Here is a 122,692-nt window from a genome sequence, read left to right on the forward strand (position 1 = left end):
TCGGTTGTAAGCTTGTTTTAAATATTTTGGGCTAGACAGAAATAAAATTTAATTTTCTACAGAATGATTTGAAGAAATTAGAATGACCACTGCTAATTATGGATAGCTGGAGAGGTTTAAGAAGGCCAAGTGCCGGGTCCTGCACTTGGGGCACAACGACCCTGTGAAGTGCTACAGACTAGGAGAAGTCTGGCTGGAGAGCTGCCTGGAGGAGAGGGACCTGGGTGTGTTGGTTGACAGCGACTGAACATGAGCCAGCAGTGGCCCAGGTGGCCAAGAAGGCCAATGGCATCTTGGCTTGGATCAGAAACGGCGTGGCCAGCAGATCCAGGGAGGTTCTTCTCCCTCTGGTGAGACCGCTCCTCGAATCCTGTGTTCAGTTCTGGGCCCCTCACCACAAGAAGGATGTTGAGGCTCTGGAGCGAGTCCAGAGAAGAGCAACAAAGCTGGTGAAGGGGCTGGAGAACAGGCCTTATGGGGAACAGCTGAGAGAGCTGGGGTTGTTTAGCCTGGAGAAGAGGAGGCTGAGGGGAGACCTCATTGCTCTCTACAACTACCTGAAAGGAGGTTGTAGAGAGGAGGGAGCTGGGCTCTTTTCCCAAGTGACGGGGGACAGGACAAGAGGGAATGGCCTCAAGCTCCACCAGGGGAGATTTAGGCTGGACATTAGGAAAAAATTTTTCACAGAAAGGGTCATTGGGCACTGGAACAGGCTGCCCAGGGAGGTGGTTGAGTCACCTTCCCTGGAGGCATTTAAGACACAAGTGGACGAGGTGCTAAGGGACATGGTTTAGTGATTGATAGGAATGGTTGGACTCGATGATCCGGTGGGTCTCTTCCAACCTGGTTATTCTATGAATCCCGAGGCACCTGTTCAGCTACTGCTTAATGTCAGAGATCGGTGTTTTTCTTCTCCCTGTGTGTAAGTGCTGCTTTGTCTGCTCTTGGGTTTTCCACCCATTCCATGGGTGTGCAGTGTTTGTTCTTCCCCAGCAGCAGCTTTCCAGCCCTCTGTGTGCTATGATCACTAAATAAATGATAACATAAATCATGATGATAAATAAGTCATTGTAATAAGGAATGCTGCGTGCTGCCATTGTTTACCCCACTCCTGATATAGGTGAAGGTGGCTTTGGCAACGCTGCAACAACAGTGCGTTACCCACATGTGTTGGTTCTCTTCACCAAAACCACAGAGGAACAAACCACGTGCAAGGCCTATGAGGAACCATCTTCCTCCATGCACACAATAAAGAGCACTGATGGGTTCAAAAGACTCTTCTGTGTATTTGTAAGGGAAGGGGGCTGGCCTCATCAAGTCTTCTGTCTTGTTTATGAAGCTTTGAAGCTTCCATTACAGTGACTTTTAGCTGCTGTGCTCTAGAGAGATAGCAAGTTTAGAGTTTGGTGTTTTGGAAGGTCAGCAGCCCACCTCCCCCCACCTTTCCTCAAACAGAGAGGCTTTTAGAACAAATTAGCAAGCTAATTATTAATCTTCAGCTCTTGAAGGACCTAAAACTGGGTTTGAAAGTTACAACAGTAATTCAGCACCTGATTTCATGCAGTTTATGTCCATATGTTTGAGAAAAAGAACTTCAGTGCATGGGATTGCCCTATCTATTACAACAATATTGTTCTAGGCATTTATTAAGTTTAAGACTGGCAGGGGCCAGCATAAATTAGAAGTGTGGAAGTCCCTGTGTATTCCAGTTAAGATTATAACTGAGTTGAAAACCTGGCTTCTGAGGGAAGGAGGAAATTATCAGAAGTACCAGTATATTTTATTTCCTAAGCTACTGTGTTAGGAGTTACTCCAACATCCTCTGACGTGCTGTGGAAGGCAATCAAGAGCACAGTGCCTGCAGCTGATTCTGGCCCATCTGAGAGCTGCATCAGCTGTGTGAGGGCATTTCACCTGCCAACAGTTCAGCCAGCAGTGAAATCTGCATGGATTCACCTCTGCAGTTCTGTTAAAGAAGTATGGTGTGCTGAACTTTTGGAAATGAGGTATCTTTACAGATATTTTTTCATTTCTTTGAACCATTGGAGGCACTGGTGCATGATTATTGGATCTGACTGGAACGTCTGTTGGGCAATTTTGTTTTAATACAGCCAGAAGATGCTTTTAAATGAAAACTTAGAGATTATATGATATAAACCAGGTCTTGGTGCTGATGTTGGTCGCAGGAGTGATCCTTACTATTGCACTCCGATTAAAGTCAGCACACTGTAGGATAGCATACTGTAAGGGATAGGGTGATCCTACCCCCAGTAACTGGACTAGCAGTTCCAGGCGGTTAGGAAAATGGAAAGGGGGAGGTTTTCCACTTACTCTGCTGCCCCAATGCTATTTTTAATTTTAAAGCTTCTTTGAAGTCCATTGTTTTCCTTCATGGATGCAAGATGCCTATGTGTCTTTTCAAAACCAATAAAAATATCAGCTCAGCTTTGCAAAAAAATACTGAACTGGAGCCAAAATGAATGCTAGCATGATGCAGGATTATTCTTGGAAGCATTATTTATGCTCGGCATGGAAGACTGAAACATGCAGATTTTATAGACACTCAGATAGGCTTTGTCTCAGTCACATAACAACAAATGAAAATATTTTCTTGGTTACTTGGAATTTAACTAAGAATTCAGATTCCAAGCAGTGTAATTGTTCTTTTGATATACAGTAGTGAATGCTGTATTAGCACCAGAAACTGCATAATCTAGAACTGAGATCTTGCAAATGCTTATCTGTGTGAATAAATTTAAATATTTGCTGGTAAAAGTAGCAAATGAGAAGCTTAAACTTCGAGTGCTTGTACTTATAGTCTGGTGTTTGAATGAATTTCTGCATTTATAGTTAAGATTGGGGATAAAAAAACCAACTGAAAGATGGAAAGTACTTAAAACTCTTCTCTTTTTTTTTTTTTCCTTAGCTTCCATATGGAAGCTAGGAAGAAGAATTTGCTGGTAAGTGCAGGAGAATTTTCTTCTTTCCTTACTGCTTTAACCTGGAGACCCAGGAGGAGGTAAGGAGGGAGTGAAGCACATGGAGGGACACACTGAAGGACTTAAGCTGCACTGAAATGCTGTCAACAGTCTTGATTCGCTGCCAGCCATTATGAAATAGCAGAAATCAATTCAATTCAGGAAGAATTTTGCTTTTTATAACCAGTAATCTTCATTACAAGTAACAGTAAAGGTCTGCCACCTGTTACAATAGCTCCTCTGCCTGTGTTGTAGGAAATCTCCAGAAGGTTTAAGTTTTGTTGGCCTGTAAAGTGGAATGAATTCATGCATAACCAGTAATGATGCTGGTCATGACTGTGCAGTTTATTCTTTCAGGTTTTGCCTCTATGATTTTTATTTCTAGCCAAACAGTCTCCAAGGAAATTTGGTAGAAGCAAATAATGTGGCATAGTAGCTGAAAGCTTGGAGTCCAGTCTTAGATATTTGTAAGGACTGCATGCTAAAATAAATGACTGATTATCTGGTATTACAGTAATGTTTTGAAACAATACTGAAAGAGAAATACAAATTGTGTTTAGGTATACAAAAGTTTGAATTTTTAATGCAGATCTGTTACTGTGAATCATGCTGCTGCTGAGTCGCGTATCAACCAAAGAACAGGAGCTACAGTTTGGGTTTATTGCCCACAAACTCTGTGGAGCAATCGTGTTGTGAATATTCTCAATTAATTCTTGGTCTTTCTGTCTCTGAAGAGCTGGCCCAGAGTTTCACAGAAGTAGCAAAAGGATTGAACTTGCTCCTTTCCCCAGAGGCTTCAGGAGCAAAAGTGTGATTTTGCGGCAGTAGCGTGTTAAGTTATGGGGGAGAATGTGCCAAGCTGAAATTAGTCAGAGTGAAGGCTGCAGTGTCTGTGGATGGGAAGAATAATCAGTAGGGCTTTAGGGTGGTACCCATCCATCTCCTCCTCTTTTAATAGCTCTGCAACAAGCAATCAGTTGTTGTCAGCTCCTCCTTCTATGCGTGAAACATAATAATATACATAATCTCTGTTATTCAATTAAAACCCTCTTACCTTTTCTTGATTGAAATTTGGTTTTGGTTTTATTAAGAGATCTCCTTTTAAAAGGTGAAAATTAAGGAAAATGGAGTAAAATTAGTCATCCTTGCAAAGTTGTGAATAAATCTACAGGGGAAGTCCTGCCTTTCTCCACCTAAAGAAGGTCTTGTAGCAAGCCTGTGCCCTAGAGTGGATGAGATCAAGATCTTTCCCGATCTGACTGTTGATGAAGTTATATTTGTTCTTATGTTCTGTTACCTGTCATGAAACCACATATCACAAACCAAGAACTTACTTAAGAAAAAACTTCATGTCATGTAGGCACGTGTGAAACAGTTTTAAAGTTACTCTGTAGATAGATGTTAATATGAAAATTCACTCAAAATTTTATTTTTGTGTCAAAGGGGTTTTTTTTCCACAACTTGAGAGCAGTTCCCACTTTATTGCCCAATGGGTGAGGAATTTCTAGCTCAAATCCTCTAGATGGTGCTACAGTACAGGGGAGTGAACTCAGGTTTTGTATCTTGCCTGTTAAAATAGCACTTCATTTAAGTCGCGGGTGGCGAGGATTAATGATTTCAGCTACGATACCATTTGCAGGTTTATGCAAGGACGACTCAGCATGGGTGGATTACCTATCCAGCTAAATAAGTAGATCGTTATAGGTACAGAAGCTTTGCAGGAGCTGTTGTGTGGTCAAATTATCCCCTCATCTCCAGAAACCATACCTGGAGCACCGGTGGGGGCAAAGGTGGCAGCTGGAGCTTGTGGTGCTGAGAAAGTGACAGCAAGAAGCCTCTTAAAACTCCCAGCAGATGTTGCTGCTTTTGTATGCTAATGGGAACGTCACGAACCATTTTCGAGAGTAGATGTAAGTACATCTTATATCAAGAGCAAATAGATACTAACCTTGATTCAGCTGTAAGGCAGAAGCTGTAGAAGCATTTTATTTGGTAAACTGCAGAACATTTATGCAGAGCTTCATCAAGATTCATTTTGTATGTTCTTCTAACTCTTCTTGTAGTTAAGCAAAATCTGAATTTTGAGCACGTTGCTACCTGGACTTTTAAATAATCTGCTCAGGGGCTGCTGTGTGAATCTGCTGTACTGCATTTGCCTTATCACCTCTGTTCTTTAGGGCAACCGTTCCCCTGGTCATGTCAGCGGGTAAAGTTTAGTTGGAACAGGCATGTCAGCTTATCAGTAAGCCTGCATGTCTGATTGTACCTCTGTCTGCATCCGTACTCCTACCTATATGTGTATCTTCAATTGCATTTGTTTAATGGCACCGCTGCTGGTAGTCTCGTCACAAGCTGTAGCTGTAGTTGTAACAAAATGTGTGCTTGTATCTGTGACTCCACGTGTATCTGCAATTGTATGTGTGACTGTTCTTATATCTGTAATTGTGGATGTTATGGTGTCTGTGACTCTTAATTACATATAATTTTGTGCATTTGTTTGCAATTGAACGTGTGTCGTTAATTACAGCAGTGCCTGTGCTGGTTTTGGCTGCGATAAGGGTTAATTTTCTGCACGGTAGTTTGTATGGATTTGTAGTGACATTTTGGGTTTGTAATGCCAACAGTATTGATAACAGGCTCGTGATTTAGTTGTTGTTGAGAAGGGTTCACTGTCACAAAAATTCTCAGCTGGCCCGTGCCAGGAGGAGAGGCCAGGACACAAAGTATAGGATTACAAGGGCAAATATTGATTCATGTGCATGCGGAATGCACATTACAAGGGCCACCCCAAGCGTGGTTTTACACAGGATTCTTGTACCCTTTGATCATTTAGGTACAATATGACTTGACTAATCACTAACACGATTACTGACTACTAATCCTAGTCAAACTTTGCAAAGCAACTCTAGTTTTGCAGGATTCTTGCTGCTTGTCTGTTGATCCAGTTATCCCTGAAGTCGATCTGGCTAGAGTTAATGAGCTGTGATGCCAGATGACACCAGGAAGGTTTCAGGTACGTGTCAGAGGGGCTAGGATGCTGGCGTTATTTTGGTGGTCCAGGGGTACTCTTTATCCTTCATGGGCAGCTCCAAGCTTCCACAAAGCAAAGTCCCTTTTTCCCATGGCCAGCCTGTCCTGTAATTTGTTTTACTTAAGCATGAAGAATACCAGAATGTCCAGTAAAATTCCATTACCTCATTGCATTGCAGTGTATAATGTGAACTAGTACTTATTAAGAACGTTAATACACTTTGATACTAAAAGGACTGATTGTTATAATAGGTAAGGAAGGGGATTTTCTTAACAGTCCCTCCTTGTAGTCTGACCGTCAGGATCATGATATCCTATCTGTTATTTTGTATTAAGTTGAGCGCATAAAGCGATAACACACTGCCAAGATGAACGAAATTACAAAGAAAAATAGACAGGAAATCTAATTAGTATATCACTTAACTCTTAAATTTTCTGCTGAGAAGAGAATCAGCGTATAGAGATGTATTCGCTGTGGCAGGAGCGATTCGGTTCCATGTGGTACTTGTACCAGCAGAGGGATGCGAGCACCACGCTGGCACAGCTCAGCCAGGAGTCCTGGGGACAAGCAAAGGATCCTTCAGCGACCAAACTGTACACAGCCTCGAGCGACTTCTGTGGGAGGAAAGGGAGAGTCTGCAAGAAGGCACAACGAGAATGTAAGAAAAGATAAGAGACTGAACAATTAACGCTTGATGTGGGAGAGTGGGCCTTTGCAGAATTTCTGATAAGACCAGCACTTTATAAATAGATGATGACAAAGGTGTCTGTAGATGATATGGTCTGCATCATCCTTGTCTCTGAAAAAAATATTGTAGAACATTTCAAACCTACCATGAGCAGTCAATTAAGAGACCATCCCAAGGGAGTATAAGATGAGGTGCAACCTGTGTGGTTGACATAACCTCCATCAGCAGTCCCCACATCATGTCTCCGGGGACCCTGCTCCCTTTGCAGTGACCCCAGCTGCAGAACTGTCCCAGCAGCAGGACAGGGAGGGCAGGGGGAGGCAATGGGCACCTGGGAGAGGCACTGGGCACCTGGGGCAGCCCTGGTCCACATGGATGGGCTCCGAGGTGGTACGGGGGACCAGGGCCCTTGTGGGGGCTTCCCAGGGAGGGCTTCACACACTTGGAAAGGGCTGTTGCCTGGGACTTCTCAGATCGTGGAGGAGAGACAAACAGGGAGCCTGAAGGGCTGGAATAGGACAGGGAGACAAGATCTTTCAGGGCCCTGGTCATTCCTAGAGTGTGCAGCTGTGCACCTTGGGTCCTCGTTGGGTCTCAGTTGGCAGCTTTCCACTCCCCGTCCACTCCCAGCATACAGGGTGCCCTGTCTAAGGCTGCCCTGAAGCCAAAGCCCCCCACGGCTCCCCTCTACGTGCACCCCGGGCTCCTGGGCTCTCCTCCATGGGCACCCTAGTGCCCCCTTCCCAGGGGTGCAGCCCCTGGTTGGGTTTGTGGCCACGGTGTCCCCCTTGTCCTCCCTGCCCAGGATCTCTGTACACAGGCTCAGGATGGGCTTGTTTCCCTGCAGCAAGTTGAAAAGAGCACAGGAGGTTCTTAATGTCTTTATTAGTTTGTTGGGGTTTTTTTTTTCCAACATAGTAAATCCTCTTCTACATCAACAGGTTATTTAAATCCGGTTTACATATTGCCATCTCGTGAGTGCTGCGGCCTTAATGCCGCCGTGACAAAACCAGGTTGCACTCAATCAGGAAAATGCATTAAATTCCGCTGTGACTGGGAAAAAGAAAACCAACAGAAATCAAAAGAAAAAGAAAACACCAGGGAAGCCCAAACTGACCAACAAAACCAAGGTGAGGAACCGAAAGCAAGCATGACCAGACCACCTCCAGGGGAACCACAGGGCACTGCTTGGACAAGAATGCAAGGGGAAATAAACCCAAAAAGGTCAGGGACCGGATTTATATATATTATGTATAGTATTTTTATATATATTATCTGGAAGGACACACTGAGAAAACGAGATCACAGCAGTATCTACAATAAAAAGGAGCTACATAGCTTTCAGAGTCACACTGAGAAGGAAGCACACAGCAGAACAAAGTAGGGGACAAATGGGGTGTTTTAGGGTGGTTATTCCATATGGGAGGGGCTGGGTGGGGCGCGGGTCTCGGGGCCAAAATCCTTCATACACCCACTGGGAGCCCCAGGACCCCTGTGTCTCTCACTAGGGCACAGGGATGGGGTCTGGGGGGCTGAGTCGGACCTGCTCCCAGAGGGCTGGTTCTTCTGGGTCAGATGGTGGCACCTGGTGGGTCCCCTACAGGTCCCTGTTTGAGTCCCCCAGAGACCACCCACCCCCAAAGCCCTGAGCACCCGGGTGCAGGAGGAGCTGGGGGCTCTGCTGCCCGCGGGGTGGGCCAGGAAGGGCAGCAGAGGCTGGGGGGCCAGCGGTGGGGTCACGCGATGACGCAGCTCTCCACGCTGAGCACGAGAGACTGGATCCACCCGGAGGCAGGGGGTGGATGGGGCCCTGCAGCTCAGGGGGAGCCCTTGAGAGACGCCTCGCTCTGCGTAGGCAAGATGCTGGGGTGGGGGCTATGGATCTGAGGGCCATGGTGGGTCTGGCTCTGTGGGCAAAGCCAGACTCGGGTGCTTCACATGTCCCGTGAGTCACCCCACACGGCCAGCGCCTCGTGGTGATGTGCTCTGTGGGGCAGAGGCTGCTGAGGGCTCTGCAGCATTACAAGTGGGGGCGTCTCATCTTATTGCTAATGGTTCCACTGCAGTGACACCTCCGGGCTGTGGTGAAACTGGAAGGGGCGTTTGCCGTGTGACATCCCCAAATCCCGTGGCCTCTGAGCCGTGGCAGCCTCTGCCCAAGAACTGGGAGTGGGACTGCCCAGGTGGCAGGGGCCAAGCCGGCCCCAGCACACAGCCCTCCCCTCCCCCTCAGCGCATTTTTGGTGGCAGGTGGTGATTGTTGCTTCTTACGAGACACCAAGGAAGTCCCCCCCAAGGCGAGGGTGTGGGCAGAGGGACCCCCGTGCCACCCTCCTGCCCCGATGGCTTCGGGAGGAGGACTGAGCCCTCTCCCACTCCCTGGGGCCGCCCTTGGGGTACACGACCAGGGTGAGAGGAAAATTTGGGGTGCAATTTCTCACAACGCTCAGCCAGCTCTGGGGCAGCGCGTCCTGGATGTGGTGGGGATCCCAGGCGAGCTGTCCCCAGGGAGGACCCATGGGGACAAAGGAGAGCTGCATCCCCAGAAAGGGCCAAGTGACCTCCCAATTAGTGCTGTTCCCTGCTCCATCTTCCTTCTAGCTTGGCTAGTTGTCGTTTGACCTTGAAGGACCAACCTACCTCCTGTGTCCTCTCCACATCCTGCTGTCCTGCCCAATCCCACCATCCTGTTCCCATGTCATCACCCTGCCCCTGCTCCCTCATCCCGTCCCTATCCTCCTGCCGTCCACCCTGCCCCTCCAGGGCCGAGCCGATGCTCAGGAGGGTGAAAACCAATGAATGCAGAACCACGTGTGACTTGGGCGAAGCCGGAGCCGGAAGGCAGCAAAGAGAAGCCCCTCTCCTCCGGTACCAGGCAAGGGGATGAGGCCAATGGCAAAGAAGACAAACTGATCCCAAAGGAGCGAGGGTCCTGGTGAAGGACATCCAGGGGGCGGGTGGGTGCTGGCGGGAGGCTGACAGATGGGAGATGGCTCTGGAGGAGATGTCGGCGGCGGCGTGGGCCTCAGCACGATACCTCCATCGTGTGGTTGATCTGCCCCATGGCCTCGCTGCTCTCCGAGTGGGTGCAGGCGCGCGGTCGGGCGCCGTCCACGGAGCTGGCGCTGGTGAGGGAGGCCGTGCGGGAGCGTGCCAGGCGGGTCATGCTGGCAGAGGGCACTGCACGGAGAGACGGCCACGGTGCTCAGCTCCTCCCGAAAGCCAACAGGACCTGAGCAAACGTTGCCTCACGCAAGCAAAGCCACCGGTCCCACTCCCCGATGTAAATGACTTTGGGCACAAGCTTGCAGCATGCGTTGCTGTGACCACATGAGCAGCTCCAGGCTGGCGAGGGGCAGCGGGGCAGGGACGGGTGCCCTCGGACAAGGCTGCGCTCCAGGCACGGCTCCCGGGCAGCAACTGCTGCTCATGAGACGGTGGGGACCCTGCCCACCACACTGCGGGGAAAGGGTGAGCTCTGCGAATGCTGTTTCTCAGCCATTTCTCAGCCCCTAGCTCGTGGTGCCATCTCGGGCAAAGCAGAGGGAGGCAGAGAGCACCGGCCGGGAAGGGCCAGCCCTGCACCCAGGCTGCTCCCAAAGGCGCCCGGGCAGCTCAAGGGCACAGGCCAGGGGGGCACCATGCAGCGATGGGCACGGGCCGAGCAGCACTGAGCGGTACCTGTGCCTCCACTCAGCCTCCGGTCCTTCAGGTGAGCGACTGGCAGGGGGGGAGTGGGAAAAGGGTAGGGAGGGCAGAGAGAGAGTGTCAGCAGCGCTGGCTGCGCCGCGGGGCCAGGAGCACTTGCCCAGCCCCACATGTGCTTGCAGACGGACTTGCACGTGTGCACACAGACCTGCCTGCGCGCACACACGTGCATGTGCACAGGGACCTGCAAACACACACCTGTGCGCACATGGACCTTCACAGGTGTGCGCACACACACACACGGATCCATACAGACACGTATGCACACGGATTTGTGCACAGGGCTCTGCATGTCTGTGTGCACACACGCAGCCCCTGTTTGTTTGCACACATAAGTGTGTCTGCATGCACAGAGACCCTGTCCACACACACGCACACGCAGAGCCCTTGTACATACACACACACACACATCAATGTGCATTCAGAGCCTGTTCACCTCACGCCTCTACAAACACACAGACATCTCTTACGCCTGCACACCCATCACCACAGACAGGTCTCCATCAGAGCAGGCACACGAGGGTGCCAGGCTCCTCTCCTGCAGGAGGGTCAGGACACACACGCACAGACACACACACGTGTGCACATGCAGACAAGCCCCCGCCCCATGCCCAGCCCTGGCACTCACTGTAGCCCATGCCTTGCAGGAAGTACTTGAAGGCTTCGGTCAGCTTGCCGGGCTGCAGGGAGAGAGCAGGCTGAGTTGAGGCAGCGCTGGGGCTGAGAGCTCACCTAGCCCCAAGCCACCTGTGCCCACCTCAGCCCATGCCCTGCTAGCTGGGGACAGCACCAGTGCGTGTCTCGGGGCCCAGCCTGCCCGGTGACCTGGGGCAATCGTGAGGACTCACCTGTGTGACCTGGGGCAGCCCACCGGAGTCAGCCATCTGCAGAGAGAACATCCTGGTTAGATTAGGAAAGTGCCTTTGCTGCCCATCATCCCCCTGGTACCCACTGGCAGGAGGCTGCTGCTGGAGCCACCCTGCTCTCCCCTCCCACCACCAGCCCTGCGGCCAGGACAGACCCAGAATGGGGAGAGGGACACTCAGCAGCCGTGGGGCAGAGGGCAACAGGCACTACGCAGGCAGCAGGGACCGCCTGGCTGCCCCCCGCCTACCTTCAGGAAGGTGGTGTTGGTGGGATCCAGCTTGGAGTTACACTCGACCTGTGGGCAAGAAGGATGATATTAGCACCCTGGGATGCCCTGAACCTTGCAGAAGTTGCCCATGGGTGCTGCCCCGGCACCTTGCTTGGCACATCCCACCCCATCCAGGTGGAGATGCGGTGCTAGGTGAGCCCTGATCCCACTGAACCACCATGGGACAGGGGGGACCTTCCTCTTGCTACACAATGTCTGAGCAAGCCTGGGAACTGGAAAGGGAAGGGAGGGGAGCTGATGAGGCGTCCTGTGCGTCATACACAAATGCTCCTGTGCAGATGCACAAAGGTGCACACGCTGGGGGTTTTTTGTGTGTGTGTGTGCGATGCAGTTGCACTTTGTGTACCAGTGTGGCCACACGTGGCACCTGTGGCTGGTTCTGCAAGTGGGGACAACGGTCCAGATGTGCGCAAGCACAGGGATGTGCCAGCAGCTGTTCAGGTGCGTGTGGTCCAGCAGGCAGTGTCCGTGCACTGAAACCACCGAGCGTGCACATCGTGAGCACATCTGGACATATGAGGAAGGGGAGGCCTTCCAGGTGTGGTAGCCATGGACAGGTAACACGTACACATCCGCCCACAGAAGCAGGTAGGTTTGCACATGAGCTCCTGCCTGGGGAGCTCACACGTGTCTGAGCAGGCAGTGAACAGGAGCTGCTCACGTGTGGGCACCATCACCGTGTCACCCCATAGGCGCTATCCCATCACTCACCACCCCCTCTTCAGCAGGTGCATTGTCTCCAACCACCAGCATCACGGGGCAGCTGGAAGTGAGGGGAGAAACAGCACAGTCAGGGCTTGGTCTGGGTGGACTCCCCTGCCCTGGGACCTCCCACTCCACGCCCGTGTGACTCTTACCGCAGCGTCTTGGCATTGGGCACAGTTCCAGGCCGGTTGATGTCCAAATCCCTGCGGCTGGTAGAGGAGAAAGAGGGACAGCGTGAGCCTATGGGCAGGTGCTGCCACCGCTGCCATAGTGCAAGAGCTGGGGCACGGCCAGCTCCAGGAAGCAGCACCCAGCGCCACTGTCCCAGCTCCCTGTGGATGGAGGACCTCACGGGCATCTCTGCCGTGACCTGAGCAGATCCTGCGCCGTGAGATGCAGCACCCAGCAGAGCAGCAGCTCCCGCTCCCCGGCATGCACGGGACACCAGCTCTGCCACCTTCCCGAGGCCTCTGCTGGCACCCAGCACAGGAGGAGACCACGGGACATGCACCCACGGCCACGGGCTCTGGGACAGGACAAGGCTCTGGCACAGGTACCGCCACTCCCGCATCCCCGGCCAGCACTGGTGAAAATCTTTGCGCTGCTGCCTGCGCCACAGGGTGATGATGGCAGCACCCAACAGGAATCAGGGCTCGCACGGTGCCCTTGGGGCCACCCACCCGCACCACAGCCCCTCGCGCCGGCGCAGACGGGAGGGCAGCCTGCTGGCAGCTCACCTGTTGTACATGTTGAGGAAAAGCTGGAGGTTGAACTGGTTCACCACGCTGCTGATCTGCTGCCGGTAGCTCTGCACCAGCTCTGTGTTGTTCATCAGCTCTTCCTGTGCCGACAGGGGATGGAGATCAGGGGCTGTGGGTGCTGCCAAGACACCTGCCTTCCCCAGGTGTGCCCGCCTCGAGTCGGCAGAGGGGAGACACGGGGCAGTGGGGCAGGCAGAGCACCCGGGCAGGACGTGGAGCCTGGCAAAGCTAAGCCCCGCATCAGGCAAGAGGGACACAGGATTTGACCAACCCCACCCCTGGGCATGGGACAGGCAGGACACGGCACAGCACGGGTGACCCGGTTGCAGTGCTGAGGAGGGGGCCGGGCATGAGCCAGCAGGACGCACAGCCCTTACCTGGCTGAACAGGTGGGACAGGACAGTGTCCGGCAGCGTGCTGGTGAGGCCAGAGAGCTGTGGAGGGAGCACAGGGAGTTAAGCGCTGCCGTGTCTGGCTCCAGCCCCAGGGAGCCACTGAGATCAGGGCAGGGGGGTACGGCTTTCCCACCTTGGAGGCTGCCCAGTCAATCCAGCCTTTGCCGTTGGGGTCAATGTTCATGAGGACCAGTCCTTCGACCAGGTCGGGGAAGATGAGCTGCAGCGAGCAAGAGGGAAGATGCTTAGCGGGAAGGGAAGATGCACCTGCCCACCAGCACCTGGGCTGATGGAGCCCTGTCCTGGAAGTGATGAGAGACCGGTGGCAAGAGTACCCGGCCACCACGGCCAAGGCACTGCCATCTCATCATCCCCCTCGTCCCTCCAGGAGCCCTCACAGCAGCACAATCTGCCTGGAGGTGTCAGCTCCTGCTCTTCTCCATGGCCTGGGCTGACGGCAGGTACAGGGAAATCGGGGCCAGCCCAGCCCAGTCTCAAACTCACCGCAAATTTGGCCAGCACGTAGGCTCCTGCCCCAACACCAATCCCAATCACGTACTTGAACCTGTAAAATGGAGAGGTGCGTAGGGGGGGACACTTGATTCCAGCACGAGTTCCCTGGGATGTCCCTCCACAAGCAGCACAGGGCACAAGAAGACAGCAGGGTGCCAACTTACAGGGACGACTACCCCCGCCCCGAGCCTCCTGCCCATCGCCCTGCCCAGCACCCCCAGCCGGCAGCTGCGGAGCAGGGACCGACTCACCCAAAATGCTGCACCACGCTGGGTAACATGGCAGCCAGCTGGTCCATGGACGGGTACTGGTACCTGCAGCACAGGGGGGCACAGGACAGCGGTTACGGGACCCGCGCAGAGCAGGAAAGCTGAGACATGGCATCTGGGCTGCCCAAAGCGGACAAGGAAACACCACCCCCATGCAAACCACCCCACTGCCCACCCTGGACCTGCCACAGGCTTTGACGTGGTCTGGGGAGACCCACAGGCTGCACACAAACACCCCTGCAACGACAACCCATCGGGCAGGGAGGTGACATCCCGGCATAACAAGCCCCCAGGGCTGGCACCTACCCCTGGGGGAACTGCGATGCTCCTGCCTGCTGGCCTGGTGCATCCACGTGGCACACCACGAAGTGCTTCGTGATCTCCTGCATGTCCTCATAGTTGAAGAAGGTGTTGAAGCAAAGTTTGTCTGTCAAAAGGCAGGGAGGGATCAGGGACCTGGTGGGCCAGGGGAGCACGTCTGCTCTCTCTCTGCCCTTCAGTGCGGAGGTGACAGGCCACCAAAGCCCTTTCCTCCAGGGTCCTCATCCCTGCAGCCCAGACTGCAACCACTGTTAGCACGGGCTGCATCTGTGCTGGAGTTGGGAGGCATGGGAATGAACAACCAGCCAGGAGGATGAGGAGTTAGGGCTCAGCCTCATCTGCTTGGAGGGATGGGATTGGGGGATACAAAGCCCAGAGCCGTAGGACCACCCGGCAGGCAGCAGGATTAGCAGCCCAAGGTATTATCGGCCCTATCCAAAATCCCCAGAAAGGGCTCAAGCAAACACAGGATTTGAGAAATGGCTGCAAATCTCCCTGCTTGGCAACAGCCGAAGAAACAGCCCGAGTGCTGCTGTGGTCAGGCCACCACCGTTGCACAGTGGGATACGGCCATCGCTGGGGTTTTGAGGGGCCCTGCCCCAGGGCATCCCTCCCAAAACGCGTGGGCGAGGCAGGTTGTAAGGCCCATCGCAACCAACGTGACGCATCCCTGGACACGGGAGCGCTGCTGCGATGGTGAGGCAGCTCTTGTAGCTTGCCAGTGACTCAGCCTCCACTGGAGGTGGAGATGCTCCTCCCCGCTCACGGGGGACTGGGCATCGCAGCTCAGCTGGCGAGCACATCCCAGTGGTCTGGGCTGCAAGTCCAAGGTTTCAGGCTAACAGAGAACACAGCGTCCCCGCATCCTGAGTCCCGGCTTGGGGTCCGTCCTTCCCCACGCATTGGGGTCCCGTCTCCTTCAGCCCCCGCTATGTCCTGCCACCAGCTGGGTCCGTGCTCTGAATGCCAGCAGGCCGGGGACCGAGCTGGCATCCCCCACATCCCGTCCCTGCCTGGCACGGGCAGGCAGAGAGCCAGCGCCAGCCTGGCCAAGCGCTTCTGATTGTGCCTGTCCCGGGCTTTGTGTTCATCGGAGCATTCAAACCCTCCTGGGCCTTTCAGAGACCCAAGGCAGCCTGGGGACCCTTCAGGGGAGGAGGCAAAGGAGCTGAGCCACGGGCTTTGGCTGACATCCTTGCATCTCATGCAGTCCCAGGCTCACTCCCACCTTCCCTGCACCCCGTGGTCCCCGGACCAGCACTCACGGTTGAGGCCCACGTCGTGATACGTCAGGATGGCCGGGCGATTCCCCTTGGGCGAGCCCCGGATGACCACATGCAGCAGCCCGTAGGGGGTCTCAATGTCATGTTCCTGAGGGAAGAGGAGGGTGACACTTGCCTGCCCCAAGACATCCTCTCTTGCCCTGCCATCCCACCCCTCACCACTGCATCCCCAGGAGGCTGGGCCCTATGGGAGCACAAGGGAAAGAGGAGCAGCCATCCTGGGGAAAAAAAATAAAACAAAAAAACAGCTCTGGGCATCCAGGCAGTGCAGAAGGCAGAACAAATTACATACAAACGTTTCCAGCCTCCACCAGTTCCCCAGGGAAGAGAAGGAAAGGGAAGGGAAGAGAGGACTTGGGATAGGATAATAGGATTTAGGATTGGACAGGTGTATGATAGGATGGGTTTAGAGGATGGGATCAAGTGATGGAGGGATGGGATGGGATGGGATGGGATGGGATGGGATGGGATGGGATGGGATGGGATGGGATGGGATGGGATGATCCAAGAGAGCTTGGGCGAGTAGGATCGTGGGACAGGACAAGTGGACCACAGGATGAGACAGGAGATCTTCAAGGACAAGGCAACAGAGTGAGGGATCAAAGCATGGTGCAGCTGACCTGGATTCACTGTGCCTGGGACAAAAAGGCAGAGGTAAAACATCAGACACTGACCTGAGAAATGCTGCAGCCTGATCCCAAAATGATAGCTAAAGCAACCTTAAAATCCCTTGGTCTGAAATGGCTGAGTACTCACACAGGGACCAGGACTGCCCTGTGCCTCAGTTTACCTGGCTGGGAGGGCTCCAGCCTCACCTTCATGGCTGACATTCTCTAGTCAGCACGGGAAACTGAGGCTGGGAGCCCAGGTGCCAGCAAAGGCATCACCTAGGGAGAAGGGGCCAGGGGTCCCCTCCAGACACCCATCCCTGCCAGCCAGCCCAGTGACCTCGAAAGTGGGATGTGGCAGGTGCAGGAGCATCACGTGCCAAGCAGGGACAGGGAGGGGACGCTGGCAGGGTCCTCACTGCAGGTACTGGCAGCCCATGGATGGGCTGGAGGGAGGGAGGCAGGTACATGGATGCTCGAGTGGGTCGCATGCTGCCAAGGACTCTGAAGGACACAGGCCTCGGGTGGGAGGAACTGCTCGAGGACAGGATCTCCTCGCTGCAGTGCCTCCCCTCCTGGAGATCTGCTGTCCCTAAGGGGACACAGCACACGCAGACAACTTAAGGGCTCTGTGGAGACAACATTCAGCTCCTCAAGGACACCCTGACCCCAGCCCTCATCCACAGCTGTCTCTCCACACCCTGGGGCTGTATCAGGCAGCAGGCAATGAGTGGGGACATCCCCTTGCAATAACAGATGGGGAAACTGAGGCAGAAAATAAGGGCCTGGCCCAAGGTCACAGAGCGGGAAGCATCCATGTGGCTGACCCTGGGCACAGAGCTGCTCCCTTGCCATCCCCACGCCCACAGGCTCTATCACAGCCCCAGCAGCTCAGCCTGCAAATCCCACTCCAAAATCACATGCCGAGGGTGGCAGCTCCATCTCCAGCACGGCTACCCCCGCCCCCCCCGCCCCCGCCAAGCCAGGCGCAGCCCTGCCTGCGGTGCAGCCTCTGCAGCAGCGCTGGCGACCACAGCCCTGCCCTTTGCCGCAGGGATGCTCGCTGGCGGGAAGAGGCTGGGGATGCAGGGATGCAGGCAGCAAGGAAGGGGTGGGCACTGACAACCCCTGGCCCCAGCAAGAAGAGAAGCAGGGGTCACAGCACCCATAGGTGCCCTGCCCCATTTCCCTGCTCGCTGCTGCAGTGCTCCCACCTCATTCACCCGCCTCCACATCAGCCTGTTGCCATCAGCTGTTGTCATCTCTACGGAGTCCAGAAAGCATCCAATGGATTGCTTCAAAACAGCGAGAGCCCCTCTCCCTCTGCAACTGGGGGGTGTGAAAGGGGCACCTTGCCCCCATCATCATCATCAGTCAGCCCCAGCGCAGCCTGCAGCTGCAACTGCTGCATTCGCTCCCCCTCAGCCTCGGCGCAGCATCTCCACTGGGCTTGCGGAGGACGTGCTCAAGGACAACGCGTCCCCAAAACCTGCAGCACGTCAGGGATGCAGCAGTGGGGCTGCAGGAGGGTCGGGCTCCCCAGCAGCAGGTCTCCCCTGCACCGATGCCTGCCTGGCCCATGCCAAGCCCTGCTGGGTGCAAAGGTCCAGCCAGGGCAAGCAGGTACTGGAGTAAAACTCCCTGCGAAAGGGAGGCAGCGAGCACGGGAACGGTGGTACCTACCCCATCCCAGCACTCGGGCATGGTGAGGAACCAGGTGGACGAGGACGCGAGGGCAGGTGGGCTGAGCACGAGGTCCTGATGCGGGGCACAGCAGTGCAGCGGCGAAGCAGAGCTCTGCTCTGGCTCAGCCCCTCGTCTGGATTTATAGCGGAGCCCCAGCCCTGCGCTAAGCCCTCCCTCTCCCTTCCCCCTCGACGCGCCGCGCAGCCCCAGCAGGTCTGGCTGCCATTGCGGGCGAGCGCTGATGGAGCCAGCACTCAGCCATTGGCTGCCGTGGGAATTATTCATGCTCCAATTGGCCTCAAATACCCTTGTTTATGAAGGAAAAAAGCCTGGCACAGTGCGGTACCTGCTCCATCTTCCCAGATGTCAGACTGAGACAGGCAGGGGTGCCTGGACGGGGTTGCACTTGCACCCCTTGCAAGGCACAGCAGCATCACAGCAGAGCCCATCGATGCTCGCCCACATCCATCGCACCCACACACGGCTCTGGCCCCACGCAAACATGCAGAATCATGCTCAAGCCTGCAACCACCCAGACCAAGGCCCTGCAGCAACACAAACATCCCAGGAAGGAAGCACACCCCCATGAGTGGGCACGGGTACACGGGAAACACACAGGAGAAGGATGCACCAGGCCTGCTCCACATGTGACTGTGCACAGGAACACGCACCAACACAGACACACAGGGGCCGAGCAAAACCATGTGCCCCCACATGTCTGTGCACACAAAAATTGAAAAAGTAAATACAACAACCCACGCTGAAGCTCGTGCATCCCACAAAATGCTCATGCATAACTCCACGGGGCTGCACCCTGTATGTCTACGTTGGTACATGGTCCTGTACCTGTATACGCATGGTCACATGCATAAAAGGATCGCGCCCGCTGCATCCTTCTCCTGCGTGCTTAGTGTGTGCATCGCAGCCATCGCTCGTGCCCACGGCTACACAACGACCAGCACACACAGAACCTCGTGCACATTTGTGTCCACACGTGAACACTGCCTGGATGCTGGGGTCAGCTTACCGAGTAGCACAATCATCCCACCTGCTGCAGGATGCTAGCAAGCAAGGGATGTGCAGGATTTAGCCCCAACCTGGATGTCACTAGCTGCAGGTAAATAAGACAGGAGGAAAGACACCCCAGCAGTCCCAAGGGGTCGGATCTTGTCCGAGGGCTGATCTGTGCTGTGTACACACACACGTGTGTTCCTGGGTGCATGTGTGCACGGGCAGATGGTTTCTGTACTGATTCCAATGGGACTTTGTGAGAGACCGAGTCCATCTGCCTGCAGCTTGCACCCACGGATGGCCTCGCACCCCCATGGCCCCAAACCCCACGGCAGCCTCAACCCCCTCTGCACCCTGCCTGCCCCAGCTGAGCACACGGCATGGCTCAGCATAGCTGGCACCGGAGCCACTACAGCACGAAGCTCACAGATACACGAAGAGTTCTGCAGTCCCTCCAGCACCTGCCCTAAGGGGCAGCATCCAGCGGGGACCCGCCAGCCTCCCTGTGCACCACAGGAAGCCTTCACCTCCACATCATCCCTACCTGGCATCTCACCACAGTTTGCTCCCACCACGCCCCACAGCCATGGGCAGCGCGGGTCCAGCTGCCACCACCAGCACACGTACAGGCTTCCCCGCACGGCAAAGCTCCGTGTCCCCAGCTTCACCCAGCAGGCTTGTTCCTGTGGAGTCTCTGATGGCTAATAACAGGGCTGATCCACTTTTCCCTGGGGAAAGCCCTTTCCCTGACCTGGACCAATGTTCACCCAGAGCTGGTGGAGAGGCACTGAAAGCAGCGTCCTGCAAACAAGTCGAGGCTGAGCAGCCAGGGGGCCTGAATGAGGGAGAAAGAACAGACAGACAGGCAGTGGGATGATGTCCACTTTGCCTCTGCTGGAGAGGCTTTCCTCTGCTCTGCTTTGTCCTGCAGGGAGCTCAGACCCAAGAGCAGAGAGACTCTTCTCTGCTGTCGAAGAACTGTGGGGAATCCCAGCTCCCAGGTGGTTCCTGGCACAGGCACAGAGCCATTCGTGGGTCTGGGTGCCATTTTTGCTTTCCTCAGCCCTGCTGCCTGTGGAGCCAAAGAGCAAGAGCAGCCACAGCCTGCAGGAAAAAGCAGGAGATGCAGAATCATAAAATCATGATAGAAGTGCATGAGCAGGCAAAAGCAGACAGAGGCTGGCAAAATAGAGGAGAGAGGGGGTGGAAAAGCCAAACTAAAGTAAGCCAGGAATGCAAAAGGGAAGCAGGGAGATATGAGCGCTGAGCGAGGCTGACTCTGCTTGAATGGCATCACCAACCCATTGGCTACGAGCCCATCTGCATGGCTGGTGGCCCAGACCTCCTGCCAGGGTCCCATGGCAGAGGCACCCGCCCCTCTGCACTCCTGCACGTTGGCTTATCCCAGCAGCCCCAAGGGCTTTACTTTGCTGGTGGTGGCCGTGGGAGTTCCCTGCTCCCACCCAGAGCATCTCAGCAAGTGAGCAGTGACTGGCTCAGGGAGGAGCAGAGGGACAGGAAAGAGCTAAACTGGGGGCTGGATTAAATTACCCTGAGGTGGTGAGCCCAGAAAATGGGGTAAGATCTCACCAAGGAAGAGCAAGCAGCCCCCAGCCTTTGCAGGGAGCCAACCTGTGAAGCGCCAGGGTGGGGGAAAGAAGGGAGTTGCCCCAGCACAGCCTGGGAAGCTCATCCCACTCCATCTGGGCACCACCTGGGACACAGCTCAGCACCACCATGGGCCAATCCCTGAAATACTGGCATGCAAATATTGTCCTGGCAGAGTCATTGCTCTTTAACATCCCCTGCATGCCAACAAGCCCTGCCCCAGTACAGCTGAGTGAGAGCCATCCTGGTGCCCACGGCGCTACCATAAGCTCCAGGCAGCCTGGCACTGCTACCTCTCTTTCTTCACTTGCCTCCCTCTCCCTCCTCCAGGAGGTTTGGTTTCCCCTCCAGTGGTCAACAGGGACCCTGAGCAAACAGAGCAAGGAGCAGCCAAGACCCACACACTCTGCCACAGCATCCCAGCAGCTTTGAAGCTGCTGGAAAAAGTAACATTTTTCCATCACTGCCATTTTTAAATAACTCAGTAGCCTCCAAAAGGGCCACCAGAAATCTCTTGCTCTGTGAACCACTGCGGCCACTGCCCAGCATCCCAATGAAAGTCCTTGATCCCTGCCTGGCTACACGCTGCCACCACCACAAATAATGGAGACCAAGCAGACCAGCCCCAAAAGCCTGGGCAGCACTTTGGGTCTGCCAAAACAGGGACCTGGGCTCCCCTGCCTCTCTCCCAGGAGGAATGAAATCCAGATTTGTTTTATCCTTGCAGATGATGCTGTTTCAGTGCTGGACCTGACAGGGCTCGGTCAGTACCACCTGAGCCCATCCTCCAAGAGGTCCCAGCCACTAGCAAAGCAGCAACATAGAACCTGAAGTGAGTCATTGATGTCCCGTGGGAGGGGGGATGTTTTAAGAGAGGGGCAGACAGTGAGCTGTGGTCCAGCAGTCCCACTATTCTCCCTTACCATGCACCAGCACCCTGAGATCTGCAGGGGCATCCTGGTGTGGAATGAGCTTGGGCAGAGGTGTGAGAGAGATGAAGAACAACATAGGAGCCAGGCAAGTGCTTAGGCTCTGCAAGCCCCAGTGCCACATTGTGGGGCTCCTCTGAAGAGGCAGAATGGAGGTAGGTGCCAGCCAGGGAAGCGGAGGGGCCCTGTTCCCCGAGAGAGGTGGGTGGTACAGGGGGCAATGCCCCAGCTCTCAAAAAAAAAAAAATAAAGAGGCTTTCAAACATCCTTATGTAAGTGGGTAGCTGGCATCACCCAGGAAACAATTGCCATGGCAATGGTAGAGGGGCTGGAAAAGCAGCTCAGCCCTCATGAGAAGAAATTGGCTGTTTTAAAGAGGTTTTGTCCCTGGCCAGTTGCCAAGTGCCTGCTAGCCACATCCAAGCACCAGTACAGAGCATGCCTGGCAGCATCCCCTCACCTCCTCCTGCCGGAGACTGCAATGCATGTGCAGCCCCATGCACAGACACCGACCAGGCACTGCGTCCCCATGGAATGTGGGGACAGCAACATTCCTGGGTCCGCTCAGCACCCTACAGCCTTCCCCAGCCACAGGTTGCCATCCCTCATGGGACCCAGGGCCAGGAGGCACCCTCCACGGCCAGTCCTACCTTCCAATCTGTGTCCACAGTGGGGAGGAAGACATCGGAGTTCTCCTGAGGAGAGAAGGAGCCATTAGGGACAGAGGCATCCCCTGCCGCCCCTCACTCCCAAGGCGCTCTCCTCCCACCCAACTCATGAAGACCCTGACACCACAAGCACCCACACCTTCACACAGCTCTGGCTGCAGAAGGACAATGCCCACACAGGAGCACACGTGTGCACACACATCTACAATACCTGCACAGGTGCACATGCACAAGTGTGTGTTCACACACACGTGCAACACCTTCACACACAGACAGCATCACACCAAACTAGAACCCGTGCTCACTCATGCATGGACATCGATACCAGCCGGCGTCTGCACACACACCTGCATCAAAACCCGCATTTGCATGCATGTGCACCCAATCCAGCACACATCTGCACACACACCTGCACACACACCTGCATCAAGCACCACACAGGTGCACCTATTACCAGCACACCCCCTCCTACCCTCCCTCTTAGGCACCTGCACCCTGGCAGCCCCGACACCGGAACCAGCGTAGACACCGGACTCACCAGTTCGGCTTCCTGCCCACGCAGCAGCGGCTTCTCCTCAGTGAAGCGCAGCTCATGCAGCCCGGCCATGGTCATCTCCTGCAGCAGCAGCCCTGCCCAGGGCAAGGCAGATGTCAGCACCTGAGGGATCTGCCTCCATCCCCTTCACCCTAGTCCCCCGGGACCCAAATCAGCTGCACTCCAGCCATCTACCACAGGGACGTGGTCTAGCTTGTCGGAGGGCCACAGTGAGCCCCTCCACAGGGAGCTGGAAGGAGGCAGTGCCTGGAGAAGCTCTGCTCCCAGCTCCTACCCAGGTCCAGTTCTCCCAGTTAAGGATAGATTTGTCTTCAGGGCCTGATCTTAGGTAAAATAGGAGGCCAACCTGGCCTGCCCATGCTGGTCACCCCTGTGAACACTCAGTCCAGGGCAAGAACATCCCAACTCCCTTACCAGCTTCCATCGGAGAATGAAAATCCAATGCTTTGGCTGGTTTTAGGCAGACAGATACAGGAGGGACAAAGGGAGATCTCCATGCACAGCCAGAACGAGGGCTGATGTTTATCAGCTGTGCTGGGAAGCAGAAGGAGGCTCTGAGCAGCCAGGGAGCAGAGAGACAGCCTGAAGTTTGTATTGCAACGATGGGAGAAAACCAAACGTGAAGCTCCCAAACTCTTTTCCTTGCCTGCAGAACTGGTGCCAGCCAGCCAGCAGCTCATCCCCGGGACTTGCAGAGACAGACTTCACCCTGGAGCTGCCACTCAGCAGGATGTGAGACTGGATGGTGCTGACCAGGGCACCAGGACCTCATACCCCGTGGTGCCAGCATCTCTAAAACCATCCCCAGGCAGAAGCCCAGCACAGAAAGCAGAGGGGAGCAAGGAGATGCCTGTGCTCCCAGCAGCTGGCTGCATGTGGGAGGTGACATGGGGGACAATCCAGGCTTCCCTGTGCATAGATGAGGATGCACCGGCAAGTCCCAGTGCAAGGAGATTATCTGTGCTCAGGCAAGGATCTCGACCTCAGGTATTTGTTTTCGCAGCCTCCATTTCCACACCTTTGCCAAGCCTTTGGATGCATTGCTACTGCTTTGAACAGGCCAGCACGGGTCCCACACTCCCTCCACTTGCTACCCACCCTTTGCAGTTTCCCCGAGGATACCATGGGGCCGCGCTCGCACTGCAGCAGACACAAACCCCACTTCAACCACAGCCTTGGACAAGCCTGCTCCACGCTCAGTCCACCTCCAAACCTGGGTCAGCCCGGGCTGGCAATGTGGAAAAGCCAAGCAATGCTTTGAGTATTGGAAGACCATCAGGAATACAACAGCTGGTCCTAAACTCCCCTCCACAGCCAGCTCCTGCTCATCCGACTGGGTTTTCCATTCAAAAAACCAAGTGAGCTGTGCCACCTGGCTGCTTTCTGCAGACACCGCACTTTACTTTGCTTCTTGGGAGCCATCCAGCAAATCAGAACCGTTAGGAGGAAGAAAAACCACCACAAAGCCTCCCAGAGGAGTCATAGAGCGCCCAGAGCCAGAGGTCCCCATGTCACCCCCTGCACGGAAGGTCCTGATGCAAAAATCTCCTCGGGGAGAGGGGCCGACAGCCCCACGGAGAGGTGCAGGCTGGGACACGCTGCTCCAGGCTGGGCTGCAGCTGGGGAAATGGCTTTGCGCAAGGGGCACAGCCGAGGCGACGCACCCCGCAGAGCCACCGGCAAAGCAATGCCCCGATCCCCTGGGGTGCAACCCCAGCGCTAAAAAAAGGGAGGAAAATGAAGCCTCACCGGTAGCTGGGTCTGAGAAGAGAGCAGGAGCGTCCCACGCTGACCGTGCCAATCCACCGTGTGGCTGCAGCCCCAGGGTGGCAGGGAACAGCACTTAGTGTATGGTGAATGCCTTTATTAATTAAAGCCTCCAGCTAATACGGGAGGGAGGGTGGCTGAGCAATGAGGAAAGGCCCTGTGACCTTGCTGGCGTGGTGGGGGGAGAGCTGGCTCACGAGGGACGTGGCAGAGCCCTGTGCCAACCAGCATCCTCAGCGTGGAGGGACAGTCACCTAAAATGGTGCTGAGCACGGCAGCAGAGGGGGATCAGTACAACGGGGAGTCCCGTGGGTGCAAGAGCCTGAGAGCAGGATCCCAGCTGTGCTGCCAGTGTCCCAGGGGTGCTCTGCTCCCCACGCCACCACACAGGTACCCCCATCCCTGCTCCAGACAGTGCAGCAGCGGGGCTGTGGGCAGCCTCACCCAGCCTGGCTGGGCCGCTGTCACTGCGGAGGCTGCTGAGGAAAGCCGCGGCTCTGGGTCTCAAAGGCAAAACAGCTTGGCTCCCATCACACGCTGAGACTGTGGCTGGCAATGAGCTCTCTTCCTTCCAGCTCACCCCAATGCTCCCCAATAGCACTCACGCCCAAGGTGCCGCCTCAAATACACCCATCTTTGCCTTCCCAGCGTGGTGCCATCACTACGTGGGACATGCTTCCTCTCTAGTCCCAAATCAGTCCCAAACACAACACCCATCTCTGTTTGGGATCAGTGCTCTGCCCCCCGAGGGCCCCGGCACTGCACGTGTAGATGGGATGGAAACAACCACGTTGGCTTGCCTTCCTCAGGGATCCACAGCACAGAGTTGGCTTATTGGAGGAGAACCAGCTCATGGCAAGGAAATACACTAATATTAACATCATCATCACCATCATCATGAGGCTGTGGGAAGGGTTTGACACTGGGCAGGATGTCTGGTTGGAAGGCAGGTGTCACCAGCCTCGTGAGAGTCTTCCCACTGACCATCTGCATCCTGCCCTGGCATGGACATGGTACCCACAGGATGTCAGCATGGATTTTCAATGCTAACTGAGCAGTGCTTGACAGACAGAGAGGCAAATCCGGAGGAGCAAGGGCTGGCCTCTGCCAGGCAGTGAAGCCAAAGCCACCTCCAGGGAGGCAGGCAGAGGGAGGAAGGGAACCTGCAGCCAAGTCTCAGACATGGAAGTGTGCTCATAGCATTATCCCCTGAACAGGACAGCTGAGGAGCCGTGATGGGGTGGAGGAAAACCACAGTGTGACCCAGCCTGGCCCACCTCCTGCCCCGCCAGTGCAACATAACCACCCACAGCTCGCTCTGCCTCCACGGGGAGGGCACACGTCTGCACCCCAGCAGCCCTCACAAGCCAGCCTTGCCATGTGGTCCTCCCGGGGAGCACAGGGGCAGGCAGGGCACAGCCTGAGAGCCACCAAGCTGGGGAATCTGGTGCCACTGAGGTGAGCACCCTGGGCTCGGGGCACGGCGGCGGCGGCAGGGGGCTCTGCAGGGGCGCAGGCTGTCTCACAGCGGCTGTTGCTTAGAGCAGCTCCTCCCTAGCCCCATCCTTAGGGCACCCAGGCAGTGGGGAGACTCCCAGGAGAGGCTGGCAGCAGAGCTGGCACTGAAGGGATGCTCCAGCAGTCCCACAGGCACCCCCCACCCCACCCCCCCCACACCATCTGCTTGCCGGACCCCCGTGCCAGGAGGCTGCCAGCTCAGTCCCACCCTTCTCTTCCAGCACCACCAGGCTGGGTTTCTCCCCTGCAGCCCTGCCACCACCCCCCGTACCCGAAAAAGCATCGTTTCCACCAGCACCTGAGTCTTACCACCACCTCCCATACCCCAAAAAGCATCGTTCCCACCAGCAGCCGAGACTTGCGGGAGAAGAGGCAGGCGGCGAGGGAGAAAGGAGGAGGGGAGGCATCTCCCAGGCAGGGGCCGAAGGCTCTTTCCCCCTCGCCCCCGTCCCCACCCCTCGGCACGCCCGGCGGTACCTGTGAGCAGCTCGATCTTGTGCCGAAGCACCTTCATGCCCGGGCGGCGGGGTCTCCGCCGAGCGGAGCCGGTGCCGGTGCCGGTGCGAGGCGCGCAGGGCGGCGCAGGGGCGAGGCTGGGCACGGGCACCGGATCCTCCCCTCGCCGGGGCCCGAGGGGAGGGGACAGCGCCGGGAGCGGGCCGGGAGCACAATGGGGAGGAGGAGAAGCTACAGGGGATGGAGCGATGCTGGGGTCCCACGGGAGATGGAGCGATGCTGGGGTCCCACGGGAGATGGAGCGATGTCGGGTTCACACGGGAGATGGAGAGATGCTGGGGTCACACAGGAGATGGAGCGATGTCGGGTTCACACGGGAGATGGAGCGATGCTGGGGTCACACAGGAGATGGAGCGATGTCGGGTTCACACGGGAGATGGAGCGATGCTGGGGTCACACGGGAGATGGAGCGATGTCGGGTTCACACGGGAGATGGAGCGATGCTGGGGTCACACAGGAGATGGAGCGATGTCAGGTTCACACGGGAGATGGAGCGATGCTGGGGTCCCACGGGAGATGGAGCGATGCTGGGGTCACACGGGAGATGGAGCGATTCCCAGGGGTTACAGAGGATATAGAGTGCGATGTCAGGGGGTGATTCTCACATCCAAGCTGGGCAAGCCTGTCCTGCCACTGTTCCTTCCTCAGTACTTCTTCAACTCATTTTTTCCACAGGAACAGATGTAGCACACTCCACTCCTAAGTTGCCTGAGGCAACTGCACATTCAAAAATGGCCCTTACCAAAACATCCCCATGGGAAAACTACTGAGGACTCCATCCATACTGAACCCAGCCCCACGTGATGCTCACCTGGGAGGACTCAGGCTGCTACATGAGGGCAGAGCTGTGGTTGGGTTCGGTACCCAGGCATTCACTCGTTCCTCTTCCCTGCTGGGTGTTTCTGCCAGGAGAGTCCAGGCAAAACATTTAATTTCTCCATTGCAAAGATGGCATGCGTGAGCCAGGGTCTGATGCTGCTCCATTCTGTGTTTCAGTGCTATTTACCTGTCAGCATGGAAAATACAAGGTTTCTTGTAGGATGCGTGAGGTTCAGGTTCTCCTACACCAAGGTGATCAGGATTTGGGTTCTGGTATCTCGGAGACAACCTCTGCCCTGGAGGTCCTAGAGACCAGAGGGCAGCAGACCTAGTCTGGCCCTGGAAAGGGATTTCTCAGTGGTTCCTGTAGTCACCAGCCACGGGCCTTGGGAGCAGTACTGGCATTTCAAGGGGCTTAAACCAGGGTCTTGCTAGGACCACCTTCATACAGAGATCTACATCTACCCCCAGCCTTAAATTCCCAGCATGGCAGTGAGTGCCCACAAGCTACTCTCAGCTGCTGGGTTGAACCAGGCATCATCATCCCTTGGCAGCATGGTGGCCAACATACCTCTGTGCTTCACAGCACCTTCCACTGCTGGATTACAGAGAGCCTTGAGAGCGGCCACAGGCAGCTCATCCTACAAAAGTCTGCTGAGGGGCTGGAGGAATGTCTGCTGATACAGACATTCATCTCCATCCCAAGTATGTCTGTTCTAACAGCTTGTCCCAGGCTTTTTGGACGGCAACCAGCTTTCAGCTGATTTCAGCCTCTCCCGCTGAGTCACTAGGAGCTCTGCATCCAGGCTGTGTTTGCCTTCTCACCTTGAAGTGAGAAAACACCTGGGATGTCAGTGAACGCAGGGACCCTTCAAGCCCTCAACTAGGAGCCAGCACCCAGCACTTCAGCGGGGTCAGATCTTCCCTGCCTTCAGGGCTGCCTTTCACCCTTCTGCAGGTCCAGCAGCCAAGGGTTTCCTCTGAACTGGTCAGGGATGAGATAGGGTTGGAGTCAGACCTTCCTGACACTGTGCAAATTTAAACCTCCTCCTCCAGCTGGAGGAGAGATTTCTACAGGAATAAATGCTTTTTCACACTAGGGATTTATCTTCTCTGCATGAAGTCCAACTTTATCAAATAACAGCTTTTGGATGGCTGCCTTGCCAAAGGAGCAGGGCCATGTGGCTGCTGAAATAACTGCACAATTAATTAGGCTTGGGAAGAGCACAAGCTCTCTATGCTTTAAGTTGGAGGGACTGGGGTGTCACCCCATGCGAGGGTTCAGAAATCGCCTGCACGTGGAACCATCCACACCCTGAATTGCACAATTAAAGGGAAGCCAGGGAGTTTTACAGCACAGACTTTTCCACGTTACTTTTCATTGCACTTTCAATGCAGGTCAATGTAGCATTTTCCACTTGGCTTTCCCTATGCTTTTAGCTCAGCCATGCGACACTAAGCCAGTCGAACAGAGGTCTGGCTCCAGAACTGGCACTAGGGAGATCACAGCCCCAGACAGGGACTTCCCAGAACCTTGCTGGGGGTCTGAGCATGCTACTCGCAGACTTAGATTATCTCTCAATGTTTAGTCACATACCTCTGATGCTCATATCCAGGAGCTGCTGTAGCACTAGCGCTTCCCAAGGACCCGAGGAGACCTCTTTCCCAGAGATGTTGGTGATGATGTTGACGTTGCACTGCAGCTGTCTGAGGGGTGTCCCATCGCTTGCACCAAAGAGAGAGGATCATGTTGGAGCATGTCAAGTACAAGGGATCTTCCCTGGTGCCCGGTGCCCGTGCAGAGAGGGGTATCCACCAAATGCTGCCACAGTTGAACTCCTTGGTCTCTTCCATCTGGGGTCTCCTATGATCTGGGGCCAGATTCCCACCTTCTTTGTGCTGCCACACATATCAGAGCAGTTGAACGGTAATGGACACAGGCTCAGGCTGGCCATCAGCGCAACACCCTGAACCTTGGTCCACCAAAATAAGTGGGGCCAAGGGGACAAACCAAGCTCCAAACACACCCCACAGTGAATCGTGCCCTCATGCTGCTGAGGGCTGAGGCCTCACCTGTGCTGGCAGCCAGACATCAACCTCCCAGCGGCACAGGGACTCCTGGCAGGGCTCACTCAAAGCCTAAGCAGCCTGGGAGCCACCTCATCTCATAGAATCACCAGGTTGGAAAAGACCCACCAGATCATCAAGTCCAACCATTCCTATCAATCACTAAACCATGCCCCTCAGTGCCTCATCCACACGTCCCTTAAACACCTCCAGGGAAGGTGACTCAATCCCCTCTCTGGGCAGCCTGTTCCAGTGCCCAATGACCCTTTCCGTGAAAAATTTTTTCCTAATGTTCAGCCTGAACCTCCCCTGGCGGAGCTTGAGGCCATTCCCTCTCGTCCTGTCCCCTGTCACTTGGGAGAAGAGGCCAGCATCTGCCCCAGCAGGACAGAAGCTGGAAGGGGGAGGAAGAAGTTGGGTTCTGCAGTGTCCTAAGTGACATAGGGAAGGCTGCAAGAATCATGGTGCCACTCGCCACACTGAAGTCTCTGCCCTGGCACTGCAGGCTGGCAGGTCTGAGCACAGTGTGCCATCCCAGAGCCAGTCACCCCCTCAGCCTCAGTCAGCCTCCCTTGTCCCCCATGGTGAGCAGAGGGGGCTGAGCCGACAGCTCCAGGCTGCGTCCTGCACCACACGCGGAGCTAATCAGAGGGCAGGAAGAGCAGCAGCCTGGGGCAGATGTGCTGGCTGCCCATGTTGCCTGGGCAGGGCATTGGTGCTGTTGATGTGCCTGTATTGAAGGGTTTCACGGGGATTAGGTACCGCCCCGAGGCACACACAGTCCAGTGACAATGCACAGAAGAGTCAGAGCTAAATTTAGCCCTGGTTGTGCGCAAGTGTGATGTTTTTATTGCTGCCCTAAAATAAATACATTGTTTGGATCATGTGGCTGCTGGCCCTGCCTTGCTCAGCCTTGAACCTCTGATGGGTTGTTTTGGTCAATCTATTAAAAATGGGGAGAAACAAGGAGAATTGGCGGTTGGTGAGACAGCCCAAGGGCTTGTTTCCCCAAAACTGCCCAGGAACCATCGCTCAGAAAACAGCAGTGCACACAAAGCAGGGAGAGGGTGACCTCGGTGGCCATGGGGATGTGCTGAGGCCAAGGTGTCTGCCAGGCAGAGCTACTCCACAGGCACAGGATCGTGCGCTGCGGAGCTATGGCCGGAGCAAGGAACCTGCTAGGGTGGCTTGGGCTTGAGGCAGCGGTGCTGGAGCACTGGCTGGCGATGATGGGCCTCATCCTATATCCGATTGCCGGCCCACCCTAAGGCAGGTACAATCTGCCCCATCCTTGCATCCTCAGGCCAGCAAAAGGCCCACAGCTTCCCAGCTCCAAAATAATGAGGGCCAGAATGACAACAGGGCAATCAGACCTTGGCCACCTCAAAAGAGATCCCTCAAAGCCTGCCCAGAGTCTCCAGATGGGTCCCAGGACAGGTCAGTCACCCCAGAACTGTCGGGCTTCGTGCAGCCCAAGGGGAGGCTGCGATGTGAGCTCACAGCTCAGGCTGCAGGCAGCAACAGGCAGAAGCCAGCCACACTGCGCTCCAGCCTAACACAACACATTCCACTGAAGCTGCCTGGGAAGATGCAATCCTGCAAGGAGCTCAGCATCCTCTCCCTGCAATGCAGCCTAGGAGCCCAGGATGGGGAGCGTTGCCTCTGTGACCTAGTGCAGGGCAGAGAAGAGCTGTACCCTGTCTGCTCCATCACCGCAGCACAAAGCATGTGCTGGGGCTGGCGAGCGGCCAGTCTTCCCTGGGTGCCTCCTGCCCTTGCAACACAGGGCTACCAGTAATTTTCCATCCTGGCTGCAGGCTCAGCCCTAACGAGATGTTCTCCTGGATGTCCCTCTAATAGGGCTGGGCCCCGTTCAAGTTTCTCTGTTCATTCAGACCCGAGTTCCTTCCTTTTGCTGCCCGAGCTGCCCACTGTTCCTGCAGAGTGGCTGCTCCTCTGAGCCCTGCTCCTCCCTGCATTCACAGCCCCTCTGCCTCAGGGAAATCAGAGGATTTTGTCCAAAAGCCAGAAGAAAGAAAAAGCCCAGCAACCTGCCAAGAAAAATTCCCATGGCTCAGCTGCACTTTTGGGCCAGGAACAAGGCAGTCCTGGGGACTCTGCTGTCAGCTGTTTCCAAAGCTGCCTCTGCACGGGCACTGCTGCCTTGAACTGAAGGTCTGGGTCCATCAGCTGCATTGATCAGCCAAGCACAGCAGAGTAAAGTTGATTGACAGGGAGGTATCTGGCCTTAGAGCTCGGTATGCACACAGCCTGCGTGCAGTACCATCTCCCTTGAACTCCTTTCTCCTTGCAATGAAGGTGCTCAAGTCCAATCTCAACTTAGGTGTTGCACTTTGTGGGTCTGGAAAACCCAATAGAGACATCCTAGGTGAGCAGAAGGTGGAGATGCAGGCCCCAGTGGGGCCAACAGGACCAGGCATCGCTCCAGCACCTGCCATTGTTGCTCCAGAGGCACACAGAGGATGCTGGTGTCCCTTGGGAGACAGCAGTCACTTGCATTCCTGCCTCCACGCAGAGGGGACAACACATGGCTTTCCAGAGCAGGGGGAACCAGATGCATCCAGCAGGGAGTACAGATACAAACATCCACCCCCTTGAGTGCCCCAGGAACAGCTCGCCCCAGTAGGTCAGAGAGGAAGATGAAGGTGTGGGTGCTGATCTGATCCTTCTGCTGCTCTGTGCTATGGGAAGCCCATTGTGGCCAGGGAGGAGCTGAGCATCCAAGAGTCATCACAAAAGTCTCAAAACACCTCCAGGAGCACCAGAACCTTGATCAAAATACGTGGAAACCACAGAAGGGTCCACCCATCTCCCTTGGGCAAGCACCAAAGCATGTGCAACCTCCACCCCCAACGAAGTGCCCCAACACCCCTTGAAGCTGCATCGCAGAAACAGAGAAAGGCGATCAGAGCAAAAGTGCAAAACTTAGGATGCTTTATGTGGTGTGAAGGTGTCTAAGGTGTCTTAGCACCACCATTATAGAGAGGCATCAGGAGAGACATGCCACTGTGGGAACAGGCCTGGTGCATGATGAGTTCTCCCACCACCAGGAGATGCTTCTAGAGGTGCCATTGTCCAGGTCCTCACCTCCAGAGGCCACCCGCAGCCCTACTGTAACTTGCTGGACTGCCAAAGCCTTTGGGCTCACAGGCCAAACTCCTGCCCATCTCTCCCGAGCAGCCCCCTCCATCCCTCCCTGCGTCCTCACAGCCATGTGAGCAAGCGGCAGTGCCTGGCCGTGCGGTGCTGCTGCGGAGACAGCCCCTTTTCAGAGCCAAGCCAGGCTTTAAATAAACACCTGTCAGCAGAGCAGAGTTGAGCTGTTGAGCGAGCAACTGCCTGTGTGCAGATGCATTTAGCAAGTTGATAGGCAAGAGACGGAGCAGTGACAGCAGGGTCTCTCTCCTCGGAGGCCAGAGACTGGCACAGTCTCAAAGGCAGCATTAATCAGCATTTTCAATTATGTAGCACCCGTCACAATGGAGCAAAGTTGCCCATTTGCACCTTCCCCAAAGAGCAGGATAAGGCCACTTCCAGGGGCTGGCTACTCTGGCTCCAAGCTGCCACAACAGTTTAAGGGGAGGGTGATGGAGTGGGAAGACTCAGTCCACAGTTTCCACAGTTCCCCATTTGTCACCCACTGCATTTGGGGGACACAAGGGCCAGGCAAGCACAGGCTGAACCAACCTTTCCACAGGCTGGTTATGGGCAGCTTGGCCAGGAGACGAAGAGGGGATCCCACTCCTGCCTGGATCCCAGGGAGCCTCATGAGTACATACCAAGGTCACTTCACGGTGAGACCAGGACATTGCCAGCAGCTGAAGGTGCTTGAGTCTAGAAGCACAGACCAGTTTCCCAGGGCGTGTAGAGGTCCTCGGGCTGGCAGAGCAGATTTTTCTAAAGCAGATTATATTTGGCTTCTAACACTGGAAAGATAAGAACCAAGTTCAAGTGAGCTGAGCATTCCTACTGCTGAGACAGCTAGATGCTGCTAATCCCTGCATAAGGCTACATCTGGGTTCTTCCCTCTGTGCTGAAACTGCAGGGAGCCTTGGTGGAATGGGTACCCACCACCTTTCCCTGCACGGTGGCAAATGTCCATTGCCTGCAGTGGACACATGAGCAGGCTGCTCATAAATACAAGGTGCTCTAGCTCAAACCTAAGCCTGGTCTGATATGGATGTCCGCAGTGCAGCCCTCTGGGAGTCTCACAGATTGCTGCAGTAGCCCTGGGTGGTTTTGGTGCTCCTCTGCTTATGCAGCCAAAGATTGATGCAGGTAGGTGAAGCCTGCTCGGTTTGTGCTGCCCAAACTCCTAGCACCTGACTTGAGCACATCTGAGACAGAGCCAGGCTGGGTGGCCCCTTGGCCCAGGCTCCTGGGTGGGTGCAGGAGGGGCTGTCACACAGGAGCACAGCAAAGCCTTGGGCAAAACCAGCAGAGAGTGAATTCCCTGTGCTTGGGAGGGTGAGGTTGGCAAGAGTAGAGCCAGCTCTGCCCCAAGGGCAAGGAGCTCCCTAGGGTCACAATCATGAAAAGAGGAGCCTGGAGCACTGGAAACTTATCTGGAGTAATCTAGGCATCAGCTTCCCTGCCAGGGTGCCTTGGTCAGGAGTGGGGTGCAGCAGGGCAAAGCAGCAGATGTAGGAAGGGCTCCAGCACAGCTGGTCCTTGCCCAGGCATAAGTCATCTGCTGGAGCCTGAAGCACCCACCCACAGCCCTTCCTCCTTTCTCATCTCAAAAGCCTTCACAGAAGCAGCCAAATACCCAGCTCGCCTTGCCTGTACCCCACCAGCTCTGTCCCTGACCTTCTCCTTGGCCCACAACTGATCAATACCTGTAGCTCTGGGGGGATCCATCGATCCCAATGATTTCATCCCACTTCTCACTAATGCACTCTCTTGTTACTACGCATTTGAGCTGTGGCCTGGTAGATGCTGGGTAGAGAGGCAGAAGGCTGGCCGAAGGCACCATCATGTGCTGTTAACTCTTAGCAGTACCCCTTTGCAACACAAACCTCTCTACCACAGAGGCAGCTCTTTGGCCCTTCTTTCTACACCTCAGGGCTCTCTGGGGGACCATAAGCCTTCCTCACTCAGCTCTTCACCTCCTTGGAAATGCATATTCAGTATGTTTGAGTTGCTCAGCCAGGATTCTGGAGCTTTGAACCAAAACCCACCAATGTGTCCTCGTTGCCTCAGCAACTGCTCCTCTCTGGAAAGCCTCCATCAAACTCCCTGTGCTTGTCTAGAGATGTGGGGGGGACTCAAGGACACCCTGACCCATCAATGATGGGGAGCAGGAGCCAATATTTCTCATATGCTTTTTTTCAAGGCACCCAGCTCTTAGTCAGGATGAAAGTGCAGACACGTGGGTCCTGGTGGGGAATTGATCAAGCCCCCCTGCCCTGCACACAGCCACCAGCCAGCCTGCTTGCAGGTCCAGCCCCTCCTGGCAGCCAGCCTGCTGCCCCTACAGCCCCTGCAGCCCCTGCCCAAGCTGGATGCACTAAATTTCAGCAGCTTTCTTTCAGGAGCAGCCTGGACCCCACCTGGCACCAGGAGCACTTGCTGGGGAGCAACAACCCAACCACTCAGCACAAACCTCTCTGCCCACTCATCCTCTCCTTCCCTTTTAGCCCTGACTCTTAAAAGAAAAGCCCAAGACAAAATTGAGATGAATACATCAAACTGGTTTGGGGAGGGCTGGGTACCAGGTGCTGTCCTGTGCATCATCCCAGGCTTTAAATCCAATCTGAACAGCCCTGGAAATAGTGGTTTTCACCAGTGGGTGCCAAATACCCATTCAAACCCCCCTTCTCTTCCAGCCTCCACACCCTCCTGAGGCAGGTGTTGCACACCCTTGTGGGAAAATCATCCTTGATGTTGTTGGTGCTGCCTGGGTGAGTGCACCACTGGTTTACAGCTGGTCCTAGCAGAGCTTCTAGAATCCCATCTTACATCCTGGGATGGACCAAACAAGGGGCTCTGACCCAGTCCAGCACTGACGTTCGCTGTGAATCCGGTCATATGCACCCCATCAATAGCTAAATGCAAAATGACAAAATGAGCTGTCACAGCCAATTAACATGCTGGGCTTAATCAGCTTGTGGGCTTTTCAGGGTGGAGGTGAGGGCTTGGCTCCAGGCCAGAGGGACTGGGGGGAGGCAGGGCAAGGGGTCTGTTTGCTCCCCCAGTGGAGAGACAGGAGCAGGAGGCCAATGCAAATGCTTCCCTGGCAGGGCAGAGGTGCAGCATCATCTCACTGGTGTGTGGACACCCCAACCCCAGCCAGTCGAGAGGGACAGGGGCTGCAGAGTAAGTGGGGGCAAGGCACCCCACGCAGGGGTTTAGCCCCAGGGCAGACCCACTCACTGGGAGAGCAGCCAGCTACAACAGCCAAACCCAAAGGGTTCTGCTTAAAGCCAGGAGGGATAATGTCTGTCGTTGAGAGCCTTTCAATTAATTAGCATCCTGCTGATTCTACGATTGAGGCAATTGCTAAGGAGATTAAATCGGTCTCTGCCATGAAGCAGATGCTCTTCCCAAGGCCTGATTCAGTGATTTTCCTTTCCCTGTACCATCCTGCCCTGTTGACTCAGCTGAAGACCTGGGGTGCTGGGTGCAGCCTGGCCAGCCAGGAGTCAGGATGGAGCCAGGGAGTTGCATTACGGAGATGCCCAGGGCTGCACAGGGAGGACCTCACTTGGAGGATGATGGTGTAAATCCACAGCTGCTTTTGTGCACATATGAGGGTTCAAACTGAAAAGAAAACTCACAGCTCAGCCTCCAGGCAGGGATTGCTAAATCCACCATGACCCTGCCAAATTGGTGCAAACTTGGAGTAACTGTGCTGGTTTCACTGGGGCCAGCTCAGATTCACAGGGGTAACACAAAAGAGTACAGCCCTGCACAGGCAAACACAGGCTGCACCTGGCTCAGGTCTGCTGCACTCCACCAGCACAAGTGAGCAGGTCTCTTCTCTAAAAGCCTTTGCAGAGTGTGACTCTAGCAGTTGTTCTGTCAATGATGGCCAGGGCCTCTGCATGTCTTCCTCACCAAGCCCACAAGCCCTCTGCTCCTTGGCCTCAGCTGCAGAGCTGACCCCGAGCAGTAAAAGTGTCCATTCAGCCACCCAGCAGCATGAAAAACACTTAGAAAAGGGGCTAGATGATCCATCAGCTCCCACTCCCCTAGGTGTCAAACACCTAAACAAACTCAAGCATTTGTAAGAGAAGGCAAGAAACCCATCTTAAGTCATCACTGTTATAGGAGCCTGCCTGCCAAGATACACCTGCCCCACAGAGGACAGTCCCACAGCAAGATAAACAGGCACATTTGAAGATTGTTTCAATGGTGCCTTGATTTCTGTATCTGCTTTACTGCTTCCTTCCAAGTGCATCACTGCCAAATCCCCAAGCTACAGGACTATGTTGTCATACGGTCATCTCCTCACTCCTCTTTTGCTCTTATAGCAGAGGAAAAAAAGCCAGATTGCATCCTAAGCATTTGGCAGTTTCTTGGTCTGAAGTCAGGGAAAAAAATGCCTTTTATCTCTAGCAAAAGCCTTCTATTTGTGAGAGTTTCTCATAATCCTCCTCACGCTTATGGTTTATTCTAGGGAGAACCCAGAGCCCTTGAAGGACCAACAGGACAGCTAGAGACAGGTCCAGCCTTATGAGCCACACAAGTTCAGAGCACAGGTTGGGCTTTTGCAACCTTCATTTGCTTTTTGTTCCCCCCTATTTTTTTTTGGTATCACAGCATCATAAAAGAGACGGAACAATACCATCATGACCCTTAGGAGGCATCTCCTTATCACCTTCCATTTCTAAGCACAGAGAAATCTGGAGGCAGGGGGAAAGGCTGGGACTGTATTCAGGGCTGCAGTTTCTCAAGTTCAGCTGCAGGCAAACTGAGATTTCTTACAGTGAAGCTATTTTGCTCTGATCTTACAAGATCCCAGCATAAACTGCATCTAAGCCCCTGCATGGTCCTTGCACCCCAAACACTGGAAGAACTGCAGGAAGTACATTTTCCCCAGGGTGTGAGGGAGCATTAAAAGCTGCAGCTATACAGCTTCACAAAGGCTAACGAAAGGCAAAACACCACAGTGTGTCCTGCCAATGCAGACAGAAAGGACACTAAGGCCACTGGCACTGCTTGGCAGCCTGCCATGAGAAATAACTCTTCAAAAATAGAAGTGTGCTAATCTGAGGAACCTGCTGGTATTGTCAATGATATTAATGAAGTGTTTTGAAAACCAGAACAAATACCTTGGCTTTTTGAGGCTGTGCAGACCCTTGTAGTCTTCCACAACAGCCACTGAGGAGTGGTCCTGCCAACCTGCTGCTCTTCGTGCACACTCTGCTCCCCTGCACACAGCTTCCCCAAGAGCAGTGGCATGGGGTCAGCTCTGCCAGGCTCCCAGCAAGCTTGGCAATGGCACAGGAAAGCCTGGCCAGTCCTCAATGCTGAGGAGGCTCCCAGGAGCAATTTCTTCTGTGAAGCAAAACTCATTAAGCATACTCAATGGAAATGGTGCCCAGGAAAGGTGGAAGCTCACTGCTTCCTCTTCCCTCTTGTTTACAAGCTTTGTCTCTAGCCTCCCCCGGGGTTCTTTTTAACTCCATGAGGTCCCTCTCCAGCTCCTGCCTCCTCCTTCTCTTTTCCATCTCCACACACCTCCAGCTCTCTTCACAAGGCTCTTTGGTCTCACACAAACCATGCTACAACGGAAGTGGTCCTGAGGATTTACGCTGTATACAATGGTAAGTGGAAGCACTTTAGGACCCCTTCACATGAGGGAGTATCACACTGCACAGTGACCCAAGAGCCGCCAGAAACTTCCCCTCTCCCTGCCTGCTCTGCTTCCCATGGTCTCTTCTCACCTCTTGCCTCCTGCCCAAGCAAACCCGAAGGTACCACTGCAGCTGCCACCCTCTGTCTTGCTCTGTGCTCCCAGGGCCACCATGGGTGGCAGCTTCTCCAAGGCTGCTTTTCTCATTCCTTGGCTGCTAGGAGATCTCCCTCCAACAAGTGGTGGGGAGAAGAGGGCAGATGGAACTTTACTTCTTCCTGTCTCACATTTTCCCAACAAATTCAAGTCTACTCCCTTCCTGATCTCTGTGAATCAAAACTTTAAACACGCACACACACACAGAAGACCCCTTGGGGCACTGACGCTCCAGCGGAAGGCCAGTCCCTCACCACTCAGGTGGTACACAGCACACCACATGCTCAGCACGTCCCACATTGACTGAAGTGGCATGGCCAAGTGTCTGTTTCTCCTCCTCTTCTACTCGTTCTTGGCAACTTTCTCACCACTTCCCTCCTTTACACAGCAATGAGTAATACTTCATTTTCATTGCCTCTGCCAGCCATGACATCTACTCGTATCCTCAAATCTAGGACAAAGTAGCTCATCCTAAACCCCACTTTGAATCTCACTTGACTTGTGCTTTTGCCTGGCAGACGCAACAGAAAGCCTTTTAGACACAGAATTTGATCTCACAGGCCAAAGGGATCTCACTACCTATAACTTAAAGCAATTACTGTAGGACCTGCACAAAAACAACGCCTGAAGCCCAGTGCCCCCTCTCCTGGCTGCTGACAACCAGTGCATGCACAGGCCCTCCTGCACTCATCAGGCAGAGGCAGTGCTAGACAAATCGCTAGTTTTTTTTAAATAACACAATGAACTCCTGAGCCACGTGCTGTGCTCTCAGACAAGGTGTTTTATAAAAAAAGCATGTCTGGGGACAGAAGCAGCTCTGTGGATAAAGCATTCTCACTGTGCCTCTACTGAATGACATCACAGCTCAGTTAAGCAACTGGTTCAACTTAAATTTTGAATGAAGCTCTTGCAAGAGCTGCTCACCAAAAAAATGGGTAGAAAATTACTGATCGCTATCAGAAAGGCTTGTGCTCCTCAGTTAGGTGCCACTGTTTCTCTCATAAAAATAATACATGGTGTTACAGTTACGTCAGTTCTCAAAGCACTTCTTGCTGCTGCTCCTCCTAGTTGCAGTTGGTCCAAATGAAAATACCTATTGCTTCCACACTGGCAGAAGCAATTCTGCTGACCAAAAATAAATCAGTGCCAAAGGACAAACCAAAACATTGTTTAGGGCAAAGGAGACCAAGGAAGAAACATGAACATTTTGTGAAAGGGTAATTTAGGTGAGGAAAACGTGTGCACTGCTAGCAAAGCTATTTGTGTCCAGTTAGGGATCAACCCTCCACATCTGCCTAACCTACTAGAAAAAATACATAGAAAAGATAAACAAAGGAAGCTAAGAGTTATACAAGAAATTAATGTAAAACTTAGGTGAGGAACATTTTTCAGTTTTACTAACCATTCTAAAAGGAATTCACTGCCAGGAAGCATGACTGATGGCATCTTCTAGTGTGTCAGTAAATGCATAGCTCCAACTGTGTTCACCACACATCACAGCCAGGCACAGGAACAGACTACCCATGGATACTGTGGGTTCTCTTGCACAGGCACCTTCTAAACGTCACTGGTTAGAAGCATCATCCTGAGGCAGGTTGGAAGGGACTAACCATAAAACAGCTCAAGGTGGAAAAGACCCATAAGGATCATCAAGTCCAACTCCTTGCTTTAGGAGAAGGACTAAGCCAGGTAATCTCATACCTCTTAAAAAGTACATAATTAAAACCCAAACATACATTCTTATATGAATGTATAACTAACCAGCATCTCAAATTTTACCTATTTTGCAATGAAAACCCCTGTGGCAATACTGTAAAGCGTGTCTAAGTACTGCTTTCTCAAACATCAGTAGCCCTTCAGTTTAAGCACTGAGGGACATAGCGAGAAGTGATCCTTAGAAGTCCTTTTCCATCCTCTCTTGTATAGTTCTGGAAAGAGCATTTATTGTGCCACTCTGAAAACACACAGGTTCAAACTCCTTTATGATTGCACAGCAGCAAAAGAACAGTTTGTGTTCATAAGAGGTACAGAACACTCTTGTTCATATCTGGACAGAAAAAAGCATTCCAGTCAGCAAGGAAAAAACAAAGCAAGTGAACAAACAAACAAACCAACAGAAGATCAAGTCTACTAACCAAATTTTCTAAATTAAAATAACAGGATCCAATTTTTTAAGGGTCTTACTGGTGTTTACAGGGTCACTCAAAGTGACACTGCCTACTTACAGAAAGCCAGTAACATTGAGGACTACTTCAGAGATCTTTTCCTCCCCACTCTGAAAGCAGCTGCACAAAATGCTGGCAAACAAGCTACCACCTGCCTGGATTTTGCACCCAGCAGCAGAGAAGAGAAATGTTCTTATATGTAGGAGAATTAATTTGGATAGTCACCAAAACCAGCCCAGAAATAGATCAACTAGTTATAAACCAGCTAGATTACAGAGCCAACATCTCATTAAAATAATCCTTCCCATTCAAAAATGCTTCGTATCACAGATGGACTTAAACTTGCTTCCCTTGCACCTGAACACAGCTCTGACATGCTACATGAAGTCTATGCTACATCACTTGGAGCAGCGGGATACGAGCACAGAGACAGCAGATTTCTACCACCTACCCGCAACTCTACAACAAAAGTTTGGGTAACATGGAATCACCTCCACCCATCTCATGTTTCATAAAAATGCAATTTATAAAATCAACAGCTTATTGATTGCTGGCAGGGTCTCTCCCAGGACTTCAGCAAACAGCTATTACTCATGTGGATAAATCAGACAGGAATTACTTCTACACTCACATGACTACACAAATGTAGCTCCTGATCGCATTATCTGCAAGAGAAGAAGAATGATGTAAGCAGGACTGCATTATCTATCATGGCCACAGTTTTGCAGAGATCTGCACTTTCCAATTTAAAACCAGTTTTTCTGCGCAGGGGCAATTAACAACAGACATTTTACATTATGACCGTCCCCATACAAAAATATTTATTCAAGATAAAAATCCAGAAGTGGAAAACAGAAAAAAGCTTCATAAAAATGCATAGGCTATTATATGCCATTAAGTCATTAAATGTAGCACCACTTCATCTTGCACATACTTGAAATAGTTTGTCAGGCATAGCTTCCAATTAGTCTCCTGCAGCAGAACAGCTGGCCCTGCACAGCCAAGGCAGAGATGCCAAGGTGCTTGTGGAGCCAGCACATTGTCCCCTCTCACTCCCTTCAGAGGGACAGCTTTCGGTCCTCTAGCCAAGGAAGAATCTCACATCTCTGAACTTGAGGTTTCCAGTTTGAAGTATCCAATATCCAGTTGTATCTGCAAGTCCAGTAACAACTCCTCCATAATCTGGATCTTGCTGTCAGCGCCCAGCGATTCCCACAGAAGAGAAAGCACTCAGCATCATTAAAATCTGGTGGCTCCTCCAGCTCAGTGCTCTGAGAGGTCCACAGATGCTCAGAAGCATCCATATGATGTCCAACAACTGTTTCCAAAGGACAACCATCCCGATGACCACAGGAACTACAACCCGCAGTGATAACCATGTGTTCTCAGTCTCCAATCCAATGGGACATGCAGGCAATCTAGATTTAAGGGCATCTGCACAGAATGATAACCACTGTGCTGTTTAGCATATTCCAACTCCAGTCACTCCTACTGGCAAGGACATTTACTAGTATCATTTTGCTAGGACTATCTAGATGGATCAGAAGGAAGGAACCTCAGTTCATTTGCTCTTTGCATTCCACAAACCAAATTTAGCAAATGAATAACTGTGGAAAAGCAGATGTCCCAGAGGTTAATAATGGGGGAGAGTTTCCATTAAAGTTGCTGTTTCTGAATCAGTCCAGACTCTTTGTTGCCTCCTCCATAAAACAGAGGAGCTTAACACCCGTCAGAGATTAATCCAACACAAAAGCCACTCACATCAAACAAGAACACCCTCCACTTCACAAGACCTGCACAGCCACTTCAGTGGTTACATGGGCCAGAGGAGGTACTTTTTTTCTGGTGCATTAACACTGTGTACAGAAGTCAGCAAAGAGAAGCATTCCTGCCTCACAAATGGCACCTGTTCCACCTCAACATATAAGAAATGGGAAAAACTCAATGCAGTTTACACCACATTTTTTCCCACATCATTGGAGCTCTCAAAAGAGCAGCAGGGAACTCAGAATCAGCTGTTCCCAGGAGGCTGGAATGGGAAGGGCAAGATGAAATACATAGAAATACACTTTTTTCCAAACAGATCCAGTACTGTAAATATCAGTTTGGAAGAGAATAATAAATATTAATTATGCTTTTAGAAAATCCTCTCATAGCCTTTCAGTCACCTAGCAAACACTTCAACTACAAATCCTCAGGAGTGGCATGAGTAAGCTGTAAAGCTATCCCGTGATGTGATGTAATCTATTTTTCTATAGCCTTGCTGCCTGCCTTTAATGTTTGCGCTAGTCTAATCCAAAGATGTTACAGAAAAGAATTCCCACAAATGGACAGGAAACCTGTCATTCCCCGAAGCAGAGTCATCTTTCTCTTCTGTGACAGACAAGACTGTAAATCTCAGTGTCCCCTACTGCAGCTGCATGTTCTTCAGGATTAATCATCCATATCCGTGAACTTTCTTTTGCCATAATTCTGGACGAGACTGGAAGCTGTGATTTGAGAAGCCTGCCCCTTTTCCCAGCACTGGAAGTCATTCAGCCCTTTCTGTCCAGCTTGAAATAAGGCTCTCTCCAATTCATCCAGCCGAGCCACCAGTGCTGACGTGTCCTCATTGTAGGCATTCTGAGACGAGTCCATGATACGACGAAAACGGCTAATAAATGTCTAAAGAAGATAAGCAGAATTACTGACAAGTAACACAGAGGCTTCTTCAGCTCAAATATTTAGAGGCTGAGCTTTCAAGACTGAAAAGCTAAAGGTGCAGGCCCTAGATCACAACTAGTCAAGGGTCTGCAGACAGGGCAGCACCCATTAACCCTGCACACAAAGACAAATCATTTCCTGCCCAAGCCGAGAGAACTGCCCAATCACTAGATGGGGAGCGAACACAGAATTAGATTTTTGGCTGCTTCCTAATGACAGGCTTGAGCAGAACACAGGCTGTAACACAATTACAATCTATTCCGTCCCACTTCACCAGCAATGATTGCTTTACAGCAGGTGGAATGAATCTCATGCCACAGCAGCTACTGCAGGAACAGACGAGCTGCAACTTGTGAATGGCCTGGAAGTTAAGCCAAACCACCACTGTAAAGCATTCTATACGCTGAAAAAAAACCCCACTTAACCACAAGAAAAGTCAAGTCCCCAAATCCACAACTAATAAATAACATTTTTAAAAGCTAAGCAACAAGACATATTTAAGGATTTTTTATTTCCTTCCTTATCTTTGCTTTTGGGAATAAAAAAAGGGGTCAAAACTCCTTGAAAACTGTGCTTTGTTATTTCAGAAGTTGGTTTTAGATATTTACTAAGAGAGTAGATATAAATCAATAGCTTTCATTTTGGCCTTATCACCCAATAGTTACATTTCACATTTATAGTTCCTGAATATTTGGAGGGGAGGTATTGTGCTGTTTTAGAAAAAAATAAAAACACACAACAAAACTCGAGATCTCCTTGTTTGCTTTTAATAAAAAGAAAGCATACCTCAGGTGCTTTGATTTTTGTGTCAACAAGCGATGGGGGGGAAAAAAAGCCAAGTTATCACACAAGATGTACTCTAGCAGAAAGGGAAAAGACAAGAAAAGGTGTGGTCACCTCCTCAGTGCCAAAAGCAAGCTTTTAGTGGACAACTCCAAGAAACCAGCAGTGCCTTAAAGTCTCTCTGCATCAGCTTTCATTTAAAGAACAGAGAAAGGAAGGAGAAAGAAAAAAAAGAAACAAAGGACAGGAGAAAAAAAGCCAACAGCAATTATCTCTGACTACTTTGAGAGCTGGCTGAAGAAATCTCAGAGCTGTTAGTGGTTATCTTTAAAAGCTCAAGGAGCTCAGAAGTCTGGAAGCTGGCAAAGATGGTATCTGTTTTTTAAAAGAGAAAGGGGAGATGGAGAGAGAGGATGGGGATTATAAATCCATCAGTATAAAATCTTGGAAACATACTGGAACAAATCAACTATACATAGAGTTCTGCGAGAAAAGAGATGAGCAACAGTCATCATGGTGTTGCCAAGAACGAGCTTTGAGAAACCAGCTCTGTTTCCTCCCATGGCAGGACTCTAGTCCTTCCAAAGGGAGGAAACAACAGACCGGTATCTGCCACAGCACGTTCCTGCAGGACTTCTTAACTAAAGCCACCTGTACGTGGCTGGTAAAAAGAATTACCCATATGTCCTGTTAAGAGGGAAGAACACACTGAGCAAGGGCTCACAGTGGCCTATCTGGAACCAAGAACTGCTTCATATCTATCAATTAAGCTTACTAAAGGAACAGAAGTTATGCTTATTAAATTAGTGAACAACATGCAGGAGGGATGACTGCAAGCACATTGGGGAGCAGAACTCTTTGTTCATAATGATCCTGACAAATTAGAATGATGGTGTGAAAACAACAGGATGTAATTCAGCTGGGACTACTGTAAAGTTTTACATTAAGGCAGAAACAGGAAATCAGACAAATAAAAGAAGAACAACTGTCCACATATGCAACCTGTACATCTTACTGTGGATTGCAAACCAAATGCATATCAATGTCATTCTGCTGTGAAAAGCACAATGCTGCACCACAATGAGCAAAAAGCATCATGGCCTATAAAATTCACAAAGCAATCTTTCTGTTTTCATCAATACAAGTCCTGAGCAGAAGATTGTGTGCTGTTCAAGGCACTACACATCACAGTGGATGCCGATCAACTGGAAAGATCCCAGCAGTCCACCACAAGGACAATCAGAGGTTAGAAAGTATGACCTACAACGAGACATCGAATGATTTGAGACTGCTGCAGGAAGAGAATAATCTCTCCTCAGTGTTTACTTTGTATGAGACAAACAGAAGAGAGATTGTATTGCTGTGAAGGAGCTTTAGTTTAGACATTAGAGGAAACCTTCTAAGATTATGATGGCAAAGCACCGAACCAGATTGCCCAGAGCAGTGTGAAGTCTTATCATAACAGAGCTTTAAAAGCTGGATAGAAAAATAGAAATAATAGAGGGTGATTAATTCTGCCATCCAGCACGGGCAAGATTAAATGATCTGACATCTCCTCTAGTCCTGTTTTACAGGATATTATAAAATATCACATTTACAGCCTGGAAACTCCAAGCTAAAATTAACTCCTGGATGCATACTTAAGGCTTCCACCACCAGACTGTGCAGTTGCCAAAAGGGTCATCCTACAGCCTGATCTGGAAATCCATATTCAATCCATGAGTCATTTGGATTAAAGCAGGATATTTTCCTTGATGACTGCTGAGCAGCAAGGAAAAGGAGGAAGATGGAAAAATGTAAAAACAGGTCTCAAAATTTAATTCAGACACTTGCCTGCAAAATAGTCTGAGCTATCTCAGGATTCTCTGGATTGTCAAAATTCAGGAGCTGGGAGCCAAATCCATAGTAATATGGTCCCATCTTATGCAGATCAACCACATTGGCATCAGCACTGAAAACTGTCCTCCAGGCTTCCTTGTAAATCTTTGGTGGCTCCACAGAAATGATTCTTCTCTTGCTGTCATGTAGACCTTTAGCAAGCCACAGAGGTATTTCCAGCTTTGACCCCTGCATGAATGAGAAAAGAGCAGTTGTCTTTGCCATGAAAATACACATAAAGCAATCCCAAAGACAAGCAGTGAACCTCATTAACAGGGGTCCAGCACTACAAAAAAGTTGATTTTGTTTTCAGAACGGTCTACTATAATTGTAATACAAAACAGACACAATTTAGAGGCATTAATCATTACTGCAAGACTCTGAAACCATTTTTTTATTGATACAGCTGTGCTGCCTTGGCAGAAATTGCTGCTGGATGGATGTGCATGGCATGGGTTGCAAATGGAGTCTACACCCCAAAGCAATTTATTTCAGTGGTAGAAAATAAGTAATAAAGTCATATTTTGACGTCAGAATCAAATATCCTGTGCTACAACCTGGGTTTAGTTGTATAAGCATGAAGAAAGTGGTTAACCCCAATGTTATCTGAATTTACTTAATACTAGAACCCAACCTTTTATGCCTTCCTCACTGCTTCGTTGTTTCAAATTAGTTCATTTTTCACCACATTCAAGTTTTCTTGCCATTCCCTGAACTGTTTATGCTGTAAACATTACTCCTTTTTTATCGAGTGGCCTATAAAATAACATTTAAATAATCTAGTAGACATTTCAGTTCACTAAACACCAGAAGAAAAAAAAAAAACATGCCAAATGCATACAGCAGAAGGGAAAAGAACTTGGGAAAAATTAGTCAGCAGCACAAATTTCTTTGCAGCATCTCCAGGGCAGAAGGTCCCCGGGTGGGGCAAGGAGATGCGGGTGGCGCCTACAACTCCCAGCGCGCCCCTCGACGCCTGCTGGGAGTTGCAGTTCTACATAGAGCCTCCTCTCAGCCCTACCCCCGCCCCGCGCGGTGCCTGCTGGGAGTTGTAGTTTTCCCTCCTTCTCCCTCTCCGGTCACCTCAGGGATGGAGTCGCCGCTGGCGGCCCCCTGGCCCAGCGCGAAGGCCAAGCGCGGCAGGGTGGTCTCGGCGCGGCCCGGCAGCTTCTCCTGCGACATCAGGATGTCGTCCAGCGACAGGAAATTCTCCTCTGCGCCCAGCCCGGGGCCCACCGGGAAATACGCCTCGGCCATGGCCGAGCGAGCAGCCGCCAGGCTCGTTCCCGCGCAGCCACTTAAGCTCTTCCCGCCGGTTCTGCGCATGCGCAGCCCCCCCCGCTCCCGCCCCTCCCGCTCCCGCGCATGCGCAGAGCGCCCTGGTCCTGTCGCCACGAGCTGTTGTAAACAGTCCCTCCCCAGCTTCCCTGTAATGACAGAGCTGGTTGTAGGGGGGTTGATGACTTGCTTAATGACACTTTCAGACCGTGACAAAAGGCGTAAGGCAATGCTTCTTCAATAATCTCGTGATTCTTAAGACCTCAGACTGGATCCATTGTGATTTGATACTGTTTTCATTAATTAGCATGCTGGTGCTTTAATTATTCAGGTCAAATATATGCAAAAATAATCAGATTTGCACCGGTTTGTTAAATCTTGCGCTATTTTATTTTGTACTAGGAAAAATAAAGCACAGGCAGCAGAGACCGAGACCTTCAGCTAATGTGCTACCACCACTCACACATCCCAGAGGGACCGAGGCAGGATTTGCTATGAAAGTCCAGCCAACAAAGAAATGCGAGCTTTTTGGGAACTGTGGCATTCTGGATTTGCAAACATCTAAATGAGTTTGTTAGACAAGGATCAGAGCTAGAGACTCGGGAACAGAAGAAATACATGCACGTGTGTTTGTCAGTGTGACGCCCACAAGCTTATTTTAGATTGTCCCCTTTTCCTATTAGTCGGGTACGTTAAAACCTCACAGCAGCTGTAAGGAAAATATATGTTCCTGAAAAGAAATTTAATCACAAAATCACAGAATCACTAGGTTGGAAAAGACCCACAGGATCATCAAGTAATGTAAAAGTTCGTTTCTGTAAGATGCTGAATTTTTATTTATGGTACAGAAAACAGACATTATATAAGAGTTATTAATGTTAACTATTATCCTGTGGGGGGTTCTTGGTCGTTTGTTTTTGGGGTTTTTTTGAAATGAGAAATTAAGTCTTTCTCTTCGGAAAAATAAAAAAAAAAATCCCTCTATCTGTGCAAATGAGTTACAGAGCAATTTCCGAAAGGTCTTTCTGAAGGGCAGTTCTGATAAAATTATAATTTGCTGAATTGGATTAGTAAAACTATTCCCTGCTTAATCAGGTTTAGGAAACAAATATCTCTGCTAAATATGGAAGCTTGCAGTGTGAGTGAGAAGAGAGAACTATAAAAATGGAATATGCTCTTTTTTTAGGTGCAGAAGTAAGACATCTGGAAAAAGAAGGAAGAAAAGCGCTATTTCCCTGGGTCCCAAGATGCCTCAGCCTGTAGCGTGTGATACTGAAATAAGACACGGATGTGCGGAAAGGCTAATCATAGAATCATAGAATCACCAGGTTGGAAAAGACCCATCGGATCATCGAGCCCAACCATTCCTACCAAATGTACTGGGCAAAGTTATGCTCACTGTAAAATCAGTTGAAGAACTGATCTTTTGCGAAAATGTTAAAGAATAATGTATTTGCCAACCAAAGCTATCATCTTTTTCTGTAGTGTGTTCGACTTCTCATCCTGAGAAAGTTGCTAGGCAAGTTCTAATTCTTGAATGCTTCTGTGTGAATCTTAGTATAAAAAAATGCATACTGAGCCCAGCATCCTAAATCATATTATATTTTCATAAGTATGATTTCAAGACCTTCCTGAAAGAAAAGTAATGTCCTGTGTCATAACCGAGCCTGTTTGTACTTGAAGGATTTATGAACTGGCGACCTCATTCTTTTGCACTTGTATAAAGCCAGACCCATTATGTCACACTAGCAGAAGCAGTCTGAGAGGGGAATCTGACTTTGTAGATTTACAGAGGCAAAAAAATGGCAGAAACCCTCAATAATCAGAGTAAAGAAAGGCACAAAAGTGTGTTAAGAGGATGAAAAGGGTAGAAGGCAAAAGCATGTACCAACAACTGAGTAATGACAGAGCAAAATATTACAGAAATTTGAGCTGTGATGGGTAAAACCTAGATTAATTAATATGGTAGATAAGCCAACTGACCTCAGTGGAGCCAGAATCTCACTGTCTAATCCTGGTTGAAGGATCCTGAGTGCATGAGCAAAACTCAGGAATGTGGTATGGAGGCTTCTGAGAACACAGCTTTCTGTTTCATGGTGTCCAGCTGATAAAAGGCAACATATTGTAGTATATACCCTTTGCCCACATCTCTGGCCCTTCTGATACAACTTATATCATTCCTTTCCCTTCTGGAGCTTTCACTGAACACATTTGCATTTCATAATCAGTTAACTTGCCTGTGGCAGTGGGAGTTCTTATTTATAAGTAATGCTGTAGTGTATATTTGATACAGGCTTATGCAACTCCTTTGTTGTGCAAATAACAAGCATATAACTCAAGTAAAGCTTCAGTAGATTGATCATAACAGGGTTAAGTGCTATGTCACGTGAATAAATGCTGCTCTCCGAGACAGAGTCTACAGTCCAGTACAACTGTATTTTTTGAAGGAAAAGGGTTAGCAGCACAAGCCAGTAGTTAAACCAAGGAAATAAGTGTTTGCCTGTTCAGTTTATCTGCATATGTCAGAGATTCAGCAACAGTATTAATGATACACTGTATTCATATTTGCATCTCAAAGTATCATTCCTTTCCATGCAGAGGAAGGGAGGGAGGAGGATTGTGACACATTTTGCAGATAGGAGAACAACAACAGAATAAGTGAAGGGATTTAGAATAACCAAACATTGCACGGGAGGGGGTTTCTGGCACCAGCTTCTAGCCAAGGGTCTTTAGCCAGAAGGCAGCAATATCAGCAAGGACTCTGGCCAGCTTGTAGGATGGATTTCAAAATCTTTTAGGATTTTAAGACCTTTTAAGACCTACTGAAATGGAGAACTGAAGTGATAAGATGAACCGTGTGCTATAGCTGGTATTGCAAACAGCGTTTTTGACAACCAAAGTGAAGAGAAGCATTTCTAGAACTCTTCAATATTTTTTTCCCCAGCTGTCACTCACTGTGTGAATATTTGTTGTTCAGATGGAGTGGATTTCCAAGGCATTTTTAACTGTTGTGTTGGTTTTTTGCTGGTAAGTGGAAATCCTCAGTTAAATCAGCAGCAGGCACTTGATGAAGCTTTCTTGTTTTAAGGAGCAATCCACGTTGCTAAAACTTATTATGACTTAGATGGGAATACAGCCAAAATGGTTCATGTTTCTTGCATTTGGAGTTCCCTAGATGGCAATTTACTATTGGTTTTGTTTAGAAGTGTGGGGAAATGGTAATTGTGATAACTGCCTTCAGCAAGAAAGTAAGGAAATTGCTGATTGCTGCGCAGAATTGAGTATCTGCAGTAAATGCAGACGAGAGAAGATTTTTCAAGCTTTTGTGTCTCAGGGTCACTGTGATGACGTGAGTAGAAAACTTACATGTATTTTTATTTCATTCGCATCCACTCACATGACATGGATGAAAGAGAAGTACTGTGTTCCTTCTTGAGAAGTACACTCGTTGTACCTGTAAAGTACTCATGCTGCTGAGCAAAACAGTGAATCCTTTCCATGGTATAAAACATTAAATATCAGCAATTTCCTTTTTCAGTAAGTATCCTGGGGAGATGTTGAAAATTATGCTCTTCCAATTAAGTTGCATGCACTCACTCCAACTGTATTCAGCAAAAGGCTGTTCAATGCCCAGAGACAAACAACATCTAATGAATCGATCTTTGTGCACAGAAGAAAGCATTTTTTTAAAAGAAATTACATAAAACCTAGAAACTGATGACCTGTTTAAAAGGCGTGCTAGAATAGGGAAAGATGCAAACTGCTTCTTCTCTGATCTCATGCAGGAAGGGAAATCTGCACCATGTCAAAAAGCAGAGAATCATATTTGTAGCTTGTCAAGAGGGTTTTTTCATCCTTCATTGTAAAAAATGCTGCTATAGAAATGTCACATTACACTGAATACTTACTGAGAATTTGGCTGATATAATGTGATTATAGTCAGAAATAGCACACCAAAAATTCTATGCCCCAGGGGGAAAGGCTATTAGTATAATGATAACTAGGAGGTCCACAAGGAGCAGAGCAAAACCAGACCTTCTTGCTTGCATTCCTGGCATCTCTGAGAGACAGAGAGGCAGCTGCTGTGAATGAGATGAAACTGTTTAGGAGGTGGGCTGAGCATAACATTTTCTGAGCTGCTGAAAGGATGCCGGTGGAGTCCTGCAGGACCCACCCAGCCGAGCCACTATCACTAGCCAGACCAGGCAAGTGATCCCAGGAGGTGGGAGATGGCAAAGTGCGTGGGGAGAATTTGAGATATTCACTCTTGGAGCCAAAGGATTAAGAGGCTGGTGCAGTTCATTTTGAACATCCCCTCTGGAAGAAGCGTAGTGATTCGCAGTGTGGGGGAATGCAAAAAAGAGACAAGACAGGCGGCTTGTACTGTCTGACAGCTGAGCGGCTCGGCAGTTCTGAGAACATCCTGTCGCAGTGTTTCCCCAAACCTGACAGATTTTCTCTTTCAGGCATGGAGTGAGCTTTGATCCAATAAAATTTATATTGGTTTTCATGAAACACCCCTGTAAGTGGCCAGCGATATATCTCATTGACGGTAAGTCAGCAGTGTGCAGGTGTCATCGACTAAATATGCAGGAATGTTATATTCCAAAGTGGCAAGACCCCATGAGATTTTAAAACAAATGCATTTTCATTGAACTTGGTGGCTGGTACTCAGTGGCAGGCTTTATCACACAAACCCAGATGTGTATTTTTGGCAGGGTTTTAACCTCTTCTAAAAGAGACTGCCTATCTTTTGATTTTCTCATTTTCTTATAATCCTGCATTTACAAGCAGAGCTAATAAAATAACAGAAAAGCACATTCAGTGGGGAAGGTTTGGCAAACCCAGAGTAATCTCATTGAGATGAGTGATGGTTTTAGACCTTATTTTCAAAATTTGGAGTTCAAAAAACTATCTTCTTCTTACAGAATTTCAAGGCCAGATATTTCCATGGCACAAATCCACTATAAAATGCAGTTATATCTGTTCACTGGTGGTGATTTTTGTTGTTGATTGTTTCAATATTATCATTAGCAGTCCTTAAAGAGACTGAAACCTTCTTTCCCTTGCATTCAATTTCCTTCTGAATAATGAGTTGAGGCGGTAATGGCATCATCACAGTTCACTCTGATTGTCCACACCAAAACACTTGGCTATTTCTGTAAAGCTGATTAGAAAGGACACTCTTAAAGACACCAAATTTAAATTAGCACTTAGGTTTCAGAGTTAATGTCTCATGGAAATCCAGCCTCCAGAGATGTCAGAGAGATGGTATGGATTCCTTTCCCTAATTCAGCAGTCTAGTGTAAAAAGTTTTGAAGAGCCACTCCTGGACTACACAGACAACTCTACAGGGGCAGCGTTAAAATGGTAGATTCATATAGATTCTCTGCCCATCTTTTTCAATGTCGGTGCAAGCTACCTCATCCACAGAAAGTTCCTTACAAGAGAGGTCTGACCTCCCCAGAGGGATGGCATAGCAGCTGGCTGTGAATATATTTTATATTATTTGCAGTCTCATCATCTCTGTGTGTCAGTTCTAGGTAACCTCTCCTGAGCCCGTGGACTCAGAAGCTTTAGCCGCATAAATACAACTCTCGATTTGCAGCAGACTGACTGATGATCTTCAAGGGAGTTTTAGTTTGCCACTGCTGCCAGCAAGTTCACCCTAGCCCAGCCTCTGAGCATACATACCAGTAGTGTCTTCGCACCGATCTGTAATAGTTATTTCTTGATGGTTTTTTATTTCCTTCTTTTCAGCTTCTCTTTTGCTTGCACATCCTGCAGTTTTTATAGAAAGGTGAACTGATTCCTTATTAATTGTCCTTGCTGTGTATAATGATGCTTATTTGTAGCAGAATCTATCGTTTTAATCTGACTTTTCACCACACATACACTGAGGGAAATGAAACGCCTTTAAGACATCGTATATTTGTAAAGTACACTAGTAATGCAGTGAGTTAGATCAGCTTCATATGTTCATTTGAAGATTAGAGTCTAAATTTAGATTTGTTCCCAAAGGAGAAGGATTTTGTGGCCTCGATTTCAATAGCTGTTTCAATCCAAAATTACCACGGGGGTTAGTGCAATGAGGAGGCTTTAATTTGTAGCCTTGGGACTGAATTACATCTAAGAAGCTAGACCTCCAGCCTCTAGTGGAAGTGCATGGCAGAAATTCCTTGGTCACTGTCCAGCCCTTCTGTGAGCTCTCAATATCACTAAATTCCCCATGATTTATGGCATGTTACTCATAAGTCCAGACTGTCCCTGGACAGTGCAATAACGTACCATCCATGGCTTTTCATGGGTTCACAGTGCTGAAAGCGCAGGCTTGGCCTTGTGGCCTTTTAACTTGCTTTCACTGTAACATGCCCTGCTCTGATGGTCTGTAGAGCAAAAGCTGTAACTCCACATGAGAAATTTGTTTTGGGCTAGAATTGATACCCTGATGTATCGTCAGCCCAGCAGTACAATGGTGACATGTCCCAGAAATGATGTGATTTTCACTGTAGAAGAGCTGCTGTGCTATCTTTAATACTCAGAATTACAAAGCATTTAAAAATATATGGGGCAGCCTTGCTAAATTATTTGTGTCGCTTGGAAGCGGATCTTACGCAGCATGCAAAGAGAAAGGGGTTGATCCTTGAAGGCTTTCTTTCTTTCTGTATTACATGTAATAATCTTTGCCCTTTGCATGTGTGTAGCTTCCATCAGGGAAAATGCTAGCAAGTTTGCATACCAAGGAGATACTAAATCCCAGTTCCCCTTCAGTAATGTATAATGTCAACAGAAGCCTTTGATGAATGCAGCTTCTTCTTAATTAGATGCTTAAGCAGGAGATTTATTAATCCGTTTATCTCACATCTTAATTGTACCATGAATTGCTTGCTGTTTCTAAGTTTATGATCATCGTTATCTTCCTAGAACCTTTAAAGAGTCATACTGATAAAGAAATCTATTTCTGGAAACTTTAATTGTTGTATTCCTACTTGTATTACTTTCCTCAATGTGTGTGTGTGTAAATATTCTGAAAGCCTCACTCTGTCAGCCAGGAATATCCTGCAGTGGGACAATTCAGCAATTGCATCTATATGACATTTCCATGGTAGCGACATCTGACCTTTAAAAAAATGGATTTGGGCATCAGTCAGGGGAACAGGCTAGTTATCATGGCAAAGGCTGGTCTTTGTGTACCAGAATTACTGAGCGGGCATGATTTGAGGACCTGCCAGCTTTCAAATGCATGATGAAGCTGTAAGCTTATGTTATGGTGCTAATGTGTAATAACTAGTAAGGCTATAGATATTAAATCAGTCCTAGGAGATTCAGGGCGGGCCAATCCATTTGCTAGAAGAGCGTACAGTTGCCTGGATGACACACATTTGCCTGGATTCGTTTGAAAATAGCAGGTAGAGCTTTTTCTTCCTTTGAACATGCCGATTTGGCCTAGTTGGCCGATCACGGTGTGTACTGCAATGGCTCCATCTGCTGAAACAACTCATAAATCACTGGAAACTTCAGAAAGTTGCAGCAAATGGGATTCTTTCTCCTGTCATGTGTGCTATGAACGCCCTCTGTGCTTTTGTGTCTAGGGTGAGCTACTGAAGAAGAGACTTGAAACACTCATGCAGAAAGAACCATCCCATACCTGAGGGGACCGTGTATGTTATTTTCTTCTCCCCTGTTTTTAGTCTCCCCACTTCAACCATGTCATTTGCCCCACGCAAAGCCTCTTGGCAGTTCCGCGGCTGCTGGCACCATTCTCCATGGGTCTGCAACCATTACCCAGTAATTTATGAACAAAGCCGCGGCTCAAGAGGAGCAGGGGATCTTCTGCTGCTGCCCCTCTAAGCCCTAGTGACCTTTATGGCAGTTGATTGCCCTCCCAATCATTTCTCTTATTTTAAGTGGTGTTGGGCCCAGACTCAACAACCAATTTAATCTCCAAACTTCCTGCTGAAATTAATGGGCTGCAACATTCATATTGGCTTTAGTGGGATTTATCTCTTGTGATTCATTCATTGCTCTTTGCTGGATCTGAACCTTTTCTGTTCTGTCCAGTGTGTACAGGGAATAAGCACAGCTCTGCCACCTCTGCTTGTTGCACAGTGCTCTTTGCACACCCTTCAGTTTGCTGAATTCCATGATATTTGTGAAAGAGCATTAATAGCTAGGATTGTGCTCAGGGCCTGGCTCTGACAGCACATAGGGTGGCATTCAGGCTGCATGCGCTGTGGGGGCGGTCAGACACCGAATTCTTATATGGCAGCTTCCCTGGATAAGCCTCCATCACCTGCTATACCCATCACAAAACGAGATGCTAGTCACTGGGAGGACTGGAGGGAGCCCTTACATGTTTGTCTTGATTCTCAAGGTATTCCCAGCTTTACCTCCAGACGTGAAGAGAGAACACAGCCTTGGAGAGCGGTAGATCTTCAAGGAACAAGTCTTGCTAATCTTCAGAAAGCAGCTTCCACTGTTGGCTTGTATGTTTCTACCCCGCTACCTCGTACACCACTGTCAGAGCACACAAATTGATTTGCATCAGTGTGCCCTAATGTGCAGGTGGAATTCAAAGGAATTGAAATTCTCACTGTATCTGTGTTTTCATAGCTAGGCTTTATCTGTTTTCCTATGTTTTATTTTGCTGCTGCTTGCCTTTCAAGCTGTGCATGTGAATCATTAAGGCCAACAAAGTCCAGACCTTCTTTGTATGAACGCTGAGGCAGGTGCTGCTGGCTGCTGTATCCATCAGCGGGTTTTCTGAGAGCGCAGTCAATGACAATGTCAGGCAAAAGAAGTGAGAGGGCCTTGTTTGACATCAGGGTCTCTCTCACAGCATCCACCTAAGTGCACGTTTACTTTAGCAATGCAAATTGCATCTTGACATTGCACCCTGGTGTGGGTAGTTATTTTCCTTGCCCCAACACAACACTTCAGCACTCTCCAGAGTAGACTGTGATAGGAAAGATATCTAATGCTCTCTTTTCGGAGGGCTGTGAGAAGCAGCTTTTACCATTTATTGTTTTCTTGAACTGTTAGGCTTACATTGAGGGTCTGTCAGGTATTTTCTGTCTGCAATTTACCTAGCTTTTTCGTTAGCTCTAGCTCAGTTTCTTCCTCTACTCTGCCTGAGACAACCAGCAGAGGACCTTGCCCAGCCCCACAAAGGCCAACACTCCTCCCATCGCTGCAGTTTGATTTTATTGCCATTTTTGCCTTTTCTGAAGAATTTTCCTGCTCCCATGTCTCTGCAGAAAAACTAGGTGATGTTTATCACTCATCTAATGATGGCAAGTTTTTAGTATCTCTGCTTGTTTGCTTCCTTGCAGTTTCACAGCATTTAACATTTTAATTACATCTTTCCCTTTTTTGTTTGTGCCAGGATATCACAGGATCTAACGATGGCTGTTAAAGTCATTTTCCAAATAGGTACTTTGTCATGGCGTTTCCTCTCACACCCTAGAACATGCGCCTTGTGTAAAAATCATCTTTCTGTTCCTCTGCTTTTTTTTTTTTTTGCAAAGACCTTTCCCCGTTTAGGCTAGGAGAAGAAAATTGCATAACCGTTCAGTGCAATCTTCGGAGATAGCAGGCATATCAACACAGTGAGGTGCAGACAACAAAGCCCCTGCCCCAACCATGCCTGAAGCCTGCCAGACACACACCAGTTCCAGTTAATCTTGCGTTACGCAGCCCTGAGCTCAGGCTAATGTCACCTCTTGGCTCAGACTGGCTCTAACTTCAAAGCTGGCCCTGCTTTGGGTAGGACGCCGAGCCCAGTGACCTCCAAATTATTCCATGATTCATTGCCACACTTACATGGCTGTATGACTCCCAGACAGAAGGTGGCTTGTGTATATGCTCAGATCACTCTCTGAGCATGATCTTTAGCTGAGCATGGGCAGTTTCTCAAAAGAAGGTTCAAGAAATCACCCAGACAATTCCTGTCCGATCCAGAGACGCATCAGGGGAATGACTGTGAATTCCCTGGAAGCATTTGAATTTGTTAATACTTAATGTTGATATTGTAGTTTTACTCTATACGAAAAATAAAACCCAACTACCCCTGCAGCAGGTGATCCATGAGGGTGCAGGTCAGACCTACCCCAAGTCCCAAGCCTGTTGGTGGCAGTGGCACAAGGATGATGGGGAAGGTCCTCTGCCAAGGCGAGAGTGGTCAGGGGGATGCTGCACGGAACTCTTTAGCCTGTGCCATTGCTGTTCTCTCATTTTCCAAGGTGCAGTGAGGAGCTTTGTGTCCTTGTCATATCCTCTAAGCCAAAAAGGTATCAAGTGTTGGTGTGCCTGCTCTCCAGGGATGTTCGTTAACAAAGCGCTCTCCAGCTAACTGGTTTTTAAAAATAACCAAAACATAGGAGTTTACAGAATCCATTAACCCCAGGATGTGCTATTAACCCTAGAACAACAAATATTTTCATGAGCTAAATCACGGCTTTGACAACAATATATTTTAGATAATAATGAGTTGGGCCCTAAAAGTCTTAGGAGTCATAGTTTGGGGTTTTTTTTTCAGCAGGTCTTAGATTTTTTCCTAATATTAATCCGATGTCTAATTCTTAATGATTTTTAAGTTTTCAAAATGTACTATTTTTTTTCTCCTGCTGAAACATAGCTCCAAAGCTGGAGGTTTAAGGAAGCCAGTAAATATTGCAAGATGAAAAATACCAGAGTGTTTTGAAAACTGACTGTTCAATGTTAAGACAGTATAAATTAAATGGAAGTTTCTGATACAGACACAGCATCTAAGAGGAGTGTAAGCTTACAGTCACCAGAATATAATCAGGAGATACTTTGCTTAGATGCTTCACCCTTTTTCACCACTGAGAGTGTCAGGAAGATGAAACTTTCCTATTCTGGCAGAGTCAGTGACAGGGCAATGTTTGCTGGTACTTGTCATCTAGCAGACATTTGCCACCTTGAGTGACCAAACATTCTCGTTCTCTCAGACCATCGTGGCTTTAAAAGGGAAGCTGGGACTGGTGCCACTTAAATTACAGACTCAGAAGCCTCCAGTCCAACATTGAGCTCTGAACGTGCAGGGCAGGGGCTGCAGAGAGGCATTTCCTTTTGTCCTCCAGGGAAATACCTACAGCTAGCAGCTAACCGCTGTAAGACTTCCCGACACCTGGTTTTGCTGAAATCTAAAGCTGCCAGTTTTTAGCAGCTTTCTCTCGGTACCCAGGACTTCAGTCACACTTTCATAACTAAGCCTGATCACCTTCATGGCTAACAAGGGCCAAAAATTATTTATCAGCTTTAAGTGAGGTGATTTATCATGTCAACAACTGTTATCTTGTGTTTGAGGTCATGGTCTCTAAACTCTGAATCTGGAAAAAATATGGGATATTGCTATAGGAACACTGACATTCACCTTGGAATGGTTCTCAACCAACAGCAAGTGTTGCCTTCATCTTTGGCTCCAAGGGTGTCCGGGAAACCAATGTGCCTAGAGGAAATTTTTCAGCTCTGCTGTGATAACCAGCCCACATGCAATTTGATTTTCAATGGACTTTTACCTCACCCATGGGGAAGGATGTCCATCCAACAGGATGGGTGCGTGTTTTCTCTGGAGCTATGTACTGAGGGTTGATTTTACTCCTCACACAGACTCACTTTTGCAGTTGTGATCCAAGTAGAATACTCCAGCCCACAGATGGCTAGACAGGTACAACACTGGCTTCTGCACACTCCACTTAATGTGCTCTGTGTCTGAAGGATGAAATACTGCTGCTGGGAAATCAATAACATTAATCATCATCATCATCTTTTTTGAAGGATTAACTTGCTATGAGTATGTCTGTCTGTCTCTTGTATGGCTCTGAAATCCAAGTGGCTTGAAATTTAATTTGGAAGCATTGTAATTAAACCTTGACATTTGAAGTAATTAATGAGCAAGCTTTACATTTTAGTGTCGTCTCAAAGGAACAGCAAGGTGCTGACAGAAATGAAATAACTGTGTTCATTTAAAAGCGTCAAAGTTTCTGTAAGCATGTGGTTTGTATTGCTGGGAACAAGCTCTTCAGAAACAGCACTGTAGCCTCAGTAAATCTAAATCCTGGCCATTCTCTAAGGTGCGATCGAAGAGGGGAGACTGCAGGAAACAGAGGGCAGGAGTTGGTATTCCCTGTCAGGGAATACATCTTACATCACCGGTTCTACTTCTTCACCCCAAAATCTTCAGAAGGTCCAGGAAGCCCAGGCTGTGAGCATCTCCAGGAGCTGTCAAGGAAGAAGGCAGATTCCAAACCACTGCTTACTATTCCAGCTGGCAATTGGATCTTATTTACATCTATAAATAGCCAAAACATGTTTCTTTCCATCACCGCCTCTGGGAGGTTGTTCATCATCACATGCAGGTTCAGAAAGGTAAAGAATGATCATGTGTTTTAAGCCCAAAAGCCTCCAGAAGAGAGACATGGTCACCTGCCACCCAGTGAAAGCCGCCAAGTGGGTACACAAGTCAGGATTAGTGCTGTTTTCTGCTTGAGGAGGCAGCAGTGTAAATACCAAGCCTTTTAAGTGAAGAGGTCAGGACTGGGAGCACCTGTGACACTCTGACGATGACTCACACCCTACAAAGTCACAAGCATTTTTGAAGGACCCTTGTGTCAATCTTTTGGTGATAAGAGATTTTGCTGAGCTTAAAAAAGTAGTTCATAAAATTACAAAACTATAAAATCATTAGTTCAGGCTCGTTAGGCCAATACATTGGGAGCCAAGTAAATGGCTTCAGATATTTTTATGGCATCCAATACTGCTCAGCACTCATGAAAACCAGAAGCAAGTTGCTTGTTTTCAGTGTCCTCAGTGTGGACGGAGAGCCTGACTTAAGAAGTCCCTTTTTTAAGTTCTCCTCCTCCTGTATTCATAGATTTCTGATGTGTACAGAGTAGAAGATGCAAAGGAGGGGTTAAAACAGATCTTGTATCATAGCATGATGGTCTGGGCAGCATGTGAAAGTTTTATCTTAGTTTCTGGCAGCAGTTCAGAGCAGTCTCCTCCCTAACTTCATCGCTCAGTGCTGAAGTCTTAGAAAAGAACCATGTTACCAAAAGTCACCTGAGCTGTTATGCAAGATGCTCCTCTCACTCATTTACGTGTGCATTTGGAGCATCTCCTTTGGCTTTGGTGGGCTGATTGGTATAAAATATATTATCTTGCTCTGTGCAATTAATCACGATGTTCATTACTAACAATGCACTGGGAACACTTTATCAAGCTTCTTCCCATTTTTCTGTAAACAGACACGTTGACAAGCCCTTACTGCAGCCCTGCTGGCTGTGTTCCTTCCCCCGGTATGTTTCTGTGAGGTAGGTCACAGTAGCAGCTCTCTTCGTCATCGCAGTGAGCTCTCATTCACGTAAACTCACAGCTTTTTTGAAGCAGCTAAGATTTTGAGAGGTGTTTAAGGCACGGGTGGACGAGGTGCTGAGGGACATGGTTTAGTGTTTGATAGGAACGGTTGGACTCGATGATCCGGTGGGTCTCTTCCAACCTGGTTATTCTACAATTCTATGATTCTATGATCCCAACCCAAGCCGGGTGCCACGTGTTGAGACCAGCATCTAGACCAACGGAAAAACGTTTGGAGTTGCGAGTTAGTTATAAAGGTTTTAAATACTGATGTGAGTTCTAGTGAAAGGAGTCACATTGCAAAATAACAGTTGAGCTTCACAAGCTGATTAGATTATCACCCCAGCATGTTTGTATTAGCAGTGCTGGATGGTCAGGTCCCCGCTGCATTAGTAGCTTGAGTTCTTGCAGTTCTTGACCTTCCGCCCGTGCTGACAATCTGGTAGGCTGGATTCAAAGTAAGCTCTGGATTAAGTTAGAAATGTCAATGGTTAGAGGAGAGATCATTAGCTGACCTTTGAAAAAAATTTTTAGTTTCCCAGGACCTAGGAAACAGTGTGGGGGCATCGAATGGGCATCGTGATCCAACTTACCACAAAAAGTACCTCAAGAGAGTCCTCCCTAGCAAAGTCCCACCCAATTCTCTCTCGTACCTTCTCCACCAGAGCAGGTTATTCTACAGTTCTCTTCAGCAGCTCCTTCCTCCGGGAGATGCCTTTCATCAGAGACGTGTTTATCATGGAAAGAGCCATTGGGCACTGGCAGAGGCTGCCCAGGGAGGGGGTTGAGTCACCTTCCCTGGAGGGGTTTAAGGGACGGGTGGAGAGGCGCTGAGGGACATGGGTTAGTGATTGATGGGAATGGTTGGACTCGATGATCCGATGGGTCTTTTCCAACCTGGTGATTCTGCGATTCGGTGTTTGTTGCCATGGCATCCTGCAGCTTCACCTGGCATACGGGATTCCTATGTGCCCCTAAACCGTGCTGGGGTGCTGAGGGGCGCGGATTAGAGGCAGTGAGGAATGGTTGGACTCGATGATCCTGGAGGGTCTTTTCCAACCTAGTGATTCTGTGTGACTAGTGGGCACAGAGGCAGCTCCGCGCCTGCGATCCCACCCTTCTGCTTCTCCAACTCGCTCTCAGCTGGCGGGGTGGGAGCTCTGTGGGATGCCTTGTCCCCCGCAGGAGGCAGCATCACGCCGCGGTCACGCAGCACCGAGTCTCGGGCTCCCCCGCCCCGCGACCCCCGGCGACCCCCGGCTCGGGGAGGGCGCCGCGACCCCGCCCGGCACAGCGGGGATGGGGACCGGCCGCCGCCACACACCGCCCTCTGCCGGCGGCGGGCGGCACTGCGGGGGACGGGGACAGGGGGACATAGGACTGGGGACAGGGGACACGGGATGGGGGCGGGGGACGGGGGACAGGGGACAGAGGGACGGGGACAGGGGGTTGGGGGACAGGGGGACGGAGGCCACGGGACAGGGGGCGGGGGGGCGGGGGACAGGGGTGCAGGGGACAGGGGGACATGGGATAGAGAGACACGGGACAGGGGGACACAGGACAGGGGAACACAGGACAGAGGACAAGGGGACACGGGACAGGGGACGGGGACAGGGGGACAGGGGGACAGGGGGACAGGGGGACAGGGGAACGGGGGACAGGGGGACACAGGGCAGGGGACACGGGGACATGGGGCAGGGGGACAGGGGACAGGGTGGCAGGGGACAAGGGGCAAGGGACACAGGGCAGGGGGGCAGGGGGATGGGGGACACGGGACAGGGGGATGGGGGACACGGGGCAGGGGACACAGGACAGGGGGCAGGGGACAAAGGGACATGGGACAGGGGACAGGGGTACAGGGAACAGAGGACAGGGGGACAGGGGACACAGGACAGGGGGACACGAGATAGGGGGACATGGGACGGGCAACATGGGGGCACAGGACAGGGGGCGGGGGACAGGAGGACATGGGACAGGGGACAGGGGCACAGGGGATGTGGGGACACAGAATGGGGGGACATGGGACAGGGGCACAGGAGGCACAGGGACATGGGACAGTGGGACACAGGGACAGGGGGACATAGTGACAAGGGCTCAGAGGTCATGAGCACAAGGGGCATAGGGACACAGACATACATGAGACATGAAAGGACATGGGACAGGGAGGGACACGGGGGGCATGGGGCGACATGGAACAGGGGGGACCCAGGGACAGGGGCACAGGGGACATGGGCACAGGGACAGGTCCCCTGTCTAGGCACTGATCCAGACGTGCCAGCTGGGACCCGGCCCATCAGCTGGGCAGCAAAGCTCCTTGTCCCCAGCTCCGGGTTGGGGTGCATCTGCAGCCCGGTGGGGTTTCTCTGCCTGTGACGCTGCAATCTTCCTCTTAAGAGACTTTGCTCTAGCAACGGTCTGGCTGTAAAACCAGGGGGGACAGCAGCACCAGTCCTGCAGGCAGCTGCCCCCACATGCTTAATTTTAGGAGCTTTGCGAGGGTGTGGAGCATCCTTTCTAAATGTTCCTGTTGCTGGATCCACATCACGGCACAGCGACGTGTTCTGACTTCCCTGTGCTGGATGCTCAGGACCAACAGCAGTGGGTGGCAGGTCTGTTTAAAAGTGCATCTCTCCCCCGAAAGCTGATGATGTGGCCGATGATGCATCTCAGTAGCTTTTCTGGGATGAGGGATGCAAGTCAACCTAATTATATTAACAGAACGCAAATCGATGTCCTGGCAATGCTGGTCCCATTCTCTGGGCAGAACACGTCAAAACTCATCTTCAAAATGCATCTTGAGTCACAACTGACTTCCATCCATGGGAAGAACTACACTTGCTGGCCTTGTCAGCTGCAGGGATGAACACCTCTCATTGCGGGATTTTCATCACATACAGAACTCCATGCCAAAATCAAGTGTTTTGAGAGGAGGAGGAGACAGCACATACGTGACACAGCCTGGAGGTCCTCTTTGCGTACAGGGTGAGATAGGGATCCCATGGAAAAGCTTAAAACGGGGTCATGAATTAAAAGCTGTGTTAAAAACAGTGTTTGTGTGAGCTGGCTGATTAAGACCACAGAGGTAATTATAACACCAAATTGTCAGTCTCTGCACCGGTCCCTGTTTTGTGATGCTCCAACCTGAGACAGACAGTATTTCCTAATGTGGTAGGGTGGGGAGAGGCAGCTGAGTGACCCTGAGGAGCCAAGACAGGCTGGTGAGCAGGGTTGGAATCTCTGGAGCATCTAGCAATGTTGTGTTGGAGGTTTTGCAGCTGCAGGAATGTGGGGTAGTCTTTAAGAAGTTTATACCACTCTCCAGCTGCACAAAGCTTTTCAGAGGTCAGCGAGAGACTCAGCACATCTGGGCTGGAGAATGTGTCCCTTGCCAAACACCAGACTGCAGAGCTCTCAAGTACCTTCAGGACAAGATCTCCAGGTGTTTTCAATTGCCAAACCCATATTTTCCCTGTCTTTGCTCTGGGAAACAGCTGGACCTTTCCATTCTGATTTCAAAATAGTATTAATAATAATGAAAGCTGCTCACTAGCATTTCAGAGAAAGTAGGTAAAGCTTGCTAAACTTCCCTGTAACTGCAAACAGGACTTTTTGCTGTGGGAAGTGCCAGGCAGCATCAGAAACCAACAGGCTGCCCTGGTTCCTGCAGCCTGGCAGCCAAGGCATCAGCTGGAGGAGCTGGCAGCACACGGACTGGCTTTCCTGCCAGAGGTCAAGCCTGGCAAGCTGGTTTAGTGGCCTGCCTGTGTCCCACAGAAAGCACTGAGGAAGGTGTCACCAGTGATGAAACTGCTGACAACCTGGCGTACTCCACTGGGAAAACGATCCTTCAGAAAAATCTCAGCCAAGTCAACTTTTGAGGACCTATGCCCAAGCAGCCGTAACAAGCCGTGCTGAGCACTGATGACGCGTTCCAAGCTGTGCTGAGCGATGCCTACACATGGCAAGCCATGATGAGCAATGACAAGACGTGATGAGCCGTGACGAGCGATGACGACATGTGCCGAGCCGTGATGAGCAAAGACAAGACGTGATGAGCTGTAACAAGCTGTGCCGAGCAGTGCCTACACGTGCCAGGCTGTACCAAGCGATGACAACGCATTCCAAGCCGTGCCGAGCAATGCCTACACGTGCTGGGCCGTGCTGAGCAATGAGAAGATGTGATGAGCCATGACAAGAAATGATGATGTGTACTGAGCTGTGCCGAGCAATGCCTACACGTGCTGAGCTGTGCCGAGCAATGACAAGATGTGATGAGCTGTAACGAGCTGTGCCGAGTGATGACGATGCGTTCCGAGCGGTGTCTACACGTGCCGAGCTGTGCCGAGCGATGCTAGGCTGTGACAAGCTGTGATGAGCTGTCCTGAGCCATGCTGTGCAGTGTCGAGCGATGCCTACACATGCCATGCTGTGCTGAGCAATGCCAAGCTGTGATGAGCTGTGATGAGCCATGCCAAGCCGTGCCGAGCCGTGCTGAACGATGCCAAGACGTGATGAGCTATGATGAGCCGTGATGAGCTGTGCTGAGCAATGCCGAGATGTGATGAGCTGTGCTGAGCCGTGCTGTGCAGTGCCGAGCAATACCTACACGTGCCATGCCACGCCGAGCGATGCCAAGCCATGATGAGCTGTGATGGGCTGTGCTGAGCGATGCCTACATGTGCCAAGCTGTGCTAAGCGATGCCAAGCTGTGATGAGCCGTGATGAGCCGTGATGAGCGGTGCCTACACGTGTCGTGCTGTGCCAGGCGATGCCAAGATGTGATGAGCTGTGCCAAGCCGTGCTGTGCAGTGCCAAGCAATGCCTACACGTGCTGAGCTGTGCCGAGCTGTGCCGAGTGATGACAAGTTGCGCTGAGTCGTGCTGAGCGATGCCTTCAGGTGCCATGCCATGCCGAGCGATGCCAAGCCATGATGAGCTGTGATGAGCCGTGATGAGCTGTGCCAAGTGATGCCGAGCTGTGATGAGCCATGATGAGTGGTGCCTACATGTGCCATGCCGTGCCACGCGATGACAAGCTCTGACGAGCTGTAACGAGCCGTGCCAAGCCATGCCGAGCGGTGCCTACATGTGCCGAGCCATGCTGAGTGATGCCAAGATGTGACGAGCTATGATGAGCTGTGCTGGGCCGTGCTGTGCAGTGCCGATTGATGCCAACATGTGCCATGCCGAGTGATGCCTACAGGTGCTGAGCGATGCCTACACGTGCTGAGCTGTGCCAAGTGATGCCAAGTCGTGCCGAGCCGTGCCGAGCCGTGCCTACACGTGCCGAACCGTGCTGAGCGATGCCAAGATGTGATGAGCCGTGATGAGCCGTGCCGAGCGATTCCAAGCCATGATGAGCCGTGCTGTGCAGTGCCGAGCGGTGCCGAGCGGAGCCGAGCGGTGCCGAGCGCAGCCGAGCGGAGCCGAGCGGTGCCGAGCGGTGCCGAGCGATGACGAGCGGTGCCGAGCGGTGCCGAGCGGAGCCGAGCGGTGCCGAGCGGAGCCGAGCGGCTTCTCCCCGTTCCGCGCGGCGGTGGGCGGGTCCTCCTGGCCGGCAGGGGGCGCTGCTGGCGGCCGCGCGGCTCCGGCGGCGGCGCCCGTTCCGGGTTGGTGCGCGGCGCTCGGGGCCGGCCCAGGCTGCAGCCGCCGCCGCCGCCGGCACCGGGCCCGGGCCTCGGGACGCTCCGGCCTGGCCCCGCCGCCGCCGCCACCGCCCCCGGGCCGGCCCCGCCCCGCGCCGCCCCGGCCTGGCCCCGCCGCCGCCCGCCGCCGCCCTCCTGCGCGCCGCGCCCCGCCTCGCCGGCCTCCCGCGCCGGCCCCGCGCCCTCCTCCTCCGCCCGCAGCCGCCGCCCGGCGCCGCCATGCCCGGGCCGGCCGCCGGCAGCCGCGCGAGGGTGTACGCCGAGGTCAACAGCCTGAGGAGCCGCGAGTACTGGGACTACGAGGCGCACGTCCCGAGCTGGGGGTAAAGCGCCCCGCGGGCAACCCCCTCCCCTTCGGCCCTCGGGGCGGCTTCCCGGCCCCCCGACCCTCCGCTCTGCGGTGTCTCGGGGCGCTGGGAGAGACCCCCCCGCCCCAGCCCTGCCAGAGATCCTATCCTTCCTCGTTTTGGGATGTCCCCGAGGGGGTGGGAGAGCCCCCATCCCTGCCAGGGATCCTCTCTCTCCCCGTTTTGGGGTGTCCCAGAGGGGGTGAGATAGTCCCCCACGTCCCCATCCCTGTCAATGATCCTCTCTCTCCCCATTTTGGGGTGTCCCAGAGGGGGTGGGAGAGTCCTCCAGCCCAATGCCCTGTCAATGATCCTCTCCCCCTTTGTTTTGGGGTGTCCCAGAGAGGGTGGGACAGCCCCCCCCATCTCCAGCCCACTGTTCTGTCAGTGATCACCCCGCCCCTCCCTTGTTTTGTGGTGTCCTGGGGTGCTGGGAAAGCCCCCCCTGTCCCCAGGCTTATCAGTCATCCTCTTCTTCCTCGTTTTGGGGTGTCCCCAGGGGATGAGAGCCCCCTTTTCCCCAGCCTGCTGCTCAAAGCGGGTGAGAGCCCCTCATCCCCAGCCCACTGTCCTGTCCTTTGTTTCGGGGGGTCCCAGAGTGGGTGGGAGAGGCCCCTGTCCCCATCCCTGCCAGTGATCCTCATTCTCTCTCTCCATTTTGGGGTGTCCCAGAGGGTGTGGGAGAGCCCCCACTGCCCTGTCAGTGATCCTCTCCCTCCTCCCTGTTTTGGTGTGTCCCCGGGCAACTGAGAGGGGCTGGGAGAGAGCCCCCCCACTTCCCCAGCCCACTGCCCTTTCAGTGATCTTTTCCCTCCGTCCCCTCTCCGTGCCTGCAGCAATCAGGACGACTACCAGCTAGTCCGCAAGCTTGGGCGGGGGAAGTACAGTGAGGTCTTCGAGGCCATCAACATCACCAACAACGAGAGGGTCGTGGTGAAGATCCTCAAGGTGAGTGTCCCGTTGGTAGTGGAAGGGGCTGGTGATGGCTGGAAATGAGGGGGAAGAGGAGCTGGGTGGGCAGGGCCAAAGGACTGTTGGATCTCCCTCTTAACCCCAAAACTCTTGTTGTCTCATTAAGGACACTAGGATGGTGGGTTTGGAAATGGATTTGCTGTTCCTGGTGCTGTAGTGATGTTTTCATGTCTCCTGCCCAGCACAGCTCTGGGCTGAGAGCTCCTCTGGAGGAGGAGAGCTGCGAGTCCTGATGTTTGAACAGTGTGGTGTGTGTGGCCTGTGTTTGGTAAATCTTACCCGGCAATGTGTGTCTAAAACAGCCAGGGACTGCCATGTCAACGAGAATGTGACCCCTGGAGGTGGGGGATCCTTCTGTTAACCTCTAGACAGCTGGCACGTGGCCTTTCCAGAGTCAGGCTGTGGGATGCTCTGCAGACAAAAAAAAAAAACAGGCAAAATTTTAAATTCAGTCCTTTAGAGGATCTTACATGTCAAAGAACTTTGACATAAGAAGACCAAAAACACCATGGAAACTTGAGGAGACTGAAAGAGGCCATCTGAAGTTAGTCAGTGTTGGTGACCTGTATTTTCATGAGTTGACCCTAGTGTGGTCATGCCGTGGGGACCTTCATGCAGCAATAATAGGTTGTGGTTTGAGATGGGTGAATGCAGGGTTTAGCCGCTGCAGTGTTTGGTACTGAAGCATCATGCTTACAGCGAGCTGTGGTTACTGTCCTGGCAGCATTAATGTTGGTGATCTGGGGGTAGACAGGGGCTTTAAAAAGGTTAGAGTTGAGGTGCTTTTGGGTTTGGCTTGGGTGACACTTGTGACTGCCACTTGTTGGACCAGCAGCACTTGTCACTTGTTCCCCAGGAGCACGTGGGAGCCGATGTCTGACCATGGGTGTTCTAAGAATTTGGGCATGCATTAATCCACAGCGTGCAGGGAGGCCTCAGCTTAACTCACCCTTGCAGCCACTGAGACTCACAGCTACCTTGGACATACGTTTCCCTGCAGGGCTGTGGCTTTAAGGCATTTGCTAGATCCACTCTTGACAGTGTGGCTACCTGTCTGGTTTTGCCTTTGCTGATCTCCCCACTCGTGCACTCCACCTGCTTCCTTGGGATCTTACTTGGCTTCCCAGGGAACTTGTCACTATTTATCTGGCCACCACTCCTAGGCAGCATGTGATCTCCCATCTGCCTCTGGGATGAGGTCCACACCCCTCTGCTTTGGCTGTGGGCAAGGTGGTGTTCAACAGTGCCATTTGGGAAAGCCCCTGTGGCTGAGCCTGATATTAAGGCAGAGTGGTGAGGCCCACATGTCCTTGACATGCTGTGTGGGCCTCTGGCTCCTTTGGATGCTTTATGTAGTTTTGGGGTTTGTTTTTGTTAAGGAGGGGCAGATGGGAGTTTCTGCTATGAGAGAGTAGTCAATGGTAGGCAGTGCAGAGCTTGGGTTTGTGGTGTGATGGCTTGTGTCTGAGCTGGGGAAACTGTGCGCTTCTACATGCTGCTCTGGAGCCCCCGACAGTCTCTTCAGGACTGCTGTGGTTTGTTGAGACCCTAGGTCTTGACCCACACAGAAAGGCACCATGAGGCTGAGAAGACACTGCAGGGGAAGTCATCAGAAATCTTCCTCCTTGCTTCTTCCCAGCCTGCAGAGCCTTCCCTGGAGCGATGCTTCTCTCCCTGTGGCAACCGAACTCTTGTCATGTCTGGGGAGCCTGTCAGCACTGGACTGTGAGTCAGCTGGCAAGAGTCATCTGAGGGCAGCTGGGTGCTCCTTCTCCTTGGGGCCTGAATATGTTGCCTTAATGCCCTGCGAGCAGGGGACTGGATTGTCCCAGATTTGAAGTGGATGGTGTTGCCACCGGTTGCCCTGGCTCCCCATACTCACATTAACATGCAGACGGCATTCCTGTGAGCGGGCAAGGAAAAGCAGAAAGTCCAGATAAATAAAGATGAACTTTTCTTGTAAGAAAGCGGGTCAGTGAAAAGTGAATTTCAGAGCGCTGTGTTGTGTAGGTTTTGAAGACCTATGAAGTCTGGCGGTAACATCACTCTGATCTGTGGAAAGTTTGGTTTCCTGTAGCTAGACTCAAACTTAATTGCAAATGTAATTACATGTATCTGCAGTGGAACCTTAGCAAAGAGGCTGGGTCTCTGTTTCTCCTAATTCAGGCCGCATCCTGTGAGGTAGGAAGTGTAACCAAAAGTCTTCATTTTTTTTGTGTGGCTGTTGGGGTGGGACAAAGGGGAAGGCTGTTGCCAGGCAATGGATGTTTAGCACAGTTGCTCCTTTATGGTTTTTTTGGGATGACAATTTATGTTATGCATTAGAGTGATTTTCAGAAAGAGTCACTGTTTTAATAGCTGTGCCTCATGGGAAGTGCCTGGTGTCTCTTCCCAGCCTTGCTCTTTGAAGCAGTTTATCCTCACTGAGCTCAAGTTAGCATGTAGCAAGTACTTCCTCTGCCTTTTTTGATCCCCTTCTTTGGTGTTGTGCTACCTGAACATCTTGTACCCTCCTCCCGAGAGGTCAGGAAATGTGATCACCATTTCTCTGATGCAGAACAGAGCTACAGAGATTTCCTGTATGACTTTGGGCAAGTCCCTTACATACCTTTGACAAAGCTGGGGCTAGAGCATAGGTCCTAGTCGAGTGCTGCATAGATGAAATAACTGCTCTTCCTCTTCTGGCAGCCAGTTGCCTTGTTTATTTAAGTGCCTTGTGAAGACTTCAGCATTGGACAAGGCTAGGGAGCTAATGGCTGGCTGATGGATATCACAGTGCCCCAGGCCTTTTGGGCTTGCATAAAGCAAGATGCCCTGTTTCTCTGGCCAGTACACAGCACTGACATTTTATTCTGCCACCTCAAGTGCAGGACTAGGCATAATCCTGCAGGAAAATGGGATGTACTCATGCCATTAGTTGTGGTCATAACATGTGTCAGCAAAAGAGCAGAATTAAGATCATGCAGATGACTAGAACATTAGCATTTGCTGGGTCAAATGCCTTTCATTGCGAATACGATGTCACTTTTTCCAGGAAAATTCTGCAGCTTCTTTAAGAAAAAGGCAAATGAAGCAAGCAGGTTGCTTCTCACTCCATTGCAGCAAGATGTTGGGACACATTGGGTAGGATATTGTGTGCAAGACAGTGAGACTGGAGCCCTGGTTTGTCACACAGACACCCCCTGCCAAGTGTTCTCTAAAAACTTTTATCTCGAAGTGAGGCAGAGGACACCTCTCCCCACCTTTCAGCCTGCTTAAGGAGCAAAGATTCAGCAAAAAAAGCCATGGGGCAGAAGTCAGCTGTGCTGCTGCAGTCCCTAGCTGGTGTAGGAGGCTCTTGCAGGCTTTTTGATCTGGCTGGCCTCAGTGCAGCTGTGGGCATGCTTCCCACATGCTTTGGGGAGGGCCAAGCCAAGAAGAGGGAATGTGTGAACATGTCCTGTACGTGCTTCTGTGTCTTGCTTAAATTTGATGCTAAGGTTTGACTCCTGGGATGAGTTCTGACGTTCCTTGGCACAGGCAAAGGAAGTTTAAGACATCTTTGTTTCCAGTGAGTCATGTATCGTCTGCATCCAGTGCAGGTATCTAAAGCGCAGCTCTGATCTTTTGTATCTAACCACACAGAGAGATTTCTGGTGGGCCGCCGAGGTCAGTCTGCAACCCTTTTGCCGTCTCTTTGATGAACTTCTCATTTTGCTTTTCTGCTAATGCAGCTCCAAAGTGTCTGCCAGCCTCCTTGTGTTCTGGGCTAACAGTGTTCCTGGGGGATGTGAACAGCATTGCAGGTTGCCACTCTAAAAGCCAAACCCCAAACTTTCCATGTTGCTTGTTACTTTTGTGGGTGATTCTTTGTGGTGAGGATGCTGCTGCTAGTTACCTACAGCTGTAGCTGTTGTTGGGCATCAGCTGTATTGCAGCATCCGTCACAGCCAATTCTCTTGTACTGATTATTACCATCTGAGTTCCACTCAAGGTGGAAATTACAGCATCCATATTGCCAGCTCCGTGCAGGAGGAGCCCTGCTCTCCTGAGCACCTGTGTGTCTATCTACACTCTGCTTGCCTGTGAAGCAGTAAACCCATCACATAAAGAGACTCTTTTGTTTCCTTGTGTGGTTACTATCTTTATAGGCACAGCATACAGGCAGAGGTTAGAGGAAGAACGTAGTCACAAGGAGAGGGACCAATGAAATGGAGGTGCTGCAGCAGTGGTGAAATAATCCTTTTCTCCTTTAGTGGCTTTTGTCCCTCTGTGCTGAGTCCATGCACTGGAACTTTCAACCATGTACGTGGTTTCACAAGTGCATTCTTGCTTGTTTGGCTTTGGTTTTCCTCTGTTCCCCATTTTGGGCTGTGTGAACCTCCAGAGCTGCTGCTCGTACCAGGCACTGCAGCAAGATCCTTCCAGTGTTGAACTCAAATTATCACTCTAGGGCTAAAGAATCACTTGTGGGAGGTAGCACCGTGGCTGGTAAATTTTCTTGTGTCTCTGCAAGCTTTATAGCCCACATTTGTCAGCACGTTCTAGATGGGGGCTGAAATGACTCTCATGCTGGTGAGCAGAAGGGATTGCACAGGGAAATAGGATTGGATGATGCTGGTCCCTCAGGCTGGAGCTTTTGACTGCATCGGTCACCTTCTACCAAAGCCGTTCAATGCCTGTTCCTGGTAGCTGTGTGTGTCTCTTGTTCCTCCTGCGTTTGCATGCACTGAATCAGCTCTCCCTGGCCCACTTCCTCCTCTGGCAGTCTTGAAACGAGCCCTTTTGCAAGAGAGCTGGTTACACAGCTCTTGTCTTTTAAACACCAGTTGCTCACACTGAGCTTGACACAGTCGGCTGCTGGAGTCCAGCCTCCTGTGGAGCTGACACTGACTGAGATGATCCCAGGTGTCTTGCAGAGGCCTGGAGATGCCACTGATAACTCTTACAGAGGTGTTCTAGCACCAAGGAACAGGTGAACTGCAAAACTGCAGCTCCTGTGAAGAGGAAGGCAAGTTACAGCACTGTGTCTGTATGCAGTGGCCGTGGGCAAATCCTGAGTGAATGATTCTCATCCCTTGTAATGCTGGGGCTTGGTTGATGTGCGTCTCCCCTTTCGCTGGCTGATGAAGTCTTGATGCATCGTGAGCAGTCCTGAAGCCCCAGGAGAGCTATTTTGGGGTGCATTATGGGGGGAGAAAAGGCATTCTGGAGGAAAGAACAGCACTGCCCATAAAACACATGCTGGTATATTGTACCAAACTTAAATAAAAAAACCAAAAGTACTTTAGTAGTTTCAGGGTTGGCTTCCCCCCTCCCCTTTCTAAAATTCAGGAGCAGCTCGGGAAAGTTTGAATTCCCGTAATGGAAGTTGTAAGACACAAACAACTGACAGAAAATTAACAGAAGTGGGCTCCTTGATTTTGTAGCTCTTCTGAATACGATTATTTGGTTTCCCAGCTGATGTCTGGCAAAATAAGCACTGCTGCTCTGAAGCCAATTTTCCTATTGAGCAATTGGCGTCAGGCTTTATAGGATGATTATTGTGATCCTTTCGATAATACTTGCTAGAGACGAATGAGCTTTTAGTGCCAGCTTTTAAATGTTTAAAGCCTGTCATAAGGATGCTGCTCGGGACTTTTGCTGGTCCTGGACATTGCGTGTTGAGATTTCCCTGCTTGTTCCTTGGAAGCATCGTGTTGTTTCCCGGCTATTCAGGTTTGGTTAGCAAAGAATAAGTCTTCTTCTCTATGGGATGGTGGAATAAATTACCTAGTTTCTTGCAGATTTGTATCTTTTGACTGCTAAACCTTCTCCCCTGCTGTGCTAACCCCAGTTCATTTTCAGAGCACCTGCTGGGCAAAACCCAGCACCTTCTGTGACTCCTTCAGAGCAGCATGTGCACTCCTCAGCTGGCAGTGTGTGCACACTGCCTGGCTGCCTGCTTTTGGCTTTATGCTTTGGATTTAGCTCATATTTCATATGCTTTCCTGGTCACTGCTTTTCTTGCTCAATATGGAAATACATGCAGAACTTCGGATAAAAAATTGATTTTCTCTCTTTGCTGGAATTCAAGCAATGGGTCCCCAGATTGTTGGGGAAGACTGAAACTGAAGCATCTAACAGAGAAATGTACTCCTTTTGCTTTAGAAACCAACTGAAAAAAGCTGATTAACCAGGCAGCCATTTATTTGTTCAAGACAGGAAGTGATGGTTGTGGCCTTATAGTTTAGCAAACAACATTAATTCTCCCAGCTGGTGTTTGTTGCAGCCAGACTCCTTCCCTGCTTACAAGTTTACGTGATCTCATGGAAAATAACCCAGAATCTGATCTTTCAGTCACAGAAAGGTGTTTTCTTTTGCATCTACCTGACTGCAAAGCAGCTCCTATCCCATGCCATTTGTCACCCCTGCAGAGGAATGGCATCACATGATGCTACCCAATCTTTGGGCAAAGGCAGCTGGGATAGCACTGGCCACTCTCACTGCCTCTTCTGCCTGACTTTCAAGTGTTCTGAAGCACCCTCACGGGATCCTTTTGGCTGGTAGCATGGGAAACCTGTTGGTGGCCGGCTGGGGTGACTGTTGTCAAGTGAGAGCTGCCAGGCCCAGCAGAGACTATCCTCCTGTGGCTGGAGGTCACCTTATCCTCTGCTTTGGGCACTCCATGTAGTGGACACCCATGAGCTATATGTTTTGTCTCTACTGTCTACAGCCACCTCGCTTCCAGTTTGCCTGAGGAAGGAAGCAATTTCCTGGGAAACTGGAAAACTGGTTTGTGCTAGACAGTGATGTTATTCTAAGGATACTGCTGCAGTTGAAGTAATTAAACCCCTCCCAGTGTAGACACGGTTAAACTGAGACATGTCTTTTAGCCTGGTTTCCTATGGAAACGAGCCTTATGCAAGCCTGATGTCTGTCAGCCTTCTCTCCCTCTCCCCCCTCCCCAGTAGTTTTTACACTGGTTGACCAATTCCAACCAAATGCAACAGAAATCTCCAAGCTGTCAAGTATCTACAAATTTCATGGGGGGGCTCTGTCGGATTCTTTCTTACAGGGAAACGCTGCAGTGAGGGTTTGACTCATACAAGTCACTGGAGAATCCCAGCATGAGGAAAGCTTTGAAAAGCGTGAACAGGTGGAATAGGAGTCTGCACCTGTATAAAACATTGCCTTGCAAACACAGGTGGAGTAGTTTAAGGAGCAGTTAATTTTGTCTAGGTGCCTGCTCCATTTCTCTGCTGGGAATCCCCCACCCAGGGCAAGGGGAGCGAGCTGTTTGGGAAACACAGCCTGAAATGCTGCTGTTCATAGCTTGGTTTAATAAAATAGCCTTGAGTAAGTGTTGTTAAAATACTCTGGCTGCAAGGGCTGGTGTTTTGAAAGTTATTCCTGCTGGGAGAGGCAGATGGTTGGAGGCCATAATAGCTTCAGTTAGTTCACATTTAATCCATGTGCATTTGGAGTCAACATCCTTGGAGAGACAGATCGGGTGACTCCAAGAGACAGTTGTAGCAACCCAGACTTAATCCTGGTGCTTGGAGGATGTGCTGCTGATTGCCTGTGGTTTCAGCAGGCCTGGGGACAGAGGGAAGTCAGCAGAGTTTCTGTGGTTGTGAACGATTGGCTCCAGTGCACCACTGGCCTTGCACTGGAGTGGTTTGCACAAAGGTATTTGACATGCCAGATGCAAGAGCTTCAGCTTGGGATCAGTTACCAGGCAAAAACTGAGCCCCAATGTTGTGCTTTTGCGTAGTAGAAAGTGTTTGCAGTTGTGACTGGAGCAACAGCGTGGGACAACGTGTGGGTAGGAGGTAATGTGTGGCTGGGGAGGCTGGTGCGGTGAAAGCTCTGCGGGGTGGAGGCCAGCAGTTGCCACTGTTTTCTCCTGCAAATGTGAAATGCGGCATTGCTTTTTGAGGAGCTTACAGGCAATAGCTTTTCCTCTAAGATGACATCATTTCAGCCCAGGGCATTTCTTCCCACCTCATCCCTTTTTACCTAGTGGTGGAAAACCCTATCCTGATCACTGGCTACGAACCGGGAGAGCACTCTGACAATGCCTGACTCTGCAATGAGCAGGGCTTCCCATACCCCCACCCTGCCCAGCGGCTTGCGGGGTCCTGTCCCAGCCCACAGCCCAGTGGAGGTGCTGTAGCCGTGTGTGGGTAACCTGGCCTGAGCTCTGCGCTACTACTGCTGCTTAGCAGGAAAAAGTGCAAACAGTGAGCGGCTTTTAACTCTCCCTCTTGCTGAGACGGTGTTTGCTAGTGTCTTCCCTCAGTGATGTCAGAGATGCTGGTTTTGGCGATTATCTGCAGGCATTTCATGGGAAACACCAACTTTCTTCGCTCCTTTTTTTCCAAAAGTCACTGCTTCTGTCTGTTCATGTCTTTTAATAAGTGTGTGATGGGTAGGGGTAAATTTCTGGGGGAGATCACACAGGACATCGTTTTCCCATCCTGAAAAACGTGGAAACGTGGAAGTGACTGGAAGACATCATCTGTCCCAACGGGAGTGGTGGTTGCTGTGGTAGGAGAAAAAGAAATCTTGGAGGGATATCCTCCCCTATCTAGCTGATGCTAAAGGCCCTTGAAATAAGTACGGTACAAAGGAAAAGGCTTTTCAAAGTGGGCTTTGGTCATCTTGGCGACGTTCAGGTGCTGTTTCAGCTCCTAGTCAGGTGCAAATGTCACGGCAGAGAGGCTGCAATGCTTGTTAGTAGCCAGGCCATTCAGCAAGCACCTTTGGGATGGCAGTGGCTCAGCTCCCTCTTTGAAGTGCCTTGGAAAACAGCTTGTGTGTGCATCTGCCTCGCTAGACAAGCAGAGCAACAGAATTACATCCTCTAATTCCGTCTTGGCCTTCTGGTAAGATCAGTGCATGTGGGCGACACAAGGATGGTGTCTGTCCCCATGCTGACATAAAAGAAATTAGTCCCTAATGGGGCATCTTCCTGTCAGGTGCAGAAATGTAGCCCTCACTTCTGCTGGTTTCCATCCCCGTGCTCTGACTGCTTTTCCTTGTCTGTTCAGCCTCCCACTGGCTCCAGCCCTATCTGGGTACATTCCTGGGGCTGCTGGTCGCCCTTCTCCAGCAAACCCCACTCCGTTTTGCTCCAGCTCTGGTTGACAGCTGCGGTGGCCCTGCTGCCGTTTTCCACTGTGGCTTTATGAGGTGCTGACGCTCCCTGTGCCGGCATTGGTGTTATTTTTGGCACTTTGCTTCAGGCTGAGATTCTCATCTTTTGGCTTGGAAGTTTAGCGCCTGCCTTTTTACTTGGAAGAGAAGGGCAGGATTCAGATCTGAAGGTTTCAGCCACCTGAAGAGCCTAGAAAGATGGCATATTTTATCACTTATATAAATGTCATATTTTCCCACTATATAAAAAGCTTCTGTTCCTTCTTCCGTCTGCTCGTATGTTCCTGTGAGAGGTCTGAAACCAGGAATTGCCTTGGATTTGCCTGTAACAGGAGTGCGAATTGCCCCATCGGCACTCTGCAGCCGTCATTGAAGTGGGAGGCTGCAGCAATGGTGAGGCAGCAAATGTGAGCTGTTGAGCTCTTGTGGCTCCTTGTCCTTCATGTAGGTGTCGGATAATGTGTGTCGCTTTGGTAATGTGCCTAGTACGTCGTTACTCCCCTCCTCCTCACACGCTGACCTCTATGCTGGATGGTTAATGTTTTAGAAAGCCAAATGTCTGGAGAGGAGTGTTGTCATCAGCAAACCTCACAGATAGGGCCAGGGCCTTACCAGTCCCTGCAAGGTGTCTCTGCAGCGATCTGCAGTGGTACCCGTGGTGCAGGAGGGAATGTTCCAGCTGTTAGACTCAATGACTCGCAACTGGTGGTGCCCACAGTGGTCATTAGTCAAGACTCATTAAAAAAGTCTCACCTCTTAGCTGCTCTAAGCTGACTTTCCTTTCAAGCAGGCACAGAGCTAGAGTTGTCCTGGGAGTGGATAAGTTACAGAAACAATCGTTCCTTTGCGTTGAAGTGAGCTGCTGGATCAGCAAAGTGTAAAAGCTAACTCAGCCTCCGAGCTCCTGCCTTGGGAGCAGCTGTTCTTTGTCACTCTCTGCAGGGTGATGTCCAGAGAAAAGCTTACTTTGCAAAGGGAGTTCCTAGGACTGCACAGATCCGAGGAGGAGTCAAAAACTGTTTAAAATGTCTGTAGGCTTTAAAAACAGTCATGGTATATGGATGTATGGCATGCAGTTGGATCTACGCTCTTGAGGTGGTTGCAAAAGATGCATGCACATAGTTAGGCATAGCAGTACTGAGCTTAGTAGAAATCTTGGGGTTGGAGACTTTCAGGTTGTAGTTTTGTTGGATTAAAGTATTTATTGTGAAATGGTCTAGGATTAAGGAGTAAAAAACTGGTTTGTGCTGGTGAACAAAAGCTGAGATGTGAGGTCCACCATGTTTGTCTTGTGTCTCTAAATGCATAACATAGAATGAGTGTGCTGAGATTTCTACATAGCAGTCCAAGGTGCTTTTAACCACAGTTACTGGAGTTACAATTATGTTTGTCTGGAGTGATTTGATATTCCTGTCATGAGTGAAAAGCCTTCACTGATGAGAAGTAAATGTTAGTTCATACCAGGTGTCTATCTCCTCTTTGAAGCTAAAAATGTTCCCCTGTGAGGGTGGGAGAGAAGAGTGGAGGTGATGTGTTCCAGTCCAAATCGGTGGCAGATATCGGTATTAATTTATGAAAGGACTCTCACTTCTAATTTCTTTTGTCTATTTAAGCCAGTGAAGAAAAAGAAGATAAAACGCGAGGTTAAGATTCTGGAGAATCTGCGTGGTGGCACCAACATCATTAATCTGATTGACACTGTCAAGGATCCAGTGGTAGGTGCCTGTGTGTCTTGGCCTTGCCTCTCTGCTGGCTGCAGGTGTGGAGCAAGCACTGCCACGTGACTTCTGCTGTCAGCTTGGGTTAGGTGTTGCCTGTGCCCATGCCTTTGAGCCAGCCAGGGGCAAGCAGTGTCCAGCCCATTAGGGTCTCCTGAGGTGGGTTGGTTTCAACCTCATGTTCCTCCCCATGTTCCTCAGACTCTTTAGCACCTCTTCTGTGTCTTCTATGCGTTTCCCATGGCTGATGGAGGGGAAAAGTTTTGCAGCCCTACAGATTTTCTGTAAGAAAGCAGAGCCTCTAGCCATCCCGCTTCTGCCTCACATCTTGAACATAAGTATTTTCCAGGGCATTTGGATGTTAAGCAGCGTCCTTCTGATTGCTGTCCTGCTCAGTGACCAGAGGTCATATCCTTTGCCATGATTACCCCATTCCTGGGAAGTCTTTTCTGACTAGCAGCTGGCTGAGGTCTGTGACTCCCAGCCTGCTGGCAGCCACAGGGAGGAAATGACGCTGCTGTAGTGCTGGCAGTCCTGGATGGCCTTCCTCTTGCCATGGGCTGCAAGGCCTTAGCTCCTGGTGACACCTTTTGCCTTGTGCAGTGCTGTCTCTGCTCCGTGGCACCAGGAGGAGCAGCACTGGCCAAAATGCCATGTGGGTGCTTGCTGCGTGGGGTGTAAGCAGAGCTTGCCTCTGCCTGCTGTGGGAGCAGGGCTGTTTCTCTCTGTCCTGCTACCGCCCCACTCTTCACGGTGAGGGTTGGGCGGGAATAAGAGCTTTCTCAGCTCTCTTGGAGAAGAGAAAGGTCAAGAGGGTGTTTTAAACCATGTCTCTCTCTCTCTTGCAGTCAAAGACCCCTGCTCTGGTGTTTGAGTACATCAATAACACGGATTTTAAGGTGAGTCTGCCTAGGTGTGGAGGGAGGAGGCTTCCCGTTTATCCTAAGAATGGTGTGATCTTGGGTTGTCAGATACTCCTCGAAAGCTATGGGAGGATTTAAGGCTTTCGCGTATGCCAGCTTCACCTTCCTTTCTCTATGTAAATTAGAAACCTGTAAACAGGCTCTAGATGAGAAGGAATAAAAAGCTTGTGTGCTGAATTGACTCCCAACTTTGAGGAGTAAGTTCAACAGTTTAGATATTCTTACTCTGCTCTCAACTTAGTAATTGCTGCTGTGCTATATATTCAGCCCAAGTTAATCCCTGTGCTGTGATACTTTGTTTACAGCAGTGCAGCTGAGGGAGCAGGTGGCACCAATTTGTGCTGGAATCCTTCAGACCTGGGGACTGTGGGGTGGCAGAGGCTGGAGAGAGCGTCCCCTGCTTCCAGTGGGCCTAGTAGTGGGGGACTGAGCAGTCTTGGATACATCTTAAGAGCTTTTCTGCTTGCCTGAGGCTGCAGCATATTCACTGTCTCTTCTGATTTCTGGGGAGCTCCAAGTAGTATTGCACCTTCCTGAAACAGGGGTCCTTCTGTCTTAGTTTAGCTCTGACTTCCTGTGCGACTGAAGTGCTTCTGGCTGGCAGCAGCAAGCTGATACACAAAAGGGATATGTAATTAGCAACCACACCTATTTTAATGATATCTTTGCTTCCCCCATGTGTATCCTTACCCTAAGTCATTAAGTCAGCGGTGGAGAATTAATTGAGCAGTTGCCATTAGAAAGCCAGCAGTCATCCCCTCCTGCACTGCTTCAGAGATCCCTTTTGTGCCATTTTATGGGACGATGCCTTTTCCTTCCTCTCTGTGCCGGAGCATTCTGTAGATTCACACCTCATGTGATGAAACTTCAGCAGATGCACCAAACACCCAGAGAAGGACCCTGGGATGGTGTTGGTGGGAAGGAGGCAGCTTGTCAGCTGGCCCACAGACCGTCTTGGCAGCCCTGCACAGTGAGGCAGCACACGTTGTTTCTGTCCCTCTGCATCTGATCTGGCAAACTGAATCCTGCTGGCTGTACCCTGGGCATAGCCCAAGCTGCAGCCATGCTGGTGCTGGTAGTCTTGGTGCTATTTAATCTCATGTAGAGACTTACTACAGGGGCTAGAATAATAGTAACTTGCCGCAGCATCTACCCTGACAGCTTTGGGCAGTGTGACGAGTGTTGCCTCCATTAAGTAAACAGCCATGAGAGGAGTGATATGTGGTGACCTTTCAGGGCTAATTAAAGCAGGCTTGGTTTGTTTGGGCTTCATTGACATCAGCTGGACTATTCCAGTGCTGTATGTATGTTGGGAATGCCTCTCTGCTTCTTCAGATGAGCTAGGGACTCTTCATAAAGCTGATCCTGGAAGTTTTTAACTTTCTATTTAGAGATTTATTTATTTATTAATACATAGCTTGAGATAAAATAGGTTGCTAGGGCAGCAGCACACCTTGCTGAGGATTGCTCTTTGTGTCTCCTAGTCAAAATGTGATTACGCCACTCTGTCTTGTCCTTAGAGGAAAAAATTATTATCAAAGGTATCACCTAGTAATTGAAATATGTTCATGAAGTAGAGGATTAAGTAGTAACTCAAGGGTGATGGCCAGCAGGGAATCTTAACTGAAAAATGCAGGGCTCAGAGTACATGGTAGGTCAGTTGTCTCAGCCACACTGAGAGTTGTCACAGGCGCTGTTGAAGCCAGTAAGGCAACATTAGTCTGACCACAGGACAAATAACAGTGCTCAGCTCTGGCTGCTGTGTTTGCAGCAGATCATTTCTAGGCTCCTAGGAGAAAGCCTGGCTCCTGGAGGAAATCCAGATTTGCAGCTGTACAAGTCCAAGACAAAAAGTATTGATGCTTTTGATGTTGATTGGTACAAAGCAGGAATAACTTGTCTTGGGAATGCAAGTGTGTCCCCCAGGGCATCCACTATGGTTGTTTGCCTTCAGAGCTTAATTGTAACCTGAATTTCACTAGCCATGTATGGGGCGTGTGGGTTGTTTGAGCTACACTCCCATGAGCTCTGCTGCCTGTTTGGGTAGATTCTTGGGGCCACAGCTAGCTGGCAGATTACAGAGCTGCTGCTACTTACAGGGAAAATGGGGTCTGGCCTTGTTTTGCGGTTGCCTCTCCTGCCCCCCTTCTTCCCCAGGAGCATTGATGTTGCCAGGTGAAGTTGAACAGGATGGCAATTCCCAGAAAGACAAGTTTTAAGCACCTCTTTCCCCCCCATAGTGTTTGTTACCGAAGCAGGCCATTTAAACAAACTCGTGGAAGGGTTCAGCTGTCCTCTGCTGGCCCTGGGTTGCGTATCAGAGCCATGTGCAACTGAGTTAGGAAATCTATCCCTGCTATAGCTTGTGGCTATGGCTTTTTTGCTCCCTGCTCACTTGTCTGCTTCAGTGGGTTGCTCCAAAGCATTAGGATCATCCCAGCTCATGAGAATACAATGCAGCTTGTGTCCTGGAGGCTGTTAAAGCTCTGCGTGTGTAAGTAACACTTGTATGTTCTCAAATAATTTCCCGGAGTAGTACTGGGGGTGGCAGGACTGTTTTGAGCTGGATCCTGAGGATCTCAGCATGGGCCTAGAGGGGATCCAGGGCCAGAGCTGCTTTCTTGGAATGTGAATTTCAATTCCTTGCTGTGGGACTTTTCCAGAAGCTGCCAAGTAGTGTCTGTGATGGGGAGCTGGTTCCAGTGCTGATGCAATCAGTGATTTGGCTGAGCTGTGATATGATCCTTGTTTGTTGGAAAGGGCAGAGAGGTCTGGTCCTACTGTTGCCCTGTGAATGTCCTTCCTTGCCCTACCCTGGCATCTCGCTTTGCTTTCCTTGGATGAGAACACAGCCCAAATGGGTCAGGCTGGCACTGCTGCCGATGACAGATATAGAGCAGAAGGCAAATCTGGGGCCAGTTGTGACCTGGCATGGGAGAGCAGCAGGATGACAAGTTCTCCAGTGATCATGCTGGTGGCATTGTGCAGGTTAAAGTGCACCCTAGATCTTTATCATTTCCACGTGAGTAGCTGCAGAAGGACACAGAGGAGGGGAGGGTGGCGAACGTGTGCTGGCAACAAGCGCTCCGCTGAGACTCCAAGCTTGTGCTCTCCTTGGCCCCACAAACATATCTGTGCTGTTGGTTTGCATTAACCTTTATCCTGGGATAGAGGGAAGCCTCCACAGCTCTAAGGTTGTCTCTACCCTTTGTGCTTCCCCACTCCATGCTCCTTTAGGTTGATGTTTTCCTCTCCCTGCTCCAACTTGCGCTCTTGGAAGCCTTGCCCTTGTGTTTCCCAACCTGCCTGCTCTGAATGCTGTTGTCAGTGTTGTCTTTGATGACTTTGCATGTGAACAGAGTAAAGATCATCTGTGCCAACTCCAGTGTGCTCTGATGGGCTTGCTGTCTTTGCCTTGGACAGGCAGCCTGCCTGTCTCCTGATGGACACAAATGGCAGGTCTGAATGACCTCAGTAGCATTTCATGGGAGCTCTTGCATCCTTTCTGCGTTTCCTAGCATGTAGCCCTGGCAGGTGTGAGACCAGGATAGCCCTTGGGAGTGGCAGTATCCATGAGGATCTGGAATGAGGTCACTGATTAGGGGCAGGTGGGGTGCGAGAAACAAGACTAATCCAAATCCTGAGTATTTATTTTTGTTTCTGCTTTTTTTCCCTCCCTCCCCAATTCTGTTTCAGCAACTGTACCAGATCCTGACAGACTTTGATATTCGGTTTTATATGTATGAGCTGCTGAAGGTGAGTGGCATTGCATATGGCAGTCTGGATGGGGAGACCAGGAATGAGAGAGGCAGTAGCGGGGCTCATGGGGCAGTGCTACTAAGTGGTTACTTCTCTTGTGTTCAATGGAAAATCCGTGTCTTACAGCCCAGGAAGGTTTAGGTTTTGGCTTGTTGCTGTGAGGTATTATAGCCAAACTGGAGACATCTGGTCACCTCCAAAGAGTCTCTCATTCTCTGGGCTCTGTTCCTCCGCCAGGGAAGGTTCAGGCTGAACATTAGGGAAAAATTTTTCACAGAAAGGGTCATTGGGCACTGGAACAGGCTGCCCAGAGAGGTGGTCGAGTGACCTTCCCTGGAGGTGTTCAAGGCACGGGTGAATGAGGTGCTGAGGGACATGGTTTAGTGATTGATAGGAATGGTTGGACTCGATGATCCAGTGGGTCTCTTCCAACCTGGTGATTCTATGATTCCTACTGAAGGCTAGAGGGAGCTTGAGGTAGCTTGGGATTACAGTGGGAGGGCTGATGAGGTTTAGGTTATCCAGCCTTGGGACAAGCGAGACACTGGAACAGCTTCATCCCTGGAAGCAGTTTGTCCAACTTGTTACATGTCTCCTGTACTGGAGATCCCAGGACCACTGTTTTCTGTGACTCCTGTTGGTTGCAAGGCCACGTGTCACTGCAAAGATATTCCCTGAGGCCTTGCTATGAGGCCTTGCATTCCCTGTTGCCTCCTGTGCAGCAGGGGCCCAAGGGCAGTGTTACTTCCCTGGCACTGATGTTTTGGATATTGAATGACTGCAGGCTGTACCCTCTTCCTGCACTACTGGAGATCTCAGAACATCTCATAGATGTTGATGGATCTCCCTTCCCCTTGGAGATGAGAAAACAACATTCTCACTGCCTTGCTCAAGGGAGCAGCTGCCGGGGGGTGAATGGTACAAGGTCACAGAGCTGGGGAGCTTATGTGTGCTCCTGCCTTCAAGCTTGAGGCAACTTCACTCTCACTCATGTGCCATCACTTGCCTTTTGTAAGTGCAAGTTTGCCTCTAAATAAGCAGTACAAAGTTGGCCTTTTGGCTTAAGTGTGTTTTGGGACACAGGTGGAAAGCTGTGCTGGAAGGCCATAGAACTGTATGTGTATCAGAATCATCCCCATGGAGCATTGGGCTTGTCAGCAGGTGGGATGCCCCTCTGCATTGAGTTCTTCAAAGTCTCTGCAGGGAACATGGTTTCAGGACCTGTGACTGCAGTAGGACAGGAGATCAATACAGCCTCGTTGCCAGCTTGTTACTTCATCATGTGCAGCGTAAGAGCTGCAAATGCCAGTTTGTTGTGCTTGGGTTGCAGCACTTCCTTGTGAACAGGGGACTCTTGTTCATGGTTGCGAACTGTCTGTTGTATTGCTAGTGCTGTGCCTGTAGTTACAGACGTGTCTAATGTATGTACGTGTGTCTGCCAGGCCCTGGATTACTGTCATAGCATGGGGATCATGCACAGAGATGTCAAACCCCACAACGTCATGATAGACCACCAACAGAAAAAGGTACTGTGGCTCCAGGACTTACAAGCAGGGTTTTTCCAGGGAAATTTCAAACTGCTGCCTCTGTACCCAGAGCCTGGGCAGCTGTATTTACCCCTTTAAACTGTCTTTAGCAGCTCCCCTCCACCTGTGCCAGTGTCAGGGGATGGCCGAAGTCCCACTGGGAAGCACTGCAGTGGGAGTCTGTGGCTTGGGGGTTGCTCTTCACCCCAGCCAACTGGGTTTCTTTGCCGAGAGGAGCAGGTCTGGGCTGCTAATATCCACCTGGAAGGTGTGGCAGTAGGATTGCTGAAGCCCTGGACAGAAGAAGGGTGGCCTTGACTGAAATACACATGGATATTTTTACCTAGGAAACATAAGCTCCACCTGTAGTACAGCCTACTTGTCCCACAGTGGCTCCCTCACTTCTGGGGCATGCTAGTTAGATCACAGGAAGTGTTTGTACCCAGCTCGTGACCATGGAAATGAGCAGCACAGGGAGCTTCTGACTCTGTCGTGGTACTTGTACCTCAGCAGGTGCTGTGAGTACCTGTCTACCCCAGGACCTGGAATTTACAACAGTGAATTACATGCTGGTCCACAAGTCCCTCCCTGTCAGTGGTGGCTGTACAGACAAGGCAAGATTTAGAAGGAGAGGGAAATCTCTTACTAGACCCACTGTCTTTCTTTAACGCAGTAGGTCATCCATCCCTGCAGCTATGGAGGAGATCGTCTGCCTCACAGGATGTGGTGGGCCCTGCTCCTACCTCATTTCCTGCTCTCAGCTTCCAGTTAAAATCAACATTGCTTTCGGCCCAGCCTGTCTAAACAATGTGATAAGGCAGCTGAGTTTTGCCTGTTCCCTAGCGTGCAACAGCTTTTCCACCGCGGCTGGTGGTGCTAGGAGCCAGTTGCCCAGCAGTAACAGTGTGCTTGGACTCAGGAGGCAGAGGACCTCTCTAAGCTGGGCCTTGTCTGACCAGAGCACAGCTGAGAACATCTCCTGTCCTTAGGGTGACTCCCAGCATCCCAGGCTCTATGCTTGCATCACAGAATTGAGAGGTTTGGCCACTGCGGCTTCATCTAACAGGCTCATAATGAGGTTCCTGACTCTTTATTTTTATCGCATGTTCAGCTGCGGCTCATAGACTGGGGTCTGGCCGAATTCTACCATCCAGCTCAGGAATACAATGTACGTGTGGCCTCTAGGTACTTCAAAGGACCGGAGCTTCTTGTGGACTACCAAGTAAGAGTCTGCCTCCTCCTTTCTAACCAGTGATACCACTTGTACTTTGGCCACCTTTGGGTTGTCTGGTTTTGCCTGCCAGGGCATTGCCTGGGTTGGAAAGAGTCTGGCCACGATGTGAAAAGGCTGAGGTTGCCTGTGCTGCTGGGGAGCCAGGCCATGGTGAGCATGCCTTTTCTGATAGCTTCTCCTTTTTCCCCTCAGATGTATGACTACAGCTTAGACATGTGGAGTTTAGGCTGTATGCTGGCAAGCATGATCTTCCGAAAGGAGCCCTTCTTCCACGGCCAGGACAATTATGACCAAGTAAAGACTTTGCTACCTGGCTTATTTCATGAGATGTTTGTCACTGCCTCATCTCAGTGTGTATACTGGGAAGGTTCTGGGGATTGGACCACTAGGCTGGGAGGATGTTACTGTGTGCTTCGTTAAGCCATCTGGGATTATGCTTTGCTGCCTTGTGTAAGAGACTTGTTTTCTGCACATGTTGCAAAAACAAGTTTCAGGGGAGATATTCCTTCCATTTGGGATGTTTTCAGAAGGATAGCTCTTAGATTTGGGCAGCTTTGCCTCTGTGAAAGAGTGGTGATCTACTCTTCTGCTGTGTCTCAACATGCCTTTTGTTTCAGCTGGTTCGCATCGCAAAGGTCCTGGGCACAGATGAGCTGTATGGGTATCTCAAGAAGTACCACATAGAACTGGACCCGCACTTCAATGATATCCTGGGCCAGTAAGTGGAAAAGTGAAATGCAGCCTTTTTACCTTGTAACATAGAGAAGGAGATAAGCTGATGTCCATCACCTTGAAGGACTCTCAGCAAAGGCCTGCTTTGATCTTCTGGGTCACAATGCTGTTTTGCAGGCCTCCCGCCTGGCTGCTCATGTCATCTCAGGAGGTCACTGAAACACAGGCTCTTTGGTTTTGCCCTTCCCATGATCCATCCCCTGTTTCTTCCTCCTCCTGCTGGTTGACGTCCTAGAAGTGGAGATACAGACATTGGAGTTGAGAGTGTGGGCTGAGGGGCTCAAAATCTCCCAGTTGAGATTTCTGAAAAGTACAAGAGGTGGATTGCATAGCGAGGACAGCTTCTGTGAAGCTGGTGGGCAAGCCAGAGAACTTCTGGTTTCAGGAGTGTCAACCTGCCTGCTGCATACTGCTGCCTAGTCCCTGTAGACAGGAGGGAATGTGCACTATTGTGCCTTTCCCAGGTGTAGGACATCCATAATTGTGTACTTGAGGAGGAATGTTTTCTCCTTTGGCCAGTGCTTGCTGAGCAGTAGCTTGAGCGAGGAGAAGCTGTAGGCAGTGTGTGTTGTAGCCATCTCTTCTCAGAAGCAGATAGTGGCAGGTGATTCCCCCAGGACCTCTAGGTACTGCTCTGTTGGTCAGAGCTGCATGGTGACAGCTCATCCCTTTGCAGGCATTCACGGAAGCGCTGGGAGAACTTCATCCACAGTGAGAACAGACACCTGGTCAGTCCTGAAGTCCTAGACCTCCTGGACAAGCTCCTGCGATATGACCATCAACAGAGGCTGACTGCCAAGGAGGCAATGGAGCACCCCTATTTCTGTGAGTCTGTGGAGGAGCTGGAGCCAGCTGGGGTGGAGAGGGGGCTTGGGTTGTGGGGGCAAATTTTGGCTCCCTGCTCTGCGAAAGCCTTAGCAGCTCTGTGGGCTTTGAGGGCAGTTGCTCTGAAAGGGTTTGCCAGGGTGGAGCTTCCGCTTTATTAAATGCTGTTTCCCCTTCCTGCCTGGTCTGTGTCCCCTGCAGATCCAGTGGTGAAGGAGCAGTCCCAGCCCAGCTCAGAAAATGCTGTGCTCTCCAGTGGCCTGACAACAGCGCGATGAAGACTGGAAAACAACGGGTAATTCAAGATGTTTACAAATAAAAGCAAAACCTTCGGTCACACAGTGAAGGGAAAAGAACCAAGGACCCGCCCCCCCTCCTCCCCCTCCCCTTTATACTCAGCAGAAATCTAACCCTGGGGGGGGTCGTAAACCTCAGTTCCTCTCTGGTGGTTGTGGTTAATGTAACTCTAACCCTGTGGTACCAAAGCCCTGGGCAAATGGTCTTGCAAGAGCTAAACGTGTAGTGATATCCCCAGGGCTCAACACAACTGATTCTGGTTTGCATTGTTACGGATCCTTCTCTTCCTTCTCAGTCCAGCCTTCCCCACCACACTGGTGGGGACAAATTGGTCGTTCCACCGTCAGCCCTTAGCATGCCTCTTTCTAAACATGCCTTTCTGACTTGTAGACTCTGGATGAACCAAATTCAGGCTGGGGGTCAGCAGGTGCAACTCTGTTTTGAGGTCCAAGTCCTGCTGCTCACTCTGGGCTTGAATTTGGCCTTTGAGTTCCAGTTTCAATTACAGATGCTGGGAGCGGTTATGGGGAGGGGGGGAGGTTCAACAAAAAACAGCCCACAAACCCAGCAGTATCTCGGGATTGGTTTGGAGCATTAAAATGAAGGCACTGATCCGAGTTGCTGGGGAGAGGTGAGATTCCACCCTCCAGGTGTGTTTGACAAAGGCTCACTCTGAGAAGAAACTCAATAGACCTGCTTTGGAAACCTGTGAATACGAGGGCTGCTCTTGTGGCAGGAGAGGGGAGGGACTATCCAGACTTTCCCACCGAGCTCAGGAAAGTCAGTGTTGCAAGACTTCTTGTGATAGGTGTGCAACCACGTACCTCATGACGTGGCTCCCATGAGAATTTGTGCCAGACGCAGACTTGTGCCAGAGCACAGCTCTGGAGCGGTTCAGTCCAGCACCGCAGGATGGAGGAGTGGAGAAGAGGCCAGGGAGGAGAGTGCGGGGAGGGAGAAGGATCAGCAAACAGCAGCATTGTCTGTTGGGGAGGGGGCTGTGCAGCTACTGATCCAGGACTTGGGATCCCACGTAGTGTTTTAACAAAGTCAGCCGTTTGTTGAATTCTGGGGTGCTGATCCTGTTGCGGGGGGTGGGAGGGTTCGTCTTGCGGGTTCTTTCATCAGATCCCTCGATGGCTTTATAGCCCCACAGTTCACAGTTGCCTCCTCTACTTGTTCGGTGTGTATCTTCATCAAGTGGTTCTGCTGACACTCAAACTTAGAAGCTGGAGATAGTGTTTTCCCACCAGCACCTGAACACAGAATTTCCTTCTGCGGCATTGTTGAAATAGTTAATTTTTTATAAGGTTGCAATGTTTCTATTTGAAACATCTGTTTACATTCCATATTCCAATAAAGTTCTATTGGCATCGATAGCAGGTCAATCCATTTGTATAATTCACTGAAACCAATAAATATCTATACGTCTGAACGTCTGCCGTCTCAAATCTATGGGATAGCCAGAAAGAGTCAAGAGCGGAAGGCATTGTCTGCTCGAGGAGGTCAGGCTGGATCTTCCAGCCCCTCTTGTCTTTGTATTTTGGGATCTTAGACTTTGGTTGCAGTTCTTCTTGCTGTCAGGTCTGAGGATTTCACTGTGGCAGATTGTCTCCGCTTCCACGGGGCCGCAGAGGAGGTGCAAGGGTTTGGGTGCACAGCGTGGGAGTCAGCTGTTGCACATCATGGGACTCGCACAGCCGGTGCCGAGGTAGAGGTCTTGGTCTGTCTGTCTATCTTACATGGCTAATCAGAGAAGTCACTGATGCATGGCTAGAAGTTGGGGGTTCTGTGTGTGCATGCCCCCACGCGTGTCTCCTCGCAGCCTGGGTGGCTGGCTTTTTCTAAAGATTTGCTGAGCTGGGAGTGGCTCTTCTTTCCTCCCACCTAAGGATGTGACCGGTGCGTGAGCTCAGTTATCCGTGTCTGAACTGAGCAGCCGTCTGTGGTGTGGCTGCTGTGCTACAGGGTCCTCACTAACGTTAACTCTCCTGCAGATGCTGAGAAGGTTTTGGTGAGTGTTTCCAGCCCTTTGTTGTTCCATCTTCCTGACCTACAGCCTGCCTGGTCCGAGAGGCTGTGCTAATACCAGCAGGGTTGGTTTGGGGTTTTGGTATCAATTTCTGAACTGATTTGAAACATAACTGCTCCATTGAGAAGAGGCAAGAGTGGATGTTTCTCATGGCCTGTCCAAGTTACTATAGGGAAAACCTGCCTGTTTTCTAGCTCTCGTGTATTGGCATTCCCAGCTTCTGGAGAGCCAAGGCAGAAGTGTGGAGGGGAAGACCAGTTCAGTGGGGGAATTCGGCTAAGTGAAAAATGTTGATTGTTGTATTTGAGTGCTTGACAGTGTCCAAACCTGTTGGTGGAGTTTGAAGGTGGTGCTTCAGGAAGTATCGGGTCTGTAAACCTGAGTCAGAATCCTTTCCTGGTACCCTCAAGCAGAGGAACAGAGATGCTTTCTCTTCCCAGCAAGTGAAGTGGGTAAACAGCTTTCCCTGGTTGCTGTAACCAGAGAGGCTGGAACAACCTGCCCTGTATTTCCCCACGTTCCTCCAGCTCTAGGGTAGGATGAGCTGTGACAGTGATCCCAGAGGGGAAACACAGCAGCCTGGCAGTGAGGAGATTGTGGAGTCTCCTGATCTCAGGGCAGTGAGAGTGCTTGGCTGCAGCTTGGGCCAGCTCCTTGCTGCACCCATTGGCCCTTCCAGCACCCAGAGAAACTCTGCTCTCCTCTGGACCTTAGCACGGTGCCATCCTGCTGAAAGGGACAGCCAGAACCTGGAGAAGACAATGTCTTGTCCTTAGGAAGGAAGGAGGATGGGGAACGTTAATCTTCATATGCTTTCTCCTAAAGAAAGTAGTGAGAGCCCTGGTGCACATCCTGGCCTTTCAGCTGGCCCCGGTTTTCTAAGAGAGGAGCACAGGTTTGCTTGAGTGCCTTGTAAGAGGACAGGCCCAAATCCAGAACCACAGCAGCCGTTGCGGTAGGAGAGGGATGTGGTAAGCAACTTCTCCAGCTTGTCCGTGCCTGTTGCAGGTGTGCTTAGGCATGACTGGAGCCTTTAGCAGGACTAGAGGAGATGTTTGCAGCAGTGTAGGGAGACTTAACACAGGAGGCTGGGGCAGAAAAAAACCAAACTCGTGTTTGGCTGCCAGTGAAAGCGCTGCTTTGCTGGACTGCATCTCTTCCTTGCCTTACTCGTCCCTGCCTTTCCCTCTCACCCTGCCACTCTTCCTAAAGCAGGGTGAGGATCTCCTGCTGTCCCCACATCCAGCAGGATATGAGGCAGCATGCCCAGCCGTCTCCTCGTCACCTAGGGCCAGAGCAGCTCTGTGTCAAGCTGGCAGTGCCCCATGACGCTCACTTCCCTCCTCCCATCTCTCCTCAGGTCCGATGCTGTTGCTCCCAATTTTCCATAAGCAGAATGAGAACCAAATCAAACATCCTATCGGCGCATGTAGAGTGACGGCGGGCAGACTGCGCGGCACGGGCAGGGCTGAGAGTGGGGCAGCACGCCTGGCTGGACGGCACTCGCCTCTTTATGACCACAGCCCTTCCCTCCAAGTGTTAAAGGTTCTTCTGCCTTTGGTTCCTTGTTGAGCTCTTCCTGACCCAGAAAGTGTGGAAATGTGAAGGGTGTGCTAAACAGTTGTTGGTTAGTTGTTCCTTCCTCCGTTCTGGCTGTTCCCCAGGGCACGGGGGTGGCAGGGGATGTAGTATCATGATGGACAGTTCTATATTATAATGAAAAGAATTCTATATTGTTGAATAAAAGTTTTAAACAGAAGCATATGAGGAGGAGTATTCAGTTGGGAGGGAGCTGTGGGGCAGGACTGGCCGCACTGGAGGATGCTGGCACTGTGAGCCATTCTCTGTACCCTGCTAGGACAGGCTGGGTGAGGAGAGCAAGAGTGTGTTTTACAAAATCACCACAGGTAGAGGCAAAGGAGCCACTTGCCAATTGTAGGGTTGTCCCTTCCTTAAGCCCCAACACTCATCTGGAGGTGCCTGCCTGTGTGCTAGTGCTGGTACCTGCTTTTCCTAGCCTTGCATTTGCACCCCAGGGGCTCTCATCTCTTCCTTTTTCTTGGGCTGAGATTCTCCTCCTCCCCAGCACCATCACTGCAAAGCCTTGGGTCTGTATCTCCTGCCCGTGGGGCTCTGCATCGCAGTAGTTGCCCTACAGATGTGGTGTTTTAGTGTCAGCTCTTGGGAGAGCCTGGCTACAAAGCTGGTGCTTGTCCAAGCTGTGCTCTGGTTTAGGTGTTAACAGACCTCTTGAATCTCTAGTCTAAAACCCTCCAGCTGGACTCTAGATGACTGAGCACGGTCATTTTTCTTCCATTGCCCCATTCCTTCACTGCCATGTGTTTTTCCACACACAGTTTTCCCCTGTATTGATGTTGCCCAGGCTAAGGGGACGTCTTGGACAAGGCTTTTGACTGGGAAAGATAGATTTGTTGCTGGTTTGCAGGGAGGGGAGCTTGGGTAAGGTGAGCCGTGGGCTCCTGCTGGCACAGAACCAGACAGTGCTGTTCTCAGCCGGCTCTGGGCAGCGGCCAAAGTGGAAATGCAGCAGTGAGTCCTCACACGAAGCCTGTGAGTGGTACAGGTGCGAGTTGTACAGCTGGAGATGTACCAACGTGGGGCTAGATTTGGACTTGTACATGAGGTAAGTTCAAGCTGCTTGTGCTGTAAGGCTGGGCTTTGCCCATTGCCAAGGCACGCCGTAATCATAGCCCTGTTCCTGTAGCCAGGACTCTGCTGGTCTCTGGAGCCTAAATTCAATAAGACTATTTGTTTTTTATTTTTTGGCTGGTGTTGATCTGGCCAGTGGTGAGAGGCTGTCCCTGCAGGGAAGAGCCCATGGTGGTGTCTCCCTGAGGTCCACGTGTGCTGGACAGGAGCAGCCCTGCGGGCATACTCCGAGCTGAGGTCCCTGCAGCGTGGTGGCACATCCAAGTGCTGTTGCTACCTCATCCATCCCTCTCCTGACACTGTTGGGTCGTGCCCCCCATTCCCACCTGCTGCAGCCCAGGTCCTCTCCAGGTCAACAGCTTGTCTGTAAAGGATGCCCTCAATTAATCTTGTTAACTATTGCTTGTCAGAAATAAACTCTTCTTTGCCTGCCTGGTTTTTGTCTCCAGTTTGTCCAGAGTCAGAAGGGTTTTGTTCATTCTCGTGTCTTGTTCCACCAATGCATGGTGGTCCCTGCTCCCTTGACTTTCTCTGCCAAAGATCTCCTGTACGCCCTGGCACCATCTCCTTCTGCACCCACTGGTGTTTACTCTCCCCTCTTCTCTTCTGATCCTTTGCTCAGCAGCAGCCCAGCTTCCTCTTCCTCCTCCTCCTGCACTGCTTGGAATTCAGTCAGCATGATGTCCAAAGCCTTCATCCAGGATTCTTCAGCACCCAAAGCTACTTTTGCACCTTTACTGTAGTAGCTATGAATCTCCTGCCCAAACCTAAAAGGAAACCCTTCTAGGTCTCCTGATTACAGCTGCCCTTTATCCAGTCCTGCTCCTGTAGGAAAATTCAGGCTGGGAGAGATGACTGGAGTCACCTGGACAAATCCTAGGATCTAACACTCCTTGCAGAAGTCATTGCTTTGTCTCGATTCTGCCATGCAGTGAAGTCTTTTGGCTCGCAAAGATATTGACTGGATTAGATTGTCTGGTTTTACTGGTCCAAGCACTATCATAGAATCATAGAATCACCAGGTTGGAAAAGACCCACCGGATCATCGAGTCCTGGGCGGTGCAGCTGCCCCCAGGCACCTTCTTTCCAGCTGTTGTTTAAGCCAAGAGGGCGATTGTCCAGGTTAGAATTTCCCAGGCCACGAGCCTGGACTGTGTGCTCTAAGGCAACCACAGACTTGCTGTTACTGGAACGAGCTGCTACATTTTGCCCTCGTAACTGCACCAAGAAGTGTGCAGCTTCAGAGGAGCAATGTTTTGGGAGCTTCTTGAAGATCTCATTCCTCTTAAGGCATCAGATCGCTGGGAACTCTGAAGGGCAGGAAATGCTTTAGTGGAAAGTTATTTCTGGAGCAGGCAACGTCTGCTCGCTTCTTGGACCAGATTATTCTCTTAAGATGGGTCTTTTCCTCCACCTGCTCCCCAAAATCCAGTCCCCCTACACCCTGAGAATTGGGGTGATGTAACATGCTGACATCTTCCAGGTGGATATGACATGTGTGTGATGAAATACAGCTCCCAGAGGCCTCTTTCCAAATGCCAGCCTCAACTATTTGTATGTGTTAACATCTCACTAGGCTTCTCTGTTTCTGCCCTCTTGTTTGGCCCGGAAACACCTGGGGAAGGAGAGACAATGGGTATTATTTTTCATTGCAATTCATTGAAAAATAGGGACAATTTGAAATCACAACATATTTCCATGTGCATCACTTGCAGCAAAACATGGCATTAAAATGGTAAGCAGAGAGAGTGAGAATGAGCAGGCTGGTCAGGAATGGCAGCTGGATATTTGTCCCAGTTGTCTCTTACCATCTTATTAAGGGAACAAGTTATTTAATCGTGCCGTATACAGTGTGCTCTAACCCACTGACTAAATATAGCTGATCATTTCTAAATAATGCCTTGCTTTTTCTGTGCTCCGCTTGTTCCTGTGAGGAATCATAAACGAAGGAGAAAGTGCTGCTAATCCGGGTGCTGTGAGGGACCGTGCATTTGGGACAATCCGAGCCTTCGTAGCCCAAGGGAGAGACAAGCACGCTGAGCAGATGATGTTGTGGTTGTCAGTGGGATTTCGATAGGTCATTAGTTAGAAACACAGCTGCACAAAGGCCTGGAGTTAGGCTGCAGGACCATAAAACTGACGCAGGATGGAAATTGTTATGCTATTTACTGTCTGTACATTGAAAATAGATGCTACAGGTGTTATTACAGCAGGAAGAAACGCAATATTTACAGTTTAAAAATGTAATTTCTATCCCAAGCTGTTCGTCTTCAGCTGTATGAGGCCCTTTCTATATTCAAAAGCATTTTCATCCTAGTAAAGCTGTACATCAGCCCCCCTTACATTGCCAAGATGCTGTCTCTGATCCCAGCTCACAAAAGGGGAAAAAACCCCATTTTTTTTGCAGTTAGGTGGTGAGAGACAAGTTGCTGCGCAGTTATCTCGGAGCACGAAGATGAACATACTCAACAGATAAAGCTTTCTGCTGGGGGCTAGGCCATGGCTGAAAGCAGTAACAATTCAAAAGGAGTAAAGTAAAGAGCATGAAAAATGAGGGCTGTACAGCGTACGCTGGCACCTCTTGCTGGTGCTCAGATAAGGGCTGCTTCTGAAGATGAACTGGGTTTGGCTCCTGTCCCTGTGCCACGGAGATTTCCTGCACAGATAAATGGTGTCTCGGCGGCCGGGCAGCAGACGCAGCGGGGTCAGGGTTCTGCCCGCCCGTGTGCGAAGAGGTTTGTGAGTCCCGGTTACAGAGGGTTTCGCCGAGCGCTTTCGGCAAAGGGCAGAGGCACCATCTTGTCTGGAGCAGTGGCAGCTGGGGGGGCCCGGAGAGCACGTGCAGCCACATCGTACTTGCTGTTCTCACCCATGGGAAGCCGCTTTGGTTTCTTGCCTTTGGGGAAGATGTTTTTTTTCAGAGGTTCTCTCCTCGGGCACCTTTATTATAGCTGGTGAGGGGGCTGGAGAACAAGTCTTACGAGGAGCAGCTGAGAGAGCTGGGGGTGTTTAGCCTGGAGAAGAGGAGGCTGAGGGGAGACCTCATTGCTCTCTCCAACTACCTGAAAGGAGGTTGTGGAGAGGAGGGTGCTGGCCTCTTCTCCCAAGTGACAGGGGACAGGACGAGAGGGAATGGCCTCAAGCTCCACCAGGGGAGGTTCAGGCTGGACATTAGGAAAAAATTCTTCACAGAAAGGGTCATTGGGCACTGGAACAGGCTGCCCAGGGAGGTGGTTGATTCACCTTCCCTGGAGGTGTTTAAGGCACGGGTGGACGAGGTGCTAAGGGGCATGGGTTAGTGTTTGATAGGAATGGTTGGACTCGATGATCCGGTGGGTCTCTTCCAACCTGGTTATTCTATGATTCTATGATTCTATGATTCTATTTGTTTGAGTAAATACATTCGCGCTTGGGTTTTGGTCCTGCAGCACCGAGCCCCCGGCCATTGGCCAGCATTCCTGGGCCCAGGGCTGGTGCCTCTCCAGGAGGACAAAGATGCCTCTTTCCACCAATTCCAAAAATCCAGATCTCCACATCAGCACCTTCCTGCTCAAAGAAGGCAGGTGGTTGGAGCTGCTGCCCCTCTCCTGTGGCAGGAGAACCTTGTGCTTTGCTGGCCTCCTGCTGGGCTTAGAGCATCACGCAGAAGCTGGAGGTATTGGACTGATCATAGAATCACAGAATAACCAGGTTGGAAGAGACCCACCAGATCATCGAGTCCAACCATTCCCATCAAACACTAACCCATGCCCCTTAGCACCTCGTCCACCCGTGCCTTAAACACCTCCAGGGAAGGTGAATCGACCCCCTCCCTGGGCAGCCTGTTCCAGTGCCCAAGGATGGTGCTGCTGTGTTTGAGAGCCTTCCTGACCCATCCTCCTGCCTTATGCCAAGCATCTCTGGTGCCAGTGAGCACGGAATCCAGCCTATTTCCACATGGAGACGGAACAGTTCTGGCTTGAAATGTTGTCTGAGGAAACACCACCCTCACAGCAAGTATGATGAAGTACTAGGACAACCTCCTGCACCAGCCTGTGCGCAGGAGGCTCCTCTGGAAAGCATGGATTTGTAGACATCCCAGTGGTTTCTGACGTGATGAGGCAGCAGCCTCTGGCATGCGTGTGTCCCTGTTAGTGCCGCATTGATGTGCAGCAGAAACCAAGAGCTCTGAGCACGCGGCTGTAGGCAGCTCCAGCCTAGGGGGCATCAGAGGGCTGGGAAACAGCTTGGCACCCACTGCCATTGTGAGCGAAACATCCTTCCCTTCCGCTCCTGTCAAAGGTGTTTGCCTTTCCCTTATTCAGAGATGTAGGAAACGGCCTGGCCGTGTCTTGGAAGGCCCAAGTCAGGAAATGGCTGAGGAGTGAGTGACAGGAGCTGCTTTCCAGCGCTCACACTTCACGGCAGCGCTACCCAAAAATGCAGATGCGCAGATCCACAGACACGGGGTGAAGCGGTGAGCAGTTCGCACTCACCTTGAGGAGCTGCTGGCATGAACAGCCATGCTGGATTTCCAGTGGGTCTTCAAGCAGCACCAAGACTAGGATGGATGGATGGATTGATGGGGGGAGGGAGGGAGGGGTGTAAGGATGGAGGGAGGGATGGATGGATGGGTGGGTGGATGGGTGGAGGGAGGGAGGGAGGGATGGATGGGTGGATGGATGGATGGAGGGAGGGAGGGAGGGAGGGAGGGATGGATGGGTGGAGGGATGGATGGAGGGAGGGAGGGAGGGAGGGATGGATGGGTGGAGGGATGGATGGGTAGATGGATGGAGGGATGGATGGATGGAGTGAGGGAGGGAGGGATGGGCGAATGGATGGATGGATGGATGGATGGATGGATGGATGGATGGAGGGACGTCATGTGCTAGAGCAAGTGAAACTCAGGAACTTAGCGGAAGCCAGGGCCTAAAGGAGGCAGCAAGCAGAGCAAACACCATCTGGGCACTCTGCTTTTGTAAAACCAGCACAGAAAGAAGCAGAGGCCCTGGCAGAAAACAGCAGAGCCCCAACTGAGGCGCCCTGTGAGCAACGTGCACGGCTGGAACCAGGAGCGCCAAGCGTCACCTTTTGTCCTGTGACTGGGAACCGCAAGGGGAAGGACCGGGGCGCCTTAAAAACGTGCTCCCACAAGGCCTGAGCGCTCGGTACCCGCAGCACCCGCCATGCCACGAGCTACACTGGACCGGGGAGAGCGAGGAACGGAGACAGAGCGCGGGAACACGGCCACGCCCCCTCGACCAAGGCCACGCCCCCTCGACCAAGGCCACGCCCCCTCTAGCCAAGCCTGTCTAGGCCACGCCCCTCGCTCTAGGCCACGCCCGCACACAACACCCCACACAGAACGTCATAGTTAGGCCACGCCCCCAAGATACAGACCACGCCCCCCACGCTCAGACCACGCCCCTTCGTGTAAAGCCCCGCCCATCACCCCCAGGCCCCCGCCCCCTCAGGCCCCGCCTCTTCCCGTTGCCATCGCAACGCGCGCGCCCACGACGCCTCAGGGGCAGCCGGAAGTAGATCCGGCGGCGTCGGGCAGGCGCAGAAATTAGTTCCCTGGTGACGGCGGCGCCGCTGACCCGGAAGCGCGGGCGCGCGGCGCGGAAGGATCGTCGGTGCCGCCGTGTCCTTGCGCAGCGCGGCGGGAGTGGAGCGGGCGCGGGCGCCGCGGCCCCCGCCATGTTCAAGAACACGTTCCAGAGCGGGTTCCTCTCGGTGCTGTACAGCATCGGCAGCAAGCCGCTCCAGATCTGGGACAAGAAGGTGAGGCGGCGCCGGGGGCAGCGCGGCCGCTCGCCTCAGGCTCCCGCGGGACGGGCCAGGGCCTCGGGGGCACCGCCGGGGCCTGAGCTGGCCGGGAGCGCAGGCAGACACGAATAGACAGATGTACGCACGTAGACAGACAGACACAGACGCGCACACGCACGGCTTTGGGGTTTTTCTTGAGGGAAATGTGTCGTTCTAAATGTATCTTCTTTCCTGCTGGGGTTGAGCAGCCAGGGGAGCGGGCCAGCCCGCACTCAGGAGATGCAGCGTTGCAAGAGGCTGTAAAAAGTGACAAGAGGGAATGGCCTCAAGCTCCGCCAGGGGAGGGTCAGGCTGGACATTACGAAAAAATTTTTCACAGAAGGGGTCATTGGGCACTGGCAGAGGCTGCCCAGGGAGGGGGTTGAGTCACCTTCCCTGGAGGTGTTTAAGGCACGGGTGGACGAGGTGCTAAGGGGAATGGTTTAGTGATTGATGGGAATGGTTGGACTCGATGATCCGGTGGGTCTCTTCCAACCTGGTTATTCTATGATTCTATGAAACACTGGACATAGGCAGCAGAAATTAAAAGGATCATTTGCCACGTCTGGCAGCTTCCCCGTGGTAGCTTGGTGTAGCTGAGATAGGGTCTTACTCTCGTCTGTGACCTGTTTTTTAAATTTGCTAACTAAAGGTATTTAAAGGTAGGCTGTGTGGCAGCTTCTAGGGCATACAAAAAAATCATAAATGTTTCATCTGTTTGTTTTCCTTTCTGCCTCTTTCTGGAGTGGTTCTGTTGTGGGTTGCTAGCCTTCTTCTGGGTATCTTGCATCAGGGAGCCCTGATCAGGAATTCTGCAGATATTGAGACCTGCTCCTTCCTCTCCTTCACAAACCACTCCTAGATGTCTTACTGCCTAAAAATGATTCTGTGAAACGCTTGTTAAAGTCCCTAAGAGGAGACTCCCCTCTCTGAGGTTACAACGTGTTCTTGTGCATGAACCTAACTGGAATTTCTTGTGGTTTCAGCAGGAATGAAAGCCTTCAAGGCAGCTCGGCAGGCAGTCATGGTGTTTAATCTCAGTGGGATGTGGGATGGGGGACAGACAGCGCAGACCCATCCTGTCTCCCATCAAGAGGGAACCCTGGTAGCTCTGTGAAGAACTGGGTTGCCTGGCACAGGCTGGCTGTGTGCGCCTCCGTGTATTAGGGCTTCTGCACGAATATTCATGTCTTGAAAAGACGATCAGCAGCTTATTTGGATGGTGTGAGAATGGGATGCATTAAAGACACTCAGACAAAGGGATGTAGTGTGCCTCCAGACTGGATAAAGCCATGAGCAGTTTGGGCTGGCCCTGCGTAGAGGTGGAGAATGGACTGAAGACCTCCCAAGGTGCCTTCCAACCTGAATTGTCCTTTGCAGGGTGATACTCTTGCTGTTGTGCAGCTCCTGGAGTGGCCAGCAGGAACTTGTTTGCAGGGTGGACGTGAGCAGCGATCCATTTGGGTGCAGTAGTTGCTGGACTGGCCAGAAAAGTGAGGAAAACTTAGCTCTGCTGTTCCCAGGAACAGCAGCTGGGTGCGCGGGCTGTTCCCATCACCTGCTGTAGGGCTCGTGTGTGGCTGGGCTCCTCTGGAACTGCCCGGCAGCAATAGCCCTGGGTCCCTGTAAGCAGGAGGGCTGTGTGTGGGTGATGTTCCTCACTCAGAGGTCTGTCTGTCCTGAGGAAGCATTGGCCAGCTTGTGTGAGCTTGCTGTGAGGGTCACCCTGCTCACAAACGTATGGTGTGAAACCAGAGTTTTCTGACTTCTTTGCCAGTGGGTATCAGCATGGCTTGCTCTTTAACCTTGCTTTTCCATTTAAAAGGAGTTGCGGTGGTGGGCGTGTATTAATAGCTTTGGCGTTCCTGATCTGACCCCCTTGTCATGTTCGCAGTAGCAGGAGATGAAGGGCAGCGCTTAGGGCATCTTGCTGCCCTGGAGCCGAGAGAGAAGTCCCTCAGGTCTTTACCATGTGTGGGTGTCTTCTCCCCTTCAGCCTCTTCCAAAAATCCTGGTTGTGCTGCTGACTCCTGTTGGGTGGCACGAACTTAGAGCATGGGGAAGTGGCACTGTTGTTCTGGGTGTTGCTGGCCTACTGCAAGCAGGGAGCTGGCTGCTGAGTGTCTGAACCTGCCAGGCCTGCAGCAGAGGGGCTGCCGTCTGGCTTGGGCAGCATGTTGAAGATGAGAGTAAATGTCTGGAAACAGCGAGGGATTTTGCCAGAGGGTTGGTTTATTTATTGGATAATACGGATTTGTCCAAACCCAGACATCCCGGGAACATTCCAGCTCTGGTATTGCCACAGAAGAGGGTTAGAGTTGTGTTTTCTGGAAGGGGGAAAGCAATCAAAACTTTCTAATAAGTGGTCAATTGTTTCTTCAGGAGTGCATGAAATGCCCCTGTAGTTTTGGTGATAATTGGAAACAAGGGATTTGATGTTCTTCTGTATGCCAGTTGAATGCACTGATTGCTGGGTTTGTAACTGTCCTAATGTGGACTCTAACCTTTGCAAAAAGTACCAGCAGTCTGTGATTTAGTTTTTTTTAAAAAAGCCTTAAGGGATCTCAAGCTTTTGTGACATGAGGAAACCCATTAACCATCTCTTGTTTGGCCTTAGTAGGATGTTTAGTGCTGGAATTGATGGAGACAGTGTGAAGTAGAGGCTGCTTCATTTGATTTAAGTGTGGAAATGGGGCACAGGATGCCTTTCTTTTAAGCATTTGTAACCTCCCTCTAAGTAGTAGGATAAAGTCCTTCCCTTCTTCTCCTGGGACTTTGGGCAAGTTCTGGGCAGGCCTTAGCAGCAAACCCTGCCAACCCCAACCTGTTCTGGCTGCCACCATCCTGTCCCAGGAGACTCTGGCAGGAGTGAAGTGTCCAGGCCTTGGGAGGAGCATGGTGACTGTTCCACTGTCTCTGCAGGCAGAGGTTCCTCCTTCAGCTTTGTCTGCAGAGAGCTGGTAACTATTGGGCTGTGCTCTCTACTCTTGCCTTCCAACACTGTATGTGCCTGGTTTGGAGACCTGTTTGCAAGGTGTTTTCTGTTTGCTTTCTAGCACTTTGTTGTTCAGAGTCCTCTGTTTGTTCCTGCAGCGTCTTGCCACCATGGTCCCTCTGCTGACACATGGAGACTCACTGACCGGTCTCCAAGGGCACTTGCTGATGCTTTTCTGCAGAGCAGATGGGAACGGTTCGATGAAACTTGTCAGACCTATCGATCCTCTTGCTGGTTTCTCCGTGGTCCTTCTGCTGGCTTGTCGATGTGGAATGTTGTTAGCAATTTCAAATTGGGAGGACGTAAGGTTCAGTACCCGTCTGAATGTCAAATGTATGCTCTGCCATCAGGATGCAGTTAGTTTCCCTGATAAATGCGACCAGGATCAAGTCCCTGTGAATGCTGTGACAGGGTCATTTCTTGCAGCTCGTCTCTAACTTGTTAGTTTTCTGTCACGGTGTCCCTGTCCAGGTTACCCCAGATCTCTGCACCTTGAATACCTTAGTCCATGCAGCTCCCTCTTCCTTCCCAAACCTGTGCACAGCAGAGCCACAGCTCCTGCTTTCGCCTGTTGCTCCTTTCCCGGGGCTGGGAGATGGCACAAGGGCTTTGTGCCTGTTCTGAACCCACAGCTGGCTTTGACAAGTGCTGACCTGTCCCGAGGCGAGGCCGTGCTCATGCGTACGGTCATCTGGGCAATGGATCCTGTCGTGTTTCAGCTTGCTGCTGCTGGCACAAGCCCATTGCCTAACGACAGGGCAGCCAGCAACAATGCAGGAGGGAGCCTCCAGAGGTCGGCCTCAGCCCGTGGTGTACAGTCTGACAGCGGCTGGATCTGGGAAGGATTGTTCCTTGCTGCTTTTCCTCTGGTCTTTGTTACGTTTGATTAGTGTTGCTAGCAGCAACAGCAGCGTCAAGAAATATGTATGTTCAGACACAGGTGTCTGTGAAGCTGCTGCTCCCTCCAAACACTGTGAGATTTGAGGTTTGTATCTGTGAAAAAAAGGTTTTTCAGTTTGTTTCTAGACAGCAGGTAAATTCCTAGTTATCCCCATTCAAATAATATCGGGCATTTGGAGAAATTTTAAGAGTGCTTTTAGCATTTTTCCAGCTTCAGAAATCCACCTTCTTAGGCTTAAGATGGCTAGAAAATATTGGCCAAGTAGAAATGTGGAGTGTTTTGTTTGGATTTCGAAAATTTTCTGAAATCTTCTCGTTCTGAGCTTCATAAGGTAGGGAGAAGACCCTGAAAATTGGGGGCTCTTGCTGAGTAGGTGCTGTGAGTGCCACAGGACCATCCCTCCCACCCTTGGCCGCACAGAGCTGGCAGCTGTGCCTGGCAGAGTTGGAGGTTTCCTCTTGGTCTGTGCAAGCCTGTTGGGAAGGCACCTCTGAGCTCATGGGGACCAAAACGTATCAGGGAGGTGGTCCCCAAGGCAGGAAGGAGGTAAGGTCAGCCTCTGGCAGGGAGCCAGGCCCTGGAGCGAGGGGAGGGGCCGAGCTGGGATTTGGCACCACCGAGTCCTGGAAGACAGTCCTTTGAGTCTCTGTTGGCGGTGAGTGCTTCTGATGCTGTTCAGACATATCTTACCAAAATGGCAGGGATGCTTGGACTTCTGGTCCAGCTGGCTCTGGATGTCGTGCTCCACATGTCTGTGTGTCTGTCCTGCCAGCACTGGTGGCAGGCACCTGTGGACGGGCTGGCTTTTGTGTAGAAGGGTGCCTGCACGACCTGGCCACCTCTCCCTGCAGCTAGGCAGTAGTGCAGTTCACAAAAACTTATACTGGACAAGGTGGGATTGGGAGGAAGGGCTCCACCACAGTCTGGCCCTGTTTTGTACTTATCTCCTCTCTTTTCTGTCATCTTTCATCCTGTTTCTAGCAGCCCTGAGGAAGAGTTGCTTCTTTTCATTGTCCCTGTAATCTAGGGAAGGAAAGCCTTCACAGGCTGAGGAAGGGAATCTGTTTGCAGATAAAAACACTGCTGACTAATGGGTTTAAAGCATGTTTAGCTGTTTTCTCTATTACTGTCCTCTCCAGAGACGCCAATCCTGAACTTTCTCCCCTCTGTGGAGCCGTAAGCTGCCCCTGGTGAGAGCTGTCTTACATGGGATGGAAGCAGACTTTGTTGTGCGCTATTGTCACCTGCTCAGGCAGGGTTATTTTCCAGTGTTCAGTCCACATGCTGCAACCCTGTGGCTTCCAGGACTTAATTTCCCAAATACCAATCACTGCTTTAAATACAGATTGGAACATGAGCCTTCTGCTGGGGCTGGTGATTGGAAACACAAACCAAAAAAAAAAAGGCAAGTCATCCAGACCTTGTGCAGTTGGTTTCTTCTGAGCAGACCTATATATCTATGGGAATTGCATTTGTTGCAAAGGAGAGATACTGTTATCTTGTAAGGATCTTCTCTTGGAGCTTAATGTTTTCTGGAAGTATCTGTGTGGGCTTGAAACATTGTTAAGAGCAGGCTGGCAGGGTGAGCTGCACTCTGGTGCTTATCAGCAGCAGCCGGCTGAGCCAGGCTGACGTTTCTTGAAACTGCTGAGTGTAGAGGGGCGAGGGGGTGGGCTGCTCACAGGGCTTATCTCTTTCTTCCAGCAAATGTGTGCAACATCACCCAGGTGGGTCCCTCTGAAGAAATGAACTTTGAAGATTAACTGCTAAACCTCTAAATCATTTTGTAGCTCATGACTGGAATCATACCATTAGAAGCTTAATGTATCCTATATATTAGCAGCGGTGGTAGATGGTAAAGAATGGAGCCAGAAGGAGCATTACAATTTGCTGATCTAGCATTGGAGAAGAGCAGAGGGCTTCATTAGCAGAAGTGCCTTTTAAATGGAGATAAATTTCATGGGAAGGGAGTGCTTCATTAAAAAAATAAATCCTCAGACCCTGGTATTCAGCCATGTTGCTTGTGGAGAAAAATGAATTTGTGTTGGCTCCCAGTTCTGGCCCTGGCCTCCCTGAGTTCTGTGGGGAGCTGGCTGCATGCAAGCAGCTAAATCTCTGTGCCCCCTCAGCAGAGCAGGCAATGGCTCTCTGCTTGCACGTGCTGTAATGATAGAGAGTTTTAACCAAGCTCTCATCTGGTCCTGTTCTCCCACAGTGTGGCTGGTGGCTCCCTCTGCTTGCCTGTGTATTGCTCACACTTGTTTTTGCCCTTTATACCACTCTAGTTTGATCTTACCCTGACACTTTTATGTTTGTTTATTTGAGTCTCTAACAGGAGGGTTAGGTCACTTGTAGCGTATTTTGCTAGATCGAAGTCTTGCTCTCCGTGACCGTACAGCATGCTGGGCCATAAACTCTTGCTTGCAGTCCTGGCACTCCTTAGTGGTGATCAAAGCCTTGGAAACAGCAATATCCAGGACACTAGGAGCCAAGTGAAATTAGATGGGTCCTCCTGGTATCTTTTTACACTCTCAACAGAGCTCTGGGTGCCTCTTGTTTCTCTCTAAAGTAACGTATGTGCTGTCTGCCTCACTTTTCTTACAGGTGCGCAATGGCCACATCAAGCGAATCACTGACAATGACATCCAGTCACTGGTGCTGGAGATTGAAGGAACTAATGTCAGGTAGGAGAAGGCATCTTCTTCTGCCCTAGTGTGCCCTGGGGGCTTGGCCCTGGAGCAGAGTGAAAGATGTCGGTGCCCAGCAGATGACTCCTTCAGACTCTACTGCAATCTCTTTGTCAATAAAGTGAAGAATATGATCTGGAGTCAGATCACTGGTACTCCTCTGTGGCACTGTACTGTGCCTTTCCCGGTACGTGCTTGTAGAGCTCTCTATCATCCTCAGTGGGGCTAAGGGATGTAAAATAAAAATAAAAGTCCCAGTATTTTTCCATCACTTGGTGGGGGGGAAAAAGCTATATTTAATACCCAGTGCCCAGTTAGTGCCACCAGTTACTGAGAAAGCAGCACTCTGCCTTCTGCATCTTTTATTATCTTAGGCCTGCTTTTCTGCTCTCCTGACAGCGGGAAGATTAAAGGGAGATTTTTGAGGGGAGTTGCTCATGGAGGATGCTTCACTTAGTGACCTCATCTCCATCAACTGGGGAAAAGAGACGCCAGCTCCATGAGTGGGTTCAGTCTCCAAGGCTTCTCCAGGGGTGATTCAGAGCAGGGCACTCCTTATAAGGGCAGTGGAGACTCCTCTCCTGCAGACAGGCTGAGCCAAGGCTTCTCTTCCTCCCAAGATGTGTTGATACAGAACTTGCCAGGCGTGACGTGTACTTCTAGGGCTCATGACCTCTGTTTTCCCAGCCATATAGAGCACACGGGGCCTCTGCTTTATTCTGGGCGGGGGGGCTCTACCTGTTCAGTCAAGGGTAAGAAGAAGCTGTGTTAAGAAATGGTGCTCCTATGGCCTTGAAATTGGGAACTGAAGCTGTCAAGGACAATGTTTCATGCCCTGATTGAGAAAAGTGGGATTTGAAATGCATTCTTTGGGCCTTTTATCTTGTTCTCCCTGCAACTACTTCTGAAGCTCTCCCTCCTGTTACAGGAAGCCTTGGTTGCTGCTGAGATCTTGTGATCATAGCTATCTTTTTCTACCTGTCCTTCAAGACTGTGTTAAATCAAGGGAGAGACTTGGGACTTGGGCTGTGTGCTTTGTGTCATGTTAGATCCTAAAGGATTTTTCTGTCCCTCTCAGTACTACATACATCACGTGTCCCGCTGACCCAAAGAAGACCCTGGGCATCAAACTGCCTTTCCTAGTGATGATCATAAAGAACCTGAAGAAATACTTCACTTTTGAAGTGCAGGTAAGGAGTATGCAACAGGAGACCCCTCCTGGGAGGAAGGTGCCAGGGAGCTCACAGTCTTATGCTCCAACTTGTGCCAGGCAGCATGTGTTCCTCAACCGTTTTTGCTTTCTTGGCCACATGATGTGTCAGGTCTTCTGTTATGGGGCCATCAGTCAGCCCACAAGCACATTGCTGCTATTCTTGAAAGTGGGTCTGTTTCCTCTGTTAAAAATACTTTTGCTGTGAAATGGAGGGGTGGGAGGAGGAGAACCCTCTCTGAGACAGGTAGAGCCCAAGTCTGGTACAGGTGCTGTCGCAGGGAGCTATGTGCCACTGACACCTGAGTCAGCAGCCTTCCTTCTTTCCTTCCCCCAGGTGCTGGACGATAAGAATGTACGCCGGCGTTTCCGAGCAAGTAACTACCAGAGCACAACTCGGGTGAAGCCGTTCATTTGCACCATGCCCATGCGGCTGGACGATGGCTGGAACCAAATCCAGTTCAACCTGTCGGACTTCACACGTCGTGCTTATGGAACAAATTACATTGAGACCCTGAGAGTTCAGGTGAGAAGCATCCATGTCTTTCCCACAGAAGCCAATGGTTGCTAGTCCTGGGACAGCCTTGCTGGAGATTGGGAATCTGGGTTTAGACCTGACTGGTCCCATTTCCACCTTGTTTCTCTTATGGCTGTCAGACAGAGCAAGAGTTGCAGTCCACCCGAAGTTCCCTGCAGTGTTCTACGCATCCTGCTGGGCATAAGTCTGCTGGGAATTAGCCATGTGCTGCCTCACTGTCCAGATATGCCAAACAGCGATGGGACAGGTGGGAGCCTGGCTAGTAAAGACCCAGGATGTCATGGTCCATACATATCCCCAGTCAAGCTTGTTTTCTAGTGAGAGTGGAGTGACCCTGCCGTCACTGAGCCCTTGGACTGGAGCTGTTGCAGCATTTGTTCCTGCTGAGGACATGGAACATGTTCCATATGCTAGGGATTCATGTTCACTGTGTCCAGTGGCAGGCGTTACTTTGAGGAATGCCTACGTGCTGAGCACACCCGTTCCTTGGTAGGACGGGGCTGCTGCAATTCCTTGTGGGGCTGCCCTGAGATGATCAGGCAGTCAACTGGGAAATGTCCCCATGCTCACATATCCATGAGGGGCACTGGAGCGACTCCTTTGTTGCCAGCTGATAGTGGAGGCAGTGCAGGCCGGACAGTCTCATTCCTGACCTTAGGGAGGCCCTGAAGAGGGAGTGTTAAAAATGCAGCAGGCTGAGAATGTTTTGATACCAGTGGAGAAGTAGAGGTGGGTTCGCACCAAAGAACCCTCTGCTAGGGTAGGTCTTAATTTGCGGAGGTGCCGGAGCTTGGCAAAATCTCTTGAGCCAGTTTGCATCGCTGCAGAGCAGCAGAGGGCATGAGCCACTGTTTCTTCTCTGATGTCCTGTCAGGTTCAGAGGGAGGCAGTGAGGACTCTTCTCCAGCTGCTGAGGTGAAGAATCCAGGCTGCTGCCTGACAACAAAGCTAGGTGTGGAAAGAGCATATGGAAAATGGACTGACTCTTTGTTTTGACTCTCAGATCCATGCCAACTGTCGCATCCGACGGGTGTACTTCTCTGACCGACTCTACTCGGAGGATGAGCTCCCAGCTGAGTTCAAGCTGTATTTGCCTGTCCAGAACAAGGCCAAGGTGAGCTAGTGGTGGGCAAGGACGATGGGAGCAGCAGCTGGGCCAGGGTAGCATTCCTCTTCCTCCTTCTGCTACCTTCACAATCCAGAGTTTCTTCTAGCAGCAGAGCTCTTACCGGCTTTGCCCTTCAGCCAGGGAGCACCCTCACTGCTACCAGGGTGAGCAGTCTCTTGTTGGGGGTGTCTTGCTGAGTGGCTTTCCTGCCAAAATACATGGAAGTAGGAGCAGGGTGAGCTGTGAGCCCTCCACACCTTTCCCATTCATGTTGAAGGACCCTGGGCAGGGTGGCAGTCCTTTGGCATCGCTATGGAGTTTTCATCCACAACTAAACATGGTGGCTTTGCTCTTCAGAGCTGTAGCTCCACACTTACCTTCCAGGAGAGAGAGAGGCTGTCTGTATCCCCTCTAGCCCAAATTTACTCCCTTCTGAGCTCTTTCCTGCACTGTGCACACGGTGGTGCTAGGAGGTGGGGAGGGTATAGGGGAGGTTGTGGCTGCCCATCAGGAGGAGATGCTGAGCTCTGTTCTTAAGGAGTCCCTGGCGTATTGGCAGCAGTCTCAAGGTGAGGAAGCACGTCTTTTGCCAAGGCCAGCCTGTCCCAGCACAGATGCTCTCTTAGCAAAGAAGATTCCTCGGCAAAATTTCAAGGAGCTGAGGGAGTATGTTGAGTGCTGAGCTTAATGGGAGGTGGAGGCAGTGTTAACAGTAGATAACATTTGTGGGGAACCTGTCACTGCCTTTTGGGCTGTAGCAGCCTCCTGGGGGCATCTGAGGAATGCTTGGAGCCCTAGCAGTACAGTTATCTTGATGGTGCTGAGTCTAAGAAGTGTCTCCTTTCTTCTCCCTGCAGCAATAACACCACGTTTGGAAGAGGTGCAAGAAATGTTTGGGGTCAGTAGGAAAACAAAAGCAGGTGGAAGAGAAGGCTGGCTGAGACCAAGTTTTAGATCAGCTCACCTTGCCTAGGGTTACTTTGATTCATCTGGTATCCCTCTTCTGGACAGGGCACAATTAACCACGTAACAGGTCTGGGACTGTGTTGTTGGTGTGCGAGTTGTGCAGAATCAGACTTTTTCTAGCTGTTCTGAAGTGCTAAGCCTGAACACTGCACGTGGCCTGGTACCTGATCTGGTGTTGCACTGAGGGATTGCTCAAAGTGGCCACTGTGCCTCCAAAGAGGGGATTCAGCAGGAATTGCGGGGTTAAGTGTTCCCTCTTGAAGATACCAGTTTTATTTTTTCTTTCCTTCTTTTCCATCTCTTATTTTATATTTTCTCTAAATATGGTTGTAATACTCACTCTTGGAAGATTATTAAACATTTGACTCTAAGCCTGCTGGCGTCTTCCTCCCTTGATGGATCCTTTGACTTCCACATGTTTAGCACTTCAGAAAGTGCTGAAAAACTGGTTTTTCCGTGCCCTTCTTACTTGAAGCCATTTTTCCAGCAGTGACAAATTTGCCGTACCTCCTGTTAGGGTACAGCTCTGTTCACTATGTAGTTAAACAACTCACTCCAGCTTTCAACCAAGCCTTTAGCAGCTACTTATAGCAAGAGGCACACAATAGCCTTCTAGCTGCCAAATTGTCCCTTTCCCCAGGGATCAAAGGGGAGGTTTAGCAAAACAGCATAACAGGAGCGGAAGTCTTTTCCTGTGCTGAAGCTGCCCTTCCCTGTCTCAAACCAATCTGCCTTTGTTGTGGTAAGGCTTATGGAGGGGAGGCTGCAGACCTCTGCCAGTAGCAGAGAGAATCTGGGAGCAGCCCATGCCTTTCCTCCCTGGGGCCAAGCCCCCACAGCCACTCTGGTGGGTAGGTACCTGGGGCCACTACTGATCCTTCACCGCTTTTGGGCTGGGCAGTGAACTGGGAAGACTTCACTTCCATTATTTTCCTGTAGAACAAAGCTGGTCTCTCCCAGGAAGAGGAGAACCTGTTGGGGGACATCTGTTCCAGATTCTGGGTTTAAGCCTGACTCTCCACCTGGTTTAAAGGTTTGGCGTGTCTGTACACACTCAGTCATCTACTTCTCTGTGTGGACTCTGCCTTACTGCTGTGGCCAGGTTTCAGGGCGCCTGTAACACAGCTGCCTTATGTGCATCTTTAAAGCTAGTGAGCTTTGAACTGGAGGTGCTGACCCCATGCTGCCACATGGTGCTGGATTGTGCTTGTAAAAGGCAAGAAGGCCTTTCCTGTTTTTAGAGCAGGTGATTAGCTTGGTAGCTTTAAGGAGCCAAGCCAAAGAAGCCCACGTGGGAAGGCACCATCCATCTTTTTTTGACATCTGTCAAGGCTTGGCTGGACTTGAGATTTGTGAAGTGGAATTGCGCTGTATTGTGTGCCAAGGATGGGCCTTAATGAAGTCTATGGTGAGGCTTTCCTGCCATGTTTGCAAAGCTTGCCAGGGCTGGGGAGAGTGCTGAGGGGATGCATCAGACCCTGGCAGGGGAAAGCGTGTATCCTTTCCCACAAGCCCTCACTTATGAGCATGTGTTTTTGACAGTTGTTGGCGGCCAAGCACTTGCTAGGAGCTGCTGCTGCTTTTCCCTACCCCCCTGGGGCCCGTGTTGGAGTCTCCCGTTGTCCTCGAGCAGTTGGGCTTGTTCTGGGTGAGTGACCTTAATGCGTTACAAGAGGGCCCAGGCTCCCCAGGGCCCCGAGCGGCTGTCTCTGTGGTGAGATTAGATGGGCTCTCCTGCCAATTCCTACCCAACCTCTAGGAGTTGTGCCAGCAGATTTGCTGGAATAAACTCCCTTCTGCAAACCCTTACATCCCGGTGGACCCACTGTATTTTCTAATATGAAACAAAATATTGAATCTTCCTGTTTATATGCTGCACAGAGTGGAGCATCATCAGATGCTGGCTCTTTCCTTTAGGGCCAGACAGTGGTGGATTTACATGGTGTTCTTCAAAAATCTTCCTCTTTTAATCCACATCTCCCATCAAAACTTAAACTATCTTAAAGGTGAGTGAAGTTTGGATGGTCTCCGTGCGGGACAAGAGGATGCTTCTGCTGGGTAGGCCAAAACTGCACAGGCATCCTGTCAGCAGTTGTTTTCTAGAGGAAATGTGGACCAGAGAAACTCCTGCGATGAAGCACCCAGCTTCTTACTACTTTGTTTATGGCTCTTGACCCAGCTGGGGCACAAGGTTCTCCTACACAGAAAGAGTGGAAGAAGGCAGGGAGGACGTGGGCACAGAGGTGAGAATCTGCCCCAAGGAGGGCTACTGCCTGTGTTTCCAGGGCAGCCCCAGCTTGGTGCTACGGTTGAACAGAGCAGAGAGTGTTCATTCAGTGCAGGCAGCCTGCAGAGAAAAGGTCTTAAACATCTCCTTGTTCACCTTTCTGTGGGTGGCCTGCTCCTTCCGGCCTGCTTAGGTCCTTATTGCAGTTCATATCTAGTGGAAGAGAAAGGAATCTCTTTGAGGGAAGCCCTGGATTCAACCTGGAGCGGAGTGGGGCCTGCACAAAGATGAGTTTTCCTTGCCTCCACTGGCTTTTCACCTTCCTCTTCTATTGGCTGGGGCAAGGTCCTGCACTTGGGCGCTTTGATCAGGACCTAAGTGCTGTGAGCCTGCTTTCTACATCAAAGGCAAAGCTGCTCTTTGAAAACTCAGCCAATGAAAAACAGTGAGTGCTGCAGCGCCTGGAAGCAAGGGCTGGGAGAGCAGCCCTCCCTGGGCTGGGCTGGAGAGCACACTTGGACACACTTGGATGGAGCTGGAGCAGCTGGTAGTCACCATGTGGTGCAAGCTAAGGCCAGGGCATCCCTCAGCTCCAATATCTCTGCCTAGGCAGGTGGCAGGAGAAGCAGACAATGGAGTTTTCCTCAAAAGCTTTCCTTTTTCTCTGCTGCTGGGGCAGATGCAGGCTGAGTGAGAGGCTGGTCCAGCAGTGACAGAATGCTGGTATGGGCTTCTGTCCCTGCCTCTGGCCTTCCCCATACTCTTTGTTCCCTATTAAATGAATCCTGACACAAAGCACAGAGATCCGATCACTGAGGTGATATGTAGTAATCAAAAAAAATTTAGGCCAAACTCTGCTCCTTGCCCTCTCTGCCTCCTGTTCTGCATCTCCCTGGATGTCTTGGGCCAAATCTTACCATCTTTGTGAGGAGATTACACCTCTAGGGTGATGCTGATCCTCTGCAGCTGCCGTCTAGAGTGAGGCAGGTGGTGCTGGAGGCAAGGGAAATATTTATTTTGAGTTTTGCCATTGGCCAGTGCCCAGGAAAAATGAGCGACGGTAGTGGGGACTTCTGCCACTTGTGCACACAGGGAGAGTGGATCTTCCTGCCCTACTGGCTCCTGGGGGAGAGGGGTGGGAGCTTCCCCAGGCAAGCTGCAAAATGGAACCACCCAAGCCAGATTTTATACGGATGAGGGAGTAGCTCTGCAGCCTGAGAGCTACCCTGGGATGAGATGGGGCAAGTCTCAGAGCTGCCAGAGGTGAGATGATGGTGGAGGCTAAATTGGGCTGAAGCAGACCTGCAGACCGTCTGCTCTGCCCTCACCTTGTGTGTTGCCCCTGTGGCCCAGAAATGACTTTTCTCTCTGTGGGGTGAATGGGCCAGGAGGCTGGTGGCTGCGGGGTGGGAGTGAGGGGGATGATGAGCAGGAGCAGCACACACATGTGCCAAGCTCAAAGTCACCAGTGGGTGCATCTTGCCCACAGCAGGGCTGTGCTGGCACTGACCCTGCCCAGGCAGCACCTGGAGCCTCAGTCCTGCCTGTAGGTTCAACCCTTCCCAGGGCCTCACGGCTCTTCCGTCCATCCCCAGTGTCATTTCCTCCAGCCTTGAGACTGGCCTGTTGCTGCTCAATGTATCCCAGCCCCAGTTCTTCCTCTGCACCGATCCTGGCTTCCTTTCTGCTTTCCGGGTCCTCTCCTTAGCAGCACATGGGGGATTGTGCCCTGGAGGAAGAGGAGGAGGCAGGAGGAAGTGCAGTTTCTCCTGTGATGGTTCCAAGCGGGCAGAGAGCACCTTTGCCAGCCTGGACACCCACTTCAACTACACCATCAATGTGCGGAGCCCCATCCCACAGCGCCCAGCACCGCCCTGGCACAACAGGGCCTGGAGGATGCTGAGCTCTTGGGGTCTTTTCCAGGTCTGGCTTCTCCAGCCTATTTTTGGGAAGTTGGAAGTTGGCTGGTGGGGGTGGATCCTGGCAGGGCTGCTTGGTGCCTGCTGGGGCCAGGCTGAGCAGGGCTTACGCTCCCCTGAGCCACCACAAGCTCTGTCCTTTGCAGCAAGGGCATCCCTGCCCTCCCCAGGGTCTCACGTCCATGGGTGGCTGGAGGTCATGCCCTGCCGCGGGCATGCAGGGCAGAGCGGGAGCCTCCGGCAGAGAGCCCAGGCTCTGCTGAAATGCTGGGCTTTGTCTCTGGCGGGGTCCTTCACTGCTGTCCATGAGCGTTTCCAGATGGCCCCAGGCTCCTGGCACAGGCTCAGCTGCAGCATCCGGGGAAAAGCGGGAGGGGGTGGGAAGTAATGTCCCAGCTTGCTGGACCCCAGCAGCCTCGGCCTCTGCTCCCAGCACCGCTAATTCCCCTTGGGGACTTGCTAAAAGACCCTGTCCCACCCTCAGTCAGCAAGGAGCACCCCGGCCTCTGCCGGAGAAGGGCTGCCCAGGGAAGGGGATGCTGCAAGCATCCCACAGAGCTCTCAGTGGCCCCAGGAGAGAGGGGGAACGCAGCTGCCGTGGGAAACAAGTGCTGTTGGAAATGCATCTGCCATGGAAAGTGCATCTAGTGCGGGAAACGCATCTGCGCCTGCTTCTAGAGCTGCCTTTGCAGGGAGGAGAGCAGCAAATCCCAGCTGCACTTATCTCCTGCCTCACATTTTGGTCACGTTGGTGTCTTTCAGTAGTTCCTGGTGCCATTTTAGCCCTGATTTGGGGCAGGCTGGGGTGTTGGGCTGCCCTGCAGCAGGGCTCCCACTCCAGCAGAGCCGTGGGTCTTCCCGTGGCTCTGGGGAGGACTTAGACAAGCACAAATCTGGGCAAAATGGTCAAAATCTAATTGAAAGAAGATAAAAGTCAAGGAATGTGACCCAGAACAGCCTTGCCAGTGGAATACAACAGCCCAGAACCACTTGGAGTCCTTCCCTTCCCCCCTTCCCCAATTCCTCAGGGTTTTTTCTGTTCCCCATTTTGGCGTCTTGCTTGGCTGCAGTGATGTGCTCAGCTTGAGCCAAGCGTGGTTCCCAGGCAATCAGCAAATGGCTGGGAATCACCGCCCCGGGCAGGGATGGAGGCCGGGGCAGGGGATGGGTAGCCCAGGCCACAGGTTGCTCTCTGCTCTCAGCGCCAGCAGCCCCCGGGAAGGCAGGGCGAGAGCCAGCAGTGGTCATCCTTCCATTTTAAAGTAATTAGTGGCTGATAAGTGGTGCAGCGGCTTGGGATAATTCGGTGCCTGGAAGTGGCTGCAACCGAGCCTTGGGCACCGAGCCAGCAGCTCTGGGCCCTGGGGAAGGATGGTGGGGGGCAGGGCACAAAAGCTGCTTCATCCCTATCCATGAAAAGGGGGGATCCGCTGCCACCGGGGCTGGAAGGTGGGGATGGGAGCAGCCAGTGCCGAGGAGCTGCCCAGGCTGCACTCTGCCTCAGAGCAATCCCAGCCCCAGCTCACCGCCCTGGCGTGCATCCCTAGGGAGGGCAGGGGTGCCGCGATGCCCATCACTGCCGCATGCCGCCCGCTGCGGGGTGGTTTTCCTCCCCATTAAAGGCTGACCAACATTTTTCCCTGGATAAAGCTAATTTCCTACTTCCTCCCTCCACTTCCCCTGTGTCTCATCTTTCCCACGATTATTTCCCTGATCTCTCCAGTGGTCACGACTGCTCCTGCTTTCCTCTGCCAAGACAGCAGCGGCGAGACAGGATACAGCCACCCCCTTTCCCCCCAGGAAACGCGCTGGGGCTGCCTGGGGACAGGGAGCTGAAGCTCCAGGAGGGACCAGCACCGTCCCCCAGCTGCCGTCCCCTGCCGGGGAAGGGAGGTGTCCCCCCAGGCTGGGGGAGAACAAGGCGTGCTGTGTTCCCGAGGAGGCCACAGCTACTGCTGTGGGAGCAGCTGAAAGGCAGCTCTGTCTGCTGCAGGCGGGGGCTCCTTTCGCTGACCCCCCACAAACGGTATCCCCAGGGTAGGGACCCCTGTGGGGACATCGCCAGCTGCGCTGTCTTCTTCCCCACATCCCCCCGCATGGCACCCAGCCCCTGGAGGTGCCAGGCAGGGTGGCACCCCGAGGCCAGCCCCCATTACCACAAAATGTGCCCCCGACCTCGCCCGGTGCAGCCCACGATGCTCCTGTCCCCATCCCACGGCAGAAAGGACGGCACCACAGCTCTCCACGCACCCGACCCGTTTAATACACGTACAAGGCAGCCGTGCCCGCTCTGCCCTGCCCACAGGACTGCATGTCCCCATCGTTTTGCCCCACAGGAGGTTCCAAAGGTGGCGTCTCCCCGCCTCGCGCTATCTTTAGGCACCACATCTCCGTATCCCCGCGGTTCATAGGAAACACAGCTGCGAGCTCAGCCCTCCCTTCCCCTCATGCTTCCCTGCCATTACAGCCTGCTCACCGCCCTGTGCAGCACAGGCACAGCCGCAGAGGGTCCATGCGGGAGAAAGGGACCCTGCTGGGACCCCTTGGCAGAGGGTGCAACATGATGAGCGGCAACCCAAGGGTCACAGCTGGGGAAAGGCAGCAGCTGCTGGGGAGCGGGCAGGACAAGGATGCCCTCCAGCCCCTCGCCGTGACCATTCCCCGGTCCCAGCCCGGCTGCTCTGGAGGGGCTGGGGGGGCGGTGGGCATCCCCCCTTTTTTTGAGGCTGAAGCCACCAAGCAACAATGGGGCAAGAGGGGCCAAGGCCGCGGGGAGGGGTGAGGGGAGAGGGAGGTCAGGTCCATTGTTAGCACCATGGTGGTGGGGGCGGTTTGGGAAGGGGTCAGACCCACTCCTGCAAGGAGCGCTTGCAGTACAAGAGCATTCGGGGCGCACCCTTCCTCTGCGTCTGGATGATGACGTAGATGAGGCCGAGGATGCAGAGCAGCAGCACCAGCAGCACCAGCACCATGATGACGCTCATGGTGCGCGTGTACTCATCGATCTGCACCACCACGTCCACGTCCCCGCCTGGCTGTCGACCGCCCTCGCTGTAATCTTCCTCGTCTTCCTCCTCCTCTTCCTCCTCCTCCTGTTCTTCCTCCTCGCCTTCTGTCCGTCCGTCCCCGTCAGGATTGAAAGGGGGTCGGTCCACATCAGGCCAGCGGGGAGAGGGCTCCATATGACAGCCCATGAAGTCCCGTAGGATGGATTTGGGATAACCTGGCTCTGTCTTGAGCCGCTCATTGTCAAATTTCCAGTACTTTGTGCCTCTGTAGAAGTACGTGGAGGCTGGAGGAGAAGAAGCCAGAGGCAAGGGGTAAGTGGGCAGGCGCAGGACCCCCCGTAACCCAGGCCCACGACCCCCCGTAACCCAGGCCCACCTGCAGGTGTCCAGGACAGCAGCTTTTGCACCAGAACTAGTGAAGCCCTCCAGAAAGGGCTTCAACACTGACTCCTAGGCACCCTCCCAGACCCCATCATGTGTGGCCAGGCCACCAGAGGAGCGACCCTATCCCCTCTGGTCCCTCAGCTGCTGCCCAGCCCTCTTTTCCTCCTCTACTTACAGGCGTCTGGGCTGAGGAAGGCGCCTTTGGGTGAGGGAGGGATGCCCACCCAGACAGAGATGGGCTTCGGGTACCCGGGATCCACCGAGCGGGTGTCTTCATTAAAGCGCCAGTATCTGGGGGAGGGAGGTGGAGAGCAGGTGAGGAGCACAGGGGTCTCTGACACCTGCCATGCCCGCCCCTGCCAGGAGGCAGCAGAGCAAGGGGGAGAAAGCCAGAGCCGCTCACCTGTCTCCACGGAAGAAGAAGGTGTGCCCCGTGGGTTCCCACCAGACGGCCGTGTCGATGCCATCGTAGGGGATTCCCTGCCCGTAGGTGACCAGGGGCTGCGGGTACCCAGGCTCTAGGTTGGCTTCCCGAAAGAGCCAGTACCGGTCCCCTGGAGAGAGATGGGATGGAGAAGGGGAGTGAGGCGGCAGCGCTCACCTGCTGCAGCAGGTGCACATGTGGATACGGATGGCAGTATGGTGCCACTGACCACCCCGTCCCTTTGAGATCAGGCACTGGCTCCAGCTGGTGAGGGGGATTGGGAAGAGATGAAGCCAACCAGCTCTCAGCAGCTTGGGGTGGCACTGGGGTTCCCCCGGCACCTTGGCCCTTCTACCCAGCTTCCCTGCTCACCTTTAAAGAAGACAAACTTCCCATCATGCCTCTCGTAGGCAGCATCGATGTCCCCAGGGAGGCCCCGCCAGAAATGCCCGATGGGCATGGGGTAGTTATCCAGCACCCGGTTGTGCCGGACCCTCCAGAACCACCGGCCCTGGTGTGAAATGGGGTGTTGTCAGAGGATGGGGGGAACCCAGGGACACAGCTCCAGTGCCAGGCACATGGCAGGGGGCCCCTCCCACTCAGGGACCCACCAGGGAAGGGGCAGGACAGGGTCCCGGAAGGTACCTTGAACACAAACATCTCTCCACGCAGCACAGCCACTGTGTCAAAGTTCCCGTCACAGATGTCAGGGCCGTACTGGTCAGGTCGGTCTGGGCTGCCAGGTCTGGGGGGTCGCTCTGGTTTCCCAGGGGGTGGTGGTTTCGGGGGTCTCTGGTCTGGCCTGCCAGGTCTCCGGGGTGTCACGGTGGGCAAAGGCTTGGTGGGCTGAGGGTGCCCATCTGCGGTACCTGGATTGGGGGAGTAAGAGGAGGGATGGGATGATGCAGACCAGCAGCGCCTGTGCCTCAATTACCACCCACACGCGCCCAGCATCCCACCTCTGGGCTGATTCCCCACGCAGCTCCTCACCGTACAGCTGCTGGATGCCCTTGAGGTCATCCTCGGGCAGCTGGAAGTTCTCCGTGTCCATCCACTGGTAGAAGGGGGCCATGATAGCGCTGGGGTTGCTGGAGTGCTCCAGGCCCAGCGAGTGCCCCAGCTCGTGCACGGCCACCAAGAAAAGGTTGTTCCCTGTAGGGAAAGGCACAATTAGCAAAACGGGGTGGAGGACACGACCCCTGGGGTGGGTCTTTGGTCCCAACACACTGCCATGAGGGTGCTCCTATGCCTGCATCACCCATGGTGCAGCCGCTCTCCCTGCCACTCCTGCCCACACCAGCACATACCCCTGCTCTCAAACCCAGGGTCCCACCAGGCTCCTTTGGTTGCCTTCACTACCTCCATGGCCCTCAACTCACCAGACACATCTGTGTTTTCCAGTGTCCAGGGCTCATCTGAGTCGAAATGCGTGTCCCCTCCCATGCCAGGTCCGGGAAAATAGGCATGAGCCAAAAACCCACCGACGCCGTCAAAGGGAGAGCTGTCTCCGTGGAAGCCAGAGGCAAAAAGGACCATGATGTCGGCTTCCTTCTTACGCTTCTGTCGGATGTCTTCATAGGGCACCTCCCGGAACACCAGCGGCGTGGCTTGCTCCCACACTCGGAAAGCACGGCGGACGGCCTCGTACGAGTGGTACCGACCCAGCTTCTCTGTGTAGTTTTGGATGCTGTAGGTACAGAGCTCGTTGGGGATGACCCGGAACGGTGCTCGCTCCCCGAAGGGGCTGCGGTTCTCCATGGGCTGGGGGGGTGGGAAGCCCTAGAGATGTTTGGTACCTGAAGGTAAGGTGGCTCTGGCTCCAGCGACGCCCTGTCAGCGCATACCGCTTCCGCCGCATGTTGGACTTCATCCGTGCCCCAAACTGATCTGGGACCCCACAGCGGGGCCGCTTCATCCACCTGTCGGGAAGGCATTAAGCTAGGGCTCAGCCCACTGCAGCAAAGGTCTCCAAGGTGTGACAGCAGCCACGGACAACGAGCGGGATGTCCTGGCTGCAGTTCCCAAAATGGGAGACAAGTCCCACGGGAGACCGCGCCCACAGGTGCAGGCAGAGCTCGGGGGCTGGCAGCCAAACCCGAAGAGCGGAGCTGCCTTTTGCTCGAGCGAGAGGACCCGGAGAAACTCACGCCTTGGTCTCCTCGTCCAGGACACCGGTGACGGTGATGCCGTAAAACTTCTGCATCTCCGCGAGGGCCGAGGACAAGGTCTGAGCCGAGCGCATGGTGGACATCTGCCGGCTGGGCTGCGGCAGGTAGCCGTAGAGCCGCAGCCATGCCTGCGCGGGGAGAGCCGCGTGAGGCCGCGCTGGGAACCTCCCGAGTGGGGGGACCCAGGCGTCCCCACAGCCCGGAACCCCCCGACCTCACCCACAAAGGGGCTTCTGTCCTGCGGGGCGCCCCAGACCCCTTTCTTCCTACGCCGCCTCCTCTTGTCTCTTCCCATTATGTCTTTGAATAGTTTTCATTTGTAGTATTCATTTCAATTTTTGCATTTTAAATTTTGGGGGGGTTTAGTTTACATTTTTAATTTTTATCTTATTTTTTTTCTTTTTCCTTCTAATTTTCCAATGTTTCTATTCTTAAATCTTTTTCCTTTATTCCTTTCACTTCCTTTCCATTTCCCGTTTTAGAATAACTGGTTTCATCGTTTAATTCTTGCATAAACCTCCAATTTGCTTTTTTTAATTAACATTTTTCCCCTTAAATCTGCCTTTTCCCTGGATTTTCCAACTTGTCTCTTCTTTTTCATTCTTACATCCTTTTTATTCCTTTCACCTTTTTCCCATTTCCCACTTTAGAAAAAACATTTTCATCACCTAATTCTCACACATATTTCCATTTTTGCCTTTTTTTTTTTGTAATTAACCTTTTTCCCCTTAAATCTTCTTCCTTTTCCCTTTTGATTTTCCAGTTTTCCTTTTCTTTTTCATTCTTCAATCTTTTCTGGTTATTCCTTTCCATTTCCCTTTCTTTCCTTCTTTTTTTAATTAACCTTTCCCCCCTTAAATCTGCCTTTTCCCTGGATTTTCCAACTTGCCTCTTCTTTTTCATTCTTAAATCTTTTTTTTCTTTATTCCTTTCACCTTCTTCCCATTTCCCACTTTAGAAAAACTGGTTTCATCACCTAATTCTTGCACATATTTCCATTTTTGCCTTTTTTTTTGCTTTAATGATCCTTTTTCCCCTTAAATCTTCCTTTTCCCTTTTGACTTTCCAGTTTTCCTTCTCTTTTTCATTCTTCAATCTTTTCTATTTATTCCTTTCCCTTCCTTTCCACTTCCCTTTCTTTCCTTCTTTTTTTAATTAACCTTTCCCCCCTTAAATCTGTCTTTTCCCTAGATTGTCCAATTTTCCTTTCCTTTTCCATTCTTACACCTTTTTTCTTTATTCCTTTCACCTTTTTCCCACTTCCCACTGCAGAAAAACCGCTTTCATCGCCTAATTCTCGCCCATATTTCCATTTTCGCCTCTTTTTTTTTGCTTGAATGACCCTTTTCCCCCTTAAATCTCCCCTTTCCGTCTTAATTTGGAGTTTGCTGTTTCTCTCTCCCCCTCAGCCCCCAGCCCCCCCCGTCCCGGCAGGTGCGGCCCGGCTCTCACCTCGGCGTTGACGTCCTCGCCCGCCGCCGCCAGCAGCGGCAGCAGCAGCAGCGCCAGCGCGGGGCGCCCTCCCGCCCGCCGATCCCCGCCCGGCCGCCAGGGGGCGCCGCCGCCGCCGCCGCCGCGCCCCGCCATATGCCGCCCCCCCCCACCCCCGCGCTGCCGCCGCTGGCCGCTACGCCGCCCGCATGGCGCCCCCGGGGCCGGGGCGGCGCCTCCCCGGCCCGCCCGGTGTGCGCGGCGCGGGGATCAGGCGCGGAGCATGGGCGGCCGGCGCGGCCCCGCTCGGCTCCGCTCGCTCTGACCCTTCCCGCCGGGAGCGGCGCGGACAGCGCGCGGGCGGGGCGGGGCGGGAGCGCCCAGCGCGGGGGGCGGGGCCTGGTGGCCAAGGGGCGGGGCCAGATCGCAGCCTCAGAGTCACCGAGTCCTAGAGTGGACAGGTTGGAAGAGACCCAGTGGAGCATCGAGTCCAACCAGTCCCATCAAACACTAACCCATGTCCCTCAGCGCCTCTCCACCCGTCCCTTAAACACCTCCAGGGAAGATGAATCAACCCCCTCCCTGGGCAGCCTGTTCCAGTGCCCAATGACCCTTTCTGTGAAAATTTTTCCTAATGTCCAGCCTGACCCTCCCCAGGCGGAGCTTGAGGCCATTCCCTCTCGTCCTGTCCCCTGTCACTTGGGAGAAGAGCCCAGCTCCCTCCTCTCCACAACCTCCTTTCAGGCAGCTGGAGAGAGCAATGAGGTCTCCCCTCAGCCTCCTCTTCTCCAGGCTAAACACCCCCAGCTCTCTCAGCCGTTCCCCATAAGGCCTGTTCTCCAGCCCCCTCACCAGCTTTGTTGCTCTTCTCTGGACTCGCTCCAGAGCCTCAACATCCTTCTTGTGGTGAGGGGCCCAGAACTGAACACAGGATTCGAGGAGCGGTCTCACCAGTGCCAAGTACCGAGGGAGAAGAACCTCCCTGGACCTGCTGGTCACGCCGTTTCTGATCCAAGCCAAGATGCCATTGGCCTTCTTGGCCACCTGGGCCACTGCTGGCTCATGTTCAGTCACTGTCAACAACACCCCCAGGTCCCTCTCCTCCAGGCAGCTTTCTAGACAGACTTCTCCTAGTCTGTAGCTGCTCAGGGTTGTTGTGCCCCAAGCACAGGACCCAGCCTTTGGCCTTGTTAAACCTCATGCCATTGGCCTCAGCCCAGTGGTCCAGCCTGTTCAGACCCCTTTGGAGCCTCCCTGCCCTCCAGCAGATCCATGCTTCCACCCAGCTCAGTGTCATCGGCAAACTTGCTAAGGGTGCACTCGATGCCTTCATCCAGGTCATTGATAAAGACATTGAACAGGGCTGGACCTGCAACCTGCAGCTGCTCCCGTGGGCGTGCAAGGCCAGAGCCCAGCTCTGCACACACGTCCTGCAGCTGCTCACACGGGTGTGCGTGGCCAGAGCACGGCCCTGCAGACGCAGCCCTGGCTCGCCTGCGCTCTCCCTGCCCCCCACACCTGCCCCCTCACACCCGCCTGTTTGGCCTGTGCCAGCAGCCCATCCCTGGACTTCGGCCCCACTGCCAAGCTCAGCTCCCTCCCCTGCCCCCAAAAGCAGGAGCGGGGTCCCCGACACCCGCTGGAGTTACAAAACAGGGTGATGTGCCAAGCAAGGCCCCGCAAAGGAGGGAGCGGGGCCACGGGTTGAGCATTAACCTGAACCACAGAGAAACCGGTTGGTCGTGCCTGAGCCAGTTTCACTGGAAGTCCCCGGAAGCTAAATATATCTATGTCTGTTTGTTCTTCCTTCCCCAAAAGAAAACGTGGGGTGTAATCACACCACTTATTGCACGGATCCCCATCCCAGAAACTACAGACTTCACAGAATTCTTTTACGGGCTTCGAAAACCAGTGCTCGCAGGGGTGTTGGCAGACGTCCCGGCCTTTGCCGAGATGCTCCCATGGCCACGAAGCCCCCAGGCTCCCTCACAGCCTCAACAGAGGCGCTCGCAGGCATCTCCTTATCTGAAGTCTGCAGGAGCCGGGCACAGCTGAAAGGGAACGGCTAAAATACACCACAGAAACAATTTTATGACACGAGGAGACAGATTTTTACTGCTCAGAAGTCCTGGAGTCTTTCATCAGACAGACATGGAATGAAAGATTCAGGGCAGCACATCGGCATCCTCCTCTGAATAGCGGAGAGGCTGCAGCCAACCTCCTCACAGGAACAAAAGGATCAAAAAGGAGCTTCTGCCAAGGAACAGAGTCCAGCCTACTGTCCTCAGGGTCACCACGGCACTGCAGGTGCTGTTCCCTCAGGGAAAAAGTGTGGAGCCTGGGCAGGAGCTGCCACCCTTTGCCTTTTGCATGGGCACTGACCTTCCAGCTCAGGCAAAGCTGACGCTGCCCTCCTT

The 122,692-nt window shown here is 51.6% G+C and overlaps 5 protein-coding genes across 11 annotated transcripts; 2 read left to right on the forward strand and 3 right to left on the reverse strand.

Moving 5' to 3' along the window:
• Window positions 1–7,562: 7,562 nt before the first annotated feature.
• On the reverse strand, window positions 7,563–26,783 carry NDRG4 (NDRG family member 4). Of its 4 annotated transcripts, XM_069868602.1 has the most exons (17): window positions 26,637–26,783; window positions 22,857–22,948; window positions 22,301–22,345; window positions 15,791–15,896; window positions 14,511–14,631; window positions 14,187–14,249; window positions 13,927–13,987; window positions 13,556–13,642; window positions 13,405–13,461; window positions 13,004–13,107; window positions 12,419–12,475; window positions 12,273–12,324; window positions 11,520–11,567; window positions 11,254–11,289; window positions 11,034–11,085; window positions 10,379–10,417; window positions 7,563–9,877 (listed from the first exon to the last, which is right to left on the reverse strand). In XM_069868602.1, exons 1-17 carry the CDS (start codon window positions 26,671–26,673, stop codon window positions 9,723–9,725), a joined length of 1,212 nt encoding a protein of 403 aa, XP_069724703.1. In that variant the 5' UTR covers window positions 26,674–26,783; the 3' UTR covers window positions 7,563–9,722. The 4 variants fall into 4 exon arrangements, with proteins under 4 accessions (XP_069724703.1, XP_069724705.1, XP_069724701.1 ...); XM_069868604.1 differs by lacking the exon at window positions 10,379–10,417; XM_069868600.1 differs by lacking the exons at window positions 22,301–22,345; window positions 22,857–22,948; window positions 26,637–26,783 and adding an exon at window positions 18,100–18,402.
• A 13,862-nt stretch (window positions 26,784–40,645) lies between these two features.
• On the reverse strand, window positions 40,646–47,371 carry GINS3 (GINS complex subunit 3). Its single transcript, XM_069868605.1, has 3 exons — window positions 47,151–47,371; window positions 46,023–46,256; window positions 40,646–43,367 (listed from the first exon to the last, which is right to left on the reverse strand). Exons 1-3 carry the CDS (start codon window positions 47,322–47,324, stop codon window positions 43,137–43,139), a joined length of 639 nt encoding a protein of 212 aa, XP_069724706.1. The 5' UTR covers window positions 47,325–47,371; the 3' UTR covers window positions 40,646–43,136.
• A 19,139-nt stretch (window positions 47,372–66,510) lies between these two features.
• On the forward strand, window positions 66,511–91,611 carry CSNK2A2 (casein kinase 2 alpha 2). Of its 3 annotated transcripts, none has more exons than XM_069868779.1 (12): window positions 66,511–66,690; window positions 67,551–67,662; window positions 78,420–78,521; window positions 79,373–79,423; window positions 83,144–83,203; window positions 84,649–84,732; window positions 85,844–85,954; window positions 86,159–86,260; window positions 86,584–86,684; window positions 87,375–87,523; window positions 87,725–87,818; window positions 91,213–91,611. In XM_069868779.1, exons 1-11 carry the CDS (start codon window positions 66,587–66,589, stop codon window positions 87,799–87,801), a joined length of 1,053 nt encoding a protein of 350 aa, XP_069724880.1. In that variant the 5' UTR covers window positions 66,511–66,586; the 3' UTR covers window positions 87,802–87,818; window positions 91,213–91,611. The 3 variants fall into 3 exon arrangements, with proteins under 3 accessions (XP_069724880.1, XP_069724881.1, XP_069724879.1); XM_069868780.1 differs by lacking the exon at window positions 91,213–91,611 and adding an exon at window positions 88,949–89,199; XM_069868778.1 differs by lacking the exon at window positions 91,213–91,611 and having other exon boundaries at window positions 66,512–66,690; window positions 87,725–89,199.
• Window positions 91,612–98,067: 6,456 nt separating this feature from the next.
• Window positions 98,068–109,085, forward strand: CFAP20 (cilia and flagella associated protein 20). 2 transcript variants are annotated; one of them, XM_069868607.1, is made up of 6 exons: window positions 98,073–98,285; window positions 104,810–104,889; window positions 105,971–106,082; window positions 106,440–106,628; window positions 107,644–107,754; window positions 108,606–109,085. In XM_069868607.1, exons 1-6 carry the CDS (start codon window positions 98,202–98,204, stop codon window positions 108,609–108,611), a joined length of 582 nt encoding a protein of 193 aa, XP_069724708.1. In that variant the 5' UTR covers window positions 98,073–98,201; the 3' UTR covers window positions 108,612–109,085. The 2 variants fall into 2 exon arrangements, with proteins under 2 accessions (XP_069724707.1, XP_069724708.1); XM_069868606.1 differs by lacking the exon at window positions 108,606–109,085 and having other exon boundaries at window positions 98,068–98,285; window positions 107,644–107,763.
• A 6,016-nt stretch (window positions 109,086–115,101) lies between these two features.
• On the reverse strand, window positions 115,102–120,406 carry MMP15 (matrix metallopeptidase 15). Its single transcript, XM_069868598.1, has 10 exons — window positions 120,297–120,406; window positions 118,824–118,972; window positions 118,473–118,595; window positions 118,056–118,363; window positions 117,667–117,828; window positions 117,322–117,545; window positions 117,049–117,187; window positions 116,656–116,806; window positions 116,428–116,543; window positions 115,102–116,152 (listed from the first exon to the last, which is right to left on the reverse strand). The coding sequence occupies exons 2-10, from the start codon at window positions 118,925–118,927 to the stop codon at window positions 115,704–115,706; spliced, it is 1,776 nt and encodes a 591-aa protein (XP_069724699.1). The 5' UTR covers window positions 118,928–118,972; window positions 120,297–120,406; the 3' UTR covers window positions 115,102–115,703.
• Between the last annotated feature and the right edge of the window lie 2,286 nt (window positions 120,407–122,692).

The sequence above is a fragment of the Phaenicophaeus curvirostris genome, chromosome 14, assembly GCF_032191515.1.
Source record: "Phaenicophaeus curvirostris isolate KB17595 chromosome 14, BPBGC_Pcur_1.0, whole genome shotgun sequence".
NCBI lineage: Eukaryota > Metazoa > Chordata > Aves > Cuculiformes > Cuculidae > Phaenicophaeus > Phaenicophaeus curvirostris.

What these genes read in the sequence shown, in the direction of transcription:
- CSNK2A2 (XM_069868779.1), top strand. Translation starts at nt 66,587, where the DNA reads ATGCCCGGGCCGGCCGCCGGCAGCCGCGCGAGGGTGTACGCCGAGGTC. An exon ending in TAGACCACCAACAGAAAAAG is followed by an intron (nt 84,733 to 85,843) that starts GTACTGTGGCTC and finishes TCGCATGTTCAG; the next exon opens with CTGCGGCTCATAGACTGGGG. An exon ending in AGCTTCTTGTGGACTACCAA is followed by an intron (nt 85,955 to 86,158) that starts GTAAGAGTCTGC and finishes TTTTCCCCTCAG; the next exon opens with ATGTATGACTACAGCTTAGA.
- CFAP20 (XM_069868606.1), top strand. Translation starts at nt 98,202, where the DNA reads ATGTTCAAGAACACGTTCCAGAGCGGGTTCCTCTCGGTGCTGTACAGC. An exon ending in TCCAGATCTGGGACAAGAAG is followed by an intron (nt 98,286 to 104,809) that starts GTGAGGCGGCGC and finishes CTTTTCTTACAG; the next exon opens with GTGCGCAATGGCCACATCAA. An exon ending in ATTGAAGGAACTAATGTCAG is followed by an intron (nt 104,890 to 105,970) that starts GTAGGAGAAGGC and finishes TGTCCCTCTCAG; the next exon opens with TACTACATACATCACGTGTC.
- NDRG4 (XM_069868600.1), bottom strand. Translation starts at nt 18,387, where the DNA reads ATGAATAATTCCCACGGCAGCCAATGGCTGAGTGCTGGCTCCATCAGC. An exon ending in TGCCCGAGTGCTGGGATGGG is followed by an intron (nt 15,897 to 18,099) that starts GTAGGTACCACC and finishes CTCTTCCCTCAG; the next exon opens with GAACATGACATTGAGACCCC. An exon ending in TGTCCCACCTGTTCAGCCAG is followed by an intron (nt 13,108 to 13,404) that starts GTAAGGGCTGTG and finishes CTGTCGGCACAG; the next exon opens with GAAGAGCTGATGAACAACAC.
- GINS3 (XM_069868605.1), bottom strand. Translation starts at nt 47,324, where the DNA reads ATGGCCGAGGCGTATTTCCCGGTGGGCCCCGGGCTGGGCGCAGAGGAG. An exon ending in GCGGCGACTCCATCCCTGAG is followed by an intron (nt 46,257 to 47,150) that starts GTGACCGGAGAG and finishes TCATTCATGCAG; the next exon opens with GGGTCAAAGCTGGAAATACC. An exon ending in TAGCTCAGACTATTTTGCAG is followed by an intron (nt 43,368 to 46,022) that starts GCAAGTGTCTGA and finishes TATCTTCTTTAG; the next exon opens with ACATTTATTAGCCGTTTTCG.
- MMP15 (XM_069868598.1), bottom strand. Translation starts at nt 118,927, where the DNA reads ATGTCCACCATGCGCTCGGCTCAGACCTTGTCCTCGGCCCTCGCGGAG. An exon ending in GAAGTTTGTCTTCTTTAAAG is followed by an intron (nt 116,807 to 117,048) that starts GTGAGCAGGGAA and finishes ATCTCTCTCCAG; the next exon opens with GGGACCGGTACTGGCTCTTT. An exon ending in CTTCCTCAGCCCAGACGCCT is followed by an intron (nt 116,153 to 116,427) that starts GTAAGTAGAGGA and finishes CTTCTCCTCCAG; the next exon opens with CCTCCACGTACTTCTACAGA.